We start from the raw sequence: 121,896 nt of genomic DNA, 5'->3' as shown, positions 1-121,896 counted from the left end.
CTCTGCACAGGCCCCACCCTTTCCGCCCAGGCCGCGCCCCTCTCCGTCTCAGTCCCCGTCCCTTTGCACAGGCCCCGCCCTCTCCACCGCGGTCACGCCCCAGTCCGCCCTCCCTTCCGTCCCCGTCCCGTCCCCCAGGCCGCCCCCATCCCCCGCGCTGCTCCAGGCAATGGCCCCGCCCCTCTCCCCAGGCTCCGCCCCAGTTCTCGGCCGGTCTCGCGGCCTCTCGCGATGTTTGTGGCGGATGCGGGTAAGATGGCGGCGGTTGGCGCTAGCGGCCCTCAGCAGCAGCAGCCGCAGCCCCAGGCGCAGCCCCAGCCTCAGCCGCCCCAGCAGCCGCCTCAGTACACGGATGCCTGGTATCTGGCGTTGCTGGGCTTCGCCGAGAACTTCCGCACAGCCAGCCCGCCCAAGATCAAGCTGTGTGTGCACTGCCTGCAGGCCGTCTTCCAGTTCAAGCCGTCGCAGCGCATCGAGGCCCGCACCCATCTCCAGCTCGGCAGTGTCCTCTACCACCACACCAAGAACACCGAGCAGGCCCGCTCGCATCTGGAAAAGGCGGTGAGCTGGACAGTACCTGTGCTGGGGGCGTCTGGGCCGCTCTCTGGGGGGAGGAGGTGGTGGGAAAGCTTCACATTAGGAGCCAGAGGCTGAGGGAAGGGGGGGGGGGGGGGGGGATAAACAATCCAAACAATCTGCCTGAAAAATCCCTTCCTCGACCCACGGCCTGGGCATCCCCTGGGCATCAGCAGGGATATGGGAGAGGGGGCAGATTTCCCCTCGAGGCAAGTTCACCAAACATCAGACAAAAGAAGTTCCCAGCATGAAAGATGATAATGTGAAATAATAGAAGTAGCAGGAAATAAAAAGGAATGGTGGTGGAGAATGAGTAGATAAAATGTAGAGAAGACCCAGTAGATTAAGCAGCACTGTTGTTATGGAGGCAAAGGCATCAAGATCACAAAAACCGCACTGCGACCATTGATCTGTTGGTTTGTATTTAGCAATATTGTTGGAGATGTGAATGCTGACCGGGACGCTGAAATGATTATTGTCAACAGACACCAAAAGGAAAACTTGCTACAGGAAATTCTGATGTGAAAGTTTCTTTTTAAAGGCCATCGTCACCTGGGAAGAGAGACAGTAGATTAGCATTGTGGCTTAGTTTGGGACCTGTTATCCTTGAAACTTCAGCTTTGTTTTGCCCCTGCCATGTTCTTTTTATATAGCTGTAGTATATGTTCAATATTGAAAATTGAAGTGAAATGATGCAGGTCAGATTTGCATAATGCTTCAAATAAAACCCACCAAATCTTAATTTGTGGAGTGAGAACTTGTTTAAAAATTGGCACTACCTGGATTTTTAAAAAATGTTTCACAGAACTGTGTTTAGAATGCTGTGTCTGTTTTTGAATATTTTGAGCATTCCTGTATTTTTGCTACCTCATTGTTATTATTCATGTAATCAACTGTGTTTAGTTTGTGCGTAAATGTGCAGTCAGAGTTGGAGAACTGAATCCTCCTCCTTCAGGTAGCATCCCGAAGAGTGTGTTGACAACCAGGATTGGTCTATGATTATGCTCAGCAAAGAACTGCAGTGGATTCCCATTGCATTCAGCAGTGTGGCTGACCAGGAAACTCTTCTGCTCTGGTCACCTGCTATTGGGTGCATTGGAAGAATTTACAGGTTGATAATTAACATGTTTGGCTACATTATTAACGCACCTTCAATGGCCATCAGGTCCTGAAATGGGACTAGAACCCAGAGCTTCTGGTCCAGATGCTACCACTGAGCCACAAGACCTCCCAGAGAACTGAATCATAGGATCTTAATAACACAGGAGGAGGCCATTCAACCCATCATGTCAAATTGAAAGAGTAACCAGACTAGCCTGCGGAGAAAGGATGGAATATAAGGAGAGATTGTCGTAATAGATTATGTGACGTATTTATTGCAGCAAGGGAACCAAATGAGGCAGAGGAGAACTTTGAGAGTAAAAACCCAGGACGTCAACGAGTGTTATGAAACAGGAAAGCAGAATAAACCTATTTCATTCTTTCAGCATTTAAAAAAAATCTTTTTGCTTTATTTCTTTATTCACAAGGTGTGGGCTTTGCTGGCAAGGTCAGATTTATTGCCCATCCCTAGTTGCCTTTCGGAAGACGGCGACAAGCTGCCTTCGTGAACCATTGTAGTTTGTTTGGTGCTTTTAGATTGAGAACCCCAGGATTTTGACCTTACGATGGTGAAGGAATGGCGATATATTCTCAAGTCAGGATTGTGTGGACTTGTAGGGGAACTTGCAGACAGCTGTCCTTGTTCTTCTATATGAAAGAGGTTTGGTGAAGGAACCTTGACAAGTTGTTACCGTGAGTCTTGATAGATAGCTTACACTGCAGTCATGGTTCATCTGTGGTGGAGGGAGTGAACATATCAGGTGGTGGATGAGCATGGGGCTACTTTGTCTTGACTGGTGTCAAGATTTTTGAGTGTTGTTGGCACTCATCCAGGAAAGTGGAGCATATTCCATTACTGCCTTGGTGAGTCTCTTGAACAGAAAGTAGATTCTGAATGTCATAGTTGGTGTTAACCCCTTGACCATTTTTGAAAAGTTTGCTGCTTATTTAATTACAAGTTTGTAATTCTAAACAGATCTTTCAACCAGGATTCAAATTAAAGATCAATTACTAGAAAAATCTTGGTTCAAAATGTATATACATTAATTAGAATTTATTATACTTCTGTTCATTGGACATTAAGCCATTCTCTTGTTTCCAAATAAATGAATGGTCTTTGCTGTTCTCTGAACTTCTAATTCTCACAGTGCCACATTAGAGATTAAAATCACAGATTAAAATTACACTGTTACAATTGACAACTTATTCCTTGGACAAGTACATCACTTTGCTGTCAATTGGTACAAATTAAGTTAGGCATACTAAGCGAATCCAACATATTATTTCTGGGTGCCAGCAGAACAAGAATGGAAATGTTATTGCTTATTTCAAATTGATCTGATCCCAGGAGATTAGAAAGAACTTGCAGTGACATTGTCTTAACACTCTCAGGAAGCTCCAGTTAAGTATATCACACACGGGTAAAGTTTGGGTGAGAAAGATGCTTGCTTTGTTCTAAATGAGATGTTTTAAAAAAGTTACTGACAGTGTTTTGGATCCTCGAGCACTCTTCGAAGAAGAAAGATTTCCAGGTAGATAAACTGGATGTCGATCCCATGACTGCCACAAAGTAACTTGTCATATTCGCCTTTACAACAGTTCCCACTCTTCAAAACAAGTTAAGAGAATGAAGCAGTTTGAAACATTTCAATGTGAGAAAACATCATGGAAATTTATGTATTGTTTCTGGTGCTTCGTGAAAACATCATTTATACCCCTGCCCCTCCCACTTTACATTTTAAAATGACCACAACCCTTCACCAGAGTCATTGTTCAGAAGCTGGTAATGTGAAATGTTTGCCTAGCCCGTACCCAATTCCAGGCACCACTGAGCCAAACTGACATGTTTAGAGTATGGCACAGCAGAGATTTAAAAAAAAAATTTTGAGTATCCAATTCATTTTTTCCAATTGAGGGGCAATTTAGTGTGGCCAATCCACCTCCCTGCACATCTTTGGGTTGTGGGTGTGAAACCCAAGCAGGCACAGGGGGAATGTGCAAACTCCACACAGACAGTGACCCAGGGCTGGGTTTCGAACCCTGGTTCTCAGCGCCGTAGATAGCAATGTTAACCACCACTGTGCTGCCCTGAGGCACAGCAGAAATGAGCAATGAGCGCAGAGCAGGGCATAAACAATTGTTATCAAAAAGGAGTAGAAGAAAATCAGAGAATCAGCTGCTGGAGTGTGATTGTGGTGGTTTGGGAGAGATGTAAGTGGTAATTAAATTTTAATTTCATGATGGTAATAAAGAGATTTTGAAAACGCTGCCCCATGGTAAAGGCATAAGCTACATATTTTCTTTCCGTCTTTATTCTTGTGGCTCTCGGAATCATCCACTGTCGATAGTTGGTTGGTGCGGCAGATCCAGCCTAATGCATCATTTGTGAGTTGTGTGAGGAGACCCCCATTATTTATTTCATGTGGGGAAATACCAGGTCTCTCTCTTCTCCCCCACACCCCATACTGACCACATCTGAGAACTAGAGCTTGCTGTGAGGATTGAAAGTGTGAACTAGATGTCCACAGCGCAGAGTGATGGTGTCTCACTAACACGTTAAAACATCAAATTGCTGTAATTCCTTAAGGTATCTGGGAGCGAAATTCTCCTGGTCTGGTTTTTTAAAATGACCTTTAACCCTCTGTGTAGTGTATGATTGAGTTACTTTTCCATGTATCTTTTATGAGATTATTAATGTATTGCTGGAAAATTTGAAGTTGGTTGGTAATGATTATGCACAATTTTACCTTCACTTCAGCTATCAATAATCCATATTGTTCCAACCAATGAGTATTTTAAAAATAAATTTAGAGTATCCAATTTCTTTTTCCAATTAAAGGATAATTTAGCATGGCCAATCCACCTACCCTGCATATTTTTAGGTTGTGGGTGTGAGACCCATGCAGACGTGGGGTGAATGTGCTAACTCTACACAGACAGTGACCCAGTGTCGGGATCGAATCCAGGTCCTCGGCGCTGTGAGGCAGCAGTGCTAACCACTGCCCACCGTGCTGCCCAATAATGATGTTTGCATATAGCCAATTTAATGTGGTCCCATGACAGCAGCAATCTTCCAATGCCAAATAGCCAATCATTGTGTGTGAGCTGGGGCAGTGTGTGTTTGACAAGGGTGGGGTCAGAATAGCAGAGTGAAATATATGGGCTGGTAATTCCCCCAGAAAGTGATCTAGAGTCGGGAACCCTGACTGATCTATTGCCCTTGCCCTTAATCTGGCAGTGAAACTGTCTGTGATACTTCATTGGTGTGTTGTTTTGAGATTGCTGTCTCAACGCTGATTAGGGATTGAACCTGGCCTATCCAGCTCAGTGTTGCATTCCACAACGTGCTTATTAATTGAGCCATTGGATTGGGATTTGTAATTTAATCTCCTTGTGTTTCAATGGAGAGCCTCTGTTTTGGTGTGATCAGAGAGTCCCTTTCACAGTCTTGTCGGCATTTTGTAATTTGAGTTTAGTTTCTATTGGTGATATGAGACCTTGTTGCTTTCACTTTGCAGCTTGTGGTTTCAGTATTTGGTGATGTAAAGTCTGTATAATACAGATTCTTATAGTACTCTGTTGCTGTAATGATGCTGGTTAAGTTGGTGCTGCATCACTTTTGAGACTGGTGCAAGGTGGATCTGCTACCCCTACACACATGCATGTGTGTACATCATGCATCTTAAGTGAGAAATAATTGTTATTGCATGTCATAGTGCAATTAAGCTTGAATCTTGAGCATTACACATGGTATTTATACATATTAAACATGGCAGAATATCTCATGGACTGAATTCAGACATTGAGGTATTAAATATACTTTTTAAACAACTTTGTCTCGGAATACGGTCTTGGAGATATTAAATTAATTAGTTTGCAGAGTTTCTTTGGGGTGAAAGCTTAGCAGGAACAGTGTCCTGTATTGTCAAAGCTGTTGCATTGACAGATAGCTACCATGTGTTGTTGCCTGTTCCTTTGCTGTTTTTAGACTTGCTATGATTATGTTCGTTCTCTGCTTAGAGAGACCACCTTCCAGGCAAAATGGTTTACAGACCAGTTTGTTCCTAGAGCAGATTTTTAGAAATGTATTAATTTCCTCTTCAGGTGCGGGTGCTACTGGAAAGACTCCAGTTTGTTGCCCTGGGGAGATTGTGGTGGCTTTCTCCGTGAGTTGCTGCAGTCCTTTATGCTGATGGTTCTTCTGCAAATGATTAGTGAATTCCAAATTGGATTTAACCAACATTCTCAAACCCAACAACTGAGTGAAAAGGTTCCATTTCATTTCAGCTCTGGATCTTTTGACAATGATTTTAAATCTCTTGCCTCTGGTTATTGACAGAGGATGCAGGCTTTCTTTAACAAAAGCAGAAAATACTGGACAATCTCAGCATGTCTGACAGCATCTGTGGAGAGAAAAGGGAGCTAACGTTTCGAGTCTGGGCGACTCTAAAGCTTTCTTTATCTAGTCTATCAAAATTCATCATCTTAAAAACTTCAATGAGGCCACATTGTGTTCTGACAAGAATAATTCAATCATTTCCAACCTCTGTTGTTGAAGTCTCATTCCTGCTAACAACCTGGAAATTTTCCTCTAAAGATTTTCTATCTCTCCTGAAGAATAAAGTGGGGTGTCTAGAATCTCTAACTTATGAATCGAGCTGAAGCAGTGGTGATGATGCGTTGTCCTTTAAAGACCTAGATGAAGTTCAAACCACCCATAAGTCTAAAAAATAATCTGAAGTCCAAATGACAGGTCCCAGGAACTGAGGTTTAAAAGTGTAGATATGTCAGGAAATAATGATTCGGCAGCATCAAGGTTGGTTTTTTTAATTCATGAAGATGTTAGAAAGTAAAGCTTAATTTATGAGAAGGAAAGATGGTTCTAAGTTCTGTTGGTGAGCGAATTCACTTGTGGAGTGAGATTGGTGTTGAGGTCTTTTATTTTGGAAAAAGTAACTGAGCTCAGCATAACAAATGTGATTAATTGACTTTTTTCCTTCTCTTTCAGTGGTTAATATCCCAACAAGTATCCTTTTTTCCCAAAAGTTCATGCCTAAACTTCTAGCCAATTGCAGTGTCTTCTGTGAAGAGAAAAATTATTTTGAAGTGATGCTACTACACTTTCGCTTTCTCGTTAATCAACTGCTGATTATTTTTTCGGTAATCTTGATGATTTACATCAAGGCAAGTAATTCAGTGCAGTGTGATTAATGTCTTGCATGTTTGCTGCTCGGGATCCGCAAAAGAATTTTAGAATCAGAAAGAGCTCGGTTTTTAGATAGATTTATCGTATATGGGTTGAAAATGACATTTTATACAGCTGCGTGCAGAATCCGAATTGCTGCAAACTGCAGAAAGAAAAAAGTTCATGAACAAATCAGGATTTTTTTTTCAAATCAGTTCAAGGGATGTGGCCATCACCGGGTAGGCCAGCATTTGTTGTCCATCCCAGTGGTTAGCACTGTGGCTTCACAGCGCCTGGGTCCCAGGTTCGATTCCCTGCTGGGTCACTGTCTGTGCGGAGTCTGCACGTTCCCCCCCGTATCTGCATGGGTTTCCTCCGGGTGCTCTGGTTTTCTCCCACAGTCCATAGTGCAGGTTAGGTGCATTGGCCACGCTAAATTGCCCTTTGTGTCCAAAAAGGTTAGGAGGGGATAGGGTGGAAGTAAGGACTTAAGTGGGTCGGTGCAGACTCGATGAGCCGAATGGCCTCCTTCTGCACTGTATGTTCTATGTTCTAATTGTTCTGAGAAGATGGTGATAAGCCACCATCTTCGACCGTTGCAGCCCATGTAGTGTAGGTACATCTATAGTGCTGTTAGGAGGGAGTTCCATGATTTTGACCCAGTGACAATGAAGGAACAATGATATATTTCCAAGTCAGAATGGTGTGTGGCCTGCAGTACTTGGCAGTAATAGTGAATATTAATACTTTCTAACATTCATTGTTCTGATTTCTTAATTTCATTTTGTAAATTGGTTTCTGTTCCATTGTGCCCTCTTCTAAGTATCCTGCCACCTTTTCTTCCTGGCTCACCGAGTGAGTGATTTATACTCAGGCCTACACTGGTGTTACTTTACAGTTATGCTCTGTGTGCCATCCTAAGCAGAGGATCATCAGCAGTGGATTCCTATTTTGTCACTGTGCCGATGTCCCTGGAATCATCCAATGGCCCTATTCTTCTCACTCGGTCACATACTGATTTTTGGCAATACTGTTAGTAGGCATGAGGTTAGCTTCCATGTGTGCGCTAATGACACCCAGCTCTACATATCCACCACTTATCTCAACTGCAGCACTGCTTGTGTTGTCACACTACACATTCAATATCTCATGGGAAGGCTGCAATTTTCTCCTGCGCAAACATTTGTAAGGACGAAGCCATTTCTTTGGTCTCCACATCAAACACCATTTAGGCTGGTTATATTCCCCACTGTCTTAGGCCAGAACAGGCAGTTTGCAACATCTGTGTCCTGTTCGACTTTGAACTGAGTTCCCAACCTCGGAACCTTTCCATCACAAAGGTTACCTTTGTAACATTGCTCATATACACCCTGCCTTCGACCATCTGCTGAAATTCTCATCATAGTTTAATAGAATTTACAGTGCAGAAGGAGGCCATTCGGCCCATCGAGTCTGCACCGGCTCTTGGAAAGAGCACCCTACCCAAGGTCCACACCTCCACCCTATCCCCATAACCCAGTAACCCCACCCAACACGTAAGGGCAATTTATCATGGCCAATCCACCTAACCTGCACATCTTTGGACTGTGGGAGGAAACCGGAGCACCCGGAGGAAACCCACGGACACACTGGGGGGATGTGCAGACTCCGCACAGACAGTAACCCAAGCCGGAATCGAACCTTGGACCCTGGAGCTGTGAAGCAATTGTGCTATCCACAAAGCTATTGTGGATATCAGTACTATTGTTGCCTCCAACACCAACTATTTCAATGCCGTCCTGGCCTACCGCCCGTCCTGTACCATGCCTAAACTTTTTCTCATCCAAAGCACTGCTCTCAAGTCGCACTCACCCATCGCCTCATTCTCACTGACTTATCTTTGGCACTCAATAAGGCAGCATGGTGGCGCAGTGGTTAGCACTGCTGCTGACAACGCCGAGGACCCGGCTCGATCCCGGCCCTGGGTCACTGTCAGTGGAGTATGCACATTCTCCCACGTGTCTGCATGGGCTTCACCCCCACAACCCAAAGATGTGCAGGTTGGGTGGATTGGCCACGCTAAATTGTCCCTGAATTGGAAAAAAATAATTGGGTACTCTAAATTTATATTAAAAACAAAAAAGCTTGGGCACTCAGCCCCCCAACATCTTCAATTTAAAATGTTGGCAGTTGGGAATAATTCTTTTCATGGTGTCATCCTTCCCAATCTCTCTTCCAATTCTCTTCCCGCACCTAATGATGCACTAAAGCAATCTTCCATCTGTTTCCATAGCTAGTGATTCCCGGAACAGACCACTAGTCTGTCGCCAGGGGCATATAACATGAGGGGTGCCACTCTGTATTGAGTGTGGCTGATCAGGAGCCTCTTGCACTCCTACCACCAGTCATTGGCATGTTTGGAAAGATTTTCAGGTTGATACTGAAACCGGTTTGACCATGTTATGAACGCACCTTCTTTGGCCATCCAAATCCTGGGGTAGGATTCGAACCCAGGGCTTCTTGCTCAGCGACAGGAACGCTACCCACTGAGCCACAAGACCTCCCCAATCACTGTAATCTACTTCAATCCTACAGTCACCCTTCTCCACCTCCCCACCCACACACTCTTGTTCCCCTGACACACACACAAAAAAACCTCCCCCACTGTTTGACCAGCAGCCAAATCTTCAGCCACCTAAGCCTCATCGTCTGGAATTCCCTTTCTAACTGGCTCATTCTGTACACCTTGCTCTCTCCCTTTAAAACCTTCCTTAAAACATATCTTTTCAACCAAACTCTTGGTTACTTCCCCTTTGGCCTGGCCTCTTACTAGAGCTTTAGTTGCATGCCTGAACCCCCTGCCTGGACTCTCATCTTCTGCTGAGTCATAATGCAGCATTCCAAATCTATTTATTTCAGGCAACATGTGAAGGAAAAGATGGAAGAATCGAGTCTGATAGGTGCAAGTGAACTGAATTATTTCTTGGCAGTGGTCACTAACCCATTGTGCAGTTAAAATTTATCATTCAGTTGCACACATTAGTTACGGCTGCTGAATTGTTCAAATGTCAATTATGCCCTTGGAAATTGCACAAGAGATTGAAAAACACATCCCTGGATTACCTTGTACTGTTACCTCATAGAATCATAGAATTTACAGTGCAGAAGGAGGGCACTTGGCCCATTGAGTCTGCACCGGCCTATGGAAAGAGCACTCCACTTAAGCCCACATCTCCGCCCCATCCCCATCTAACCTTTTTGGACACTAAGGGCAATTTATCATGGTCAGTCCACCTAACCTGCACATCTTTGGACTGTGGGAGGAAATTGGAACACCCAGAAGAAACCCACTCAGACACAGGGTGAACGTGCAAACTCCTCACGGACAGTGACCGAAGCCGGGAATCGAACCTGGACCCTGGAGCTGTGAAGCAACTGTGCTGCGATGCTGCCCTAAATTAGTTACCTGTATTAGTTGTTCACACTTTTGCCTTCTGAATTAAAGGCACTACCTTATTGAACAAAGGGAATGTAAGAGAGGGATTAGAACTATATGCTTTAAACAATTATAAATGGTTAGCCCTTGACCTGTGTGTATTAGATTCCACAGTTTGAAGATATCAAATTTGAAGCAGCCAGTCTTCTGTCAGAGCTATATTGCCACCAGGTAAGCTTTCTGTTTTTTTTAATATAAAAGTTTGTGAAATCGACTTCGCTTTTAATTTCCTACATTCTGGTATTATTGGCAAACATACTTTTCTCAGCACCTTCCCCATAAGGTGTTTGATCATGAATGTAAGTCTGGTCAAATGTGTAATCTGAATCAAATAAAAATGGAGTTTACAACTTGTGATTGTGCTGGCAGGACAAGTGGGTGGAGTTGGGTGTCTTCTGTGTTCTGTTACCAGTGACAGTAACATCTGTACTTTTAAAAAGTACAGATATTTTTAGATAAATATATATTTTTAGAACTTTTAATGTCATCAGAGCAATTGAAGGATCAGGAAAAATAACCTTTAATATTAGCCGTTACAATATATGTAACTCAATACCTTTTGGGATTTCAAGGCTCCAATGAATGTAGATGTGTACTGGAGGATTCAACAATGGTCAGCATGCGGTACATTTTCAATAGGGAGGATAGACTAACACAGTAAATTATAGGCTAGTAAGCTTGACATCTGTGATAGGAAAAATCTTGGTATCATTGAGGATGAAATTGCAGATAAAAAGAAAATAGATGGAAGCTTCCAACATGGAATTCAAAAGTGACACATCGTGCTTGACAAACATCATAGGTTTTGGTGAGATGGTAACAGACTTGCTAAATGGGGAATGAAAATGAAGTGGATATCGTGTGCATGGACCAAAGCAAAGTCGATGGGGCAACATGGGAGATTACAGGGGAAGAAGGAACTAGATTAAAATTTGGTTAGAAGTGAACAGAGTAGGAGTTGAGGGTGGTTTTTCACAGAGGTTAGATGTAGATATTGGTGTCCAGAGTTCAGTTCCAGGAACCGTTTCTATTCACTGTCTGTATTGGAGATTTTGTTTATATAACTACATGGAATTGCACTAAACTTTGCAGATCGTAGCAAAATGAAAAATAGAGTTGATGCTTCAGGAGACAAAAAAAAGCCATAAAGGATTAGTGCTAAATTGGAATGCATTGAAAAGAGGCAGTGGAATGTAACATCAGTGAGTGTGTCATTTTGGTTAAAAACAACAACAATGACAGCAGTATTTTTGGTGTGGTAGAAGAACTGAGAGAGTTGAGGGTCCAGGTGCAGATCAAAGAAAAGTATGGCACATGCCCTTCAGCACTCCAAACCTGCGCCAACCATGCTGCCCGTCTAATCTAAACCTTCTACACTTTGGGGTCCGTATCCTTCTATTCCCATCCTATTCATATATTTGTCAAGCTGCCCCTGAAACGTCACTATCGTACCTGCTTCTATCACCTCCGGCAACGAGCTCCAGGCATCCACTACCCTCTGTAAAGAACATTAAAGGCGATGCTTCTGGTTGCTTGAACTTTTATAAACTTAAAAAAAGCTAATTCAATTCTGAATCATAGAATAGATTTGTAGAATTTACAGTGCAGAAGGAGTTCATTCGGCTCATCGGGTCTGCACTGGCCCTTGTAAAGGGCATCCTACTTAAGCCCACACCTCCACCCTATCCCAGTAACCCCACCTAACCTTTTTTTTTTGCCATGAAGGGCAATTTAGCATGGCCAATCCACCTAACCTGCACATCTTTGGACTGTGGGAGGAAACCCACGCAGACATGGGAGAACGTGCAAACTCCTCACAGACAATGACCCAAGCCTGCAATCGAACCTGGGACTCTGTAGCTGTGAAGCAACAGTGCTAACCACCGCTACTGTGCCTTCCCAGCAAGCACCCAGATAAATTGAAACAAGAGAACCTCTCTGAGCGTCACTTATTTCTATAAAGACAAAGCCTGCTCTGGGAGGTCCTCGATCAACTTGTAAGTTACTTATCCCTCACTTGATTAGAAAATGGGTTATATGACATTTCAGGGTCCATTGAATGCTTTGCAGCTAATGTAACTCCCAAAACTGAAACATCTCCCTGGAATGCCATTTCTGCACGGGTAAGGGGCAGCATGGTGGCGCAGTGGGTTAGCCTTGCTGCCTCACGGCGCCGAGGTCCCAGGTTCAATCCCGGGTCTGGGTCACTGTCCGTGTGGAATTTGCACATTCTCCCCGTGTTAGCGTGGGTTTCGCCCCCACAACCCAAAGATGTGTAGGCTAGGTGGATTGGCCACGCTAAATTGCCTCTTATTTGGAAAAAATGAATTGGGTACTCTAAATTTATAAAAAAATAAAAACAAATTCTGCACGGGTAGTAGATTGCACAGCTCCAGTTCTTTTGATAAGTAAGCCCACCTTCTGTTTTATAATCTTCCTTTCCAGCTGTTATCCCCCTGGTTGGGGCAGAAGCTGTTAACATTCAAGATTAGCTGGAGCAGGTGGATGAAAGAAAAGAAAATGAAGGTGTTTGGGAAGTAGATGAGTTAATGGGAATTAAGACTAATTGTTCACATGCAGCGTGAATGGTCTCTGGGTGATTGGGCCCAATAGTCTGCTTCTCTTTTGTGACTTAAGTGTGTTTCTTTCACTCGGGAGCTATTTACCTGTCACTGTTGGGAGCAGCTTTACACTGCTCCAATGCTGTGAAATTTGATAGACACCTTTTCCTCCTGATATCAGTCCAGACACTTGCTGTCGATTTTAAATCTACAGAGGACAGAGATTTTATATCCTTAGGCTTATTTCCCAATTCTTTGAGCCAACAGAGATGCCTTTTCAAGCAAAGGGACTAAATACAGTGGAAAAAAAGCTGTAGGATGGTGGTAACACCTATAATCTGTTTATCTAACACTATTCTATATTTAATCGCGAAAGAGGTGCTGTTGGGTGAATTGGACATTCTGAATTCTCCCTCTGTGTACCTGAACAGGCACCAGAGTGTGGCAACTAGGGGATTTTCACAGCAACATCATTGCAGTGTTAAAGTAAGCCAACTTGTGACACTAATAAAGATTATTATTATTAAAAGGATACTCTTCCCTCCTACATTTATCCAGTTTATCTCTCCTACAGTGGATTTAAATTTATGCGACAGTCAGCAAGACTGATATGAGAAGAGGAGATTTGAAATCAGCTGGGGAAGCTAGGGCTAAAATCTGGGGCTCATAGGGACAAAGGAGCACTTTGTCGTAGTTGATGGGAATGTAATGAAGAACATGGAAACAGTTTTCCTGGGCACTGTCTGATTGCATTTGGGTGGAAGAATATGTTGATCCTTGTGTTGTACTGTTTTATTTTGAGGTAGCATTTAGTCAGGGGCACAGAGCAATCTTATGCAACAGCTGTCTTCTATAAATGTGAATGATCTAGTAGGTGAAGGGCCAAAAGCCAATAGTGGATGACACTGCCAGGGCTGAAGAGAAGACACGATAAAGCAAGAAGTATTGGCCACGTAAAACTACAGCTGGAAGGGATAGTAGTTTCGTAAGTTGGAGAATCTGAGAAAGAACAAAATAGAGCAGACCGAGAGGTAATAGGCAATGTATTTGGCGTGTAGGAATGTGGTTCTAGAGCTACTGATAAAATAGACAATGGTGGTAACAGAGAGGTTGGCAGCTAGAATTAAGACTACGATAGGAACCCCTGCAACTGAAGTAAAGAAAATCTGTATTTCCAAGCTTACTGCTTCACTGAGGAGTTCTGTTATAGTTGTCATGTGTGTTATAATTAGAACATGCATTCAAATTTGGTTGTATAACTACTTTCGATTGTTTCTGTGGGATTAGATGCTGTCTTTTGCCATGTTAGTTTGAAATAATAATGCTTTGTTGCCTTTTTAGAATCTGGTTGATTCAGCAAAACCACTTTTACGGAAGGCGATACAGATCTCTCAGCAGACACCATATTGGCATTGTCGACTGCTCTTTCAGCTTGCAGTATGTACCTTTTGTTTTCTTATGACTAATGGGAGTTTCTTGGCATAGAATGAAAGAAATTTTTTAGCATCAGAGCATAACAATTGTTGAATCACAAGCTGTTCAACTCGAATTATCTCTGAGCAGCCTGGTAATGCTCCGAGTAGAAGCAAATGAGTTTGATCTGCAATTATCTCCCCCACAGCTTCTAATTTCATGAACTCTATTTATGTATTTTTTTCTTCTCCATTTTTCCTTTTCATTCCCAAAGGTGTTTACTCTCGCAGGGCATTGTTCAACCAACAACCTCTTTCAACCCTCCTTTTCCATTGTAACGTTAATGCTGAGAGTGGCTACACTTTGTGGCTGAACCAAAAGCCATGCCTTGGATATTTCTTCACAAGGAAAGGAAATAAATGAATTAAATCAGAAAATACCATGTTTATGGCACTTGGTTACAGATGCCCCTTCTTTATTAAAACCTAGACAATGAACATTGGTTGGCTTTCTAGTCCCCTTCACTTCCTGGCCTCTGGGCACTGAGCATAAAGGAGAAAAAGATTTGCATTTGTATAGTGCTTTACATGACCTCCGGATGTCCTGAAGCACTTTACAGCCAATGAGGTACTTTTTGAAGTGTAGCCAGTGATGCAATGTAGAACTTCCGGGTGCGGCGATGACCAGCTGAGTCGCACGTTTCGGCAGCTCCCTGTGAAACGGACTTTTGGGCTCTTGATAGGAGCCCCAACGGCAATTTTAACGGCTGAAAACACCGTGCGGTAAACCAGAAGGGTGTTCCCCCTGGACACGGATGGAAAAAGGAGAGGAAAGTGGCCGGATTGCAGCGGATCCTTTGGAACAACGGCAAGGAAGGCAAGCAGAAACCAAGATGGCGTCGGAAGGTGGCAGTTTCATATGGGGCCCTGAACAACAAGAGATTTTGAAACGCTGCGTGGAGGAGATAAAAAAGGAAATGAAGAAAGAGTTGTTGGCCCCGATATTACAGGCGATTGAAGGGCTGAAAGAGGAACAAAAGACCCAGGAGCAGGAGCTTCGGGTCGTGAAGGCGAAAGCAGCAGAGAATGAAAACGACATACAGGGCCTGGTGGTGAAGTCTGAGATACAGGAGGCACACCAGAAACGATCTGTGGAGAGGTTGGAGGCACTGGAAAATAACGCAAGGAGGAACAACTTGAGGATTCTTGGCCTTCCTGAAGGTGTGGAGGGGGCGGACGTCGGGGCATATGTGAGCACGATGCTGCACTCGTTAATGGGAGTGGAGGCCCCGACGGGTCCGTTGGAGGTGGAGGGAGCATACCGAGTTATGGTGCGAGGACCGAGAGCAGGAGAAGCTCCCAGAGCCATAGTGGTGAGATTTCTCCGTTTTAAGGATAGAGAAATGGTCCTTAGATGGGCGAAGAAAACTCGGTGTAGTAAATGGGAGAACGCGGTGATCCGCGTCTATCAAGATTGGAGTGCGGAGGTGGCGAGAAGGAGGGCGAGCTTTAATCGGGCCAAAGCGGTACTTCACAAAAAAAAGATAAAGTTTGGAATGCTGCAACCGGCAAGACTGTGGGTCACATATCAAGGGAGGCACCACTACTTTGAGACGGCGGATGAAGCGTGGACTTTTATTGTAGAAGAAAAATTGGAATGATTGGACTACGAAAATGAACGTTTGGACAAAGTGGTGGGACGAGTGGGGGGGGGGGGGGCGAAGAGGGATTGTATGATTAATCCTGCGGTATGGTAACTTTTCTTTCTCCCACAGGTGGTGATGGGGGGAGGTGGGGAGGGAGAGGAGATGGGGCGTTGGCCATGGGAGGCGGGGCCGAGGGAGAGGCGCGGGCTTGGTTCCCGCGCTATGATAATTATGGCGGGAATAGAGAAGCAGGAAGGAGGGGGCGCCGCACGGGGCGAGCCGTGATCACGGGGGGAAGCCGAGGTCAGCCAGAGTTTGCTGACTTCTGGGAGCAACATGGGGGGAGTAATTACGCTAGCGGGGGGGGGGGGGGGAGGGGGGAATTACTGGGTTGCTGCTGCTGGGGAAAGGGGGGAGTGGGTGCGGGAAAGGATGGGCGGGGGGGCACCGTCTGGGAGAAATACAGCCACGTGGGAACTGGGCGAGAAGCTGGAAAAAGATGATGGCTAACCGGCAAGGGGGGGGGGGGGGGGGGGGGGGGGGGTGGGAAGCCCCCCAACTCGGCTGATCACGTGGAACGTGAGGGGGCTTAACGGGCCGATAAAGAGGGCACGAGTACTCGCACACCTTAAGAAACTTAAAGCAGATGTGGTCATGTTACAGGAAACACACCTGAAACTGATAGATCAGGTTAGGTTGCGCAAAGGATGGGTAGGGCAGGTGTTCCATTCGGGGCTGGATGCGAAAAACAGGGGGGTGGCTATATTAGTGGGGAAGCGGGTAAAGTTCGAGGCAAAGACTATAGTGGCGGATAACGGGGGCAGATACGTGATGGTGAGTGGCAAATTACAGGGAGAGATGGTGGTGTTGGTAAACGTGTATGCCCCGAATTGGGACGATGCCAATTTTATGAGGCGAATGCTAGGACGCATCCCAGACCTAGAGACCGGAAAGCTGATAATGGGGGGAGACTTTAACACGGTGTTGGAACCAAGGCTGGATAGGTCGAAGTCCAGGACTGGTAGGAGGCCGGCAGCAGCCAAGGTGCTTAAGGATTTTATGGAGCAGATGGGAGGGGTGGACCCGTGGAGATTCAGTAGACCTAGGAGTAAGGAGTTCTCGTTTTTCTCCTATGTCCATAAAGTCTATTCACGCATAGACTTTTTTGTGTTGGGTAGGGCATTGATCCCGAGGGTGAGGGTAACGGAATATACGGCTATAGCCATTTCGGATCATGCCCCACACTGGGTAGACTTGGAGATAGGGGAGGAAACAAGAGGGCGTCCACCCTGGAGAATGGATATGGGACTAATGGCGGATGAGGGGGTGTGCTTAAGGGTGAGGGGATGCATTGAAAAGTACTTGGAACTCAATGACAATGGGGAGGTTCAGGTGGGAGTGGTCTGGGAGGCGTTGAAGGCGGTGGTTAGGGGGGAGCTGATATCAATAAGGACACATAAAGGGAAGCAGGAGAGTAAGGAACGGGAGCGGTTGTTGCAAGAACTTTTGAGGGTGGACAGACAGTATGCGGAAGCACCGGAGGAGGGACTGTATAGGGAAAGGCAAAGGCTGCATGTGGAATTTGACTTGCTGACCACAGGCACTGCAGAGGCACAATGGAGGAAGGCGCAGGGTGTACAGTATGAATATGGAGAGAAGGCGAGCAGATTGCTGGCACACCAATTGAGGAAAAGGGGAGCAGCGAGGGAAATAGGGGGGGTGAGAGATGAAGATGGAGAGACGGAGCGGGGAGCGGAGAGAGTGAATGAAGTGTTTAAGACATTTTATAAAAAATTGTATGAAGCTCAACCCCCGGATGGGAGGGAGAGAATGATGGAGTTTTTGGATCGGCTGGAAATTCCCAAGGTGGAAGAGCAGGAAAGGATGGGATTGGGAGCACAGATCACGGTAGAAGAAGTGGTGAAAGGAATTAGGAACATGCAGACGGGAAAGGCCCCGGGACCGGACGGATTCCCAGTTGAATTTTACAGAAAATATTTGGACTTGCTCGCCCCGCTACTGACGAGGACCTTCAACGAGGCAAAGGAAAGGGGACAACTGCCCCCGACTATGTCAGAAGCAACGATATCGCTTCTTTTAAAGAAGGAAAAGGATCCGCTACAATGCGGGTCCTACAGACCAATCTCCCTCCTCAATGTAGATGCCAAGGTCTTGGCCAAGGTAATGGCAATGAGAATAGAGGAATGTGTCCCGGGGGTGGTTCATGAGGACCAAACTGGGTTTGTGAAGGGGAGACAGCTGAACACTAACATACGGAGGTTGTTAGGGGTAATGATGATGGCCCCACCAGAGGGTGAAACGGAGATAGTAGTGGCGATGGATGCCGAGAAAGCATTTGATAGAGTGGAGTGGGATTATCTGTGGGAGGTGTTGAGGAGATTTGGGTTCGGAGAGGGGTATGTTAGATGGGTGCAGCTGTTGTATAGGGCCCCAGTGGCGAGTGTGGTCACGAATGGACGGGGATCGGCATATTTTCGGCTCCATAGAGGGACAAGGCAGGGATGTCCTCTGTCCCCATTACTGTTTGCACTGGCGATTGAGCCCCTGGCGATAGCGCTGAGAGGTTCCAAGGGATGGAGGGGAATACTTAGGGGAGGAGAAGAACACCGGGTATCTATATATGCGGATGATCTGCTACTATATGTGGCGGATCCAGCGGAGGGGATGCCAGAAATAATGCGGATACTTGGGGAGTTTGGGGATTTTTCAGGGTATAAATTGAACATGGAAAAGAGTGAGCTGTTTGTGGTGCATCCAGGGGAGCAGAGTAGAGAAATAGAAGACCTACCGTTGAGGAAGGTAACAAGAGACTTTCGTTACCTGGGGATCCAGATAGCTAAGAATTGGGGCACATTGCACAGGCTAAATTTGACGCGGTTGGTGGAACAGATGGAGGAAGATTTCAAGAGATGGGATATGGTAGCATTGTCAATGGCAGGGAGGGTGCAGGCAGTTAAGATGGTGGTCCTCCCGAGATTCCTTTTTGTGTTTCAGTGTCTCCCGGTGGTGATCACGAAGGCTTTTTTCAAAAGGATAGAAAAGAGTATCATGGGTTTTGTTTGGGCCGGGAAGACTCCGAGAGTGAGGAAGGGATTCTTACAGCGTAGTAGGGATAGGGGGGGGCTGGCACTACCGAGCCTAAGTGAGTATTATTGGGCCGCTAATATTTCAATGGTGAGTAAGTGGATGGGAGAGGAGGAAGGAGCGGCGTGGAAGAGATTAGAGAGGGCGTCCTGTAGGGGGACCAGCCTGCAGGCTATGGTGACAGCCCCATTGCCGTTCTCACCAAGGAACTATACCACGAGTCCGGTGGTGGTAGCTACACTGAAGATTTGGGGACAGTGGAGACGACACAGGGGAAAGACCGGAGCACTGGGGGGTCCCCGATAAGAAACAACCATAGGTTTGCCCCGGGGGGAATGGATGGGGGATATGGAATGTGGCAAAGAGCAGGTATAACGCAATTGAAAGATCTATTTGTGGATGTGAAGTTTGCGAGTCTGGGAGCGCTGACCGAGAAATATGGGTTGCCCCAAGGGAATGCATTCAGGTACATACAATTGAGGGCTTTTGCGAGGCAGCAGGTGAGGGAATTCCCGCAGCTCCCGACACAAGAGGTGCAGGACAGAGTCATCTCAAAGAAATGGGTGGGGGACGGTAAGGTGTCGGATATATATAGGGAAATGAGAGACGAAGGGGAGACTATGATGGACGAACTAAAAGGGAAATGGGAAGAAGAGCTAGGGGAGGAGATTGAGGAGGGGATGTGGGCAGATGCCCTAAACAGGGTAAACTCGTCGTCCTCGTGCGCCAGGCTAAGCCTGATTCAGTTTAAGGTATTACACAGGGCACATATGACTGGAACACGGCTCAGTAAATTTTTTGGGGTGGAGGATAGGTGTGCGAGGTGCTCGAGAAGCCCAGCGAATCATACCCATATGTTTTGGTCATGCCTGGCACTACAGGGGTTTTGGATGGGGGTGACAAAGGTGCTTTCGAAAGTAGTAGGAGTCCGGGTCGAACCAAGCTGGGGGTTGGCTATATTTGGGGTTGCACAAGAGCCGGGAGTGCAGGAGGCGAAAGAGGCCGATGTTTTGGCCTTTGCGTCCCTAGTAGCCCGGCGCAGAATATTGCTAATGTGGAAAGAAGCCAAGCCCCCAGGGGTGGAGACCTGGATAAATGATATGGCGGGGTTCATAAAGTTAGAGCGGATTAAGTTCGTGCTAAGGGGGTTGGCTCAAGGGTTTACTAGGCGGTGGCAACCGTTCGTCGAATATCTTGCGGAAAGATAGACAGGGGAGAACAAAGGTGGGTGGGGGGGGGGGGGGGGGTGGGGGGGGGGGGGGGGCCTGAGACAAGGCAGTTGCCAATTCGGGCTAGTTTTTATTTTTTGTTATTTAATAGTTATTTATTTGTTGTTTTTGTTTAAATTTAAAAAAGGTCATTATTATCTGTATTGTTACAATGTTGTGTAAAGGATGCGCAATGTACTGTGTTGGTTGACCAAAAATTTTCAATAAAATATTATTTAAAAAAAAAAGTGATGCAATGTAGGACATGTGGCAGCTAATTTTTTCCCACAGAGAGCAATGTGATAATTTAATTAATGGGAGGAGAGGGGAGCGTCAGTGACTGCCAGCATTTATTGTCTATCCCTAATTGACCTTGAAAAGGTGGTGATATTCCTGAATACAGCTGAATGTCTTGCTAGGTCATTTCAGAGGGCAGTTAAGAGCTATGGGCCTGGAGTCACATATAGGCCAGACCAGGTAAGGACAGCAGATTTCCTTACAAAAAGGTATTGGTGAACCAGATGGATTTTCGTGACAATCTGATAGTTTCATGGTCACCATGATTGATTAGTAGATTTTTATTCCACATTGATTTTGTATTTAGTTAATTGAACTTAACGTCCTCGGCAGCTGTGGGAGCTGTGGGATTTGAACTTTGATTTCCGAATGATTAGTCCAGACCTCTGGATTACTAGCCCAATAACACAACCACTCCTACCATTCCCCCATTTAGTGATGGTAGTTGATGGATAAATATTGGCCAGACCACCTGAGAAAGCTGCACTGCTGTTCTTTGAAATAGTGCTGTGGGATCTTTGACATCCAGTTGCGAGAGAAGGTAGGGTCTCAATTTAATGGCCCATCCAAAAGATTGTAACCAGAGTCACTATAGTTATCTGGCTGAGATCAACTAATTTAATGAAGAATTAACCGTTCTGGTTCCACTTGTTAATTGGGCCGAATAAGAAGTTGTAGTTGTGGTTTTAGCCAGATCGCTCAGGCACTAAGACTTTAAGCTGACTGGTCTTGAGGTGTTTCTGCATTGTAATAGGGGGAAAGTGATAAATCAGTTGACACACTTTTTTTCACCTCAGCAACTTCAAGTAGTAATTGCAAAGGTCTAGATAGGCTGCTGTTTTTATTGAGGGGGGATATTCCATAAATGCCTGCCTCATTCTTGTGGAATACATGTTTCCGATTATCACGTTTAACCTCCGTATTTGCAGAAGTGATCTTCGGATAGCATTCTGTGATCTTCCGATGGACTGTTTGTAGTTTGGCTGAGATGCCACACAGCCAGTTGACGAATGGTGTGAGGTACCAGAGGTGACTTGGCACACTTGCAGTCCTACCCCAGAACTAGATGTCATCTGCAAATAGGGTGGGTGGTAGGGTGGGGAAACGCAAGTGGGGGGAAAAAAACAAGGCTGCCAGGAGGTCAATCTGTCCAGTGTCTCGTAGGCCAGTAACAGCACTAGATGTGTCGATTTCCACCGCTGTTAATATCCTGGTTAATTTTTATATAAATCGCATTCCCACATATTATGGTGGCTTTACTCAGAACTTGAAGGAAACTTTTATTTTTCACTTTGTCTCATTTGTTTCCCTTTCTACCAGCAACTACACACGTTAGAAAAAGATTTGGTTTCAGCATGTGACCTTCTAGGAGTTGGAGCCGAGTATGCAAGAGTAGTGGGTTCAGAATATACAAGGTAATGGCAAAATTTCAGGAATTGCGAACTACCTCCCTGCTGTTCCCACTTACACAAAACCCAAAATTCCAAATTTCTGTGTTGGAATATCTGCCTCGGATACTTAAGTGTTACCTTTTTCAATTTGCCCTTCAGTCCTAAATGTAAATTTCTATAAAAATGCAGGAGATTGTTTATCTTCCATTTGTGCCAGTCCCAACATGAGGATTACTCTAACACATTTCTAAGAATGGGCATTCAGCAGCTGTTAAAGGTTTTCTCTACTGATAAAGGCATCACCCAATATGATCAAAAAATAATTAAAGGTTGGGAAGTCCTATGTTTGGTTCCAGGCTTTTTTTGAGTTTGCTGATTTGGCAGAAGGGGCTTTAGCAGTCCAGGAAAGGGAGCGAAATATTAACTTGCCTCCGATCACAATCCTTTAACCTCTTCGCGAAGGTGTTGGATCTTGGATGGAGACAGCCAGAAGTCATTTTGTTAACGCCTCAGATTGTAATGTTGTACGCAAATCAATCCATCTCACCTCTTTCTGTTTTTGGAACTTGGTCCAGCACTATACCTTTTTTTTGGATGTCTGAGAAAGGTATGTAGTTCCAAGGTCTTGAGTGCACTGGGTAGCATCCCTGCCTCTGGACCAGAAGCCGTGGATTTGAGTCCCACCCCAAGACTTGAGGGCCAAGTGGTCAAACAGCTTGAATGTGTCAACCTGCAAATTCTTCCAAACACACGCTAAAGGCTGGTGGTAAGAGAGGGCGAGACCCCTAGTCAGCTACACTTGATATGGAGTGGCACCTCTCTAGTTATAACCCCATGGTGACAGACTAGTGGCCTGTTTGAGGAATTCCTGACGATGGAATTAGACAAAAGTCTGCCTTAGCTAAGCGCAGAGGGGAATTGGAATGTAGTCCCAATGCACTGGGAAAACTCTGTTCCTATGTCTCAATAATGCATTGTGACCATGGTACTCATCTCTAACAATACAGCAACGAAAGAGAAAATGCTGGAAAATCTCAGCAGGTCTGGCAGCATCTGTAGGGAGAGAAAAGAGCTAACGTTTCGAGTCAGCTTTGTCAAAGAGTCACCGGGCTCGAAAAGTTAGCTCTTTTCTCTCCCTACAGATGCTCCCTACAGATGCTGCCAGACCTGCTGACATTTTCCAGCATTTTCTCTTTCCGATTCCAGCATCCGCAGTAATTTGCTTTTATCTAACAATACAGCATTCCCCCAATGATACAAAGTGTAACCTAAGATGTTTTAAAAAGCATTTGAGTGTTGAGATTTAAACCATTAATAGCCTGGCCTGCTTTTATTATTGCCCTGATTTTGTATGGGATGGATCTTTTTTATCATAGAGATTGTACTTCCAAAATGTATTTCATGGCCTTGGGAACATCCCATAGTGCTTTATAGCCAGTTAGTTTTTGAAGTTCAGTCAATGTTATAATGTAGGAAATATAGCAGCCAGTTTGCATTCAGTTATGGCCCATAAACAGCGATGTAATAATTTGTACTGCAATGTTGTTCGTTGAGGGCTAACTATTGACCAAGGGCACTAGTAAGAATTTGCCTGCTCTTCAGAAAAGCCCCATGAGATATTTTACACCCACATAAGAGAGTTACCGACCCTTAGTTTAACATCTCGACAAACGATAGCCCTTGGTGCAATATTCCTTCAGTACTGCACTGAGAGGTATTGGCCTGGATTTTATGCTCTGATCTCTAAAGTAGATTATACATTCATGTCTACATTATTAAATTCACATTGTATGTATAAACATGTCTCTCTTATCTTGCAGAGCACTCTTCCTCTTAAGCAAAGGCATGGTAAGCTTTTTTTATCATTTAGTTAAATTTGTGCGGAGTTTACTCTGTAATCTGCAGCTAGTGTATCATTTCTAAAAATCTTCCAGTGGTTACGACCACAACAGATGTTATTTGTAGAGCAAGGCAAATCCCCAGAGGGAAACTTGTTTTTACTGAAGATAACGTTTTTTTATATTATGAAAAACTAGGAGAAACCTGAAGATCCTAGCAACATAGGATTCCAATAACACTTCAACATTTTTTTTTTAAAAAATGGTATTTATTAACACGAAGAGGAAACTTAGGCACTCCAAATTAACGTTACACAGTTAAAGCAGTGTTACAAAACGTCATAAAAAGAACCCACTTGGTCAGAACACACATACCTCCTTGACAACACTCCCTTATACATTTTTAACTCTTAAAAATCAAGTGATATTACCCAAGGCAAAACTGCCGTCACTTTAGTAAATGTATACTACACAACTCACTCTCTTCCATTCTCTTGGGAATCCAAACAAATTCAAAAATAAGGCTACTTCCTGAATCAAAGATCTTCCTGGTTTCTGGGTGGCTGCTTCAGATTTTGCACCTTCTCTCTGCCCAGAGCTAGTCCCCAGATCTCTTTCATACAGCCAATGCCACTCCGCTCAATATCCTTCCTTAAATAGTATTTTCCCTTCTATCTTCGATTCCATTGTCCTTAGCTCCTCTCTGAACTCAAAATCGTTCATGTTTTCCTATTGTCTCTCCTTGCAGGTCAAATAAAACTTAATAACATTTCCGTGTTTGCTTATGAAACCTTTAAGTTGTAGAAGTCCCTTACTCCTCTTTGAAATTTAACAGCTGAAAGGCCAAGACCCTATCTATCTCCTGAGGGATATTTCTAAACTCAATCTATTTACTCATAGATCTACTTCCACCATGGTCTCACCTTACAAATGCATGCACTTAGCATCTTTACCCCCTTTATAATCTCTGAGCTGTCCCAGACAAATTGTCTCTATTAACTTTTGCTCATGCTTAATTACATTATTTACACGGAAGCACACAGCCTTCTTTACAGAATAACACAATTTGCCCCCAAAATATAAAAAACGTCCATCTTCACACAATTGATATAAGAAACATTAAAGAATCCGGTGTGTGGAATAACATACACCTACAAGCGTTCTCTCAATGTGGATTGGAAGGGCGAGCGACAGAAATCCTGCTCTTACCATTGGATAAATGTCTTGAGTAGTAGAGAGAAATACCAAGAAACATTGGCCCACCCCAGTAACCAAGTTGATTATAAATTTAGAGAGAAAATATGAGTTTCACCAAAGAGTGGCCATGCTATACAGAGCAGGATTGCCCCCTCCCTGTTTTTGATCTCCCAGTTTGCGGTTAATTATCCAGTGCCAACCTGAATATGGTTGGCTACACAACAGTTGGTTTAAATGGGTTGGATGCCGAAAATTATACAGCTCCTGAGCAGTTCCCTGAAGAATGTGTGTGAATGACCAGGATCCAGATCCAATTTGACTCCGTTCCCCTACCGCAAGGCGCAATGTTGCTGACAGTCACAGTCCAGGCCCATGCATCAATAATGGCCACTGGGTTGCATCAATAATGGCCACTGGGTTGAGAGATAATGAGAGGTCACGGGAGAATATGAAATCTGAACTGCAGTAGAATAAATACCTCTGGGAGAAAATAAATGGAGAAAATTGAGAAGGAGGAGATAAGGCCTTGTTTGAAAAATATTAAATTTATAGCAAATGGCACTGAAAATGCCAGCCTGTATGTGCTGTCCAATCCTGGTGTTTGTCTTAAGCCCACAATTTCCTGACTCCAGTAAGAATGCCACCAACAGAACTGGGCGTACACACTTCAGCAACTTCAAAGCTATATTTTATTTCCTACCCTCTTGGCAAACAAAGGCTAAAACCCTCCAGGATATTTTGCAGCACTGTTTATATAGAGACAGTCCTGGTATCACGGTCTGCTACCATATTGTCAGTAGACGGTGATACTCACGATGGTCAGTACCAAGCAACAGTTAAATAACCTGACCACCTCTAGAAAATGCCAAAATTCTAGAGCTTGAATAAGTTCCCAGAGGAGGGAAATACCTTCAAGAAGGGCATGAGCTAATTCTTGTTTTTAGCCTCCTGCAAGGGGTCAAATCATTGCAAAGATGACTGTGGATGGTCCCAAACACAACACTAGGGTTTGGAAACCTGCTTTATAGAGAGGTTTTGAAGGGTCATCGCAGGAGCTCCAATGATGATTGATCAATGGTGATTGTTTATATGCAGCTTCAGGTTGTAGCTGTGATGTCTAATGTTGGTGTGTTCTCCCTGTTGGTCTCCAGCTGCTGTTGATGGAGCGGAAGCTGCAGGAAGTTCACCCTCTCCTGACTCTGTGTGGCCAGATTGTGGAGAACTGGCAGGGTAACCCCATACAGAAGGAGTCACTACGAGTCTTCTTCCTGGTGCTACAGGTCACACACTATCTGGATGCAGGGCAGGTGAGCAAAGAGAATTCCTCCAAAATCTTCAGCACAAAGATGGAGGCGGCAGCAGAAGGGGGAAAGGGAGATGCAATGCCGTAGCTGTATAAATAGGTCCAGTGAGAGCAATAGCTTAGAAAAAGAGGACCACAGGGTCTGGAATAAAACCTGACTCATGCTCGTCATTCCAAACGGATATAGCAGTGTTGGTTCTGGCTTGAATGTTAAGTCTGCACTTATAATATACTGGGCGCAATGCTAATGTTGCAGAATTCTGTCACATGTTGTGCAGCTGGTGGCAGGGCTAAAGTAGACTTGGGTGACTAGTGAAGTGCTTCTGGCTGGATCAGAAGAAAGGCTGAACAGACTTGTGCTCTGTTCGCTAGAATGATCTAAGAAGTCTTTAAAATTATGAAGGGGTTTGCTATGTACATGGCAGATGTATAGAAGGGTCTCTGCTTTTGGGGGAGTTCAAAACAATGTCATAACTATAAGAAAGTGACTAATAAATATAATAGGGAATTCAGGACAAATTTCTGAAACAAGAGAGTGGTAAGAATTTCGAACTTTGTACTGTACCTGAAGGAGTGGCTGAGGTGAATACCATAGATGCTTTTTAAAAAAAAAAAATCCAATTTAGCATGGCCAATCGACCTACCCTGCACATTTTTAGGTTGTGGGGGTGAGACCCATGCGGACACGGAGAGAATGTGCAAACTCCACACGGACAGTGACCCGGGGCCGGGATCAAACTCGGGTCCTCAGCGCCATGAAGCAGCAGTGCTAACCACTGCATCACTGTGTCGCTCCGGCATAGATGCTTTTAAGAGGAAACTAGATAGGGAGAAAAGAATAGAAGGGTGTGCTGATGGGGTAAGATATAGCTGTGGTCGAGAAGGCTTCTGTGGGCAGCACAGTGGTTAGCACTATTGCTTCACAGCGCCAGGGTCCCAGGTTTGATTCCCGCTTGGGTCACTGTGCGGAGTCTGCACGTTCTCCCCGTGTCTGCGTGGGTTTCCTCCGGGTGCTCCGGTTTCCTCCCACAGTCCAAAGACGTGCTTGTTAGGTGAATTGGATATTCTGAATTCTCCCTCGGTGTACCCGAACAGGCGCCGGAGTGTGATGACCAGGGGATTTTCACAGTAACTTCATTGCAGTGGTAATGTAAGCCTACTTGTGGCAATAAAGATTATTATTAAAGAGAGACCATTTGGGCTGAATGGTCTGTTTCTGTGCCATAAATTCTGAGAGCTTTGAGCTGAGAACTGAAACAGTTCAGAGGTGGCCTGAAGTAGGTTTTCAGGATTGAGAAGGATGAATAATAATGGATTGTTTGCACCAGTCAATAAGACTGCTGCAAGTGGGCACAATTCATTCCAAACTGAATTAACAGGGAGGTAAAGGAAAAATCGTTATAAAGAGGATAACAAGAAAAGTGAATTACTCAAATCTGCTCTAAATCTCCTTCGCCTTACCGTAAAGCCATGGCCCTTGGTTATTGACCTGTCCAATAAGGATAAAAGTTTCTTCCTACCTATGTCCCTCTTAATTTTGTACATCTCAATCATGTCTCTTCCCCCCCCCCCCCCCCCCCACACCCCAACTTTCTCTGCTCTGAGGCAAACAACTTCAGCCGAACTAGCCTCTCTTCATAGCTGAAACACTCCAGCCCAGGCAACATACTGGTGAATCTCCTCTGCACCCTCTCTAGTGCAATCACATCCTTCCTATAGCGTGGCGACCAGAACTACATGCAATACTCTAGCTGTGGCCTAACGAGCCTTTTATGCAGCCTCAGCTAATAAAGGCAAGTATCCCATTTGCCTTCTTAACCACCATAACTGCCTGTCCTGCTGTCTTCAGGGATCTTTGGACATGCACCCCAAGGTCCCTCTGGTCCTCTGTACTTCCTAGCATCCTAACATTGTTCGTCCTATCCCCTTGCATTTTTAGTCAATTTGTTACCTTCCACAATGTAATAATGACCTGATCATCTGCATTCTTTTTGGCGTCATTGGTTGATGAATAAATATTAGTCCGAGTACCGGGGAGAATACCCCTGCTTTTCTTTGACGAGCAATGTGCAATCTTTTACTTCCACGTGAGAGGGCAATCAGAACCTCCGTCTAATATCTCCTCTGAAAGATGGCATATTTGCCAATGCAGGGACCCCTCAGTACTGCCCTAGGGAGTGTCAGCATAGATCATAAACCCTTGTCCCTGGAGTAGGACTTGACCCTGCAACCTACAGACTCTTGAGGGATGAGTCAAATGAGTGTGAATGTACACCCATGTTTGCCTGCTTCAACATGTGTCTGAATTTGCACCTGTTTGTTTAATAGCTTCAGAAAACGTAAATGTACTTTTTGAGAACCCAATTTTAAAGTACGAGAACAGCATGTGAATAATGAATAATCTGTGCTATTCTTGAAGGTAAAAAGTGTGAAGCCCTGTTTGAAGCAGCTGCAGCAATGTATTCAAACCATCTCTACGCTACATGATGATGAGATCCTGCCCACTAACCCCGCAGACCTCTTTCACTGGCTACCTAAGGAGCATATGTGTGTGCTGGTTTATCTGGTGAGGAAATGCTGTGCACTTTTCGGGGAGTGAAGGGGTCAATCCTTGTGCTACATGCTGCTCCACACTTGGAGGAGAGCATGTGATGCTGTTTAAAAAGTAAATGCTAAATATCAAAACTGGGAAAACATTTAATTTCTAACCTTGCGCAAAGCCTATTACAGTTCAACTGAGTTGAGTAATTTTGGATCATAACCACTGACCCCACTTTGTTTCGTTTACTGATTTGGTTTTTTTTCTCATTTCTTTCTTTTTCCTTTGCTTTGGACCACAGCTGTTCAGGATCCTGCCATTCGCACCTTCTCTAGATGTATCTTTTGTTTGTTTTTTTACTCGTCCCATTACCACTCTCTTTGCACCATGAATCATTTTTTCTGTCTTTTTTCTTAAATTTAAAGTACCCAATTCACTTTTTTCCCAATTAATGGGCAATTTATCGTTCACCTACCCTGTTTACAGGTGCAACAGGTGATTAAGAAGGCAAATGGAATTTTGTCCTTCATTGCTAGAAGGATGGAGTTTAAGACTAGGGAGATTATGCTGAAATTGTATAAGGTGTTAGTGAGGCCACACCTGGAGTATTGTGTTCCGTTTTGGTCTCCTTACTCGAGAAAGGACGTACTGGCACTGGAGGGTGTGCAGAGGAGATTCACTAGGTCAATCCCAGAGCTGAAGGGGTTGGATTACAAGGAGAGGTTGAGTAGACTGGGGCTGTACTCGTTGGAATTTAGAAGGATGAGGGGGGATCTTATAGAAACATATAAAATTATGAAGGGAATAGATAGGATAGATGCGAGCAGGTTGTTTCCACTGGCGGGTGAAAGCAGAACTAGGGGGCATAGCCTCAAAATAAGGGGAAGTAGATTTAGGACTGAGTTTAGGAGGAACTTCTTCACCCAAAGGGTTGTGAATCTATGGAATTCCTTGCAAAGTGAAGCAGTAGAGGCTCCTTCATTAAATGTTTTTAAGATAAAGATAGATAGTTTTTTGAAGAATAAAGAGATTAAGGGTTATGGTGTTCGGGCCGGAAAGTGGAGCTGAGTCCACAAAAGATCAGCCATGATCTCATTGAATGGTGGAGCAGGCTCGAGGGGCCAGATGACCTACTCCTGCTCCTAGTTCTTATGTTCTTATGTACCCTGCACATCTTTAGATTGTAGGGGTGAGACCCACCCAGACACTGGGAGAATGTGCAAACTCCACACGGACAGGTGACCCGGGACCTGGGTCCTTGGTGCCATGAGACAGCAATGCTGACCACTGCGCCACCGTGCTGCCCAGTGCCATGAATGATTTTGTCATTTATCTCCTTTCCATCATCCAACCTCAGAACTTCCCTTTTGTTCTTCTTCCCAACCACTTCCTGCCCCCTTTTCACTTTCGCAACAACTTTTACATTTCTAATTTTTCATAGCCCTAGTGAAAGGTCACACTCTCTACAAGTACTATCAAACCTGCTGAGAGTTCCCAGCATTTTCTGTTTCTATATTAGATCATTTAAGAAAACTAATTTGTGGGATTTGGGCATCGCTGGTTAGGTCAGCATTTATTGTCCATCACTAGTTGCCCTTCAGAAGGTGGTGGTGAGCTGCCTTCTTGAACCGCTGCATTCCCTGAGGCATGGATACACCCACAGTGCCTTTAGGGAGGGAGTTCCAGGATTTTGACCCAGCGGCAGTGAAGGAACGGCGATATATTTCTAAGTCGAGGTGTTGAGTGTCTTGGAGGGGAACCTCCAGGTGGTGGGGTTCCCAGGCACCTACTGCTCTTGTCCTTCTAGATGGTAGTGGTTGTGGGTTTGGAAGGTGCTGCCTAAGGAATTTTGGCGAGTTACAGCAGTGTATCTTGTAGCTGGTGCATGCCACTGTTCGTCGGTGGTGGAGGGATTGAATGTTTGTGGACGGGGTAGCAATCAAGCAGGTTGCTTTGTCTTGGATTGTGTTGAGCTTCTTGAATGCTGCACTAAACCAGGCAAGTGAAGAGTATTCCATTACACTCCTGACATGTGCCTTGTAGATGGTGAACAGGCTTTGGGGGTCAGGAGGTGAGTTACTCACTGTAGGATTCCTAGACTTTGACCTGCTTCAGTAGGCACAGTATTAATATGGCTAGTCCAGTTCAGTTTCTGATCAATGGTAACCCCAGGATGTTGATTGTGGGGGCTTCAGCGATGGTAATGCCATTGAATGTCATGGAGCGATGGTTAGATTCTCTCTTGTCGGCGATGGTCATTGTCTGACACGTGCGGAGTGAATGCAACTTGCCACCTGTCAGCCCAAGCCTGGATATTGTCCAAGTCTTGCTGCATTTGGACACGGACCACTTAATTATCTGAGAGTTGCTAAGGATGCTGAACATTGTGCTGTCATCAGTGAACATCCCCACTTCTGACCTTATGATGGGAGGAAGGTCATTGATCAAGCAGCTGAAGATGGTTATGCCTAGGACACTACCCTGAGGAACTCCTGCAGCGATGTCCTGGAGCTGAGATGATTGACCTTCAACCGCCACAACCATCTTCCTTTGTGCCAGGTATGACTCCAACCAGCGGAGAGTTTTTCCCCCGGATTCCCATTAACTCCAGTTTAGCTAGGTCTCCTTGATGACATACTAGGTCAAATGCTGCCTTGATGTCAAGGGCAGTCACTCTTGCCTCACCTCTGGCATTCAGCTCTTTTGTCTCTGTTGGCTGTAATAAGGTCAGGAGCTGAGCGACCATGGCAGAACACAAACTGAATGTCTGTGAGCAGATTATTGCTGAGAAAATGCTGCTTGATATCACTGTTGATGACCCCTTCCATCTTTTTGCGGATGATGGAGAGTTGGCTGAAAGGGCGGTAATTGACTGGGTTGGATTTGTCCTGTTTCTTGTGTACAGGGTACACCTGGGTACATTTCTACATTGCCGGGTAGATGCCGGTGTTGCAGCTGTACTATACCAGCTTGGCTAGGGACGTGGCAAGTTCTGGAGCACATGTCTTCAGTACTGTTGCTGGAATATTGTCAGGGCCCATAGCCTTTACAGTATCCAGTGCCTTTAGCTGTTTCTTGATATCACGTGGAGTGAATCGTATTGGCTGAAGACTGACATCTGTGACGCTGGGGACCTCCGGAGGAGACTGAGATGGATCATCCATTCAGCACTTCTGGCTAAAGATTGTTGCGAATGCTTGAGCCTTGTCTTTTGCACAGGTGTGCTGGACTTCTCCATCATTGAGAATGGCGATATTTGTGGAGCTTCCTCCTCCAGTGAGTTGTTTCATAATCCACCACCATTCATGGCTGGATGTGGCAGGACTGCAGAGCTTAGATCTGATCCGTCCATTGTGGAATCGCTTAGCTCTGTCTATTACTTGCTGCTCATGCTGTTTGGCACAAGTGTTATTGCTGCTCCAGGTTGGCACCTCATTTTTCAGTATCCCTGGTGTTGCTCCTGGCATGTTCTCCTGCACTCTTCATTGAACCAGGATTGATCCCCTGGCTAGGTGGTAATGATAGAGTGGGGGATATGCCAGGCCATGAAGTCGCAGATTGTGGTTGAGTGCAATTCTGCTGCAAATGGCCCACAACGCCTCATGGATGCCAAATCTTGTTGCTAGATCTATTCGAAGTCTATCCCATTTAGCACGATGGAGGGTATCCTCAATGTGAAGATGGGACTTTGTCTCCACACGGGCTGTGCGGTGATCACTTCTGTCGATACTGTCATGGACAGATGCATCTGCAGCAGGCAGGTTGGTGTGGATGAGGTCAAGTATGTTTTTCCCTCTTTTTGGTTCGCTCCCCACCTGCTGCAGTCCCAGTTTAGCAGATGTGTCCTCTAGGACCTGGCCAGCTCGGTCTGTGTTAGTACTAGCAAGCCATTCTTCGTGATGGACTTTGAAGTCTCACACCCAGAGTATATTCTGCGCCCATGCCACCTTCCGTGCTTCCTCCAAGTGATGTTCAACATGAAGAAGTACTGATTCACCAACATGGAGGAGTACTGTTGGTGGCCAGTACCTGGTAATTAGCAGGAAATTTCCTTGAGACTTCATGGGGTCCAGAATCAATGTTGAGGACTTCTAGGAGAACTCCCTCTTGATTTTAGAACACTGTGCCACCACCTCTGTTGGGTCTGTCCTGCCGGTGAGACAGGACATTCCCAGGAATGGTGATACTGGTGTCTGGGACATTGTCTGTAAGGTATGTTTCTGAGAGTATGACTATGTCAGGCTGTTGCTTGACTAGCCTGTGAGACAGCTCTCAACTTTGGCACAAGCCCCCAGATGTTAGTAAGGAGGACTTTGCAGGGTCGACAGGGCTGGGTTTGCCTTTGTCGTTTCTGGTGCCTGGGTCTATTTCAGTCACTTCAGAGGGCATTTAAGAGTCAACACGTTGCATGTGGGTCTGGAGTCAAATGTGGACCAGACCAGATAAGGATGGTCGATTTCCTTCCCTAAAGGATTTAGTGAACCAGATGGGCTTTTACAACAATCGACGATGGTCATCATATGAGACTTTTAATTCCAGATATTTTATTGAGTTTAAATTCCACCACCTCTGTGGTGGGATTCGAACCCGGGTCCCCAGATCATTACTCTGGATTACCAGTCCAGTGACAAAAGCACGATGTCACCGCCTCCCCTATATAAATGCAGATTTATCTTATTTGAGCAAATAACAGCTCTGCATGGTCATCTAGTTAGGTCAACTAGTTAGTGAGTCTATTGCTCAGAGAGCAACTGGCCATTCGAAGCACGCAGGTCTCTAGTTCCATACTGATGCTCAACAATTTCTCAATGGCCCCAAGCCAGGTAAGGGAGAGGCTCACCAAGGAATCCTGCTCCTGATCGCTGTCCAACAACTGAAAATAGGTTCAGAGTTTAAGATGCACCTCTTTCCTGCTGATTTGAATGATCTAATGATATTCACTGGCTCGCTCACCCCTAAACAGGCATTTCAGAAGCATAATGAGACCAGAAATGAATAGCTTCTTGGATATTGGGCTGCAGGAGTCCATGCATTTGTCCTTATTAAGGTGTCACAGTGGAATGGAATACCTTCAGAAGGAGCGTAAACCCCCTCTGCTTCTCTCAATAAGCTTCAGGCTTATTCACCAATGACATGTGGAGAGTGCAGCTCCCTCCCTCCCTGCTTCAATAATTTGGATTGTATTGGATTGGATTTGTTTATTGTCATGTGAAAAGTATTTTTCTGCGAGCAGCTCAACAGATCATTAAGTACATGAAATTAAAAGGAAATAAAAGAAAATATATAATAGGGCAACTTGTTTTACCTGCAACAGCTAACCCGGTTGCTCTGGTTTTCATTTCTTGCACCAACTCCTAGAGAGATTGTCAGTTTGTGCCAAATTCGCATTGTTTTAATAAGTGTCAATTTGTTTGTATGGAGGTCAAATCTAGTTGCCAGAGTTGAAAGCTTGCTATTCTGACTCACTTCTCCACCTAGTGGTCAACATATATTTCAATCTAAGATTGGAAGCAATATTGCTCAAAAGAGATGGTATCAATTACCCATCAAGGTCTTGGTTGCATTTAACGGAATCCAGCAGGCATTGATACGTTCTCAACGAGCAAGATATAGGTTGGTGATGCTATATTCCCAGTTTGGCCATGTTTCCTGGTTGAGGCTCTACGGTGCAAGCTAGGGAGGCAAATTCATTCTTGAACCAGTCCATGTCATCTGGACGCAGGGACTTTTCAGTACTCAAAGTTGTGGAATTGAGGGGGGGGGGGAAAGGGATGGACCTTTTCCTTTAAATGTGTTGATTCTCAATAGGCATTGGTCTTCACGGTTGCCAGTTGCTTCCTGTAACTTGGGCCAAATACCCATTCTTCTGTGAGACGAAGCAGCGAGTGCAGGCAAGCAGTTCAACAGGTTGGCATCACAGCCAGCCCAACCGTCACATATGCGGACATTCAAGCAGGGAATGACTAGATTGGAGATCAGGAGTCAGAACACTAGCTGATATGATCTTTGCCTTTAGTAACAGTGTCCCATCATGGTGCCTTAACGTCTCTCCAGCTGCGATCAGTAACTCGGTTCAAAGCCAGGCTCGAACTGGACACCTCTCTGGGCTAGACGGTGCAGCTGTGCACTGCTTTTTCCTTTATTTAATCACTTGGCATGGGATTGGGAAATATATTTCAGAGTGGGAAAGGGAGAGTTTACTTTTTCCAATAACTTTGTTTAAAAAAGTTGCCTCATCAATCTTCGATTCATATAATTTTATGTCACAGAAGGAGCCATTTGGCTGTCAGCTCTCTGAATGGCCTATGTACTTTGCTGCACATTCTCCGAAGCTCTTTCTTTTGCCTTTCTCAACTATTTACCATTCAATTTTTAAAAGTGCTACGGATTCAGCTTCCAGGACTGTCTCTGGCCAGCATTTCAAAGTATTGCATTTCAAAATGTGGGAGGAGGGAGGGAGAGAGAGAGTTTCCAAACTCCCCCTGTTAATTTTTGTTTAGATTCTCAAATTTTTGGTTAAGGAGGTGCTGAGAAAACTGATCATGTCTTGGACTCCTCCCCTAGCCCCCTGCACACCAGCAGTTTGCTAACAAATTACATTCCTCTCGTCACAACAACGTATCTCCAGGTAGCTTGTACTGTATGCTTTGATATCCATGCTCTGTTCTGAGTAAGGTTGTATAGTGTTCTGCTTAAAGATTTAGCTGCTAAGTGTCATGGTGAAATACATCTCAATGATGCCGAGATTCTTGTGTTGCAGGTGACAGTGATGCACTCCATGCAAGCTGGATACCTAGAGAAAGCCCAGAAATACACAGATAAAGCACTCATGCAGTTAGAAAAATTAAAAAGTAAGTCACATGGAATTATTCAGTCATGTGTTCTCAGTCAAATTTTGGTGAAGGTTGGATTTATGGATCTTTTACACTCTGCACTTGAATTGTAGATTCTGGTCTTCCAAACCTGGATCGAATTGCTTGAACTGCACAACAGTGGGGTACAGCACTGATGGGTTCAGTCTGTCACTGTATAACATGGGTACAGTACTGGTGGGCACAGATCTGTCACTATAATACTGGGGTACAGTACTGGTCAGTACTGATCTGTCATTGTATAACACAGGTACAGTACTGGTAGGTACAGGTCTGTCACTAACACTGGAGAACAGTACTGGTGGCTACAGGTGTGTCACTAACACTGGAGAACAGTACTGATGGGTACAGATCTGTCGCCATATAACACTGGGGTGCAATACTTGTGGGCACAGATCTGTCACTATAATACTAGGTGCAGTACTGATGGGTACAGGTTGTCACTGTATAACACTGGGGTGCAGTACTGGTGGGCACAGATCTGTCACTATAATACTAGGTGCAGGACTGATGGGTAACGGTTGTCACCGTATAACACCGGGGTGCAATACTGGTAGGCACAGATTGGTCACTATAATACTAGGTACAGTACTGATGGGTACAGGTCTGTCGCCGTATAACACTGGGGTGCCACTTCTTGCCTATATGGCTTGGTTATAATGTTGTAACCACTGAATCAGCATTTAAAAATGAAGTGTCCAATTGATCAGCTCTAAATTGCTGTTTAATTGTAAATTCTCAAAAGATTACTTGAAAGCATTGGTAATCGATGGTTTGGTTATAAATCTTGACATAAGTTGAGTTTGATGTATTATAATTTTAAACATACTTATTTCTCATCTGTACAGTGCTAGACTGCAGCCCAATCCTCTCCTCATTTCAAGTAATGTTGCTGGAGCATATCATCATGTGTCGACTTGTAACTGGCCACAAAGCCACAGCTCTCCAAGAGGTTTGTATACTGCGTCACAGCCAGGCTGAGCCTGAATATACTTCAGAGAAAGATGGTGTGGTGGGCATAGTTTGTACTTTAGATCTAGGATGTGAGTTCACATCCTAATCAGTCTGATTGGACAAAGGTCCCTCATCTGTTGCTTACCATGACAGCAGCAACTTGTTTTTGCATCATGCCTTTAATGCACTAAGATGTCCTGAGGCACTTTACAGGAGGGATTTTAAGCAGAATTTGGCGCCAGGGATTCTCAACAGAATTTGGTGTCATGCCACTGGGCATATTGGGAGAAATGGTCAAAAGCTTGGGCAGAAAGGTAGGTTTTAAGGATTGACTTAAAGGCGAGAGTTTTAGGGAGGGAATTCCAGAGCTTAGGGCTGAAGCAACAGAAGGCACATCTGCCAGTGGTGGAAAGATTTAAATCTGGGTGTGCACGAGGCCATGTCACCTCTCTTCCTCATTTTGTTGTTCGCCCGATCTCGTTTCTTCAAACACATTTTAAAAGTTTATTCTCTCCCTGCTAACTTTGAAATTTTCCTGCAGCACATAATTTCAATCCAGCGAAAGTGCCAGCTCCCTAAGAGTTGCTCTGTAAGCAGACAATTGTAAGCAAGCACTTGCTCAGAAGCTACGGTGAACATTTGAATTCACCCACTCCCTGTGGAGCAGTGCCCAGCCTGCATTTAGCAATAATGCACAGTGGTAGAGTTGAGTTTGTAACTTGCCACAAGGTAATTAGAGTCAAGAATATGTGCCCTCTCGCTGTCTGTAGCAACACATCACCACAAAGTTCAACTTTCTCATCTGTTTCTAATGACAGCTGATGACCTTTTTTGACAGGTGAGGCACACACCAAACAAGACCATTTAAATGAGGACAGGTTGAATTGACGAGGCTGATGATTTCCTTGAGTCTCGAAGATTAAGGGGTGATTTATTTAGGTGTTTAAGACCACTAAAGAAGTTGATAGGACCGATGGTGTAGGTGGGGAGTCGAGAACAAGGAGATATACCCGTAGGTGATATCAGGAAGCACTTCTTCACAGAAAAGAAAATGATCATCTTGAAACCTCTCTCCCAGAAAACACTTTTTTGTTAGACAATGGAAGTTTAGTTTGTTAAGTATGATGTAAATGTTGAAACTTGGAGCCTGAAGGAAATTGTTTATTAATTAATTGCTTTAATTACAAGGGTGGAAACATATTGACTTCTGGTGTATATTTTTACTGATACATATTTAAACTCTGAATATACGCTGTCCTATAGTGGGGAGAAAAAAAGTTTCGATAATCAGTATGTTACAATTTTGAAATGGTTACACAGGCCATTAAAAGATTTTGTTACTTGAAATTGCGTTAAGAGGCTAACAATTGTGGCCTCTTGTCGATCAAACTGTGCAAATTAGTCCTATTGACTGACATTGCCAGGTTCTTGTCATTCAACTGTATGAATAAACCTTTGGCAGCATGGGACAGGTTCAGGACGCCTCTTGCTAAGTGAGCCCGCAGAGAAGTGGGCAATTTCTTGGTATCCTGAAGAGACGCCAAAATGGTTTGAAAGCGGTGGTCTGTGACAGGTCCGATGATGTACTGTCTCACTTACCTTGCTTCATGAGCTGCTCCTTATGTTTCCAATTTCGCCCTGATTTGGTCAAGATTTCCTTTGTTGGTTTTAACATTTGGTGGAGGAAGGGAAACCCTCTGAGGAAGATGCTTTTGAGTGTAATCTTAATTTTACTGTGGCCACCAGTCTTGGCAGAAAGGCTCAACAGGTTGGTTTCTTTGCTCTAGAATTGTGAAGGCTGAGAAGTGACCTGATGTAATCGTAAAGACCTCTGAAGGGTTTCGATTGGATAGAAGCAGTGAAGATGTTTTCATTTGTAGGAGCTGTCAGTAAGTTAGTCAGTAATAAAACCAAAAGGGAAATCAGGAGAAACTTGAAGTGAAAGAATCTTTGAATGGCTTGTGTAGCTGTTTCAAAATTATAGCATACAGATTATTGAAACCTCTGGTTTATTTCACAAGGCAGTGTATATTTAGAATTCAAATATGTATACGTTATCGGTACAAATATACAATAGACGTACAGATGAAAATTATCATTTCTTTTTGAGTGAAACCCTGTATGTTTCCACCTTGTTATTAAAGCAATTAATGGGTGGCATGTGGTGCAGTGGTTAGCACTGGAACTGCGGCGCTGAGGACCTGGGTTTGAATCCTGGTCCTGGATCACTGTCCGTGTGGAGTTTGCACATTCTCCCCATGTCTGCGTGGGTTTCGCCCCCAGAACCCAAAGATGTGCAGGTTAGGTGAATTGGCCACGTTGTAAATTGCTCCTTCATTGGAAAAAATAAATAAATAATTGGGTACTCTAAATTTATTTTTAAAAATTAAAGCAATTAATGACTAAATCATTCCCTTAAAGTAGAAACAAGCTCCACGTGTTAACATTAAAATACATTATACTTAAACTAAACTTCCCTTCCCTTGGTTCTGTATTACCCACGCCCATGCTTTCTGGGGAGGGAATTCAAGACTATTATTATCCTTTCTGTGAAGAAGTGCTTCCTAACATTACCTAAAGTTATATCCCTTTGTTCTGGACTCCTCACCAACGCTATCTACCCCATCAACTCTGGTGGGCTTAAACAGGTGATACCTCTATCATAGAATCACTCCAGTGCGGAAGGAGGCCATTCAGCCCACCAAGTGTGCACCAACCCTCTAAAGAGCCCCTACCTATCCCCATAACCCAGTACCTAACCTTTTCTACACTAAGGGGTAACTTAACATGACCAATCCACCTAACCTGCATATCTTTGGACTGTGGGAGGAAACTGGAGCACCTGGAGGAAACCCACGCAGACACTGGGAGAACATTCAGATCAAGACAGTGGATAAAGTTTGGAACATGATGCCACATGGAATAGCTGAAAAGATTAGTGTAGATACATTTAAGGGGAGGTTAAATAAACATAAAGGAGAAAGAAATTAAAGGATATGTAGAAAGGATGAGATGAAGTAGAGTGGGAGAAAGCTGTGAAGCATGGAACATTTGGGCAGAATAGACCGTTTCTAATGCTGTAAATTCTCCAATACCCAAGCAGCTGATCTTCAGCTCATTTTAATGGTGTTTACCTGAATGAAGATTCTCAACAATTTCACTTAGTTTCGCTTCCGTTTTTTATTTGTCAGATTTCTCAGGTCTGTCAGCTGTGTCAGCAGTCTCCCAGATTGTTTTCTAACCACGCTGCCCAGCTTCACACGTTACTGGTGAGTAATAAAACAGAACAATTAATAGTTACTCGGTCCGGTTCTTTTATGTAACAGTTTTGATCTCCTTTCCGCTGCGCCCTTTTTCCCTGCCCTGGCATTGTTCGTGCTGGGGATGTCAATCCACAGGTATATGTTCAGTGCTGGCAGATTTGGCCACTCTCGTGATATACACATCTTTCTAGGTTGGAATAACCAGATTGCGACCATGAGCAGTCTTTCATTCCTCTCTAATCCATGGGCCAACTTTTATGTTCCACTTGAAATTGGCCAATTCAGAACCAACCCAGAGTGAAACCCAGAATCTTCTGGTTTGTGCATCTCCGTTGTATGTTGGTTTGTTCAGCTGACTGTGTGCATTTAAAACTGATAGTTCGGTGAACGGGTCAGTGCTCTGGCGAGTTGCTGATCTGCTTTGTAGGGGATTGGAAGTGAAATCTTATTCTGCTTTTGATCCCCAAATCTAGTCAGTTGGGGAATTCTGGCAACTCTCAGCCAGAGGGTTCTGCTCTATCTGATGCATCTGGTAGCGGGCAATTGTTATGCAAGAAGAAGGAAATATCCCACAGGATCGAGCAGTTGATGGTGTTGAATTTTGGCCTGCCTTTGCAAAGTTCTCCGGGATGATGTCGTCACAAGATGACCCGGGAAGAAACAGTCAAGCCGGCACGATTAAAGGCAAGAAGAAGGATAGGGATGGTGTCTAGTCTGTTAAGGCTGTGGGCGGTCTTCTGGAAGTTCAAAGTATTGGCATACCCCCAGAACCACTGAGCTCTGCTTTGTAAAGCACTTGCCCACATTACTTGCAGGTGCATCCTGTTCATCCAGTGAACAGAGAAAGGGATGAAATGGAGCTGGTGCACTCTCTCTGCAATTTACATTTTCAAGGATTAAAAGGCAATGCTTCTGTTGCTCTTTCAGTCGTCATGGGGATGCATTCAGTCGCAATATAATTGTGTTGTTGTTTCTTCCTTTCCTTTCCCTAGGAAGACATGACGCGTGCAGGCATTTATACAGGTTAAACATGTTTGCTAGCAAACAATTCCTCCTGTGATTCTTGTGTTAACTGTTCATTCTCCTCCCGCAGGGTCTGTATTGCATCTCTGTAAACTGCATGGACAATGCAGAGGCACAATTCACAACCGCACTTAGGGTAGGAGGTTTTGCATATTTCCTGTAACAAACTGTAATAGAATGTCGTGGCATCAAGCCTCACTCCAGAAACACGAACACCAAATTAAGGCAGACACTCCCAGTTCAGAACTAAGGGCGCACTGTATTGCTAGAAGTGCCGCTGTTTGGATGAGACGTTAAACCACAGGAAAATCTTCCCTGTCAGCTGCACATAAAAGATCTCATTGCATTAGTCTCAAAGATGATGCAGGGAATTCTTCCCCGGTATCTTGGCCAATATTTGTCCTTCAACTTGCATCAATAAACAGGTGATCTGGATAGATGTGCCGTTAGTGATAGCTTGTTACGTGAATTGGCTACAGCTTTAATGTTAACGTGCTCCATAAATAATATGCGTAACACAGGTAAATCCCGTTTTTACGAAATGGTTTGGGGCTGAGTTAATTCCGTAAAAAAGGATTATCCTTAAAACCGGTATTGTGTGTTGCTCACGTATGCAGTAGTTTAAATGCTGCTCAATGTCTCGGCTGCCAGTCCTTGGGAATATGCCCTTTTTGAATTATGGTACAAATTCCACAGTGCTGCCAACGACAAACAATGCATCCAAAACAAATGGTAAAACTTGCCGTTCTTGCTATCAGAAGGTTCAGGTTAAGAGTCAGATGACTGGAATTTACCTCCACTGTGTATGTTTAATGCAGCACGACAATCTAAAGTAATGAACATTTGTCAACTCTAAAATATTGCAGGACTTTCGAATTTTTTTTTTTTAAATTTAAAGTACCCAATTCATTTTTTTTTTCATTTAGGCAGCAATTTTAGCGTGGACAATCTACCTACCTGCACATCTTTTGGTTGAGGGGGTGAAACCCACGCAGACACGGGGACAACGTGCAAAATCCACACGGACCGTGACTCGGGGCCGGGATCGAACCCGTATCCTCGGCGCCATGCGGCAACAGTGCTAATCACTGTGCCAACATGCCGCCCACACAAGAGAGTGAATATTCACTCACATTACTTTTGTGTGCCTTTAAGCAGCTGGTTATCAAACCGTACTAAAATAACACTCATCCCAAACAGGCAAGCCTGTCTGTAAAACCAGCATTGTATGTGTGTGTGCGTTATATATATTATATTCAAGTACTTTTAAATTTGTGTTCTCATTTCAGTTGACTACACATCAGGAGCTATGGGCGTTTATAGTCACAAACCTAGCCAGCGTCTACATTAGGGAGGGCAACAGACACCAGGAGGTAAGAGGGTTGATGCATGTCGCTTAACAAAAGCTCACCGTGTGTGCATTTAAGATATCTAACTTAATTTAGTGTCTCCTGCAGAGAACTCTAGGACAAAGCAGCCAGGCAGAGAGAGCTAATTTCATAACAAATTGAAATACACATTTTTTCCATGGTTTTGTGCAGCCTTGTTGATAGTTGCCCTTGATATGAATCTTGACATTTGTTGTAGCATCAGGATTCAGGGGTGTACGGGGTGCAGGAAAGACCGTCAGCTGGGAGAGGGATCTAGGAAAGCAAAATGCAGCAGATGTTGGAAATCTAAAATAAAAATAGAAAATGTTAGAAAGACTGTGTGTGGCAACATCTGTGGCAAGGGAAACCAAGCTCATGTTTCAGATCCGTGGATCTTTCATCAGAGATGATGAGAAGGGATGGTCCTGTTTTGTTTTTTTGACAAAGCATTTTAAATAGGATGTACCCATCATGACAATGTCTCTACCAAGTTATTGAATGGAACCCCAGGCATGTATGTGGAATATGGGGTTGGAATGAAGTAATCCACTGAAGTTGCACCAGAAATTGTTGCTCTATTTATTTGTAGCCGATAATTTAGGTGTCTGGAGACTATCTGCAATTGATGACATGTTTCCATGAAGGCCGCCACTAATAGTGATATGATTTTGGGTTTCTCATCCAATGCAAGGACCCACCTTCACCGCTCCAGAGTTAAGAAATTTCAGGGAATTGCTTCCATTACTGAAAGCCTTCTGGAGAACTTCTTTCTTAACCCTCAAAAGACAATAGCAAATAACCAAAAGGAAAGCAGTGTTGAGGACATATTTATTTTTCAATATATAGCAGAAATAACATGCTAGTAATTAATTGCAGAAACTAATTAATCTGATCATTTATTTCATGGTTATATGTGTATCGTTGTTCGTGCAGATGGTTACGGTTTAAATCCCTGCCCATCGAAAGTGATTTTACGTGTAGATTTTTGAGGGATGTGATGATGCACTGTATAAATACACCATCGCTCCAGAAATCTGGTTGTGATACTTCTGTATAATGTGTGTTGGTACCTGTACCTGCAGAATTGAGCTATTTGATATTGAACTGCCCAAACTACCTCCCCATTTCCCTTTACAAGTTTGGGTGAGAAGCATTGTGTTGTTGCTGTACCTCAGGGTAATTACACGGCTCACAAAACGTTTTCCTGTTTGTTATAGTTATACAATCTACTGGAAAGAATAAACCCAGATCACAACTTCCCAGTAAGGTAAGAAACCAGTAATTGCTCCTGGTACTGTTACACAGTGTATGTAAATCGATTATACAAGGGAAGGCACATTTGGTGTAACCAAGGGTGCTGTTCTGAGATTGAAGTTGCAGTTGTATTGAGGCCTCTTGGCTCTGCCATCGACTGGTGTATTTGACCTGGTAATAATGCTTATTGGGATAGTGTAGAGCAGGCATTGTCAAACTCAGGGGCGCGACCCGTGGGTGGGTTGCGGGCGGATGTCGGGAGGGTGACGGCGCTCCAGATCGTGCAAATCCACAGCAATAGCCGCAGCAGCTGGCTTTTAATAATGCCGGCTGCGAGCGGCCTTCAGAATGGTCAGGAACAGATTTTAAAAATTCGGCCGCACTGCGCATGCGCACCGATGATCGGGTACACATGCGCAGTGCGGCCCATTTTTTATTTTTTATATATGGTCGCAGCCTTTTTTTTTCAAGTTCGGGGGGGCCAAAGGGACCATTGGGGCCAAAGGGACCCAAAACCAGAAATAGAGAAACAGGAATAAGCCGTTCAACTCTCAAACCCATTCCTCCATTAATTTAAATTGTTTCTGATCTGAATCTCAATTCCATTTTCCCACCTTTTGCTTTACACCCCTTTACTCTTGCCTGAGAAAAATACATCTCATTCCTGAAAGTTTAATTTGACCCCGCAGCATCCAAAGTCTTTAAATTCTGTCCAATCTTCTGACCTGCTGCCCATCTTTGCGCAAGTATATACTGGTTCTTAATTTTGATACTATCTGATTTTGTTTTAGTTTCCCACAGACTGCGGGTCCTCTCCTTGGAATCTTTGTTTCACACTGGAATGTATTCTGAAATATCCCTTTAAATGTTTGCCACTGCATTTCCATTGGCCTATCCCTTAACCTCATTTTTCAGTCCATTCTAGCTAGTTCTGCTTTCATTCCCACATAATTGCCTTTATTTAAGTTTAAAAGACGAGTCTTAGACGCACCCTTCTCCCTCAAACTGAATGTAAAATTTAATCATTATGATCACTGCTACTCCGGGGACCCTTCACCATGAGACTGTCGATTAATCCTATCTCGTTGCACAATACCAGGTCTCGTGTAGCCTGCTCTCTAGTTGGCTCCAGAATGTGCTGTTCTATGAAACTATCCCAAACTTTCAAAGGACTCCTCATTGAGGCTGCCTTTTCCCATCTTTGTCTGTCTGTACACCACTCCCACAGGTGACCTCTTGCCTTTATCATTTCTTTTCTCAACCCACATCGCTTCTACATTCTGGCTTCCAGAACTTGGGTCATTCCTCTCTAATGCACTTAATACCATAATTACTTTGTTGAGTCACCCCTCCACCGTTTCCTAGCTTCCTGTCCTTCCTAAAAGTCATGTACCCTTTAATATTCAGGTCCCAATCTATGTCATCTTGTAGCTATCTCCCTATCTATTTGTATTTGCACTATCAGTTCATCTGCTTTGTTTTGAACACTACATGTATTCAGATACAGAGCCTTTAGTTTTGTCCCTTTATTATTTTTGTAACGTCCAGCCTTGACTGCTGTTTTATTCTTAGATTTGTACACTCTATCTCTGTGTCACATTTTGTTTTATCATTTCCCATATTTCTCTTGCCTTGTCTCTACTCTTTGGTGTGCCACACATTCTCAGATTTGATCCCCTGCTCTCGCTAATTAGTTTGAAACCTTCTCTACTTCTCTAGTTATGCAGCTTATTTGAACACCAGCCCCAGCATAGTTACGTTGGAGACTGTTCCAATGGTACAGATCCCACTTTCCCCAATACCGGTGCCACAAACCAGAACACATTTCTCCCACATCTGTCTCTAAGCCATGCATTCATTTCTCTACTCTTATTCGCCCTCTGGCACTTTGCACATGGCTCAGGTAATAACCCATAAATTATTCCACTCTGCAGCCCCCACTCCAAATAAAATGCCGACACCTTGCCCTCCCCGAACCTGCAGACTGTCAAGTCAATTTCCACTTGTGATACAATCTGCCGTGTGCTATTTTTTCCCCCTAGTTTGTTGAAGGGGCTGACTCTTGTTGCTACAGTTCTAACGTCCAGTTCCACACAATCTCCAGTTCTTCTCCTCGAGGAGTGTGGAGAGACGGAGATGCTAGTTAGTGAGTGTCAACCAACTTCCAGGCTGTGGGAAGGCACTAGAGCAACAACCCATTCTCTCACGTGCACACTTTCCAGCTTTAGGCCATTGCAGAGTGATCTGTGTGGCCCACTTGCACCATTCCTTGCTGGTTGACTACATTCACGTTTCATATCTGTGTGTGTCTGTGTGTGGGCAGAGCAACTGACAGTGAGCCAGCTGACACCTGCCAGTTCAAGGTTCTTGGACTGCATACCAGATCTCACCACACAATCTCCTGCTGATGTGCACACATGATTTCCTGTGGTCTGGCACTATTGCAGGGCTCCCATTGTCTCCATGGAGATGCCGAGGTCAGTTGGTCTCGAATAAGTAGTGTCTCTGTATTTTGTGAATGTAATTCAAGAGTGTGCTTTGTAATCGGAAACTGTTTTTCCTGAATCAGTGTGTTTCAAAAGCGCCACTTCTGTCTGCATGTGTTTCTCGCGGAAGGGGGCGGAGAATATCTTTTGCCTGTTTTTATTTTTCTGTTCTTCATACATTGTGTTTGCGTCTGAAGTAACGTCCTGTGTCCAACTTCTGTTTTCCAGTTCTCACTGTCTCCGAGCAGCTGCATTCTACATCCGGGGCCTCCTGTCCTTCTTTCAGGGAAGGTACAATGAAGCAAAGTGAGTGTTTGGCTTTCCACAGCTGCAGCTTAACCACTTTGGTTGGTGAGGGGGACTTCGCCACGAATATAGAGGCTACTTCCATTGTTCCACAGAAATACTTTTGGAAAAGAAACCTGACAGTGCAGAAAGAGGCCATTGGAGTATGCACCCACCCCCTGAAAGAACACTCCACCCAAGCCCACTGCCCTACCCTATCCCAATAATCCCTTAACCTAACCGACACATTCATGGACACTAAGGGGCAATTTAGCATGGCCAGTCCACCTAACCTGGATATCTTTGGGACTGTGAGAGGAAACTGCAGCACCCGGAGGAAACTCAGACACGGGGAGAAAGTGCAACCTCCACACAGACAGCCACCCAGGCCGTATTTGAACTCGGGTCCCTGACACTGTGAGGCAGCAGCGCTAACCACTACACTGCCGTGCAGTGCCTTGCCCCCCACCCCCCCAAATTTCTGGAAGCAGTGCAGTGATTCCTACTCCCTTATGGGAAGAAACCTAGCGACTCAGTTAGTATGTAATTTCTTCTTTTTAAAAAAAAAAATATATTTATTAAAGTTTTCAACACAATTCCCCCCCCCCCCCCCCCCCCCCCCCGTAACAAAAAAAAAGAAACGAGAAATCGCGCAGAGCAAGATATATACATGGCAAAATAGTATATTTACAAAGCTTTGTACACTGGCTCTCTCCCGTACGTGCCAGTTTCCCCGACTCTTCATGTTATCTCTTCTCATCCACCCCCCCAGGCAGCTCCGTCCCCTCTCCCCCCCCCGCCCCCCAGGTTGCTGCTGCTGCTGACCGACCTTCCTCTAACGCTCTGCGAGGTAGTCTAGGAACGGTTGCCACCGCCTGTAGAACCCCTGCGCGGACCCTCTCAAGGCAAACTTAATCCTCTCCAACTTTATGAACCCAGCCATATCGTTTATCCAGGCCTCCAGGCTGGGGGGCTTCGCCTCCTTCCACATTAGCAAGATCCTTCGCCGGGCTACTAGGGATGCAAAGGCCAGAATACCGGCCTCTTTCGCCTCCTGCACTCCCGGCTCGTCCACTACTCCACATATTGCTAGCCCCCAGCTTGGCTTGACCCTGACTTTCACCACCTGAGATATTGCTCCCGCCACTCCTCTCCAGAACCCCTCCAGTGCCGGGCATGACCAAAACATATGGACATGGTTCGCCGGGCTCCCTGAGCACCTTCCACATCTGTCCTCTACCCCAAAGAACCTGCTCAACCTCGCCCCCGTCAAGTGAGCTCTGTGAACCACCTTAAATTGTATCAGACTGAGCCTGGCACACGAGGAGAAATTAACCCTACCCAGGGCATCAGCCCACAGACCTTCCTCGATCTCCTCTCCCAGCTCCTCCTCCCATTTACCCTTCAACTCTTCTACCAGCACTTCCCCCTCATCTTTCATCTCCTGGTGTATTGCCGACACCTTGCCCTCCCCGACCCATGCACCCGAGATCACCCTGTCTTGAATTTCTTGTGCCGGGAGCAACGGGAATTCCCTCACCTGTCTCCTCACAAAAGCCCTCACCTGCATATATCTAAAGGCATTTCCCAGGGGTAACTCAAACTTCTCCTCCAGTGCCCCTAAGCTCGCAAACGTCCCGTCAATGAACAGGTCCCCCATTCTTCTAATCCCTGCCCGATGCCAGCTCTGGAACCCCCCGTCCATCTTCCCCGGAACAAACCGGTGGTTACCTCTGATCGGGGACCATACCGATGCTCCCACTGCGCCCCGGTGCCGTCTCCACTGGCCCCAGATCCTTAACGTTGCCGCCACCACTGAGCTCGTGGTATACTTTGTCGGCGAGAGCGGCAGCGGTGCCGTCACCAACGCCCCCAGGCTCGTTCCTTTACAGGACGCCATCTCCATCCTCTTCCATGCCGCCCCCTCTCCCTCCATAACCCACTTGCGAATCATCGCCACATTTGCTGCCCAGTAGTAGCTCCCTAGATTTGGCAGTGCCAACCCTCCTCGGTCCCGACTGCGTTCCAGGAACCCTCTCCTTACCCTCGGGGTCTTATTCGCCCACACAAACCCCATGTTAATATGTAATTTCACGGTCTCGTACTCATTGATGCTTGTTTTTGAAGTATCTTTTAAAGGTTTGTACTGCCTAATTCAAATTCCAGAAATGTTGCCTTTCTTTTGGAGTTTGATTTCGCAGTCTCTGGTTATCCCCTGTTACCTACACTCACAGTTGCCACTTGACAAACGAACAAAAGTTTGTTTTTCACATGGTTTTGCATCTCCTCTCCAGTTACAGGCTCTGGCGACCAACTGCATCCCTGTTGAAAAGCAGCTTTATATTCATCAGGCCATCTTGTGAAACACCATGGGCAGATTAATCGTATATAAACTTGCCAGTAGAATTTTATTTTTAATTTTTTAAAAAGTATTTGTGTGTATGCCTCAATGGACAAACTGGGGTACAATGATTAATTCAAGTGATTTATGTTATCATTGAAGTTCACAAGATACATGTGCTTTGGGATTGAGTCTTTCAGCTGTAATCTTATCCAATGCAAAACAGGCTGTAGGAGCCCAATGGACTATTCTTAGTTGTTGTGTTCCTAGACTCCCACAAAGTAGGAGGAACAGAGAGATGGTTTTGGACGTCAAATGGTGCCAGCCAATATACTTGGTCTTAGGGAAGGCGCCTCTGTTACCTCCAGGTTTTGCCACAATAGACCACTTCTCCAAATGTCGACTGACAGTGTTTTTTGCTTTGTAGGCGATTTCTACGAGAGACGCTGAAAATGTCGAATGCGGAGGATTTAAATCGATTAACAGCCTGTTCCTTGGTGTTACTGGGTCACATATTCTATGCTCTAGGAAACCACAGAGTGAGTTGAGTTCTCCTATTCCAGGAATGTCATGCTGCGGGGTTTAATGGATATGTTGCAAAATTTGTATGTCTATTTGATATTGAAGTAGGGCGAGGGGGCTGTCGTACTTCTTCGTTGTCACATCACATCGGCTTAGACCAATAGACACTGTCCAGATAGGAGACCTTCTTCCATGTACGGCTCTGCACCAAGCCACGTCATGCAGTAGTCTGAGCTTAAGTCCTGGTAAATTCTACCCTTATACCTACAGCGCAGGTGGATGCTGTTTATTGCCAAAGTCGCCCCAGGACTGCGCAGCCAAAGCCTGCTATAATACAAAGTGTCTCACCCATGTTCTAGCTCTGTTCTCGACCTCCCCCTCTTCCTTCCTCCCCCCCCCCCCTCCCCCACGCACACACACACACACCCCAAAACACCACTGCCATGCTAGCACCTTCCCTTTTCTCAATTCCTTGCTCAGTGGGTGGTACTTTCTTGTCTCTGAATCAGAAGGTTGTGGATTCAAGTCCCACTTCATGAGTGCTTGGGAGTTTTACAGCACAGAAAGAGGCCCTTTGGCCCAGCGTGTCTGTGTCGTCCATCCAGCACCTACCTATTCTAATCCCATTTTCCAGGATTTGGTCTGTAGCCTTGTCTGCTCTGGCATTTAAAATGCTGATCTAAATTTCCCTTTTCAGGCAGAGTTCGTTCCAGATTCCAACCACCCTCTGGGTGATAAGATATTTCATCAAATCCCCTCTAAATCTCCTGCCCCTGGCACTAAATCTATGCCCCCATGGTTATTGATCCCTCACCTAAGGGGAAATGTTTCTCCCTATCAACCTTATCTATGTCCCTCATAATTATGTATACCTCGCTCGGGTCTCCCCCTCAGCCTTCTCTGCTCAACGGAAAACTTGGGCACGTGATCCAGGCTGACACTCAGTGCAGGACTGAAGGAGTGCAGCATGGTCGGAGTAGTGGCTTTCAGGTGAGACTTTAAACCGAGCCCCCGCCGACCACCTCGAGCTGAAGTTGATCATATGGCACTATTTCAAAGAAGAGTAGGTTCCCTGGTGTCCTGGGAAATATTTGATCCCTCAATCAGCATCATAAAAACTGATTATCTATTCATCACATTGCTGTTTATTGGCCTTTACTGTGTGCTCATTGGTTGCTGTATTTCCCACATTAACACAGTTAATATCTCTGTTGGGATTCGCCCGGAGGTGGCAACCATTCGTCGACTTCCTCACAGAGAATTAATCGTCAGCAGAATGGGGGGGCGAGGGGGTTAGGTTAGGGGGGTAAGTAATGGCAGGGCCTGTGGGAGAGGGAGGTGGAATTTGCACTATGTTTATATTTTTCTTGTTATGTATATTGTTGCTGTTATAATGCCAAAGAAATACCTCAAAACGTTTATTAAAAGAAAACAGTTAATAAACACTAAAAGTGCATCATTGGCTCTAAAGAGCTTGGGATGTCCTAAAATTGGGAAAGATCCTTTAGAAATGCAAGTTTTCTATTCTTCAAAAACTCTGATATTCTTCAAAAACTCTACTAGAATAGAGGTCAGCTGAGCCTTCTACAAGCCACAGCAGCAAATATTTGACAACAAAGGCTTCCGCAAAAGTCCTAGTGTATGGTGTGGTTGTCGTCACCACATTTCTTGTACTGTAGTGAGACTCAGACTATGTACCAGTGTTATGTAAGAGCATTAGAGAAATTCCATCAGCAATGCCTCCACTGCACCCTTCACATTATTGGGTGGGCCATTGAACAAAATGTTTCCTCCTTAGAGCCTGCTCCAAAATCGTTTTGGCAAAATTCCTGCAATATTAACTTTTATGGATTGAGTACGATAGACTGGGTACTCTGTCAGGATGGCTGAAACTGTCATTCCTGCCAGGTCCTGTTGGTTTAACTCTTAAATGGCCAACGGTCCATGGCCAATGTTAGTCACATGAAGACCTATGGCAGAAATGTGTGACCGAGTAGACGCCTACTTTGACTTAGGAACAGCTGATATTCTGCAGGGACAGAGATTGCAAAACCTGGGTGTGTCATAATCTATTGTATTACAGCCGTGGCACGTTGGTCAAACCGACAATGTTAAGAGGGATCATTGAATTTTGCAAATTTACTTTCTTCTCTTCCATTTTGCAGGAGAGTAATAACATGGTGGTACCAGCCATGCAGCTAGCCAGCAAGATCCCAGACATGTCAGTCCAGCTGTGGTCTTCAGCGTTGCTACGTGGTAAGTGGTAGGAAAGGCCAGCTTATGGGGTGGTGGTGATGGATAGAGACCGCATGCGGCAGGAGTGGGATTTATAGGATACAATGCAGTCAGCAAGTCGAATAAATAAACAGTCAGAGTTGGTAGATGAATTCTTATCAGATTTTATTTCCTTTCCTGGTACTTTGTCTCCTTCCTTTTGTGTTTTTCTTGGTTGCTATGTGTGTTGCATTATAGATTGTTAAAATTAGACCACAGTGGAGCACATCAGAGGATTTTATGTTGTATTTGCTGCAGCGCCTGCTGTACAATTTCATGCTGTCGTTTGTAATGTTATCATAGAATCCCTACAGTGCAGAAGAAGGCCATTCGGTCCATCGAGCCTGCGCCGACCGTCTGAAAGAGCATCCACGCACTCCCCTGCCCCATCACTGTATCCCCATAATCCCACCTAACAGTCAGACACTAAGGAACAATTTATCATGACCAATTCATCTAACCTGCACATCTTTGGACTGTGGGAGGAAACCGGAGCACCCGGAGGAAACCCACACAGACACTGGGCGAATGTGCAAACTCCACGCGGTAGTTACCCGAGGTTAGACTTTAATCTCGGTTGCCGGCGCTGTGATGCAGCAATGCTAACCACTGTGCCACCGTGCTGCCCCGTTTCATTCTGCATCCCGTTATTTACTCATCCAACCAGGGAATTTTCTAGAAAGTGAATTGCACACTAACTTTAGTTTTTGTTTAGTTTTCAGTTCACTGATGGCAGAGGCCGTAGCCTTTTCTGCCTGGTGCTCCGGGGCAAAAGGATTGTTACCCAGTTTGTGGCAATCCCCCGAGAAGTCAATAAGTAACAGGGTAGTGTTTACAGTGATTGCAAAACACACGTTTCTTTGTAACGGAGGTATTTTTTTCTCTCTAAAGAAATTTACTCCACACAAAACTCAAATAGCCTAGTGGGAAAGCTATAGTATGGAACGTGTGTCTGTGTGTGGCTATCAAGTGAATGCAGGCGTATGCTGGGCTGTGATGCCCCCGAAGCCAAATAGCCTGTTTATTCTCACTGTATGGTCACAGGTGTGCTGGAATTGACTGAAGATTGCAGCCCCGTGCAAATTTGAATGTTAAAAGCTGCTGCAGTACCCCTGCCTGCCCCCGGGCGTCAGTAATCAGCTACAGTTCACAGCAGTGCCACCCACTAGTGTATACCAATGATGATGTGCAAGTGTTGACTGCACAGATTCAAAACCATGAGGAAATGTAAACATCTTTGATGCAAAATGTTCAGAGGCACTTCACAGGAGTGTTAGAAAGCTAAATAGATATTTATGATTGCGTATATTTTGATAGGAAGTATAGGGAGGTCACTTATTATTTGGAAAATACACGTTCAGGGATGTGGAACCCCTTCCTATTTAAGAAGGGCACCCTACAATGAGCCAGTGCTCGTAGGGGAACATGTGTCCCGCCTAGCACCCTCTGGACCGCCAGCGAAGGTGCCGAATCCCGCTGCCTGGGCATCCTGATGGGCTTGGTCCAAACTGAAGGTGATATCGTCCATTGCCCAGGAAAATAGGGCATTTGTGCCATCACAGATGCTCCTGTGAACGGATGTCTGAGATATACCAGACGGGTCCCTGCAATGTGCCTGTGAATAGGCGTCTTGAGTTATGCCAGACAGGTCCCCGCTCGGTGCCTGGAAAGACCCAAAGGCTCAAGGTGACCATCACCTTGATGGCTACCGGGAGAGTGTCCTCCTCCATGACCCAGAATTCAAGGTGCGCCATCATCTGACACAGATGGCACACAGTCTCCCTGGTTAGCCTGAGTCTTTGGCGGCAAACACGATGCAGCAGGTTCTCAAATGACAGGTACGGACGGACAGTACAATGGTGGCCTGATGAGGCTCCTCCTTTTCAGCCTGTTGGACAGCCGCCTCACCAGCCTCAATAGCTGGCCCTTGTTCTTCTGGGGCAGGCTCCTCCTGTGCAGGGTTGTCCACGGGCCGGCCCTGTGCCGCCAGTCTCCATGCATCTGCGACCACGCCTGTGGCCAGGTCATCCACCAGTGAGTGGCACCGGGCCTGTAATGCAGCGAGCCTGTATCCTCACCACCCGTCCATGGCAACATGGGTACCAGTAACTGCCGCAGCCAGTGGCCACGGTGGCTTCTGCGGCCCCTGTCCTGTCTCCCCAGTGGCGTCGACTGTGTTATCCTTTCGAGGTGGCACATCGGTGGAGAGGGTCACGGGTGTGCCTCAATCGACTCCATGCTTAGATGCTTGCGTGTGGGCAGGTCCTACAGATGGGGGTGAGGCTTGGAGGTGTGTATCTGCTGGGAGAGTAGCTGCAGTATGCTGTGGGTCCTTGGTGCAACATACAGGTTGTGACAACTTGAGGGGGGGGGTAGGATGGAAAGAAGCAAGGGTGCAATGGGCAAGCAGGGCTTGCAGCTTGTGGTCCTGCGTAGTGAGGTAGCTGATTGTGACTGGTGAGGCCTCTGCCCTGAGAGGGGCAGTGTTCCAGGGAAGGTGCCAACGGCTACGGTGCATATATTCTTTGTTTCGGGTGAGCTCTGCTATTCGCCTGCAGTGGGGCTGAGCTTCTGATGAGTGCACTGAGGAGTGGCAGCACCTCGTTCGCCAATGATTGAACTTGGCCACGCCCATCCCGGTGATGTGTCAGCTGGGGTCTGAGAGTTTCCAGAGGGGTGGCCTGGATGGGCTCTCCTATGACCAGAGGCTCTGTGAACATTTACAGGACACAATGAGCAGTCGGCAGAGTGAGTAGCCAGGAGCTTTAACTGGAACCAAATGGGTACGTTTAAAACAAATATTCCAGGAATGACAGTCTGGGCTGGGCCACCCCGATCCTGATGGGGACACCCTAAATCCACAGAGCTGTCACCATTTGACTCCCTGCTACACACCCGGTCCCCAGCAGCCATCCCCCTGGCAAGCGCTACAATATTTAACATGTTTTCAGAGTTTGCTTGCCTTTTCTCTCCCCCCTCAACAGCCATGGCAACCAGTCCCCACTTGTAAATACCTGTTGTGAGCCGCGTTAGAGTCACTTCTGCTTGAGAAGGACGGAAAAGCGCTGAGGCCCGGAGCACCCCGGGCCCAATCGGCTGATTAAATGTAAATGTATTAACATGTTAGTTTTCCATGCTGCCACGGGATGCGGACCTTACCACCAGCGAGAGACAGGAGCATGGAGTTCAGTTCGGAGCCGGGGGCAAACCTCTTTAGCCAGACACCCAATTCTCTGCCCAATCGCGTATCCGCATCGAGGGATGGGGAATTTCGCCCCTGTATTGTTAAACCACATTTATAGTACCGCGTGCACTTCTGGTCACCATTTTATTAAAAAAGGATAATAGAGGCACTGGAGAGGGTGCAGAGAAGATTCACCAGGATATCAGTAATGTGTGGCTATACATATTAGGGTTTTGATGGAGTGGATACAGAGAGACTGCTTCCTCTGTGGGGAAGAACACTGCTAGAGGCCGTCAATATATAAGATAGTCACCAAGAAATCCAGTCAGGAATTCGGGAAAAAATTATTTATCAAAAGAGTAATGAGAACGTCAGTTCACTCAAGGCAGTGGTTGAAGTGAATAATTTATATTCATTTAAGGAGAGGCTAGGCACGCATGTGTGAGAGAAGGGAATAGAGGGTTACGATAGTGGATTTAGATAAGGAAAGATGGAAGCAGGCTTGAGTGAAGCATCAACATTGGCATGGACTTGTTGGGCCGAGTGGGCTGTTTCTGTGCCATCATACAGTCATAGAATTTACAGTGCAGAAGGAGGCCATTCTGCCCATCGAGTCTGCACCGGCCCTTGGAAAGAGCACCCCACTTAAGCCCACTACTCCACCCTATCCCTGTAACCCCACCTGACCTTTTTGGACACTAAGGGCATTTTACCATGGCCAATCCACCTAACCACATCTTTGGATTGTGAGAGGAAACCGGAGGATCCGGAGGAAACCCACGCAGACAAGGGGAGAATGTGCAGACTCCGCACAGACAGTGACCCAAGTCGGGAATCGAACTTGGGACCCTGGAGCTGTGGAGCAACTGTGCTAACCACTGTGCTACCGTGCTGCCCCGTGTAACATATGACACTAAGCCATATAAGTTGTAGCAGATGGCCAAAAGCTTAGTTTCATAGAGTTTCATAGAACATACAGTACAGAAGGAGGCCATTCGGCCCATCGATTCTGCACCGATCCACTCAAGCCCTCACTTCCACCCTATCCCCGTAACGCAGTAACCCCTCCTAACCATTTTGGTCACTAAGGGCAGTTTATCATTGCGAATCCACCTAACCTGCACGTCTTTGGACTGTGGGAGGAAACTGGAGCACCCGGAGGAAACCCACGCAGACACGGGGAGAACGTGCAGACTCCGCACAGACAGTGACCCAGCGGGGAATCAAACCTGGGACCCTAGCGCTGTGAAGCCACAGTGCTATCCACTGTGCTACTGTGCTGCCCTCTTGTGCTATCGTGCTGTCTTAGTCAAAGAGATGTTAAAGGAGTCTTAAAGGAGGAAAGAGATATTTGGGGAGGGGATTCCAGAGCTGGGTGTCTAGGCAGATAAAGGCACGGCCACCAATCGTGGAACAATTAAAATTACATCAATTAAAATGAAAGGCAAAGTACAGTCGATGCTGAATATTGGATCTTAAAACAGAAAGTGCCAGAAATATTCAGTCAGTCAGATCTGCTGAATTCTGTAGAGAGATAAACATGGCACCAAACAATGAGCAGGCACTGGAACGTGACAGATTCTGTTTTTCACTTTAGCCAACCCTTAGCGCACACATTGCACTGCCTCACCTCACCAATGATGAATGAACTGGATACATTGGCCATCAAATTTGCAGTTGAAGATAAATTCTACTCCTGCAGGTTGTGCCTTCATATCCTATGCCTGCAGGGATAGCTTGATGTCAGGCATGGTAGGTAGCACTCTTGCCTCTTGAGTCAGAAAGCCTTGGGTTAAAGTAAAGCTCCAGATACTTCAGTTCACATTGTAGGCTTACGCTCCAGTACTAACAGCATGCTGCACTGTCAGAAGTGCTGTCTTTCATATGCCACACTAAACAGAGGCCCCCTATTCCCTCCCAGGCATACTACTTCCAAGCAGAGCAGGGAGTTCTGATGTCTTAATAATATTTATCCTTCAACTACGATCATTAAAAACAGATTATCTTGCCATTATCACAATGCTGTTTGAAAGGCCTTGCTGTGTGCAAGTTAGCTTCCATGTTTCCTACATTTCAGCAATGATTACACTTCTGTCAAGTGCTTCGTGAAGTCTTACGGTCATGAAAGGTGCTTTATAAATGCAAATCTTTTCATAATCTGTGACACCTCTTTTGTCGTGGCTCTTGTCTCAAGAAGGGTTGATTCCTGTTTATTCCACTAGGCGTCTCACTTTCATTGTAGTGTGGCTTGTGTCGCATTCAGACCAGTAGGCTGATTGACAGACTGAAGTGCGCTGTCTGACCCTGGGGTGCAATTGTTATGATGAATATCTCCCCAACTCTGTGCAAGAGCCGCCGATCGAAAATCATTGTTGCTGAAAACCATTCTTCAAAAAAGAAGCCACACTCTAGGAAGGATGTGAACGCAGAGGAGAGAGTGCAGAAAGGGTTTACAAAATGGTTAGAGAGATGAGAAACTCCAGTTATGGGGATAGATTGGAGAGGTTGGGATTGTCCTCCTAGGAGAGGAGAAGAAGAAGAGGAGATTTGATAGGTATTTAAAATCGTGAGGGGGGGGGCTGGACAGAGTTCATGGGTAGAAACTGTCCCTGCTCATTTGCTGAGCTGGTGCACACACAATGGGCCGAATGGCCCTCCATACCGTAACAATTCTATGAACGTTTTAATTGGCGCGACAGAAATTGTAAATTCTTCACTAAAATTTTTTAGCTTTGTTTGAATGGGAACAAAAACCTAATTAATTGAGATAATCCAATAGAAATCTAAAAGTGTGGGACGAGATTGAGAGCTCCCATTCTATTTCAGTATATCTACTCTAATTACATTTTCTAGCCCTGCACTATCACCAACAGCTAAGCCTTTGCCTTTGGCTTCCGCATTCACAAATGTGTGGCACCCAATTCCACATTTCTGCTATACCTTTTCCAGCTTTGACAAAGAGTCACCCAGCCTCAAAACGTTAGCTCCCTTTTCTCTCCACAGAAGCTGTCAGATCTGCTAAGGTTGTCCAGTATTTTTTGTTTCAGTTTCCAGCATCCGCAATAATTTCCTTATACCTTTTCCTGTTCCTGACAGACGCTGGATGAGCTAAAACATTCCCCTGCAGACTTGCTTTTTAAATCCCACACCCCTGTCCCATTATTATCCCTGATTTTCACTGGCTCCCATCACAGCTTATTCCCACCTGTTGGTTTGTGTTCTCTTTCCGATCCCTCGCTGCATTTCGGTATAATCCTAGTATTGTGCTTGGCCCCAATCCTGGCAGCACCCTTTCCCCCTCCTGACTCTGGTCTATGATGCAGGCTCGAAGGGCTGAATTGTCTACTTCTGCTCCCGTGTGTTTCCTCCAGGTGCTCCGGTTTCCTCCCACAGTCCAAAGATGTGCAGGTTAGGTGGATTGGACATGCTAAATTGCCCTTAGTGTCCAAAATTGCCCTTAGTGTTGGGTGGGTTGCTGGGTTATGGGGATAGGTTGCTGGTGTTGGCCTTGGGTAGGGTGCTCTTTCCGGGAGCCGGTGAAGACTTGATGGGCCGAATGGCCTCCTTCAGCACTGTAAATTCTATGATAATTCCAATGTACTCTTCCCCACCACATGGGCAAACTTCAGATGTCGCTCAACAACAACTTGCATTTGTATAGCACCTTTAACATCGTCAGACCTCCCAAAGCAATTGGTAGGAGCATAAATTAATGCCAAATTAAGAGATATTAAGGTAGTGGCCAATAAATTCTATTGCGGGCAACTGGGACTAGCTTAATGGTAAAAACTGGGCGGCATGGACTGGTTGGGCCGAAGGGCCTGTTTCCATGCTGTAAACTTCTATGATTCTAAAGGGGAACTGAGGGAGAGATGAAAATTGTTTTCTAGAGGTCATTGAAGAGCTTAGGGCCCAGGCAGCTGAAGCATCATAGAATTTACAGTGCAGAAGGAGGCCATTCGGCCCATCGATCTGCACCGGCCCCCAGAAAGGGCACCCTATCCAAGCCCACACGTCCACCCTATCCTCATAACCCAATACCCCACCCAACCTTTTTGGACACTTGAGGGTAATTTAGCAAGTCCAATCCACCTAACCTGCACATCTTTGGACTGTGGGATGAAACCGGAGCATCCGGAGGAAACTCACACTCACAGGGAGAACGTGTAGACTCTGCACAGACAGTGACCCAAGCCGGGAATCAAACCTAGGACCCTGGAGCTGTGAAGCAACTGTGCTATGCTACTGTGCTGCCCCAGCATGGACCTCTTTAAACCCCTCCACCTGCCTCTTCATTCCTTGCTTTCAAAATCTAATTCTTTGACAATGTCTGTGACAAAAACAGTCAGGGAGTGTCAGCTCAGCTTGGTTGATAACACTTCCACAGGTGGTGCGTTCAATCTCCAGCACCCATTCCAAAACTTGAGTTCCTATCCTGGATTGACATGCCAGTGAGTATTGTGCTTTTCAAGTTGCTGCCCTTTGTATGAAATTCTAATCCCAGGCCCCGTTACTGGATATAAACAGAACCTAGAGCACAGAAGGTTAGCCATTCAAGCCCATCACATCTGTTCAAGCTCCTTGAAAGAGTTTTCCCTCTTCACCTGCTTTCTTCATTTTTTTTCTTTTTGGGTATTTATTCAATTCCCTTTTACAAGTTCCTATTGAATCTGCATCCACTCCCCTTTCAGGCTGCCCATTCCAGATCATAACTCGCTGTGTTTTTTTTTAAAAAACTCATCACCCATTTGGTTCTTTTGATAACATTCAATCTGTGGCCTCAGGTTCGTGACCCACAGAATGGTTGAAGTGAATGGTGTAGATTAATTTAAGGGGAAACTAGACCAAGCATCTGGGAGAAAGGAGTAGAGGATGAGGAGTCTCAAGTGGAGCATAGGCACCAGCATAGAGTGATAGGGCCAAATGGCCTGTTTTGTCTTTATATTCATGTAATCCTATGAACAAATCCCTGAAAATGTTGTAGGATGTTGTGAAAAAGGTGCCAAACGTTATTCCATTTCCTTAATTTAGTGACCTATAATACATGTCAGGTGGCTCCTTTTGTATAAGTGGCACTATTGGGTGCCTATGCCTTTTCATAGCTCTTGTTTTCCTCATCTTAGATTTGAACAAAGCATGTGGGAATACTATAGAGGCTCATGAAGCAGCTCAGATGCACCAGAATTTTTCTCAACAGCTTCTCAATGACCACATAGAGGCCTGCAGCCTTCCTGAACACAACCTGATCAATGTAAGTTACAGTCATTCTGAGCACAATCTAATCAATTTGTAAATGTTACCTTCCCCCGCACAATCCCTTCCCATGGGACTGTTCAACATACACCCAAGGACGCAGACACATTGATGGTTCCCGTCTGTGCTTCGTCGGGTGCAGTTGGCTAATTCAGCACACAGGCGTAATGGGATGTAATTACAGCATTTAATCCTGCTGGTCTAATTTCATGCAAAATCTGGTCCATAACACTGGTTAGCTTCCATTTTAACAGCTATGAATATAAATAAATGATGGATATGAGTTTAACACTGGGGTACATACTAGTGGGAACAGGTCTGTCACTGTAAACACGGGCGCAGCACAGGTGGGTGTAGGTTTGTACCTGTATAACAGTGGTACTGTGCTGGTGGGGATTGGTCTGTATCTGTCTAAAACTTGGGGCACTGTACATATGGGAACCAGATGTACCTGTACAAGACTGGGATCCAGTACTGGAGGAGACAGGTCTGTCACTGTATTACAGTACTGGTGGGGTCAGATCTGTCTGTATAACACTGGTACAGTATAGGTGGGGACAGGTCTGTCACTCTATAATACAGGGGTACAATACTAGTAGGAACAGGTCTGTCTACCTGTATAACACTGGGTACAGCACTTGTGGGTACAGGTCTGTAACTGTAAAACACTGGGATGCAGTGCTGGTGGATAGTTGTATGACAGTATCAATGCATTAGAGATGCCTGGCAGATGTCATCCTAATTTTGAGGGACTGATAACATTAGAGCTAGCTGGGTGAACTCTTCCCCTTCAGTGATACATGAATTTTTTTTTTCTTCTAGTGGACAGATGGGCCTCTTCCTGTACAGTTTCAAGCTCAGAATGGACCCACCACTAGCCTCGCCAGCTTGCTATGAGCAGAAGTGTAAGTGTAAAGCAGTGGAACCCGATGTGTGTCAAACCAGGCAACGAATGAAAAAGGATTTTCAACTCGGCTCCCCAGTCATTGCAGGGCAGACAGCAGGCAGACCGAGAGAGTGTGTCTGCACGCAGCACTGTGGTGCTTTCCAGTCTTTAACCTGCTTTCCTCTGGGTGGTCAGCCAATCCCAGCTTCTGAGGCTGTTGAGGACTTTGATGCAAAGGAGCGGTTTGGGCTGAATTATGGTAGTTCTTTTGGAACCATTATGACCCTATACCCTTCCCCAGCACAAAATGTTTGCAATTTGCTGAATTATGTATTCTTAACTGGCCTGTTTCTCTGCAATGAACAATTTCACTTTAGGAGGAATTGGGAGAAATGGACATGGGGACTTTGCACCCTCCTTTCACCCCCCCCCTCCCCAACCACCCACCTGTTTTTTAACTCACCTAACCTGTGCCCTCGTATGAGGTTGGCGAAGAATGTTTTTCCTGCTCTCATCCTTAGTGATACAGTCGCCATGGAAATGGATGGGGAACTTCTAAACTGAACAGGATCTGAATGAATGGAGAAAGTAGTAAGTTTGAGGGGTGGGGTTGAGGGGTTAATTGTATGCATTTATATATAATATTGAGATGTTTAGTAGCTTGGTGCTATTAATGGTGCTGGTGGTAACTTTTATGAAATGGTTCAGGCGGCTATATAAGTGGGTGTCAGGATCTTGCAATCCTACCTGCACATTAACAGCGCTACTATATAAAGTAGTCTGTGGATACCGGTTGCAGCTTCCAAATGATTGTAGTTTGACCAAATTTGCTTTTTCTCTTTGTGCTGAAAGGTTGGCCGAAATCTCTTTCCCCAATCTGCTGTTTGAGGCTATTTCACTGGGAGTCTCCAGTTACAGCGACCAAATTGATCACTGTGATTCTCACTCAGCCTCTCCTGCTCAATATGTGAAGCCTCATATCCTCCTCCTCTTCCCTTCCTCATGACTCAAACCTCTCCTCCAAAAAATAGATAATAGAATAATACAGCACACAAGATCACTCATCTCAATTCTGTAAATTTAACTTTTGTTTTGGTGGTTGTGTCTAAAAGAGAAATCCTTGCATTCTCATTATTTGATTTTAAAATTAAATGCTGAGGGCCTTGGTCTCAATCATGCAGTGAGGAAATTTGCACGCAGCGTTCCCCCGCTCTCCTGCTCTCCTGAGCTGCTCCAGGTATGGTCAGTAAAACCTACCCCTGTGTGCTATGCCAGCAGCTGTGGACATTTAACAAGGGGTGTAACATGTAATAACGGACTCGATGCAAAGACTTGTAATTCACCTAAATCGAAAATCTGGTTTTAATAAATTTAGAGTACCCAATTCATTTTTTCCAATTAAGGGGCAATTTAGCGTAGCCAATCCATCTAGCCTGCACACCTTTTGGATTGAGGGGCGAAACCCACGCAAACAGGGAGAGAATGTGCAAACTCCACACGGTCAGTGACCCAGAGCTGGGATCAAACCTGGGACCTCGGCGCTGTGAGGCAGCAGTGCTAACCACTGCGCCACCATGCTGCTCTTTGACCATGCTAAATTAGAGTCTGGCCCAAAGGGCCGATCTAAATTTTAATACAAAATCCATTCCCCTCTTAGAGTGACTTCTCGGCTGTGTGTGAATTTGATCAGTGCTTCCCAGAAAATTAAGGACGTGAACCTTCCCCTCCACAATTTAATTGTTAGTCATTTGTGAACAAGTCATCCTCTTTTTTTCCCCCATTGCAGTCTGCTGCTGCAGCCACTCCACGTGTAACTGAATTAATCTTGGAACTCATACTTCCTCCTTGTACTTGTCACCATTTCAAAGCTCATCTAAATCACATTCAAACTTGTCCCTTGAGTGAAGCTGCGAAAATAACTATGTTGATGCTTGTGGCATCTTGGCTCTTCGTTGTGGGTTTTTAAAAAAATATTCTATTTTATGCAGTGGAAAATTACAAATTACTTCATTTTTTGAAAAGAAATGCAGTTCCCCTGGAGAAGGTCTGGTTGGTTGTACCTTGGTGCCACAGACTGGAGGACATTCAAGTATAGCTCCATTGTAAATAGTGACTTTGACAGGACACTGAACCAGTTTGAGAGTGATTGAATCCTGCAAATGACACTACCGACTGGGCAGTCTCTTGAATTTTAAATCTGAAGCGGTGAAGTTAAAGGGTACTCTGTACAAGAAGGATTTTCTTTCTTTGCAAGGGTCTGTATGCAGCAAGCACATTAGGGGAATAAGATTTTAAGGGGAGGGGTGGGTGTTACAGATTTAGAGCACTTTCTAATGAGTTGATTCTTGGAAGTTGAATGAGTCCACATCAAGCACATAAGAGAAACAGCAAAAAAGGACCCCGTCTCTTTGTTCACCGAGAGCACCATTTGGGAATTTCCCCCTTTTTTCAAAACAGTGACTGGCAATGTTTTGGCTGACCACCATGCCTGGTCCAGCCACGGTAACCACTCCTCACTCCATAAGATGATTTGTTTGGACCACTGATTTCTTCAAATGTGAATCAGAGCTTAGAAGAAAATGTTTTTAAAAAACGGGAAGGAAAAAAATCTCAACTGTCTTCGGCATCAAACTCCTCTGTCCTCCTTTAACCCCTGAACTCTCTCTGACTGCCCAGTGAGCTTAACCTGCAGTCACGCATTCGGATTCCCCAATGTTAAAGACTATATGTGTAAATTATTAGGGTTGTGTTGTTAACGCTAACAATATTTTGTACAGCTTGTGTTTCTTTTATCAAATGATTGTATATTTTATTCAGTGAGGTAATTCTGGATAATCCCCTCTTCCTGACCTTCTGCCCTTTGTAATTTATAATTTAACAACTTTCTCCATCCGCGTAAGGCTCTTGTAGATGTATTAACGCGTGATAACATGTACATATATACATAGGATGTATACAATACACTGAACTACCCTGCAGTTCAACTGGGCACTAATCAGCTTGGTTTGTGTGTCTGGTGAGTTTAATCGACATTAACTGAAATCTGGGCAGTAATTATACTAAGTGCTGCACAACAACTTAAGAATGGATTTGTTTTGGTTTCTACTCTTCCCCCGCCCACCCCTGAAGGTGCTGACTTTGGCTGGCGTATAGATTCCAGGACTGTTGCGCACTCCATTGCTCCATGGCAATTCTTCACCTAATTGGCAAATCTCAACAGGCAAAAGGCCACCCATGGGGGGGGGGGGGGGGGGGGGGGGGGGGGCGCGGGGGGGAGGGGTGGAACCAAGGTGACCTGGATTTCCAATATTCCCGTATCCACATACTCTCACTGTGCTTGTGCAGTCAATTAGGCCTCTTGCACATTGGGGTTATTTCTTTTTAAACAGTTTGATGGGGCAGGGTGGCGGGAGGGAGATAATTTCATGCCTTTTGTAAACCTATCCAGTGAGCTTTGCCAAGTGCTCGATAGTTAAAGTCAATGACCAATGCAGCATCAAGCCAAACGGAGCAAGAAGGTCCTGGTCACAGTCAGCACTGAGTTAGCCAATCTCCCGTACCAGCCTCCCCGAACAGGCGCCGGAATGTGGCGACTAGGGGCTTTTCACAGTAACTTCATTGAAGCCTACTCGTGACAATAAGCGATTTTCATTTCATTTCATTTTTCAACTGGGGTGGAAGCTGAGGGATTGTCTTCTACTTCTGTATCCCTGGGTTATCATGTGTGCCGGCAAAATCCATCAGGGTTCATCACTTCTGATCACTGTCCACCTAAACTGCTAGGAAATGTGAGAGTGGATCTGGACTGAGGCAGTATCAGCTGACTGCGATCTGTTCAGCTGACACCTCCCAAAATATGAAGTTAACCTATGAACACTTGCTTCCTGGGTTTATGCAAAAAATCTTCCTTTGGCAGATGTTGGACCCTAGCTTGGGGACTGCTGCCACCTGTGGAACTGTGGCCCAATCCAATTCAGCACCTTGAGCAAAAGAGGGGAATTGATTTTTTAAAAATTAAACAGCATAAAGGCACAACCTACTATTGCTGAGTTGCCTAAAGATCCATCAGTCTCCCTGTGTCATGTAAAATCTCCCCACAGGTGATGTGAGTGTGGCATTGGTCCCACACGGGCAGCAGCTGCTGGCTGGCACTCGTAACCAGTACTCTCAGCACTGTCAGTGTGGTGACGCTCTTGGAGAAGAGGAATTTTGAGTTGGTATTACACCCAATGCCACAGGGTTACTGATATGCTAATCTGCGTCAGTTGTTAAAGCTGGTTTCACTCTAGGCTGTTTTATATGCTGGTATCATTTCAATGTTTGACCAGTGGATATTCTAACTAATAAATTGGCCATTTTGTTTAAACACTTCGCCCCATCTTCAAATAATAACAGGAGGTTGTAAAGGTGAAGTTTTAAAAGATTTTATATACAAGATGTTCTTTATACCACACATGATGGAAGCAGCACAAATAATATCACTTGTAGGTAAAGTTATGCTAGTTACTGACATGTTTTATAAGTCAATTGCTGCTTTAGGACACCAGTAACTTGTCTAACTTAACAATAGATTCTGCATAATTTGAACTGTGTGCCTCTATGATTCCACACCTGATTCCTGGACATGACTGAATCTCTGAAGTACGTCAGATTAACTGATTCCAGGACCATCCTCTGGGCCTAGTTCACGGGTCTCAACCAGGACATTGTGATTGGCCTCGATCTCTGGACCAGTCTGGGCTCCTGTCGCTAATCAACTGACAAGAGCATGAGTGAGTCGAGAGCAGAGAGAGTCGGGGAGAGCTCAGCTGTCGTAGCCCGCTTGATTGTACAGTCCAGTTGAGCACCCAGGCTTGCACCTGAACGCCAACAGCTGGGATGTGGTGCCAGCTTTGAGTTTGCAGACACGAGAGTCAGCATCTAGGAAGAGGACGAGGAAAGTAGAAAATCAAAACAGGACAGGCGATTTGGAATGTAATGAATGTGATGTTAGCTTGTGTCTTAATCCTGTGTGTGGTATAAACTTTAGAAACAATGGTGTTTAGCTAAAGACATTTTAAACAAATCTAGCCCTCGAGTGTTTGATACCTTGTCTCTGAAGGCAATGAATATTAACCTTAATGGGTATCAGACATTGGGACTGAGCTGGTGGGTACGACTGCAGAAACAAATATCCATGGGGAAAATTTAAATATTTTATATAAATATATATAGATTAGATAAAGGACATCTTTTTATATAATCGAGTTGCCCATATTTCTTTTTTTAAATAAACACCATGTACACCATTTATGTGGTATTTACGTAACTCTGACCTGACTGGATGTGATACCATGCATGTTTATTTCTAAATGACTGCAGTTAGGACTGAGGTGATCGAGGGTGGGAATTAAAAGGGCGAATTCGACACTCATTGCATTAACCCCGCCCCCCCCGCTCACATGGGAGAAATTTGTATCCATGCTCCCCGACAATGTGCTCTCTTGGTCACAGCCCTTCTATTCGTCTACCAGCTCAAATGAAGATGGACCTTTTTCTTTGCTGTTCATTTACTGATAGTTCACTCCTCCTCGTCCACCGCCATCCCCTCCTCCTTCCCCTCACTCTCCTCCTTCCCCTCGCTCTCCTCCTTCCCCTCGCTCTCCTCCTTCCCCCCCGCTCTCTTCCCCCCCGCTCTCCTCCTTCCCCCCCGCTCTCCTCCTTCCCCCCCGCTCTCCTCCTTCCCCCCCGCTCTCCTCCTTCCCCCCCGCTCTCCTCCTTCCCCCCCGCTCTCCTCCTTCCCCCCCGCTCTCCTCCTTCCCCCCCGCTCTCCTCCTTCCCCCCCGCTCTCCTCCTTCCCCCCCGCTCTCCTCCTTCCCCCCCGCTCTCCTCCTTCCCCCCCGCTCTCCTCCTTCCCCCCCGCTCTCCTCCTTCCCCCCCGCTCTCCTCCTTCCCCCCCGCTCTCCTCCTTCCCCCCCCGCTCTCCTCCTTCCCCCCCGCTCTCCTCCTTCCCCCCCGCTCTCCTCCTTCCCCCCCGCTCTCCTCCTTCCCCCCCGCTCTCCTCCTTCCCCCCCGCTCTCCTCCTTCCCCCCCGCTCTCCTCCTTCCCCCCCGCTCTCCTCCTTCCCCCCCGCTCTCCTCCTTCCCCCCCGCTCTCCTCCTTCCCCCCCGCTCTCCTCCTTCCCCCCCGCTCTCCTCCTTCCCCCCCGCTCTCCTCCTTCCCCCCCGCTCTCCTCCTTCCCCCCCGCTCTCCTCCTTCCCCCCCCGCTCTCCTCCTTCCCCCCCCGCTCCCCTCCTTCCCCCCCCGCTCTCCTCCTTCCCCCCCCGCTCCCCTCCTTCCCCCCCCGCTCCCCTCCTCCTCCCCTCCTTCCCCCCCCGCTCTCCTCCTCCCCCCCGCTCTCCTCCTTCCCCCGCTCTCCTCCCCCCCGCTCTCCTCCTCTCCCCCCCCCCCGCTCTCCTCCTCTTCCCCCCCCCGCTCTCCTCCCCCCCCCCCCGCTCTCCTCCTCCCCCCCCGGCTCTCCTCCTCCCCCCCCCCGCTCTCCTCCTCCCCCCGCTCTCCTCCTCCCCCCGCTCTCCTCCTCCCCCCGCTCTCCTCCTCCCCCCGCCTGACTCTCCTCCCTCTCCTCCGCCCCCCCCCGCTCTCCTCCGCCCCCCCCGCTCTCCTCCTCCCCCCCCCGCTCTCCTCCTCCCCCCCCGCTCTCCTCCTCCCCCCCCGCTCTCCTCCTCACCCCCCGCTCTCCTCCTCCCCGCCCCCCCCGCTCTCCTCCTCCTCCCCGCCCCCCCCGCTCCCCTCCTTCCCCCCCACTCCCCTCCTTCCCCCCCCGCTCTCCTCCTTTCCCCCCCGCTCTCCTCCTTCCCCCCCCGCTCTCCTCCTCCCCCCCCGCTCTCCTCCTTCCCCCCCCCCTCTCCTCCTTCCCCCCCCCCCGCTCTCCTCCTCCCCCCCCCCGCTCTCCTCCTCCCCCCCCCCGCTCTCCTCCTTCCCCCCCCCCGCTCTCCTCCTTCCCCCCCGCTCTCCTCCTTCCCCCCCTGCTCTCCTCCTTCCCCCCCCCCCGCTCTCCTCCCCCCCCCCCGCTCTCCTCCCCCCCCCGCTCTCCTCCCCCCCCCCGCTCTCCTCCCCCCCCCCCCCGCTCTCCTCCCCCCCCCCCGCTCTCCTCCCCTCCCCCCCGCTCTCCTCCCCCCCCCCCCCGCTCTCCTCCTCCCCCCCCGCTCTCCTCCTCCCCCCCCCCCGCTCTCCCCCCCCGCTCTCCCCCCCCCCCCCCCCGCTCTCCTCCTCCCCCCCCCGCTCTCCTCCTCCCCCCCCCGCTCTCCTCCTCCCCCCCCGCTCTCCTCCTCCCCCCCCCGCTCTCCTCCTCCCCCCCCCCGCTCTCCTCCTCCCCCCCACTCTCCTCCCCCCCCCGACTCTCCTCCCTCCCCCCCCCCCGCTCTCCTCCTCCCCCCCCGCTCTCCTCCTTCCCCCCCCCCCCGCTCTCCTCCTTCCCCCCCCCCCGCTTTCCTCCTCCTCCCCCCCGCTCTCCTCCTCCTCCTCCCCCCGCTCTCCTCCTCCCCCCCCCCGATCTCCTCCTCCCCCCCGATCTCCCCCCCCCCCGCTCTCCTCCTTCCCCCCCCCCCCCGCTCTCCTCCTTTCTCCCCCCCCCGCTCTCCTCCCCCCCCAGACTCTCCTCCCCCCGCTCTCCTCCTGCTCCCCCCCCCCGTTCTCCTCCTTCCCTCCCCCCTCGCTCTTCCCCCGCTCTCCCCCCACCCCCCCCGCTCTCCCCCCACCCCCCCCGCTCTCCCCCCACCCCCCCCGCTCTCCCCCACCCCCCCGCTCTCCCCCACCCCCCCCCGCTCTCCCCCACCCCCCCGCTCTCCCCCACCCCCCCGCTCTCCCCCACCCCCCCGCTCTCCCCCACCCCCCCGCTCTCCCCCACCCCCCCGCTCTCCCCCACCCCCCTGCTCTCCCCACGACGCTCTCCTTCCTCCCCGCTCGCCCCTCCCCTCCTCTTCCCCGCACTGTCCTCCTCCCACTGCCCACCTCCTCGCCTCCCCACCCTCCTTATCTCCCCCCACCAAACACACACACACCTTCCTCATGCTAGGAATATCCAAGGTTTTACACACATTCTGTGCTGAATTCTCTGTGACATACTCCGGCAGATCAATCAGCCTCTGCGACCCCTGCAAGCGGGTGACAAAGGTGGAATATTTATCCCAGCCAGGGCCTGCACTCCAGAACTGTTGTCCTCTGGACAGTGTACATCTGGTGAGGACAGGACTGGGACTTGTAAAATCTGCAGACTGACACTCGCCATCTGGACAACCACTTGTGTGAGGTACTGACAATGCCCAACGTCAGGGATCGTGCCCCGTTTTCAGGCAATGAAGGGAGAAAACAAGGGACGCTCGGAGCCTCTGTTCGTTTCTAGAACACACCATCCTCTGGGTGAAACACAAGTGGGGAGAGACATCGTGAAAATATTTCTCCTATTTTTGAAGGAGCGGGGGGACATGCACAGGCAATAAAAGACTGGCCAAATAATTGCAAGCACCCATTGGTCTCCAAATTCAATCTTCCCACATTGTACGTTGGATGATTAATATTTACGACAATAGCGCAGAATAAACTGGGAGAGTAACTATTACAGTAAAGAAATTAACTTTGCGACAACATGCAGCCTTCAAATGTGTATATCATTTACTAGGTATCATATTCATTTTTGTTTCTGCAACTCTTCTTTTTGTACAGACAATTCAAAGTGTTTTGAATGAGACAATTTTTAATACGTACCCTCATCATGTATCTGGTGAACCCGTTTCTGTGTAATTATGTTTCCTTAAGAATCAATGTTATGGCAGGTTTCTTAACATGTATGGTGTTTTAGCATCACTGTACCTTTTTGAATAGTTTATAGATGTCTAGATGTTTTGAGATGTAAAGGATTCCCCATTTCAGTGTCGAAACATCACTGAAACAGGGAAAGTTCAGTTTGTAAATATGGATCTTTGTAAACAGAACCTGCCTGTCATCGTGTTTTTAGCTTTCTATTATGTTTGGATTAACTTTTTTGGTTTTTTTCTATATATCAGGGAATTTTTAAATAAATTCATAAACTTTTAATGGTCTTGTGCTGTTTTTCTCTGGGATTGGAGCGTCTGCTAATAGATCGTTTCGTGGGAATGGAATTTCTCCCCCTCCCTTTCATTTATTGGTTATTCACTCGTGCGCGAGCCTAACTTTTGAGTGTCAACGGCTATTCCCTCGAATGGTGTTGCCAGCAGGTCTGAGCCTGTCCTCTTCCGACATCCATATTCTTTACACCAGCCTTTTATCTGCTTCTCATGAGGCTTGCACTTGTCAAGAAGGGGGTCTGGTTGACGGATGCCTCTGCAGTTTTTGCACTACTTGTCAACAGTATGTTTTTAAAGCAATAAAACATCGCTGGGCATTGCAGAGCGATATCGGACAAAATTTGGCACTGCCACAGGAGATGACATTAGGGTAAGGTGTATGAGGGCGACACGGTGGCGCAGTGGTTTGCGCTACTGCCTCATGGTGCCAAGGACCTGGGTTTGATCCCGGCCCACTGTCCATGTGGAGTTTGTGTATTCCCCCCATGTCTGCGTGGGTCTCACCCCCACAGCCCAAAGATGTGCAGGGTAGGTGGATTGGCCACGCTAAATTGCCCCTTAATTGGAAAAAATAGAATTAGTACTCTAAATTTATTTTTAACAAGATACGGTATATACAAGCTTGGTAAAATAAAAGTTTTAAGGAGCATCTTAAAGGATAGAGGTCAATATTGAATGCTCAAAAGTTATGACACAACTGATGGAGGATCAAACTTTTTAATATTTTGCCATTGCCAAACATGGATACGAACTGGGCCAGTAAATCTGCCAGCAGAATCCAAAACCTAGGTGTTCGTAGTGCCACAGGGCTGTCATTTTTGCACCACAATGATGTAATAGGCAAGCGATAAAATAGGACTTGTGTTTAAAATGCTAAAGGGATTCATCAGTGTAGATTGATCAAAACTATGCCCTCTGGTGGGAGGAGGCAAGTCCAAGAAATGGGATACAACCTTAAAATCAGAGCTGGATCTTTCAGAAGTCTGGAGCACTCTATAAACCTGGTGGGGGGGTGCGGCCGATTGGGAATTCAAAACTGAGATTGATTGTTTCTTTTGATGGTAAAAGTATCAGGGGATATGGAGCGGAATGGATAAATGGAGTTGAGAAACAAATCAGGCGTGATATAATTTTCTTTTTCATTATTCATGCATGGGATGTGGGTGTCGCTGGTTGGGCCAGTATTTATTGCCCATCCCTGAGGGGGCATACAAGAATCAACCACAGCAGTGCTGTGGATCTGGAGTCACATGTAGGCCAGACCAGGTAAGGACGACAGATTTCCTAAAAGGGGCATGAGTAAACTCAATTACAAGGGGGCATGGGATTAAGGTGTGTCATGAGAATGTAGCTTTAAGAAATGTTTGGCTGCTCATATTACTACAGTGATGTCAGAGTGTGGGTGGAGTTGGGCTGTCCTATCAGCTTTTTACTTTCGTTTTTGAGCAGGCTGCAGGGTGTGTTTTAGTTTCGTTTTCAGATCTGGATAGCTGCAGTCACAGCCAGAAGGTGTATGACTATCTCTTTAATCTAAAGACTAAATCGATCCTGGTGATTTAAAACTAAGAGCAGTAATGACTTTAACCTAATGTGCTTCTGTTGAAAGGTGTTTCTTGTCTTCTGGATGTTGTTTGGGAAGTTATTAAGCATTACTTAGTGTTGTATTCTTTGGGGTTGTATTTGAATTAATGGCTGCTAAGATGTTCACTATGTTTTAAAAAGGTTAACTTGAGTTCATAGAATAAACATAGTTTTGCTTTAAAAAATACATTTCCATTTCTGCTGTACCACACCTGTAGAGTGGGCCATGTGCACCCCATACCACAATCTATTAAAAGTTGTGGGTCAGGTGAACTCCATGATACACTTTGGGGTTCTCCACACCCTGGCCCATAACAAATTGGAGGCTTGTCCGGGATAAAAGTCTATCTATTGGGTTGGTTTAGTGAACTTAAAGACAGTGAGGGGTGAGCATATTCTGGTTGCTTTTCAGGTGTGCTATTTTAGTTTAAATGGGGAGTGCGTTGTGGGCAATGGCTCTTTCAGAGGCTCTGAAGTTTTTGGGGGTGGAGACGGTCACATGCAGTACCTTACGGACAGAGACTAAAAGCAGGCTTACATTTGGCAAAAACATTGCAGTTAACATTACCTGACAAAATGCGAAAAGATTAAGTAATTATGGCAGTGGCTAAGCATTTAAAGTTGCCTGAGATACAGCCTGACTCATTAGAAATGGGAAAGATCCAGTTGCAGATTAAGCAACTTGAACATGAAAAAGAATTATAGCATCTTGAATATGCAATGAGAGAAAAAGAAAGAGAGAGGGAGATACAGATCGGGTAAAAAGAAAAGGAGAGAAGAGAAAGGAAAACAGAAAGAATAGCCTGAGCAGAACAAAAAGAAAGAGAAAGGGAGATACAGATCAGGGAAAAAGATCAAGAGAGAGAGTTTGAACTTCAGAAAATAGCTATGAAACATAACAGTCAGTTAAAATTGGCAGACGTAAAAGGAAACGTACAGTTGGATGATAGTGATGAGGATAGTGAGAAATAGCATCAAAGTCGAAGGCGTGAGGATCTATTTAAATATGTCCAAGCATTGCCAAGGTTTGGCGAGAAGGAAGTGGAAGCCTTTATCATCTCATTTGAGAAGGTAGCTAAACAAATGAAATGGCCACAGGACATGTGGGTATTACTGATTCAAACAAAGCTGATAGGTAGGGCTAGTGAAGTGTTTGCATCTCTACCGGAGGAGGTATCTGGGACGTATGAGGAGGTGAAAAAATCCATCTTAGGTGCATATGAACTAGTGCCTGAAGCCTACAGACAAAGGTTTAGAAATTTCAGGAAAGAATTTGGTCAAACATACATGGAGTTTGAAAGGATCAAACAGAGTAATTTTGAGAGGTGGATAAGGGCTTTGAAAATAGACCAAACCTATGAAGCTCTCAGAGAAATTATATTTTTGGAGGAGTTTAAAAATTCAATTCCTGATGTAGTGAGAACTCGTGGAAGAGCAGAGGGTTAAAACTGTGAGATTAGCAGCAGACATGGCAGATGATTATGAATTAGTTCATAAATCAAAGCTTGGTTTCCGACATCAGTTTCAGCCTGTGAGAGATAGAAACTGGGGACATGAGAAATACTCAAGTGATAAAAGTAAAGGTGATCTGATGGGAGATAATAAGGAGTGTACACCACTGATTAAAAAAGAAATCCAGGAGGGTGGAAAAGAAATGAAAAGTTTCAAATGTTTTCACTGTAATAAACTAGGCCATGTAAAGTCACAGTGTTGGTGGTTGAAGAAAAGCACTGGGAAGGCTGATGTGGTAAAACAGGATAAGACAGTGGGGTTTGTTAAAGTGGTAAAGGAAAGCACAAGTGAAGCAAAGGAGGTGCAAAAGATTGTACAGCCTGATGAAGAGGTGATTGATAAGAAGGTGCCAGATGTCTTTAAAGAATTTACTTGTGTGGGTAAAGTTTACTCGTGTATCAGGAGGAACAGGTAAAGAAGTCACAATTTTAAGAGATACGGGCGCTAGTCAATCTTTAATGGTAAGAGATGAGGAGTTATGTAGTTTGGGAAGAATGTTGCCAGAAAAGGTGGTAACATGTGGTCTTCAGGGTAAGAGGAGTACTGTTCCATTATATAAGGTAAGGTTGGAAAGTCCTATGAAGAGTGGTGAAGTGGTAGTAGGAGTAATAGAGAAACTATCTTGTCCAGGAATACAGTTTATGTTGGGTAATGATATAGCTCGATCGCAGGTGGGAGTGATGCCTACTGTGGTTGATAAGCCAGTGGAAAATCAGACAACTGAAGTGCTGAAGGATGGATATCCTGGGATTTTTCCGGATTGTGTAGTAACAAGGTCGCAAAGTCACATGTTAAGACGAGGAGAAATCAAAGAGTGAAGATAAAGGTGAAGTGCAATTATCAGAAACGATTTTTGATCAGATGGTTGAAAAAGAACAAGAACAGGTGGGGAGGATGAGGCGGATATTTTTAATTCGGGAAAATTGGCGGAGTTACAACAAAAAGATATAGAAATAAAAGGGATATATCAGAAAGCATACACGGAAGAGGAATCTGAGTGTATACCAGAGTGTTATTGCCTAAGTAATGTCTTGATGAGACAATAGAGACCTTTACATATGCAGGCGGATGAAAAGTAGGCAGAGGTTCATCAAGTAGTATTGCCAGTAGGGCATAGAAAGGAGGTGTTGCAAGTTGCACATGAGGTACCAGTAGGAGGTCATTTGGGAATGAGGAAAACTCAAGCTAAAATCCAAAAACATTTTTATTGGCTTAGACTACATAAAGATGTAGTTAAATTTTGTCAATCATGTCACACATGTCAAGTGATAGGGAAACCTCAAGCAGTGATAAAACCAGTGCCCTTAATACCCATTCCAGCATTTGAGGAACCTTTTACAAGGGTCCTAATTGATTGTGTAGGACCGCTTCCTAAAACGAAAAGTGGGAATCAATATCTTTTGACTATAATGGATGTGTCTACTAGGTTTCCAGAGGCCATCCCAGTATGTAATATTACAGCTAAAAGGATTATGGAGGAATTACTTAAATTCTTAACGAAATATGGACTACCCACAGAAATACAATCATATCAAGGATCAAATTTTACCTCGAGGTTATTCAAAGAAGTAATGGATAGCTTAGGAATAAAACAAATTAAATCAACTGCGTACCATCCAGAATAACAGGGAGCGTTAGAAAGGTGGCATCAGACATTAAAGACAATGTTGAGGGCTTATTGTCACGATTATCCAGAGGATTGGGATAAAGGAATTCCATTCATACTGTTTGCAATTAGGGATGCACCTAATGAGTCAACCAAATTTAGTCCTTTTGAACTAATTTTTGGTCATGAGGTAAGAGGACCACTTAAATTGATTAAGGAAAAATTGGTGAGTGAGAAATCGGAAATTACATTATTGGATTACGTGTCAAATTTTAGGGAACGATTAAATAGAGCAGGTGAATTGGCTAGACAGCATTTGAAAGTTGTACAAAATGTGATGAAACGGGTAGCGGACAAGAAATCCAAAGTTTGTAATTTTGCCAGTGGAGATAAAGTTTTAGTATTGTTACCTGTGGTAGGTGAACGTTCAAAAGCTAGGTTTTGTGGACCTTCTCAGATTGAAAGGAAATTAAGTGAGGTGAATTATGTGTTTAAAAACACCAGATAGAAAGAAGACTCGCCGAGTGTGTAATGTGAATATGCTTAAAAGGTACTTTGAAAGGGAAGGAGAGAAAAAGGAGGAGGTTTTAATGATTCTAACTCAAAGTGACAAACCAAATCCAGATGACTGTGAATTTGACATACCTCTAATTAAATTGGAAAATGAGGATGTTCTTAAAAATTGGGATAAATTGTTGAGTTACCTTCCAGAGGAAAAATGAACTGACCTGAAAGAGTTATTGATCTCACATGGGCAAGTTTGTGGAGATAAATTAGGAAGTACTAAAATGGCTATACATGATGTAGATGTGGGAAATGCTGTTCCAGTCAAACAACATCCATACAGACTTAACCCTTTAAAATTGTCACAGGTTAACAAAGAGATTGAGAGTATGCTGAAAAATGGCATAATTGAAGTGGGTTGCAGCCAATGGAGCTCCCCCATAGTGATGGTACCAAAACCAGACGGTACCCAACGGTTTTGTGTGGACTATAGAAAGGTTAATGCAGTTACAAGACTCTTATCCTATCCCACATTTGGAGGGTTGCATTGAGAAAGTGGGACAATCCGTTTTATTTCCAAATTGGATTTACTTAAAGGTTACTGGCAGGTTCCTTTATCCGAATGGGCGAAGGGGATTTCAGCTTTTGTGACTCCAGATGGTATATGCCAATTCAAAGTTATGCCATTTAGCATGAAAAACACCCCAGCCACATTTCAACGGTTAACTAACAAAGTTGTTTCAGGATTACCCAATTGTGCGGTATACATTGACGATCTGTCAATTTTCAGCCAGACATGGACAGAACATTTAAAACATCTGATGGAGTTATTCGATCGACTTCAGGAGGCGGGTTTGGTGATAAACCTAGCCAAAAGTGAATTTGGAAAAGCCCACGTCACTTTCCTTCAGGAGTTTTCGATACCCTCGAGACAAAGGGAAATAATGCAATTTCTTGGCATGAGTGGATTTGATCGAACATTTGTGCAAAAGTTTTGTAGTGTGATTGCTCCACTGGTGGACTTGCTGAAGAAACGTCGAAAATTTCAATGGACAGCGGACTTTCAACAGGCATTTGAAAGCCTGCAAGCTGTGATAACCAATGCTCCTGTGTTGGGAGAATTACAAGGGGCTCTGCGATCAGATTGAACTAAAGTATCTGACTTTAAAGAGAAATGCCGAGGAGTAAAGAAATGGACGGATCGTGCAAAGACCTTCTTGTTCAATGAAGCTGTCAATCGAGAAAGATTTCAGTTGGAAGAAGAACAGGAAAAAAAATGGACTATATTATTATACCTGTTTGAGTGTTTTTTGAAACGAAAAGTATATTTACTGTGTGCATTTCTTAAAGGATAGTGAAAAGGTGAAAAATGAAACCATCTTGAAGTTGATGGGTTTTTTTTTCTTGGGGGGGAGGTGTCATGAGAATGTAGCTTTAAGAAATGTTTGGCTGCTCATACTACTGCAGTGATGTCAAGAGTGTGGGTGGAGCTGGGCTGTCCTATCAGCTGTTTACTTTCGTTTTTGAGCAGGCTGCAGGGTGGTTTTAGTTTAGTTTTCAGATCTGGATAGCTGCAGTCACAGCCGGAAGGTGTATGGAGATCTCTCTGTAATCTAAAGACTGTAAATCAATCCTGGTGATTTAAAACTAAGAACAGTAATGACTTTAACCTAATGTGCTTCTGTTGAAAGGTGTTTCTTCTGTCTTCTGGATGTTGTTTGGGAAGTTATTAAGCATTACTTAGAGTTGTATTCTTTGGGGGTTGTATTTGAATTAATGGTTGCTAAGATGTTCACTATATGTTTTAAAAAGGTTAACTTGAGTTCATATAATAAACATTGTTTTGCTTTAAAAAATACGTTTCCATTTCTGCTGTACCACACCTGTAGAGTGGGCCGTGTGCTCCCCGTACCACAATCTATTAAAAGTTGTGGGTCAGGTGAACTCTGTGATACACTTTGGGGTTCTCTAAACCCTGGCCCATAACAGGTGCAAGGGAAGGTTTTCTACACAAAGGGTAGTGGGTGCCTGGAACTCACTGCCAGAGGGGGTGGTGGAATCCTGTGTGGATTCAGAGGTGGGATAGTGACATTTAAGGTGTGCCTTGACAAATACATGAATAGGATGGCAATGGAGGGATACGGACACCAGAAGTGCATTAGGTAAGACAGGCAGCATGGTCGGGGCAGGCTTGGAGGCTAAAGGGGCTGTTTCTGTGCTGCACATTTTTCTTTGTTCTAAACCAGATGTGTTTTTTTGTGACAATCAACAATAGTTTCATGGTCATCTTTAGACTTTTATTTCAAATCTCACCATCTGCCATGGCGGCATTCGAACGTAGTCCCCAGAGCATCATCTGGGCCTCTGGATTACTAGTCCAACGACAATACCGCTACACCACTCATAGAGTCATAGAATTTAAATGCAGAAGGAGGCCATTCGGCCCATCAAGTCTGCACCGGCCCTTACAAAGAGCACCCTACTGAAGCCCACGTAACTCTCCTATCCCTGTAACCCAGTAACCCACATTTAACATGTTTTGGACACTAAGGGCAATTTAGCATGGCCAATCCACCTAACCCGCACATCTTTGGACTGCCTCCCCATAAAAGACAGAGACCGCTTGAAAGGTTGATTGACCTCCCCCTCTTCCAATATTCTATAGTCAGTGGAAAATGCTTTGATTTTTTTCATGAAAGTAAGAACAGTTTAAAAGGGATAATAATAAACAGACTGCAATAAAATATCACCTACCTGATGGACTTTCAAGAATGCTGCTGGAATCAAACAACCACAAGATGAAAATGGGATATTTTGTAGGGGGATGAGTGTTTTGCTAAGAAAATTAACATTTCCACTGGCAGGAGGATCAGTAATCAAAGGGCACAGATTTAAAATAATTGGCAAAAAAATAGAGGGGAGGTGAGAATTTTTTCTTACACAATGAATTGTGATATGGAATGTAAATATGCTGCCTGAAAGGGCAATAGAAGCTGATACCCTAAGCACTTTCAGAAGGAAACTGGATAGATATTTGACGAGGAACAAAAATGCAAGGGAGTGAGATTAAATTGAATCGCTCTTGCAAGAAGTGGACTGAATGGCCTCCAATACTGTACGATTCTGTAATATGATCTGACAAGCGAGGATTCTGCGGGGCGGCGCAATGGTTAGCACTGCTGCCTACGGCACCGAGGGCCCGGGTTCAAACCCGGCCCCGGGTCATTGTCCGTGTGGAGTTTGCACATTCTCTCCGTGTCTGCATGGGTTTCACCCCACAACCCACCCAAAGATGTGCAGGATAGGTGGATTGGCCACGCTACATTGCCCCTTAAAGAAAAATAATTGGGTACTCTTTAAATAAAAAACATTTTAAAAAGTGAACATTCTGTGCCGGGAGAAACAAGTAACAATTAAGCAGAGACCCTTCAACCGAACAGAAGATCAAAAATTAAGCAAATATTTGAATTGGGAGAGTAAATAGAGAAATTGAAAGAGGGGAAGAAGTGAGCATTTATGCTCCAATCACCAAGAGGACGTCAATGTTTTGGATGATAGAATCTCGGTGAAAGACTGGAAATAACATGAGTATGAACAGGAGTCCTGGCCTGCTCCAACAACTTGTATGTATTAGCACATTTAGTGTACGACACAGAGCTACGTAAGGATATATTAGGTCAGAGGACCAAAAGCTTGGTCAAAGTGGTAGGTTATAAGTGTTGTCTTAAAGGAGAGGCGGAGAATTGTACAGGGCGTATTCCAGAGCTTGGTGCCTTGACAATTGAAGACATAATCACAGTGCTCCGCCACTAAATAATATCATGGCTGATCTACATCAACTTCACTTTCCTGCCCTATCCCCATGATTCCCTTTGTGCCCAAAAGTCTTAGCAATCTCATCTTAAATAAACACATCTACACCCCTTTTTGTAGAGAATCCCAAAGATTCACAACATCTGAGTGAAGAAATTTCTTCTCATTTCAGTTAATGGTCAACTTCTAAGATTGTACTGCCTTGTAGACTCTTCAGCCAGGGAAATCAGTCTCACTGCATCTACCCTGTCAAGCTACTAAGCTTTTTATATTTTATATGGCCCACTGAGATTATCTCAGTCTTATAAAGACTTTAAAGGAGCAAAGTTAACCTATAGTTAAAAGGGTGAAAAGATGGCTCAGTGGTAGGGTCCCCCCCCCCCCCCCCCCCCACCTCTGGGTTGGACTTTGACCACAAGGGTATTAACGGGTATGGAGTTGGGCAAGAAATTGGGATTAAAATAGACCTGACGCAGCATGGAAAATGGGTCGAATAATTCTTTGGAGCAACAGTATTCTTTCCCCTCACAAAATATATAATGCTGCTCTTCTATTTTTAATAATTTTAATTTGTGATCATTGTGAGACATGTCATTTCCCAGCTGGTGGCTCAGTTGCTGGTTGCATTCTAGCCCGGGAGTCAGGAGGGTGTTGGTTCAAGTCTCACTCCAGATATGGGGAGCACAAAAATCTAGGCTGATATTCACAGTGCTGTACTGTTAAGACAAGTTGTCTTTCGGATGCAAGGTTAAATCCGAAACGCCACCTGCCCCATAAAAGAGCCCATTGCACATTTTAAAGATTAGCAAAGTTCTATCTGGTACCCTGGGTAATATTTATCCTTCAACCCACATTACTAAAGTGGATTATTTGGTCATTATCATGATGCTTTGTGGGATCTTGCTGTGAAGAATGACTCTGGGTTCAAACTGAAGAATGTTTTCAATCACTGGATAAACACCGAAGCACAGATGGCCAAAGGTTTGGTCGAAGAGGTTGGTTTTTAAAAATGGCCTTAAAAGAGCTGGAGCAGAAGTGAGGTTTAGGGATGTAATTTCAGGGCTGAGGGCCTTGACATTTAAAGGCATAGACACCAATGGCTGAGTAATGGAAATTGGGCATGCACCAGAGGCTGGATTATGCAGAGCTCAGAGGGTTGGAAGGGAAGGGTGAGGCCATGGAGGGATTTTAAAACCAGAATGAAACTTTCAAGATTGAGACTATGCTTTACCGTGGATCGGTGTAAATCAGCCAGCACAAGATTGATGGGTGAAATGGAACTGTGCATGTTGAGATACATGTAACAGATTTTTGGATGGCCTCAAGTTGATGAAGGGTGCAAGGTGGGAGGCCATCCAGGCAAAGGTTGGAATAGTTTTTTTTTAAAAAGGCATGGATGAGGGTTCCTGCAGCAAATGAATGGAGGCAGGCGTGATGAGTTGGAGATGGACGATACTACTGGGAGTAGGAAATGTGGACGGTGAATGGGACCTGAGGTTGGCAGCTTATACACAATCGTGGGATGATAACAGTGTTGAAAGAGGCCTGAGGAAGTCAGATGGACTCAAAGTGTTGACTCTGTTTCTCTCCACAGATGTTGCCAGAACTGTTGAGTTTTTCCAGACTTTTTCAGTTTATACAGAAAGAGGCCAAGTGGCCCATTAAAATGCTCATGAGGTTGGCCAACGCTTCGTTATCTCTTGAATGGGAGATGTTAATGGAAAAAATTGTGGCATCGCCGTGGACTCCATGTTGCTAATGGAAGAATTGAACTTGAGTTTACAAAAAAAGTGCACCATGGACTCCATGTTGCTAATGGAAGAATTGAACTTGAGTTTACAAAAAAAGTGCACCAAACTAAAGTTGAGAAGTTTTACAGGCACTATGTTGCAAAGCTGAATGGGTCAGGGCCCTAATTTTGGCCAGGAGTGGGTTAATGACAATGACCTCATTTTTGACCCTAATTGAGCATCATTGCAGACCCAAAGTGAATTGTGGGAAGAAACCCTGTTTACCACTTTAAGAAACCCCACACCTGTCAGGCTGGCCCGCCTTCTGCCATTCAATCTAACTTGATAATATTATCCCGCCCCCCACCCTACAGGACTGGCCCTTTGGTTGCATTACGACTCGCCGATTGGTCGGGGTGGACGTCAATCACTTCCGCCTCCTGGCATTGACAAGCATGTTCGGGTGATGACTGACGTCATGAGGGGGTTGCCGGGCCCCCGCACCTTCAGGAATCTCCCACTGGACAGTTCAAATGTCAGTCAGGTTTTCGAACGACGGCCTTCTGACGTTCGCCAATAATATCCCGCCTAACCCGCTCGCTGATTGGCCCGGGTGCTCGTCTTTCCATGGTCAGAGCTGGTGTCAATCAGCCACCGCCCACGCGTGCGCCATCACGCTTGGGTGGCGCCTGCGTCGAAAGACGTGCTCCGTTCTGGAAGTTACGATTGGACAGGCTGGGCGCATACCTCCGGATGGTTGGACAACTCGGGTGTCAGTCAGCTCTGGGACCGCCCCACTATCAACATAGGTTGAGGCAGACCCGGAAGTCGGCCTCCATTTTAACCATTGTTACGGTGGAAGGAGGGGGAGATTCGGGTCATCGCTCATAGCAACGGAAACTGGGCAAGAAAAGAAATAAAATCGCCCTCCCCCCTCCCCTTTCAGTCCCAACTCCCCCCCACCCCTTGAAATATAATTATATTTTTAATCGATTCCCTTAGAGAAAAAAAACTTTTCTTTCAAGAAAAAGAGAATTACAGAGGCGCCTATGAAGCCCGAGGCCTAACTTCATTCCTGAAGCCTCGGGGTCGAGTAGGTGGGCAGGCCGTACCGGCGCGTTTCGATCCCGGCGTCCATGAGGCGCTGAAGCTGAATGGATTTTCTCTGAAAGAAAAAGGAAGAAAATAAAGGAAACAAAACAAAAATACACAGCTATCGCCCGGAGTTCCCTCCCAATTCCTCCCTGCAACAACCCCCTCCCTTCCCTAAAAGCCCAAATAATCACTGGAGGGAAGAAATCAGCCAAGTAACAGGTATCAGAATAAGGTTCGAACTGATTGTTTATTGCTTGTTCTGTGTTTCAAGTAACTTGCGGCAAAAATCCTACACTCTAGAGAAATGCCAATTGCATTTGGTGAGTTTGACAGGGTAAATGTGGGATAGAGTTTAAGGCAACAAGCCAATCCATTCCTTTTTGTGATGGAGATAAACTTCCAGTTTGAAGTTACAGTAAGTTTGAAAAAGTTTTTTTGAAAGACTAAAGTTTGTTTGAGGCCTTTAACGGTTTAGAAGTTTTGATGGTAAGTTTGTTCTGATAACTTTTTTTTTACAAAAAAGTTGTTTACTGTTTTGCGATTTTACTTTCCTTTCTGTTTGCCATGTCAAGTGTAATTGCGTTGAGTTTTGCTTCACATAGTTCTAAATTGTTCAAATGAACCAGATTGGAAATATTTTCTGGTTTGAGTTATGTGGAAAATGAATTCGTTTTGGGTAATTTAATTGTTTTAAAGTGCAAATTACCATGTTGGATCTCATGAATTGTTTGGTGACAAATGGTTGGCTTGATGGTAAAAGATTGGGATGATTCTCTCTAGGCATGTGGAAATGGAGGAAATGCTGATCTTTCTGATTTGAGAAGCTCTGGGAACTCTCTGACAAACAATGAGAATACAGTTAGTTGTGAAGGAGTGCAAAGCTTATTCGTTGGACAATGAAGTCCGCATTAAATCCTCGGCTCCAAATAGTGGGAGCGAGGAGTACAATATTTACCAAAACAGTATTTGTCTATAATGAGTTTTTTATAGATGCTTTGAAACCAAGGTACCACAATCACTTCAGTGACTCTGTTTTAAGGCTCATGGATCTGCTGCAATTTGTATAGAGAATGGTAAAACTGCACTGTAAGAAGGTTAACTGTGATGTGGTGTCCCATCACACGGCTTTAGTGCATTTGAGGTGTCCAAATGCCTTGAAAGACCCCAACAACCCTCTAACCACTCTTGCAGCTATACTTAAACATTGGGAACTTTAGGGTTGGATTTTTCATTGTATCTTTTCTGTGTGCCACTCTGCTGCAGGAAGGTGTGGTATCATTCAATGTTGTGGATGTTTTGAGGGTCAGCTGACTGGAAGCAAGGGTTTTACTGACAATTGCGGTATTTTCTAGAGGTATGGGACCCTTGTACAGTCAAGTCTCTATGTCTGACTCTGGACCTGTGACTTGTACATTATTGGCAGCAGTAGCTTGGTTATCATGCTGTGAACCTTTTTAGGAGAAGTCTACAAGACAGTAGTTGACCTAGAAAAGGAATATTGCTTCAAATTACATAATGATGGTAGCTTAAGAGGGTAGTAGTGAAAAGCAACTTTCAGACTTGTGCCTAAAACAAACTTCTTACATTGAGTTCAATGATCATCACCCCCTTCCACGTCCGACCCAAATCATTTCAAAGAAATATTTGAAGGGTGTGGAGGGAGATGCGGAAAAGGCTGTAGCGCTTTTCTTAATGGATAAGACTTTTTTGCCTCCAATCATCTGTATCTACTTTGTGAACACTAAGTTATTAAAGGGGACTCCATTCCTGAATTTCGCACTGGGAGATTTATGATATTAGTCAAATGCAAATTTCTAGCCTTGAACTGCAGTGTTAACAGTGGGTGAGAGCTGAGCATGATTAGTTGAAGTCACTTACTATTTTAACTTGGCGTTCACTTTCTTAAGACAGGTAAGCTTCTGCATTGAGCTCAGAAATTACTGTCATGCTATTTTTCTTATTTATTCACAGGATGGAAGTGTTGCTGGCTAGGCCAGCATTTATCATCCATCCCTAATTGCCTTTAAGGTGTTAGTGAACCACCCTGAACCGCTGTAGTCCATGGGGTATAGTACATCCACAGTACTGTTAGGAAGCAGTTCCAGAATTTTGATCCCGTGATGTTGATAACAGCGACATTGTTCCAAATCGGGACAGTTTGTGACTTGGTAATGATGCTGTCCAGGATTCTCGCTGGTGGCGGGATTCTCTGGTCCACCACCCGCGGCTTTCCTGATGGTGTGGGGTGGCTTCAGTGGGAGTTCCCAGTGGCAGCAAAGAATCCCACCACCAGCACGCCGCCTCCCGCTGCCAAGAAACATGCGGCTGGGAGACCAGAGAATCGCACCCACTGTTCCCGTGAATCTGCTGCCCTTTTCTTCTAGTTGGTAGGGCACACTGGTTTGGAAGGTGTTGTGGAAGCCTTGGCGAATTGCTGCAGTGCATTTTCTAGGTGATACACACTGCAACCAACGTGTTCAGTGTGGAGAGAGTGAAGTTCAAGGTGAGGGGTAGGGCGCAGATCAAGCAGGCCATTATTGAACCTAGAGTGTTGTTGGAGCTAAACACCCAGCTATTTCACCAAACTCCTGAGTCTTGCCTTGTAGATGGTTCAGAGGGTTTGGGGAGTCAGGTGATGGGTCTCTTTCTGCACAATACCCAGCCCGTGACCAGTATTTATATGGCTGGCCCAACAACAATGAGAGATTAAATGAAATGTTCTGGCTAATTTTGTAGTCCTCACTATAAAATGCATCTCACTTTGTGTGTGAGCCTTTTAAGTTACCATGTGTATGTAAATGGTACTAAAAACTTTAAAGGGACCAACTTGCGTTCAGGCTGTATCGGTTGCTACACCAGTACGCAGCTCTCATGAAATGAAAATCGCTTATTGTCACAAGTAGGCTTCAAATGAAGTTACTGTGAAAAGCCCCTAGTCGCCACATTCCAGCACCTGTTCGGGAAGGCTGTTACAGGAATTGAACCGTGCTGCTAGCCTGCCTTGGTCTGCTTTCAAAGCCAGCGATTTAGCCCTGTGCTAAACAGCCCCGGATTGGATTGAATTTATTTATTGTCACTTGTACCGAGGTACAGTGAAAAGTATTTTTCTGCGAGCAGCTCAACAGGTCATTAAGTACATGGGAAGAAAGCGGAATAAAAGAAAATACATAATAGGGCAACACAAGGTATACAATGTAAGAAGGGGGAGCTGTTATGGGATGGGGTGGTCAAGGCGGGAGGGCACCGTCGGGGGGATCTACGGGTACGTGGGAACCGGGTGAGGAGCTGGGTTAAAAAAGGCTAGTCGACAAGGGGGGGGGGTAAAGAGCCCCCCAACCCGGCTGATCACGTGGAACGTGAGAGGGCTGAACGGGCCGATTAAAAGGGCACGGGTACTCGCACACCTAAAGAAATTAAAGGCAGATGTGGTTATGTTGCAGGAGACGCATCTGAAACTGATAGACCAGGTCAGACTACGTAAAGGATGGGTGGGGCAGGTGTTTCATTCGGGTTTAGATGCGAAGAATAGGGGGGTGGCTATCTTAGTGGGGAAACGGGTACTGTTTGAGGCAATGACCATAGTGGCGGATAGTGGGGGTAGATATGTGATGGTGAGTGGCAGATTGCAAGGGGAGGCGGTGGTTCTGGTGAACGTATACGCCCCGAACTGGGATGATGCAAATTTTATGAGGCGTATGTTGGGACGTATCCCGGACCTGGAGGCGGGAAAGTTGGTAATGGGGAGACTTCAATACGGTGCTTGATCCAGGGCTGGACCGGTCGAGGTCCAGGACCGGGAGGAGGCCGGCAGCGGCCAGGGTGCTCAAGGACTTCATGGAGCAGATGGGAGGGGTAGACCCCTGGAGATTTAGTAGGCCTAGGAGTAAGGAATTCTCATTTTTCTCCCATGTTCACAAAGTATACTCACGGATAGACTTTTTTGTCTTGGGAAGGGCACTGATTCCGAAGGTGACAGGGACGGAGTATACGGCCATAGCCATTTCGGACCATGCTCCACATTGGGTAGACCTGGAGGTAGGAGAGGAAAAAGAACAGCACCCACTCTGGAGAATGGATATGGGCTTATTGGCGGATGAGGGGGTATGCTTAAGGGTGAGGGGGTGTATCGAAAGGTACTTGGAGCTTAATGACAATGGAGAGGTTCAGGTGGGAGTGGTCTGGAAGGCGGTGGTCAGAGGGGAACTGATATCCATAAGGGCACATAAGGGGAAGCAAGAGGGTAAGGAAAGGGAGTGATTGTTGAAAGAACTTTTGAGGGTGGACAGGCAATATGCAGAGGCACCGGAGGAGGGACTGTACAGGGAAAGACAAAGGTTACACAGGCACAGTGGAGGAGGGCACACCGGGTACAGTATGAGTATGGAGAGAAGGCGAGTCAGCTACTGGCCCACCAATTGAGGAAGAGGGGAGCAGCGAGGGAGATAGGTGGGGTGAGAGATGAGGAGGGAGAGATGGAACGGGGAGTGAAGAGAGTGAACGGGGTGTTCAAGGCATTCTATGAGAGGTTATATAAGGCTCAGCCCCCGGAAGGGAAGGAGGGTATGATGTGTTTCCTGGATCAGCTGGAATTCCCGATGGTGGAGGAGCAGGAGAGGGCGGGACTGGGAGCACAGATTGAGATGGAGGAGGTGGTAAAAGGGATTGGGAGCATGCAGGCGGGGAAGGCCCCGGGACCGGACGGATTCCCGGTGGAATTTTATAGGAAATATATGGACCTACTGGCCCCGCTTTTGACGAGAACCTTTAATGAGGCCAGGGAAAGGGGGAAGTTGCCCCCGACTATGTCGGAGGCGACGATATCGCTCCTTTTGAAGAAGGAAAAATACCCGCTGCAGTGTGGGTCCTACAGGCCCATTTCCCTTTTAAACGTAGATGCTAAGCTCCTGGCCAAGGTGATGACGACGAGGATAGAGGACTGTGTCCCGGAGGTGGTCCACGAGGATCAAACTGGGTTCGTTAAGGGGAGACAGCTGAACACGAACATACGGAGGTTGCTAGGGGTAATGATGATGCCCCCACCAGAGGGGGAGGCGGAGATAGTGGTGGCGATGGACGCCGAGAAAGCATTCGACAGAGTGGAGTGGGACTATCTGTGGGAGGTGCTGAGGAGATTTGGTTTTGGAGAAGGGTTTATTGGATGGGTACAGCTGCTGTATAGGGCCCCGGTGGCGAGTGTGGTCATGAACAGGCAGAGGTTTGACTACTTCCGTCTTCATAGAGGGATGAGGCAGGGGTGTCCCCTGTCTCCGTTACTGTTTGCATTGGCGTTTTGAGCCCCTGGCCATAGCACTGAGGGGCTCCAGGAAGTGGAGGGGAGTACTCCGGGGAGGAGAAGAACACCGGGTATCATTTTATGCAGATGATTTATTGCTGTATGTTGCGGACCCAGTGGAGGGGATGCCTGAGATAATGCAGACACTCAGGGAGTTTGGGGAATTTTCGGGGTACAAATTGAATATGGGGAAGAGTGAGTTGTTTGTGGTGCATCCGGGGGAGCAGAGCAGGGGAATAGATGATTTACCGCTGAGGAAGGTAACAAGAGATTTCCGGTACTTAGGGATTCAGATAGCCAGGAGTTGGGGAACCCTACATAGGCTTAATTTAACAAGATTGGTGGAACAGATGGAGGAGGATTTTAAGAGATGGGACATGGTGCCCCTGTCACTGGTGGGTAGGGTGCAGGCGGTCAAAATGGTAGTCCTCCCGAGATTCCTTTTTGTGTTTCAGTGCCTTCCGGTGATGGTCACGAAGGCTTTTTTCAAGAAAATTGAGAAAAGTGTCATGAGTTTTGTGTGGGCCGGGAAGACCCCGAGAGTGAGGAGGGGGTTCTTGCAGCGTAGCAGGGATAGGGGGGGGACTGGCACTACCGAGCCTAAGTGAATACTACTGGGCCGCCAATATCTCAATGGTGTGTAAGTGGATGGGAGAAGGGGAGGGAGTGGCGTGGAAGAGATTGGAGATGGCGTCCTGCAAAGGAACCAGCCAACAAGCACTGGCGACGGCGCCGTTGCCGTTCTCCCCGAAGAAATACGCCACAAGTCCAGTGGTGGTGGCAACGCTAAAAATTTGGGGGCAGTGGAGACGACATAGGGGAAGGACGGGAGCCTCGGTGCGGTCCCCGATAAGAAATAATCATAGGTTTGTCCCGGGGAGAATAGATGGGGGATTTGGAGCATGGCAGAGAGCTGGGGTTGTGCAACTGAGAGATCTGTTCGTAGACGGGACGTTTGCGAGTCTGGGAGCGCTGACGGAAAAATATGGGTTGCCCCAAGGGAATGCATTTCGGTACATGCAACTGAGGGCTTTTGCGAGGCAACAGGTGAGGGAATTCCCGCAGCTCCCGACGCAGGAGATTCAAGATAGAGTGATCTCAGGGACGTGGGTGGGGGATGGTAGGGTGTCGGATATATACAGGGAAATGAGGGACGAGGGGGAGATTATGGTGGATGAGCTGAAGGGGAAATGGGTAGAAGAGCTGGGGGAAGAGATTGAGGAGGGGCTGTGGGCTGATGCCCTATGTAGGGTAAACTCGTCGTCCTCGTGCGCCAGGCTAAGCCTGATACAATTCAAGGTTTTGCACAGGGCGCATATGACCGGAGCAAGGCTCAGTACATTTTTCGGGGTAGAGGATAGGTGTGGGAGATGCTCGAGAAGCCCAGCAAACCACACCCACATGTTTTGGTCATGCCCGACACTGCAGGGGTTCTGGGTGGGGGTGGCAAAGGTGCTTTCGAAGGTGGTGGGGGTCCGGGTCGAGCCAGGCTGGGGGTTGGCTATATTCGGGGTTGCAGAAGAGCCGGGAGTGCAGGAGGCGAAAGAGGCTGATGTCTTGGCCTTTGCGTCCCTAGTAGCCCGCCGCAGGATATTGCTTATGTTGAAGGAAGCCAAACCCCCGGGCGTGGAGACCTGGATAAATGATATGGCGGGGTTTATAAAACTAGAACAGATAAAGTTCGCACTAAAGGGTTCGTGGGAGGTGCTCGGGAGGGTCCTCAGGGGTGTTTTTGTATAGATATTTGTATTTGGTTATGTATATTGGATTGTTTGATTTTATTATCTGGAGAGTTATTATTTTTGTTATGGCAGTTGCCATTTAGTTTATATATTATTTATTTACTTGTTAAAACGGTCACTGTTATTTATATTGTTTTATTGTTGTAAAAAAGGAAAACCTTTGTATTGTTTTGTTTGGCCGAAAAATTTGAATAAAATATATATTTTTTAAAAGGTATACAATGTAACTACATAAGCACACTGCTTGTATAGTGCCTTTGTGTTGTAGCTTAGCTGAAGCATTATAAAATACAATTTGACACTGAGCCACACATGGCGATATGTTAGTGAAGGTGGCTGAAAGCTTGGTCAAAGAGTTAGCTTTCAACAGACGTCTTAAAGGAGCTTCTCGTACCAGCTTCCCCGAACAGGCGCCAGAATGTGGCGATTAGGGGCTTTTCACAGTAACTTCATTTGAAGCCGATTTGGGACAATAAGCGATTTTCATTTCAGAGAGGGTTTACAGTGGGAATTCCAGGGCTTAGGACCCAGTCAGTTCTGAGCAGTCCAGTTAGGTGGTCAATGGTAACCCTTGGGGTGCTCGTGGGGAATTTGACAAAGGTAAATCATAGAAATTTGCGATACGGAAGGAAGGCATTTGACCTATCATGCTTGTGCTGACTGGAATATTATGCATCCAGCCCAATGCAACTTTGCAGCTTACGGGCAGGCCATAGCCATGTAATTCACGACACTTCAAATGCACATCAAGCACTTTTAAATGTGATGAGGGTTTTCTGTCTCTATTACGCCTCCTGTGCTGTTGAATATCTAGTGGAAATGGTTAGAACAAAGAACAAAGAACAAAGAAATGTACAGCACAGGAACAGGCCCTTCGGCCCTCCAAGCCCGTGCCGACCATACTGCCCGACTAAACTACAATCTTCTACACTTCCTGGGTCCGTATCCTTCTATTCCCATCCTATTCATATATTTGTCAAGATGCCCCTTAAATGTCCCTATCGTCCCTGCCTCCACTACCTCCTCCGGTAGTGAGTTCCAGGCACCCACTACCCTCTGCGTAAAAAACTTGCCTCGTACATCTACTCTAAACTTTGCCCCTCTCACCTTAAACCTATGCCCCCTAGTAATTGACCCCTCTACCCTGGGGAAAAGCCTCTGACTATCCACTCTGTCTATGCCCCTCATAATTTTGTATACCTCTATCAGGTCGCCCCTCAACCTCCTTTGTTCCAGTGAGAACAAACCGAGTTTATTCAATCGCTCCTCATAGCTTATGCCCTCCATACCAGGCAACATTCTGGTAAATCTCTTCTGCACCCTCTCTAAAGCCTCCACATCCTTCTGGTAGTGTGGCGACCAGAATTGAACACTATACTCCAAGTGTGGCCTAACTAAGGTTCTATACAGCTGCAACATGACTTGCCAATTCTTATACTCAATGCCCCGGCCAATGAAGGCAAGCATGCCGTATGCCTTCTTGACTACCTTCTCCACCTGTGTAGCCCCTTTCAGTGATCTGTGGACCTGTACTCCTAGATCTCTTTGACTTTCAATACTCTTGAGGGTTCTACCATTCACTGTATATTCCCTACCTGCATTAGCCCTTCCAAAATGCATTACCTCACATTTGTCCAGGTTAAACTCCATCTGCCATCTCTCCGCCCAAATCTCCAGACAATCTAAATCCTGCTGTATCCTCAGACAGTCCTCATCGCTATCCGCAATTCCACCAACCTTTGTGTCGTCTGCAAACTTACTAATCAGACCAGTTACATTTTCCTCCAAATCATTTATATATACTACAAAGAGCAAAGGTCCCAGCACTGATCCCTGTGGAACACCACTGGTCACAGCCCTCCAATTAGAAAAGCATCCCTCCATTGCTACCCTCTGCCTTCTATGGCCTAGCCAGTTCTGTATCCACCTTGCCAGTTCACCCCTGATCCCGTGTGACTTCACCTTTTGTACTAGTCTACCATGAGGGACCTTGTCAAAGGCCTTACTGAAGTCCATATAGACAACATCTACTGCCCTACCTGCATCAATCATCTTAGTGACCTCCTCGAAAAACTCTATCAAGTTAGTGAGACACGACCTCCCCTTCACAAAACCGTGCTGCCTCTCACTAATACGTCCATTTGCTTCCAAATGGGAGTAGATCCTGTCTCGAAGAATTCTCTCCAGTAATTTCCCTACCACTGAAGTAAGGCTCACCGGCCTGTAGTTCCCGGGATTATCCCTGCCACCCTTCTTAAACAGAGGAACAACATTGGCTATTCTCCAGTCCTCCGGGACATCCCCTGAAGACAGCGAGGATCCAAAGATTTCTGTCAAGGCCTCAGCAATTTCCTCTCCAGCCTCCTTCAGTATTCTGGGGTAGATCCCATCCGGCCCTGGGGACTTATCTACCTTAATATTTTTTAAGACACCCAACACCTCGTCTTTTTGGATCACAATGTGACCCAGGCTATCTACACCCCCTTCTCCAGACTCAACATCTACCAATTCCTTCTCTTTGGTGAATACTGATGCAAAGTATTCATTTAGTACCTCGCCCATTTCCTCTGGCTCCACACATAGATTCCCTTGCCTATCCTTCAGTGGGCCAACCCTTTCCCTGGCTACCCTCTTGCTTTTTATGTAAGTGTAAAAAGCCTTGGGATTTTCCTTAACCCTATTTGCCAATGACTTTTCATGACCCCTTCTAGCCCTCCTGACTCCCTGCTTAAGTTCCTTCCTACTTTCCTTATATGCCACACAGGCTTCGTCTGTTCCCAGCCTTTTAGCCCTGACAAATGCCTCCTTTTTCTTTTTGACGAGGCCTACAATATCATTCGTCATCCAAGGTTCCCGAAAATTGCCGTATTTATCTTTCTTCCTCACAGGAACATGCCTGTCCTGTATTCCTATCAACTGACACTTGAAAGCCTCCCACATGTCAGATGTTGATTTGCCCTCAAACATCCGCCCCCAATCTATGTTCTTCAGTTCCCGCCTAATATTGTTATAATTAGCCTTCCCCCAATTTAGCACATTCATCCTCGGACCACTCTTATCCTTGTCCACCAGTACTTTAAAACTTACTGAATTGTGGTCACTGTTACCGAAATGCTCCCCTACTGAAACATCTACCACCTGGCCGGGCTCATTCCCCAATACCAGGTCCAGTACCGCCTCTTCCCTAGTTGGACTGTTTACATATTGTTTTAAGAAGCCCTCCTGGATGCTCCTTACAAACTCTGCCCCGTCTAAGCCCCTGGCACTAAGTGAGTCCCAGTCAATATTGGGGAAGTTGAAGTCTCCCATCACCACAACCCTGTTGTTTTTACTCTTTTCCAAAATCTGTCTACCTATCTGCTCCTCTATCTCCCGCTGGCTGTTGGGAGGCCTGTAGTATACCCCCAACATTGTGACTGCACCCTTCTTATTCCTGATCTCTACCCATATAGCCTCACTGCCCTCTGAGGTGTCCTCTCGCTGTATAGCTGTGATACTCTCCTGAACAAGTAGCGCAACTCCGCCTCCCCTTTTACATCCCCCTCTATCCCGCCTGAAACATCTAAATCCTGGAACGTTTAGCTGCCAATCCTGCCCTTCCCTCAACCAGGTCTCTGTAATGGCAACAACATCATAGTTCCAAGTAGTAATCCAAGCTCTAAGTTCATCTGCCTTACCCGTAATGCTCCTTGCATTAAAACATATGCACTTCAGGCCACCAGACCCGCTGTGTTCAGCAACTTCTCCCCGTCTGCTCTGCCTCAGAGCCACACTGTCCCTATTCCCTAGTTCTCCCTCAACGCTCTCACCTTCTGACCTATTGCTCCCGTGCCCACCCCCCTGCCATACTAGTTTAAACCCTCCCGTGTGACACTAGCAAATCTCGCGGCCAGGATATTTATGCCTCTCCGGTTTAGATGCAACCCGTCCATCTTATACAGGTCACACCTGCCCCGGAAGAGCTCCCAGTGGTCCAGATAACAGAAACCCTCCCTCCTACACCAGCTGTTTAGCCACGTGTTTGTCTGCTCTATCTTCCTATTTCTAGCCTCACTGGCACGTGGCACAGGGAGTAATCCCGAGATTACAACCCTCGAGGTCCTGTCTTTTAACTTTCTGCCTAGCTCCCTGAACTCCTGCTGCAGGACCTCATGCCCCTTCCTGCCTATGTCGTTAGTACCAATATGTACAACGACCTCTACCTGTTTGCCCTCCCCCTTCAGGATTCCCTCTACCCGTTCGGAGACATCCTGGACCCTGGCACCAGGGAGGCAACGTTAGGTTCGTTCTTGTTGGTGATGGGGCACTTGTATGGCACGCATGTTACTTATCACATATCAGCCCAAGCCTGAATGTTGTCCAGTCCTTGCTGCATACAGGCTGCTTCGGTGTCTTGAGGAGTCACGGATCGTACTGAACATTGTGTAATCATCAGTTAACATTCCCACTTGTGACCTTGGGATGAAGTGAAGGCCATTGATGAAGGTAGTTGAGCCGAAGACACTCCTGTGAGGAACTCCTATGTCCTGGCTTGAGATGATTGCTCCTGAACAGCCACACTATCTTCTTTTGTGTTAGGTATGACTCCAGCCAGTGGAACGTTTTCTCTGATTCCGTTGAATTAAATTTTGTGAGAGCTCCTTGTCGCCAACCTCAATATACTGCTGCTTTGATGTCTCGGGCAATCCCTATGATATCACCTCTGGAATTCAGACCTTTTTGTCCAGGTTTAAACCAAGGCTTAATGAGGTCTGGCAGCAATCAAACTGAGCATTGGTGATCAAGATATTGGTGAGCAGCTTGATAGCACTGTTGATGATGCATTCCAACACTTTTTGAAAATAGGCTGATAAAGTGGTAATTGGCTGGATTGGATATGCTTTTTGTCGACGAGATATACCTCATTATCAGGTAAATGCCAGTCTCATAGCTGTACTGGAACAGTTAGCGTGGAGGTGTAGCTAGTTCTGTAGCACAAATCTTCAGCATTACAGCTAGGATGTTGGGGTGCATAGCCTTTATTGTGTCCAATATGCATGGTGTAGATCAGATATATAATGTGGAGTTCATTGAATTAGCTGACGACTGACATTACTGATGCTGGGGACTTTGGGAGGATGCCGCATTGGATCACTCATTAGGAACTCTGGGTGAAGATTGCAGATGATTCCACCTCGTCTCTTGCATTTACTGGGCCAAGCCATTATTTAGAATGGGGATATTCATGGAACCTCCTCCCTAGTTGTTCAATTGTCCTCCACCATGTACAACAGGATGTGGCAAATGGGTCTCTTTGATTTTAGGAACTACCCTAGCAGCTGTTCTTCCTTCACTTAACTGTTGTTTACTACACCCACCAAATCTATACATTTGATGTTTTAGATTAATGTGAAAGCAGGTGTGAGTTTATAGAATTATCCTTTTTCTTCTGGGGTATCTCCAGAACCCATCATTAAAATCTCTGGGTGGTTTCAATTGAACTCTTAAGCTGTGCTACCAAGCAGTCCTTACTGTTCAAAATGGCATGTGTAGGTCAAACACTGCTGTCTAGGTAGCGGGGAGATGTTTACGTGGAATTTTCCCTATCCTGGATCTTATGTGATTTCCCCTTGGTCTGCAGTGTAATTTGTTCATCCACCTGTGTGTTTTGTATTGTCAGCAATATTGTCACTGCATTAATTTGTATGTTATGAAACATTGAAATCTATTTTTGGCCTGGGTTGTGAAGCCTGATGTTGGTATGCTCATGTCCATCCTCAGGGTAGAGCCTGTAACCAACTCGGGTATTTCTTCCTCTCCTGCAAGTCTGAGCAGAGTTGACTTCAAATAAAACAGCAGCACAGTGCTGGTGGAATCCCCAGTGTCTAAGTCAGGCGTTGAGGCCAGTAACTCTGTGCCTCACCATCTTCTCGCCTCTTTCTCTTCCTTATCATTCGACTCCTTTGAAGACTAAATACAATGTTGAATCTGGTCAGCGGTTGAAAGCAGTGGAAGTGGTCAGTTTGTTAGTGGATGAGGCTGATCTTATCTTTGCTTCCCTCAGATGCTACCATCACTACATCAGTTTTCCTTTAACTTTATTCATGTATGTATGTATGGATATTTTATATGAGTCCCTAATATTATTTCTCTCCTCAACCCTGCCATCCTCCCCAGCACCAATTTGTGACCTGAAAGCATTGTATTGGGATGCACTTTCACTCCTGGCATTTCCACTGAAAGACATCAGAGATGAGCCTGATGCTGCTCTCAACCTGTGTATTTTCTAGAACTTGGTGAGTAAATGGGTACCATAGCTGATTAACCCCTCCCCCCAGCCTGGGAGAACTGAAACTAGTTTCAGGTGCTGCTCTGGGGCAAGGCAAGCAAACTTGACACCTACCGATATAGAGCCAGAAATCAACTTCTGACCTGGCTTGTGTGGATCACTTTTACTTCAACTGAGTCTTGGAGACATTCTTAGTTCTGCAGTATTTTTAAAAATGTGATAAGATGATTGTAGAGAAGAAAGTACTTGTGGTTTGGCTTTCATTAACTCGGTGTGTCTTTGACCTGGAAAGCACCTGAAGCAGTCCAAAAGTGGGCCTGAGATTGGGTTTGTGGAAGCCTTTGGCAATTTAGAAATGGACAGATATTTGGTGGTGCAGTGGTTAGCACTGCTATCTCACGGCGCCGAGGTCCCAGGTTCAATCCCGGCTCTGGGTCACTGTCAGTGTGGAGTTTGTACATTCTCCCTGTGTTTGCCCGGGTTTCGCCTCCACAATGTGTGCAGGGTAGGTGAATTGGCCCTAAATTGTAAAAAATGAATTGGGTACTCGAAATTTAAAAAAAAGACATGGGCAAATATTTACAAGAAAGAGCAGGTTGGATTTTAGGGTTAGATGTTGCACTTGGGACATTTCCTTACATTAAAAGTGCAGTGCAAATATAAGGGTTATGTGGCTAATTTTGCCACTTCAGATAAGTTGCTTGACTGTTCCGAAGGGCGCACGTTTGTTAGAAAGTTTGCTGGTTAAGATCCAGTTTTGGTTTCTACTGGCCTGCGTGGTTAGTTGATCTGACTTGAGGATGGCACAATAGCCACTGTGTTAGGGAGCCAAACTCTGTTACCTCTCCTACTCCTGATACTATTCAGTGTCTTCTGCCAGGAAGGAAGTGGGTGGGTACGTGATTAGGACACAATCAGTCTCTGCTGTGATCAGTTATCCTAGTGACTAGCTGGTGGAATTGGGGCTCTATATCTAGAAGGAGAAGGATTGAAAACTGGAACTCTAAGCTTCCATGTTGATGTTTCAAATCGATCTTGTCAGTAAATATAAAACTAACATGTCCTACATATGTATGCTTCTCTGTGGTTACTGCCTGTTTTTCCCAAGTTACAATGCTTAAAATTGCTGATCCTCAGGAGAATATAGTTCACTAATGTCCTTTAGGGAAGAGGAAAATCTTCTGTCCCTGCCTGGTCTTGCCTACATGTGACTCCAGTCCCGTAGCAGTGTGGTTTATTCTTAACTGAAATGGCCTAGTAAGCCACTCCGTTCAAGGGAGTTATAGATGGGTAACAAATGCTGACCTTGTCAGCGATGCCCGCATCTCGTGAAAAAACAAAATAAAGCATTGAATAATTGTTTTAAACAGGCGTAGTGATTATGTATTTGGGGCAGCAGGTTACTGCAGCTGATTTGTTGTTGCTGGTTTCTCTTTGTTATCGAAAATGGCTGTTTATTGTGTACATGGAGTAATCTGTTGTGTGTTCTAATGTGACTGTGCAGCCCAGTTGTAGACCTCCACAGTGCAGGGTAGGAGTGAATTGGCTGATTTCTTTGTTGGGATAGCCAGGCCAGTACTTGGGATTGTTCCCCAGGTAGTTGTTTTGACATTTTTCTCCCAATCCATGATGGACAAACCACATTTCTCTGAGATTCACCTTCAAGAAATCCTTGAACCTTAATCTTGGCCTACCTCACAGACAGTATCCAAGTGTAAGTTGTGGATATATCGTTAGAACCATAGAATTCTTAGAGTGCAAAATAATGCCATTCGCCCCATTGAGTGTGCAACGGCCCTCTGAAAGAGCACCCTACCTCCCGTCCTATCCCTGTAATCCATAACCTACCGAAACTGTATATCCTTGGACTGTGGCAGGAAACTGGAGGAAACCCACGCAGATACGGGGAAAGTGCAAACTTCACACAGACAGTAACCCAAGGCTGGAATTGAACCCAGGTCCCTGTTAATGTGAGGCTGCAGTGCTAACCACTGTGCTACCCCATGTTGCAAGTATCTAGTTCATGGTTCATGTGTTTTAAAAATAACTTCTAAATGGGGTAAATGCAATTTAAACAAGCTTGGCATCCATTGCTTGTAAAAGGTTGGTGTCGTGTTGGTTTAAGCAGTTAACAAGCAGAAAGGTAAGATCATAGAACAGCAGGTGGACTTACTTAAGTAAAGAGCTGAAGATGTGATGTCAGTGCAGTTCAGTTATATTTTTGTTTTTGAGTTAGAACTAACTTAATTGAAAAGAATTGTAAATCCTGAAGGGTTGTAAAATCAATTAATTATCATCAGATCAAAGAATGAATTTTAAATGAGGGAATCTTAACCTAAATGTTTTTTTGAGGAAATCTCCGAGAATGCCCAATTGTCATGGAGGTGAGTGGAGCCTAGGGACGTTCTTTGGTTTCAGTTTTTATCAGAGTTTCTGAGTTAGTTGCAGGTTGGACCTGGCGTAGGTGGATTGTAGTTCATTGACAGAAGGTATCCCAAGTAAATGACAGTAGGCCTACATGGCAAGCAGAAAAATAACTAACTTCATCATTAGTTTGAATTTTCAAGTGAACAGAAGCTGAAAGATTGCTAGTTTGAAATTTCTGGAAGAATCAACAGTGGTCCTCAAAAGTTTTGTGACAAAAGAAAACACCCAGCAGATTGCATGAAAATATTAAGAAGGCAACCAGAACAAGGAATTGAGGCATCCATAGTCAAGTGGTAGGAGATCATAGAATCTACAGTGCAGAAGGAGGCCATTAGGCCTATCGAGTCTGCACCGGCCCTTGGAAATAGCACCCCACTTAAGCCCACCCCTCCACCCTATCCCTGTAACCCAGCAACCCCACCTAACCTTTTTGAACACTAAGGGCAATTTAGAATGGCCAATCCACCTAACCTGCACATCTTTGGACTGTGGGAGGAAACCGGAGCACCCAGAGGAAACCCACGCAGACACGGGGAGAACGTGCAGACTCTGCACAGACAGTGACCCAGCGGGGAATCGAACCTGGGACTCTGGCGCTGTGAAACAACTGTGCTAACCACTGTGCTGCCGTGCTATGAAAGCCATACATCCAAGAATAGCTGGAGCTGAGGAGAATTAGTAGTTACCAGAGGACTGTGACATACTTTTGTGTAGCTTCGACGTAAGTAATCCCCAAGATATCAAGTATTAAGAGGATTCTTGGGATGTAAGAAATAAAGTTTATAACTATACGTAGTTATAAACCATATTGTGAAGTTAATAGTGCATGTTTTGGTTGTCTTTTATATGTACAATAAAGCTACCTTTTCTTTAAAAACATTGAATCTTGTTACATAGTTCTAATGGTTAAAACGTGGTTAATGGTCCCTAACCAGATCGTAACAACATGACTGCCATGTTTCTATCATCGGTCATACGTACTACATGTCCACTGCGTCTGAGCTGAGCTCTGATAAGTTCTTCAAATTCAGATATTTCCACTTTGTGAAGTACCTCAAATGTTGGGAACGCCCATTTGATGCCCATGATGTTCTAAATGCATCTCATGTGGAACCTGCCCAATTGCTTAATATGTCTGGAGTGGATTGTCCGTGTCGCAGGCATATAGGAGGATAGGTATTAGCCACAGCTTTGCACAAACAAGTTTTTGTTGGACAGCTGATTGGAGCGTCGTTTCTGATGCCAACCCAACGACAACCACTCGTATTTATACAGCATCATTAATGAAGTAAAACATCCAAGGTGCATCACATACTGAGAGGATGTGTCCCTGGCAAGAAAGTCCAGGACCAGGAGTTAATGAGGAGTTGGCTATTTAGAACTGAGATGAGAAATTTCTTCACCCAGAAGGGTCACTTAAGTTCACGGCTGAGCTCGACAGATTTTTAGAAGGGGTCAAGGATGTGGGGATAGGCATGGTGGCACAGTGGTTAGCACTTCTGCCTCGCGGCGCTGAGGACCCGGATTTGATCCCAGCCCCAGGTCACTGTCTGTGTGGAATTTGCACATTCTCCCCGTGTCTGCATTGGTCTCCCCACAGCCCAAAGATGTGCAGGGTGGTGGATTGGCCATGCTAAATTGCCTCTTAATTGGAGTTTGTTTTTTAAAAAGATGGTGGGGATAGGGTGACAAAGTGGATTGAAGTAGAAGACCAACCCTGTTCCAACGCTACATGGCAAGATTAGTTTCAATTTCTCTTTAAACCACTGAGTTCACATGTTTTAGTTCAATTCATGTTGTTGAACTGAGGCCGTGCAGGAGGGATAGTTGCCATGAGTTTGCTTATCTGATGCTTTCCATAAAAGCAACACCCAAAATCTGTTCTCATTGCGAATCACATTCGTATCTATAAACATTCCTCCCTGCTGATACTGCAGACCACTTTTCACAATGGGCTTGCTCTGCCAGACTACTGTCCAGGCATGACCCCATGCCCCCCCCCCCCCCCCCCCCCCCCCCCACCCCGGTGGGGCTGTACTTGTGCATCCTCGGCCGGGTAATGCTTTTAAAAAGGGGAGGTGCTGAGAAAATATTTCTTCGAGCTGGGGAATCTGCGACATGGTATAAAGGATAGGCCCATTTAGGATTCTGAGAGACAGCTTCACTCAAAGGCTTGTGAACCTTTGGAATTCCCAAAACCAGAGAGCGGTGGATGCTCAGTGTTTGAGTAAATTCAAGATGGAGTGCTTAGATTTTTGGGTAATAAAATTGAGATATGGGAATAGTGCGGGAAGGTAAAGTTGAGGTAGAATGTCACACATGATCTTATTGAACGGCAGAGGAGGCTCAAGGGGCTAATGCCCCACCCCAGAATGAGCATATGATCATGGCTGATACGTTATTGCAATATTCATGGTGCTGTATTTTTGGAGATGCTGACTTTCGGATGAAATGTTAAACCAACACGAGGTCTACTTGTTCATGTGTATGTAAAGTTTCTATTTGAACTGGAGAGCAGGGGGTCCCTTGGGTATCCCAACCATCATGCCATCCCCTCTACTCACCGGCACCATGTGAAACAGATTAACTGGCCATTTAACTAAATTTATGTTTGTTGAACTGGTTGCACAAAAATTGGTTGCCATGTTTGCCTAAATAAGGAGCAATTACACTTCAAAACTACTGTGTTGGCTGAAGGAGCTTTAGAATATGCTGAGGATGTAGAAGGAGCTTTATGAATGCAGGTGGCTTTATTGATATGCAACAGAAAGGAAATTAAAAACAAATGTTTGTAGTTGCACTGTTAAAATAAGTGAATGTGCAAGTTAATTTGGGTTATTCCTTCCGTTCCGTGTAAAACCCAGTGGCTACAGTCTGCGTCTGCTGTCCAACACATTAGACTTCCATTCCTCGTGAAGGCTTTGTCCCTTTCGAGAGAACTAAAATGGCTGCCTGGGAACCCCAACTCTGCTGTTGTGACTGTCCTATCTGTGTGCTTTCCTGCCTTTCCTCTGCTTTGTGCTGTCGAGTCAGAGGGGAAATTCCAACCCTCGGCTGGTAATTCTCTGCTCACTTGGCTTGGAGGTCAGTTTCACGGTGGCCTTGACCTGCTTCCAAAATCTAATTTCCAGGTAACACAATTTGGAAAATGTGTTGGGTGTACACCACAGGTTTTGGAATTTATTTATTTTTTACAGATGCCGTGAAAAAGAAGCAATCCCTTCTCTGCCACACAGGCCCTCTTCACGAAATCTAACCTCACTGAAGTAGTCAGGCCTTCCCAGTATGGCAGGCTGCCAATCGTGATGCAATACCTAATTGACGGGAAAGGGAAATTGGCACTGGTTTCCACACCCTTTCTGGCTCTGGGTGACTGGTCATGGATCATCCAGCCCCCTCAGCCAGAAACTGGGAATAGGGAATGCATAGAATGTAAAATTTAACCCAACTTTCCTATCACCGCAAGCAAGGAAATGCTCAGTTATGATTTCAGAGCAGCCAGGAGCTGCTGCAAGATTTTCGGAGGTTAATATCCATTTGTGAATTTGTACCCTGGTTGCTGCAATACAGAACTTAATTGCATATAATTTGCAACACAAATGGCCATTTGGCCCAGCGGGTCCATTTTTTGTACATATTCGTGCTGCACACCAGAATCCTCTTACCCTACTTCATCCAAAACTAACAACGTGTCCTTCTATTTCTTTTTATTTATCTAGCTTTCCCTTAAATGTATCTAATTTTCACCTGAACTACTCTTTATGGTAGTAAGTTCCACATTCATAGAATTCCTACAGCGCAGAAGGAGGCCATTTGGCGCATCGAGTCTGCACCGATCCACTCCGCCCTATACCCGGAACCTAACCTGCACATCCCTGGACACTAAGGGGCAATTAATCATGGCCAAACCACCTATTCTGAACATCTTTAGCCTGTGGGAGGAAACCGGAGCACCCGGAGGAAACTCACGCAGACAAGGGGAGAAAGTGCAAACTCCACACAGGCTAGAATTGAACCCATGCCGCTGGTGCTGTGAGGCAGCAGTGCTAAGCACTGTGCCACTGTGGTGCTCCACTCTAAGCACTTTCTGGGTACAATTCCTCTTTAATTCCTTTTATTTTCCTCTTGAATTCCTTATTGGACTTATGATTGACTATCTCATATTTATGGCCTCTAGTTTTGGATTTCACCTGCAAGTGGAAACATCCTTTCCACTTCTACCCTGTCAAACCCCTTGAGAATTATTTTAGTGACCTATGTCAAATGACCCTAGCCTATTTAGTCTGTTCTGATAGTTATACCCTCTCTGTTCTGGTGTCATCCTTGTAAATCATTTTGAAACCTCCCCAGTCCCTCTTTTTTTTTTTTGCTGAAAAATGGAGACCAAATTTGTGCATGGTGCATTACAAGTGTGGTGTAGTCAAGGCTATTAAACTGGAGCCTAACATCAATGGCTGTGTTTCTACCACCCACCTCCACAAAGGCCCTCAGCTGAATTTTAGCTTTTGAATTGCTGCATGGGTTGAAACCCTTTGAATCCAATATTGGTAAACTTTGCCGGTGCGGCAATCCATGGCTGCAGCAGATTGCCATAGGATTAACTTTGGGAATCAGAAAATAACATATTTGGAACCGGTTGGACCCCCATCTGATCCAGCCTATTAAAATTCAACCAGCTTTCTGGAGTGACTTATTTGCAATTTCCCTTCTAGTTTTGTAATTGGGTGCCTGTTGGTCTCCACAACAAAGTAAGGAGTCCAAAGTTGCAGCCAGTGAGATTGGAACTCTATATATTCTTTAGATATGTTTTTAGTTCCATAAATATTTGGCTATTTCCAATAAGATTAGCAAGTTTGCAAGAATCTCCTTGGCAGATACGGTGAACTTTCAGATGGGATTATATTATCGACAATGGGACACAGTCTGGAATGGTTGGTGAGATTGTTGAGCAATGCAGCTTCAAACAATAGGTTATGGTGGATTTTCATGTTAAATACAGTTCGATTTTGGGGGTGTATTTTCCAATTCATAAAGTAGGTGCCACCAGTCAGGAAATTGGATTGATGACAAGTTGATTACTTTTATTTCTAGTTGTGGGGGGAGGGATGTATTGTATCCCAAAGAGCCCCAAAAGATGATTCTTTTGAAGAATCTTCAGGCTATTTTTCTTTATCTGGGAGGTATAGCAGCATTGAATAGGCTTTTCAGGGACTTTTGTGGCAATACTATGGTACACAATCGTTATCCCAACAGCTTCAATAGTGACTCAGTAGGATTGTCGCATGAGAATTCCCTCCCCATTTCATATTGGAAGAACAAGAGGATGCTCAATAGGTTTGGCTTCTCCTCCCAGTGTACCTCGGGACATCTCTTAATTGGCAACTGAACCACTGGATTAAGAAAAATAATGACAGCAAATGCTGAAAAATGTTTAGGTGGGACAGCATGTATAGTGAGGGGGGGGGGAAAGTTAAACATTTCACTTTGATATTTAATTACTGAATTAGAACAAGAACAAAGAAAATTACAGCACAGGAACAGGCCCATCGGCCCTCCCAGCCTGCGCCGATCTTGATCCTTTATCTAAACCTGTCACCTATTTTCCAAAGATCTACTTCCCTCTGTTCCCCGCCCGTTCATATTCCCCGCCCGTTCATATATCTGTCTAGATGCATCTTAAATGATGCTATTGTGCCCGTCTCTACCACCTCCGCTGGCAAAGTGTTCCAGGCACCCACCACCCTCTGCGTAAAAAAACTTTCCACGCACATCTCCCTTAAACTTTCCCCTTCTCACCTTGAATCGTGACCCCTTGTAATTGACACCCCCACTCTTGGAAAAAGCTTGTTGCTATCCACCCTGTCCATACCTCTCTCAATTTTGTAGGCCTCAATCTGATCCCCCCTCAACCTCCGTCTTTCCAACGAAAACAATCCTAATCTACTCAACCTTTCTTCATAGCTAGCACCCTCCATACCAGGCAACATCCTGGTGAACCTCCTCTGCACCCTCTCTAAAGCAACCACATCCTTCTGATAATGTGGCGACCAGAACTGCACGCAGTATTCCAAATGTGGCCTAACCAAAGTCCTATACAACTGTAACATGACCTGCCGACTCTTGTACTCAATACCCCGTCCGATGAAGGCAAGCATGCTGTATGCCTTCTTGACCACTCTATCGACCTGCGTTGCCACCTTCCGGGTACAATGGACCTGAACTCTCAGATCTCCCTCTACGTCAATTTTCCCCAGGACTCTTCCATTGACCGTATAGACCGCTCTTGAATTAGATCTTCCAAAATGCATCACCTCGCATTTGCCTGGATTGAACTCCATCTGCCATTTCTCTGCCCAACTCTCCAATCTATTTATATTTTGCTGTATTCTCTGACAGTCCTCCTCGCTATCTGCAACTCCACCAATTAAAAGTGCTCCCTGTATCTTCCTATTGTCCTCGACAGAAAGGAGACTGCAGTGCCTTATGAAGATCCCAGGGATCATGATGAAACACACTTGCCGGTTTTCCAGCATGGAAACAGGCCCTTTGGCCTAGCTTGTCCATGCTGCCCAGTTTCTATCACTGAGCTAGTCCCACTTACCCGCATTTGGCCCATATCCCTCTATACCCACCCTGCCCATGTAACTATCTAACTGATTTTAAAGGAAAAAAATGTACCCGCCTCTATCACTGCCTCAGGCAGCTCGTTCCAGATGCTCACCACCCTTCTGATAAGCTTACACCATTTCAGAGATTTTTTTAAAAAAAATTTAGAGTACCCAATTCATTTTTTTCCAATTAAGGGGCAATTTAGCGTGGCCAATCCTCCTACCCTGCACATCTTTGTGTTGTGGGGCAAAACCCACGCAAACACGGGGAGAACGTGCAAACTCCACATGGACAGTGACCCAGAGCCGGGATCGAACCTGGGACCTCAGCGCCGTGAGGCAACAGGGCTAACCCACTGCGCCACCGTGCTGCCCCATTTCAGAGATTCTTAACATTGAACTGGAGCCTTGGCCGTGGGTGGCCATTTTTGGGGTATTAGACACGCCGGTGCTACAGACACGGGCGAAGGCGGATGTCCTCGCCTCATTCATAAACCGGAGGCAGTTCAGCTTGGGTGCAGTTCTCCTACTCTGCCCTGTGCCTCAGCCCCCCCCTGCCTCAGCCTTCTTGCCTCAGCTAGGTTGGGTGATCTCATGGAATTTTTACATTTGGAGAAGGTCAAGGGGGTTGGTGGAGGGGTTCTACCTGAGTCGGCAGCCATTCATTTCCTTTTTCAAAGAGTTATCACTGTCAGTTGTTAAGGAGGGTTTTAGTTTATTATTGGGGGGGTAGGTTTGGATATGTTCTTAACTGTTGACTGTGTTCTTTTTATACTGTAACAAAGCATCCGTTTTATATTATATGTTATAAAGGAAGACGTTTTCAATAAAAAATATTTTTAAAAGACCCTCTCAGACTTCCTCCTCCAATTAAAACCAATTTTGGATTTGTCTAATCACTATTTGATTGCCTCATGTACCGTTTCAACCTTGGTATCTTGGGGACGAGCATCAGCCTTTTACCCAAGTTGCTTGTGCTGTCAAGACTTGGGCTCGACGGAGGAAAGGTAGAGAAATATAAAAAATAGATTGCTTCAGTTGAAGAACTCACACTGAAAATCTGATGCTATAATTTCCGTGATTACGAATTTTCGAATATTATATTTTTTAGCTGATTCTGCACCAATTTTGTGTGCTCCCCCGAGTGTGTGTTCCACAGATGTGTGATTGAGATTTGGTGGCACTTGGCTTCCAAAATGTAGCCTGTTTTTTTTTGAGAAGTCTTGTTGATATTGAAAACAAATGTGGCATTGAACTGACGGTCACTGTGCTGTTGGCACAGATGAGGTGGAAAGACAAAATGGAGGCAGCAGCCATGTCAGGCCTGCTAATTACCGAGCACTTGTCTGTCTTTGTGAATAACTAGTGTCGATTTTTTAAAAAAAAATTCTTCATGATGTTTGTGAAACACAACAGCCCAAAGACAAATGCTTTTCAAACCAATCTTTTGAATCCAACAGCATTTAAGTTTAAAAATAATTGGCTTAATATCAATCATTAAGTTGGAATTAGTTATTCTGCAGTGTCTTTTTTCCCCACATGGACTTGGTTTGAATCGCAGCTAAAAACATTGATTATTGACAGAAGGGTGGCTATCCACCAGCTCCAAAACACCTCACTCTGTCTGAGAGCCATACAGAGGAGATCTTTATTAGGGTCTCTCATTAGCAAGAGTCATAAAATGGATATTCAATGAGTGGCTGTGAAATATCACCGAACATTATACAGAAGAGTCATAGAGCAGCAGATTTAATTGCTTTGCTCCAATTCAACTAGGATTCACCCAATGAGACAAATGTTTGTATCTTTTTAAAATAAATTTAGAGTAGCCAATTCAGTTTTTCCAATTAAGGGACAATTTAGCGTGGCCAGTCCACTCACCCTACACATCTTTGGGTTGTGGGGTCGAAACCCACGCAAACACTGGGAGAATGTGCAAACTCCACACGGACAGTGACCCAGAACCGGGATCGAACTTGGGACCTGGGCGTCGTGAGACTCCAGTGCTAACCACTGCATCACCATGCTGCCCAAATGTTTGTATATTTATGGAACCTATTCAGACCTTCTTTCAATGCAGCAGCTGTATAGGCATCTTTTGATTGTGATATTGAGAAACAACTGGTAAAATGAGGATAGATAACTGGCAAGTTATTGATGAATCCTGATTCACCAAAGACCATGGGCTTTTTAAACAACAAGATTTTGTTGTGTAAAGTTCTGAAAAGTGTTGGTCCAGGTTCGCTTGCAGCTTTTGCGCATGGAATAAGAACAAAGAAAAGTACAGCACAGGAACAGGCCCTTCGGCCCTCCAAGCCTGTGCTGACCATGCTGCCCGTCTAAACTAAAATCTTCTGCACTTCCGGGGTCCGTATCCCTCTATTCCCATCCTATTCATGTATTTGTCAAGATGCCCCTTAAACGTCACTATCGTCCCTGCTTCCACCACCACCTCCGGCAACGAGTTCCAGGCACCCACTACCCTCTGTGTATAAAAAAAAAAAAAAAAAAAAAAAAAAAAACTTGCCTCGTACATCTCCTCTAAACCTTGCCCCTAGCACCTTAAACCTATTCCCCCCAGTAATTGACCCCTCTACCCTGGGAATGTTTGATAAAACTAAAGCATGGTGTGAAATAGCACCCGGATGTATTCCAGCAGGAAAAGAAACAGCCAGTGAATGTGTCGGCTGCCAAATGCATTTTATGCCTGTGTTTTCGCCACACCATTCCAGAAAGTGCCAGCTTGTGTTCTATTCTCATTTTGGCACCCTGATGCCATGGCCAAATGACCATTCTTTGATGCTTAGAATTGCCTGTTAAATCCTGTTCTTGCCCAATGGCCACATGTAGTCTTTCAAGTGTGGGCCACTGGGGTAGTGATCAGAAACTCAATGGTTAATTTCTTTCTTGTAGTTTTTGCTAGTTCAAGAATGATCTGCTGTCCCAGTACAGTGGGAATCAATCTTAGTCCTACCTAGTCTCTCTAGTTCTGTACAAAATATTGCTTAATTCGAGTGATAATCTTGGAATCCACAGAACCCCTCTAACAGTTTTTACTGCTTGGGGAAGGAGAATGCCTGAAGTGTATTTACTCCTTTCACCGTTTTAAAATGTCTTGATCAATTATAGGTGATTGGAGCTGGTATATTGGTGTAACCGTGTAAATCATGGCGATTTTGGAGGGAGTTTGGTCTGTTTCGGGGTATAAGCTCAAGATGGGGAAAAGTGAGATATTCCTAATTAATGTCCGGGGACAGGAGAGAAGTTTGGGGGTGGGTGGGGGCTGTCGATTCAGTTGGTGGCGGTGAGTTTTTGTTACCTTGGGATACAAATGGTGCAGAGTTGGGCTCAGCTGCATAAGTTGAATTTGGCACGGTTGGTGGAGGGAATGAAAGTCGGATTTTAAGAGGTGGGATGTGCGGCCATTGTCGTTGGCTGGTCGGGTCCAGACAGTGTTGCCGAAGGTTTTTGTATGTAACAGAACCTCCCGGTCCTTGTGCCAAGACCTTTTTTAGGAAGGTTAATGGGATGATTTTGAGGTTTGCGTGGGCGGGTTCGCTTCCGCTGGCTAGGGAGGTCTCCTGGGAGGGGGGGGAGGGGGCTTGGGTTAGCGTTGCCAACTGTGCCAAACTATTATTCAACAACAAACATTGCAGTGGTTAGGAAATGTGTGTGCAGGAGCGGTCGGTGTGGAGTTGGATGGCGTGGTCTCTTGTAAAAAGACAGGTTGAGGGCACTATTGCAGGCAATCCTTCCATTCTTGCCAGGCTGGTACTCCATGAACCCGTTGGTGGTATCAGCGTTGAGGCTGTAGAACCGTTGCTGGCAGCATTTTAGGATGGGAGCATGCCCCTGCGGGTGCTTATCTGAGACAATCATAAGTTTACTCCGGTGGGTTTGGATGCGAGGCCCCAGGTGTGGTGGCAGGTGGGGATAGAATACTTTAAAAAAAAATTTAGAGTACTCCATTATTTTTTTCCAATTAAGGGGCAATTTAGCTTGGCCAATCCGCCTACCCTGCACATCTTTGGGTTGCGGGGGCGAAACCCAGGCAGACACGGTGAGAATGTGCAAACTCCACACGGACAGTGACCCAGAGCCGGGATTCAAACCTGGGTCCTCCGCGCTGTAGGCAGCAGTGCTAACCACTATGCTACGTGCCGCCCTGGGGATAGAATACTTCAGGATTTATTTGTTGGAGGGAAGTTTGCAGAGCCGGAGGGAAATATCAGTTGCCGAAGGGGAATAAGTTCGGGTATCTGCAGGTTAGAGACTTTGAGGAAGGAGGTGTCGTAATTTCCGGCACTGCCACCCCAGGTGCTGCAGGACAAAATTCCGTCCGATAAGGAAATAGAAGAAGGCAAGGACTCTAATGTATATGGGGAGCTGTTGAACCATGTCCATATGTTTTGGGCATGAGGTTTTGGGGGTTTTGGATGGGATTTGAAGGTAAGATGTCAAAGATTTTGGGGGGAACGGTAGCTCTGAGTCGTGAGGTGGCAATATCTGGAGTGTCGGAGGATCCAGGAGTACAGGTGGGGAGAAAGGCCAATGTGTTGGCTTTTGCCTCCCTGATAGGGTGGAGACTGATTTTGTTGTGCTGGCGGGACTCTGAGCCGCTGAGCATAGGGGAATGGATGAGTGATTTGGCAGAGTTCCTGCACTTAGACAAAATCAACTTCATTAGGGATGCAGAGGAGGGGTTCCCCTCAAGGTGGAAGCTGTTCATCGACTTTGTTAAGGTGCTTTGAGTCATCAATAGCGGGGAAGGTGGGGAGTCTTTTTTCAGTTCAGGTTGAGTTAGAAGAGGGGGGTCAGGCGCCAGGGTGAAGTGGGGGTTAGATGGTTGGGGCGAGTGTGAGGATGTTTCGGCTATTTGCTGTTGCCGCGGTTGGTTTTTATGTTTTTTCTTCTTATGTATATATTTGAAAATTCCTCCAATAAAATGTTTTTCAAAAAAAAAATCTTGCCATTTGGTGTGTGTCTTGAGGTTGAGGGGGAATCAACTAGGTTTGTACTCCTGTTTCCTATGCAATCCGAGAGCAAACATGCCATGATGTGCAGATATTATGTGAGCACAGAATTAGAGTGCAGTGATGACCCCATGGTTAAATGGCATTCTAACACAGTACCAGTGTGCCACACTGACAGGTATTTGATATCTGTGGGATTATACTCCAGTGTTAAGCAGTAGGAAGAGCAACAGCCAACTTGTGCACCACAAAGTCCCACAAATTCGAGAATGACCAGATAATCTGTTATTTTAATGATGGGTAAAGCCTGGGATCCCTGGGAGAACTCCCCCGCTCTTCAAAAGAGTCCTATGGGATCTTTTATGTTAACTCGAGGGCAGGTAGGGAACTGGTTTGGTTTAATGGCTGTGGGGCAGATTAATTAAAATAAACTGGTTAGCATAGTCAATGCAGGCCTTTTAATCTTTTTTGGCTTGAGTTTCCAACCGAAATTTTGGAACCGACGATAATCCCCCAGCAATCCGAGAGCAAAACTGCTGTGTTGTCATAGAAACTGCCTTCCCATCAGAAAATAGGGCTTGCAGTCCAGTGGTGATTGGCAGGTAAGGTAAGTTTGTCCCCCGATTGTAAGGAAGTTCAGTAGGTTAGATTGATTTTTTTGCTTTTTAAGAAAGAAATAGTGTGGAGAACTGCTTCCTGGCAAATAGTATTGCTCTCTGGCTGTAAACGGCCATCTCTCACAAATCACCTTGTAGTATATGTGACTTTATTTTTTTTCCTCCAGAACAATTTGAACTCTGAATACTCAACTCTCTAGCTTCGTTAATCTAGGTTGAATGATGTAAGATGTGAGTGCATGGCTGAAGAACATCATTTAGGGCAGCATGGTAGCATAGTGGTTAGCACAATTGTTTCACAGCTCCTGGGTCCCAGGTTCGATTCCCGGCTTGGGTCACTATCTGTGCGGAGTCTGCACGTTCTCCCTGTATGTGCGTGGGTTTCCTCCGGGTGCTCCGGTTTCCTCCCACAGTCCAAAGATGTGCAGGTTAGGTGGATTGGCCATGATAAATTGCCCTTGGTGTCCAAAATTGCCCTTATGTGTTGGGTGAGGTTACTGGGTTATGGGGATAGGGTGGAGGTGTGGGCTTGTGTGGGGTGCTCTTTCCAAGAGCCGGTGCAGACTCGATGGGCCGAATGGCCTCCTGCACTGTAAATTCTTTGATTCTATGATTTTCAGTTCAGGATGCTGACTTTGTTTGCCTTCATCCCCGTCTGTTGCACACTTCCCCAAGATATAATTGTATAGTTTGGACATCTAACTATGCATCCCCTCCAATGTCTGAGAATGCCAGGTAAAGACTTGGTTTGTCTTGAGTATGATGGCTTGTCAGCACTTTCTTTGGCAAGTGTGTGGTATGAGAGAAACACAATCTTGGTGTGAATCAGTCTTCAGGAAAGGAATTTAAATTGTTTACCTTCATGTATCATGGAGTGGAGGTTATCCTCTGTCTTTGTCATTTTTGGATGGAATGTTTTTTTTGGCCAAGTATTTAATATAAAACGTTTTTAGAGAAAATGTGATCGCTTGAGAATTTTAGTAGTTCAATGATCTCCAATAAAATTAATGAATAGTTTTAAATGTATGTAAGCGTAGTGTGATTTCAATTAATTCCACGTCTTGGGGGCCGAATGAAGCATATGTCAAAGTGCGTTAGATGTCTGTCTTTGATCTCTTTAAGGGGTACTTTCTGTGTTTCAAGTGTACAGGAACAGGTTGCAGTACAAAACATTTTGCACATAGTGAATTATTATGGCTGGTTTACAGTGTTGGGTTTTTAAAATGGCTCACCTGTTGATCAGAAAATTTCTCACCCTTCCACTCTTCTAAGGATCCAAGTGTTGGGAGGCCTGCATATATTTATTATGTTTTCACTCCTTGAGGTGCTGCCTCATGCTAAGGTACAGTTCCAGAAGTACAGCTTTCAGGGCTTTGTACAAGTTAACTTTTCACTAATGTTGAATAATTTCCATTTTTGCATGTGTTGGCTATTAGTGCTGCTTCCCACCCTCAGTCCAGGAGCTCTTGAGGTTAAACAAGCTTTCTCAAAATATGTTTTTGAATCAATTTCTTGTTGCTGGGCACAGTTCCGTCGACACCAACCATCTACCTGAATTTTGCCTTTAGGAACCTTCATGCTTTTTTAAAATATAAACTGAGGAGCAATTTGGCGTGGCCAATCCACCTACCTTGCACATCTTTGGGTTGTGGGGGGTGAGACCCACACAGACACGGGGAGAATGTGCAAACTCCACACAGACAGTAACTCGGGGCCGGGATCGGACCTGGGACCTCGGCACCGAGAGGCAGCAGTGCTAACCACTGCGCCACCATGCCACCCCAATGGATGTTAACAGAGCAGCACGGTGGCGCCATTAGCACTGCTGTTTTACAGCGCTAAGGTCCCAGGTTCGATCCCGGCCCATGGTCACTGTCCGTGTGGAGTTTGTGCATTCTCCCCTTGTTTGCGTGGGTTTCACCCAGAACCCAAAGATGTGCAGGGTAGGTAGATGGGCCATGCTAAATTGCCCCTTAATTGGAAAAAATGAGTTGGGTATTCTTAAAATTTAACAAATCAAAAAAAAAAGGAAAAAAACAGTCTACTACTGATCTTATGTGACCCCCTCGAACCTATTGCACCATTTACTAAAATCATGGCTGAATGTCCATGCGAACTCTCGTTTCTTGCCTTATTCCCATATCTTGATTCCCTAAAAAGCAAAATACTGCGGTTGCTGGAAATCTGAAGTAAAAACAGAAAATGCTGATTTCCTTAGTGCGTGGAACTCTATTGACCTCAGTTTTAATTACAATCCACAATTGAGCGTATCTTCGGGGTGCAGAATTCCATAGATTCACAACATTCCCCGGCCCCCCTATCCCCATAACCTAACCCACACATCCTTGGACTGTGGGAGGAAACTGGAGCACCCGGAGGAAACCCATGCAGACGCAGGGAGAACCTGCAAACTCCACACAGTCACCCAAGGCCGAAATCAAACCCAGGTCCCAGGGGCTTTGAAGCAGCAGTGCTAACCAATGTGTCACCCTAGGTTACTTTGAAAGAGCCGCCACAGTCTTGATGAGACGAATGGCCATCTATTGCATTGTTCTATGATTCTTCTTTAAAATAAATTTAAGGTATCCAATTCGCTTTTTCCAATTAAGGGGCAAGTTAGCGTGGCCAATCCACCCGTAGGAAATGCACGCAGACACAAGTAAAACATACTAACCCAAGGTTGGAATCAAACCCGGGTCGCTGGTGCTGTGAGGCAGCAGCGCTAACCACTGTGCTACCGTGCTGCCCATGAAGGTCGCTACGTTTCCGAAGTTACCACCCCTGGGTTGTAGCGGCCGGGCTATGGAGTGAAGCCCTGTGGAGGATAAACCCGTCGTTCTCATTTGGAAGACTGAGTCTCACCCAGTTCAAGTTGCATGACGGTGTCAAGGATGAGTCTGTTCTTTCCAAAAATAGAGGATAGATGCTGGCAGAGTGCAAGGTGTCCAGCGAATCATGTCCATATGTTTTGGGCATGCCATGGGAAGCCTATGTTGAAGATCCGGGGGTAACGGTGACTCCGAGCCAGTGGGTGGCATTATTTAAAGTGTGCTGAAGCATCAGCAGGGGGTGGAGGAATGTGGGAGGGGGGTTGTCTGGGGGCAGGGTTTTTTTTGTTCATCTAGTTGGAAAATGGGGCAGAGGGAGTGGGTTGGAACGGAGTGCTTGATTGATTGTTCTCCCTGTATGAGCACCACACCAGGTGGTACATTAACTAAAGTGTCAGGGGAGCTTAAAGATCTGTATTGATCTGACCTCCCCCACAATGCTAGGCTTGCAATTTGGGAATTGGAACTCAGAACATTGAGACACCATACAGTCCCAATTATATTTTTAATAATTAAATTTGACCACGTTGATTGGAGATCCTAAGGGGAAATCCAAGCCCAGCAATTCTTCCAGTTTGTAATTTTTTTAATCAATGGATCGCACAAGAGTCTTTCACGACACACTCGCTTGTGTCATCAGTTGCTCTAGCCTGATCCCACAGCTGTGATAAAGACACTGGGGACTGCAAAGCAGGCGAGGCCAAATGGCGTCTCTTCTGGTGATGAGTCAGAGCTGGAAAATTCCACTCATCCCTCGACGGGCAAGTTGCTTCCCAGCCTCAGCATATTGAGAAAAAGAGACTCATCAGCTTGATTAATATTGCTTTTATCCCTCTTTGTCACTGATTTAATGTTTCTGTTTAAAATCATAGAATGATACAGCACAATAGTCGGCCCTTCGGCCCATCGTGTCTCTCTGGTATAGCTACCCAGTTCCCACTCCCTGCTCTTTCTCCATTGCACTGGAAGTTTTTTCTCTCCAGTATTTATCAAGTTATTGAATCTTCCACCACCACCCTGTCAGGCAATACATTCTGGACCATATCAACTCACTGTGTAACATTTTTGCATCTGGTTCTTTTGCCACTCACCTTAAATCTGTCTCCTCTGTTAGCCAATCATTCTGCCACTGTCTATTCTGTCAAATTGATTTTTTTTTAATAAATATTTTATTGAAAATTTTTGGTCAACCAACACAGTACATTGTGCATCCTTTACACAATATTATAACAACACAAATAACAATGACCTATTTTATAAACAAAAAATGAATAAATAATAAATAACAAATGAAAACTAACCCTAATTGGCAACTGCCTTATCACAAGTAACACTCTCCAAAAATATAATTTAACAGTCCAATATATAATTATCTGTCGCAATGACCTATACATATTATACAGTATATATTAACAACCCTGAGAGTCCTTCTGGTTCCTCTCCCCCCCCCCCGATCCTGGGCTGCTGCTGCTGCCTTCTTTTTCCATTCCATCTATCTTTCTGCGAGGTATTCGACGAACGGTTGCCACCGCCTGGTGAACCCTTGAGCCGACCCCCTTAGAACGAACTTAATCCGCTCTAGCTTTATAAACCCTGCCATGTCATTTATCCAGGTCTCCACCCCCGGGGGCTTGGCTTATTTCCACATTAACAATATCCTGCGCTGGGCTACTAGGGACGCAAAGGCCAAAACATCGGCCTCTCTCGCCTCCTGCACTCCCGGCTCTTGTGCAACCCCAAATATAGCCAACCCCCAGCTTGGTTCGACCCGGACCCCCACTACTTTTGAAAGCACCTTTGTCACCCCCATCCAAAACCCCTGTAGTGCCGGGCATGACCAAAACATATGGGTATGATTCGCTAGGCTTCTCGAGCACCTCGCACACCTATCCTCCACCCCAAAAAATTTACTGAGCCGTGCTCCAGTCATATGCGCCCTGTGTAATACCTTAAACTGAATCAGGCTTAGCCTGGCACACGAGAATGACGAGTTTACCCTGCTTAGGGCATCTGCCCACAGCCCCTCCTCGATCTCCTCCCCCAGCTCTTCTTCCCATTTCCCTTTTAGTTAATCTACCATAGTCTCCCCTTCGTCCCTCATTTCCCTATATATATCTGACACCTTACCATCCCCCACCCATGTCTTTGAGATCACTCTGTCCTGCACCTCTTGTGTCGGGAGCTGCGGGAATTCCCTCACCTGTTGCCTCGCAAAAGCCCTCAGTTGCATATACCTGAATGCATTCCCTTGGGGCAACCCATATTTCTCTGTCAGCGCTCCCAGACTCGCGAACTTCCCATCCACAAACAGATCTTTCAGTTGCGTTATTCCTGCTCTTTGCCACATTCCATATCCCCCATCCATTCCCCCCGGGGCAAACCTATGGTTGTTTCTTATCGGGGACTCCCCCAAGGCTCCAGACTTTCCCCTATGCCGTCTCCACTGTCCCCAAATCTTCAGTGTAGCCACCACCACCGGGCTTGTGGTGTAGTTCCTCGGTGAGAACGGCAATGGGGCTGTCACCATAGCCTGTAGGCTAGTCCCCCTACAGGACGCCCTCTCTAATCTCTTCCACGCCGCTCCCCCCTCCTCTCCCATCCACTTACTCACCATTGAAATATTAGCGGCCCAATAATACTCACTTAGGCTCGGTAGTGCCAGCCCTCCCCTATCCCTGCTACGCTGTAAGAATCCCTTCCTCACTCTCGGGGTCTTCCCGGCCCACACAAAACCCATGATGCTCTTTTCAATCCTTTTAAAAAAAGCCTTCGTGATCACCACCGGGAGGCACTGAAACACAAAGAGGAATCTCGGGAGGACCACCATCTTAACCGCCTGCACCCTCCCTGCCAGTGACAGGGATACCATATCCCATCTCTTAAAATCCTCCTCCATTTGTTCCACCAACCGCATTAAATTTAACCTATGCAATGTGCCCCAATTCTTGGCCATCTGGATCCCCAGGTAACGAAAGTCCCCTGTTACCTTCCTCAACGGTAGGTCCTCTATTTCTCTACTCTGCTCCCCTGGATGCACCACAAACAACTCACTTTTCCCCATGTTCAATTTATACCCTGAAAAATCCCCAAACTCCCCAAGTATCCGCATTATTTCTGGCATCCCCTCCGCCGGGTCTGCCACGTATAGTAGCAAATCGTCCGCATACAAAGATACCCGGTGTTCTTCTCCTCCTCTAAGTACTCCCCTCCACTTCTTGGAACCCCTCAACGCTATCGCCAGGGGCTCAATTGCCAATGCAAACAATAATGGGGACAGAGGGCATCCCTGCCTTGTCCCTCTATGGAGCCGAAAATATGCAGATCCCCGTCCATTCGTGACCACGCTCGCCATCGGGGCCCTATACAACAGCTGCACCCATCTAACATACCCCTCTCCAAGACCAAATCTCCTCAACACCTCCCACAAATAATCCCACTCCACTCTATCAAATGCTTTCTCGGCATCCATCGCCACTACTATCTCCGTTTCCCCCTCTGGTGGGGCCATCATCATTACCCCTAACAGCCTCCGTATATTCGTGTTCAGCTGTCTCCCCTTCACAAACCCAGTTTGGTCCTCGTGGACCACCCCCGGGACACATTCCTCTATTCTCATTGCCATTACCTTGGCCAGGATCTTGGCATCTACATTTAGGAGGGAAATAGGTCTATAGGACCGCATTGTAGCGGGTCCTTTTCCTTCTTTAAGAGAAGCGATATCGTTGCTTCAGACATAGTCGGGGGCAGTTGTCCCCTTTCCGTTGCCTCATTAAAGGTCCTCGTCAATACCGGGGCGAGCAAGTCCACATATTTTCTATAGAATTCGACTGGGAATCCATCCGGTCCCAGGGCCTTTCCCGCCTGCATGCTCCTAATTCCTTTCACCACTTCTTCTACCTCGATCTGTGCTCCCAGTCCCACCCTTTCCTGCTCTTCCACCTTGGAAAATTCCAGCCGATCCAAGAAGCCCATCATTCTCTCCCTCCTATCCGGGGGTTGAGCTTCATATAATTTTTTATAAAATGTCTTGAACACTCCATTCACTCTCTCCGCTCCCCGCTCCATCTCTCCTTCCTCATCCCTCACTCCCCCTATTTCCCTCGCTGCTCCCCTTTTCCTCAATTGGTGTGCCAGCAACCTGCTCGCCTTCTCCCCATATTCGTACTGTACACCCTGTGCTCCCTCCATTGTGCCTCTGCAGTGCCCGTAGTCAGCAAGTCAAATTCTACATGTAGCCTTTGCCTTCCCCTGTACAGTCCCTCCTCCGGTGCTTCCGCATATTGTCTGTCCACCCTCAAAGGTTCTTGCAGCAACCGCTCCCGTTCCTTACTCTCCTGCTTCCCTTTATGTGCCCTTATTGACATCAGCTCCCCTCTAACCACCGCCTTCAACGCCTCCCAGACCACTCCCACCTGGACCTCCCCATTATCATTGAGTTCCAAGTACTTTTCAATGCACCCCCTCACCCTTAGACACACCCCCTCATCTGCCATTAGTCCCATGTCCATTCTCCAGGGTGGGCGCCCTCCTGTTTCCTCCCCTATCTCCAAGTCTACCCAGTGTGGAGCGTGATCCGAAATGGCTATAACCGTATACTCCGTTCCCCTCACCTTCGGGATCAACGCCCTTCCCAGCACAAAAAAGTCTATTCGCGAGTAGACTTTATGGACATAGGAGAAAAACGAGAACTCCTTACTCCTAGGTCTGCTAAATCTCCACGGGTCTACACCTCCCATCTGCTCCATAAAATCTTTAAGTACCTTGGCTGCTGCCGGCCTCCTTCCAGTCCTGGACTTCGACCTATCCAGCCCTGGTTCCAACACCGTATTAAAATCTCCCCCCATTATCAGCTTTCCCATCCCTAGGTCCGGAATGCGTCCTAGCATCCGCCTCATAAAATTGGCATCATCCCAGTTCGGGGCATATACGTTTACCAAAACCACCGTCTCCCCCTGTCGTTTGCCACTCACCATCACGTATCTGCCCCCGTTATCCGCCACTATAGTCTTTGCCTCGAACATTACCCGCTTCCCCACTAATATAGCCACCCCCCTGTTTTTCGCATCTAGCCCCGAATGGAACACCTGCCCCACCCATCCTTTGCGTAGCCTAACCTGGTCTATCAGTTTCAGGTGCGTTTCCTGTAACATAACCTCATCTGCCTTAAGTTTCTTAAGGTGTGCGAGTACCCGTGCCCTCTTTATCGGCCCGTTCAGCCCTCTCACGTTCCACGTGATCAGCCGGGTTGGGGGGCTTCCTACCCCCCCCCCCCTTGTCGATTAGCCATCACCTTTTTCCAGCTCCTCACCCGGTTCCCACGCAGCTGTATCTCCCCCAGGCGGTGCCCCCCTGCCCATCCCCTCCCATACCAGCTCCCCCCTCTCCCCAGCAGCAGCAACCCAGTAATTCCCCCCTCCCACCCCCCCCCGCTAGATCCCCCGCTAGAGTAATTACTCCCCCCATGTTGCTCCCAGAAGTCAGCAAACTCTGGCCGACCTCGGCTTCCCCCCGTGACCTCGGCTCGCATCGTGCGACGCCCCCTCCTTCCTGCTTCTCTATTCCCGCCATGATTATCATAGCGCGGGAACCAAGCCCGCGCTTCTCCCTTGGCCCCGCCCCCAATGGCCAACGCCCCATCTCCTCCACCTCCCCTCCTCCCCCCATCACCACCTGTGGAAGAGAGAAAAGTTACCACATCGCAGGATTAGTACATAAAACTCCTCTTTCCCCCCTTTTTAACCCCCCTCTTTGCCCCCCACATTCGCCCCACCACTTTGTTCAAACGTTCTTTTTAATAACCCGCTCATTCCAGTTTTTCTTCCACAGTAAAAGTCCACGCTTCATCCGCCGTCTCAAAGTAGTGGTGCCTCCCTCGATATGTGACCCACAGTCTTGCCGGTTGCAGCATTCCAAATTTTATCTTTTTATGAAGCACCGCCTTGGCCCGATTAAAGGTCGCCCTCCTTCTCGCCACCTCCGCACTCCAGTCTTGATAAACGCGGATCACCGCGTTCTCCCATTTACTGCTCCGAGTTTTCTTTGCCCATCTAAGGACCATTTCTCTATCCTTAAAACAGAGGAATCTCACCACTATGGCTCTGGGAATTTCTCCTGCTCTCGGCCCTCGCGCCATCACTCGGTATGCTCCCTCCACCTCCAACAGACCCGCCGGGGCCTCCGCTCCCATTAACGAGTGCAGCATCGTGCTCACATATGCCCCGACGTCCGCTCCCTCCACACCTTCAGGAAGACCAAGAATCCTCAGGTTGTTCCTCCTTGCGTTGTTCTCCAGTGCCTCCAACCTTTCCACACATCGTTTCTGATGTGCCTCATGCGTCTCCGTCTTCACCACCAGGCCCTGTATGTCGTCCTCATTCTCGGCTGCCTTTGCCTTCACGACCCGAAGCTCCCGCTCCTGGGTCTTTTGTTCCTCCTTTAGCCCTTCGATCGCCTGTAGTATCGGGGCCAACAGCTCTTTCTTCATTTCCTTTTTGAGCTCTTCCACACAGCATTTCAAGAACTCTTGTTGTTTAGGGCCCCATGTTAAACTGCCACCTTCCGACGCCATCTTGGTTTTTGCTTGCCTTCCTTGCCACTGTTCTAAAGGATCCACTGCAATCCGGCCACTTTCTCCTTTTTTCATCCGTATCCAGGGGGGATTCCCTTCTGGTTTACCGCACAGTGTTTTTAGCCGTCAAAATTGCCGTTGGGGCTCCTATCAAGAGCCCAAAAGTCCGTTTCACCGGGAGCTGCCGAAACGTGCGACTCAGCTGGTCATCGCCGCACCCGGAAGTCCTGTCAAATTGATTTCTTTCTGCATCTGAACTTTGGTTTCCCACTCACTTTTTTTCCCCCACCTCACTCGGTATCCCCCTGCACTAAAGACGTATTACATGTTTTCTGACAAAGAATTTTGCCCAGAAACCTTATTGCGTTTTTTTTCACTACCAGATTGATCTATGAAGTTTCTTCATGAAGGGAGTTTATGCTGTGTTGGAATCTTGGAAAGGCTTGATCTTTAGTTGAGGGATTACACCGAAATGTCTTTGCAGTAGGGATATTTAGGTTTATTGTCACCTGTACAAGGTACACTGAAAAATATTCTGCATACAGTCCAGGCAGGTGGCTCCATAAATGAAACACAGAGCATACGATAAATGCACAATGTAAATACATAAACAGAGCCATCGGGTGATGTATACGGAATATAGTGCTACAACTGTAGAGAAGATGTGTAGAAATATGCTGGAACAGCCAGTGACAAACATATTGCAAAGTATTATATGATTTTAAAATACAGAAACAGGCCATTCAACCCATAGTGTTGTTTATTCTCCAGACGAGCCCCTTCTATTCCTATCAATATATTCTATTTCTCTCTTATTCATATGTTTATCAAGCTTTCACTTAGATACATTCCTGTGTAGCAAGTTTACATTCTCACCACTCTGGATAAAGATGCTTCTCCTGAATTTCCTATTGGATTTATAGGTAACTGGTTTTCTATTTATGGTCCCTAGTTCTGGTCTTGTCCAAAAGTGGAAACATCCTCTCTATGTCTACCCTCTAAAACACTTTCAGAATCTTGAAGACCATTTTCAGGTCACAGCTCGGTCTTCTCTTCTTCACAGAAGAAAGTCCCAGCCAGGGCAGCATGGTGGCGTAGTGGTTGCACTGGGACTGCGGCGCTCAGGACCCAGGCTCGAATCCTAGCCCTGGGTCACTGTCCGTGTGGAGTTTGCACATTCTCCCCGTGTCTGCGTGGATTTCACCCCCACAACCCAGGTGCAGGTTAGGTGGATTGGCCATGCTAAATTGCCCCTTAATTGGGGAAAAAAATATAATTGGGTACTCTAAATTTTTTTAAAAAGCAAGTCCCAGCCTATTCAATCTTTGAGTGAATAGGGGGAATGTAGGAAATTCCGAATCATGATGTAAAGTTTGCTCCCAAATGATTTTTTTTGAACAATCCACCAAGTTTGTCTCCCACTGATTAATATTCACCAATCTACCTGACTTTATCCCTGGTTTCGGACGGAGTGCAACCACTATAATTTTCTCTGGAATCCATTTTGCACTAATCATTTCAATGGCTTTTCCAGGAAGAGTTGGATCTAATGCAAGCTTGACTGCTTTGTTGCAATATTTCATCAGAATGCATATTTTGGGGGATTGGCTGCATGCCAAAAAACAGAGCTGTTCTCAGATAAGGGGAGACTTATGACGCATGTGGAGCAGCAAAAAACAAGTGGGCGGACTCCACAATCAAATTCCTCCATTTTGACATGGCAGCCTCTCTTCAGCACCCTCATGATTTTCTCCAATTAACTGAGCAGCTGCTGCACTTCGTAGTTCAATAAAAGGAAAGCGCAATTTGGGATATTGTGTATATTTGGCAGCCCAAATACAGAATGTATGTTAAAGCCTTTACGAGCGTACAATAAAGATTCACCACGATGATACCAGAAGTATTGTTATGAAAGGAGATGTGAGATACTGGGACTGCCTCCACTGGCAGGTAGGACAACAAACCAGAGGGTACAGATTTAGGCAAAAGAATTGGGGGAGGATGAGACTTCTTTTACACGGGGGTTTGTCATGATCTGCAGTGCACTGTCTGAAGGGGGTGGGGTGTGGAAATATTAAGTAGTAACTTTCAAAAGGGCATTGGATACATAAACAGGATATAGGGAAAGAGCATGCATGTGACTATTTGAATAACTTTCACTGTGGTGAGAACATGTAACTCATTTCAGGTGAATAGCATAGATGTATTTAAGGCAAAGTTAGATAAGCAGGAGGGAGAAAGAAGTAGGGAGATTTGTAGATGAGATGAAATAGGATGGCAGGATGCATATATGGAGCATGGCGTTGGGCCCTGTTGATGCCCTGTTTCTGAACAATGCATTCTGTGAATTTCACTGGAGCAAAGAAGGCCAAGGAAAGATTTTGTTTTTTAAATAAATTTAGTGAATACAATTCTTTTTTTTCCAATTGAGGGACAATTTGGCGTGGCCAATCTACCTACCCTGACCATCTTTTTGAGTTATGGGGGTGAGACCCATGCAGACAAGGGGAGAATGTGCAAACTCCACAAGGGGTCCTCGACGCCATGAGGCAGCAATGCTAACCATTGTGCCACCATGCTGCCTTAGAAACGATTTAATATCAGTTTTAAAATGAGGAAGAATTTTTAATATGACGAAAGAATAAAGATTATTTGCTCTGGTTAGGATGTAAACAATGAGGGGCATTACATTTAAAATGATCAGTCGGTTGAGATGGAACTGGAGAGAATTCAGAGCTGTTGAAACTCTGTTTTGCCTGATGCCATTCCCTTGAGTCCAGCAAGGAATTATCCTTAGCTCCCCCTTCTGTTTCTCACCTACACGTTGTCCCTTTGCAGCATCATCTG

The 121,896-nt window shown here is 45.8% G+C and overlaps 2 protein-coding genes across 8 annotated transcripts in view; both read left to right on the top strand.

Moving 5' to 3' along the window:
* Positions 1 to 231: 231 nt before the first annotated feature.
* On the top strand, positions 232 to 64,044 carry mau2 (MAU2 sister chromatid cohesion factor). The gene is made up of 19 exons (XM_072482315.1): positions 232 to 561; positions 6,686 to 6,703; positions 10,443 to 10,508; positions 14,240 to 14,335; positions 21,887 to 21,981; positions 23,778 to 23,805; positions 26,144 to 26,299; positions 28,715 to 28,861; positions 35,595 to 35,685; positions 36,555 to 36,658; positions 39,852 to 39,929; positions 41,017 to 41,082; positions 42,236 to 42,319; positions 43,534 to 43,583; positions 46,285 to 46,362; positions 49,110 to 49,221; positions 51,370 to 51,460; positions 59,786 to 59,913; positions 60,738 to 64,044. Exons 1-19 carry the CDS (start codon positions 232 to 234, stop codon positions 60,810 to 60,812), a joined length of 1,893 nt encoding a protein of 630 aa, XP_072338416.1. The 3' UTR covers positions 60,813 to 64,044.
* A 17,435-nt stretch (positions 64,045 to 81,479) lies between these two features.
* Positions 81,480 to 121,896, top strand: part of gatad2ab (GATA zinc finger domain containing 2Ab) — a 160,072-nt gene continuing 119,655 nt past the window's right edge. For 5 of the 7 annotated variants that reach the window (XM_072482310.1, XM_072482314.1, XM_072482313.1 and 2 more), the window contains exon 1: positions 81,480 to 81,944. The gene's annotated coding sequence lies outside the window, so the exon portion shown is untranslated. Of the gene's footprint in view, positions 81,958 to 121,896 lie in introns of all 7 variants that reach the window. The other 2 variants (XM_072482312.1, XM_072482305.1) reach the window with 1 other exon arrangement.

This window comes from Scyliorhinus torazame, chromosome 18 (assembly GCF_047496885.1).
Source record: "Scyliorhinus torazame isolate Kashiwa2021f chromosome 18, sScyTor2.1, whole genome shotgun sequence".
NCBI classification, from domain to species: Eukaryota; Metazoa; Chordata; class Chondrichthyes; order Carcharhiniformes; family Scyliorhinidae; genus Scyliorhinus; species Scyliorhinus torazame.
This window is presented reverse-complemented; position numbering and strand designations above follow the sequence as displayed.

Bases quoted from the DNA above. Each gene is read 5' to 3' on its own strand.
- mau2 (XM_072482315.1), top strand. From the start codon at position 232: ATGTTTGTGGCGGATGCGGGTAAGATGGCGGCGGTTGGCGCTAGCGGC. The intron at 36,659-39,851 runs GTTTGTATACTG...TTTATTTGTCAG, and splicing joins AAGCCACAGCTCTCCAAGAG to ATTTCTCAGGTCTGTCAGCT. The intron at 46,363-49,109 runs GTGAGTGTTTGG...TTTGCTTTGTAG, and splicing joins GGAAGGTACAATGAAGCAAA to GCGATTTCTACGAGAGACGC.